Source organism: Carica papaya, chromosome 3, assembly GCF_054855325.1.
Source record: "Carica papaya isolate Zhongbai chromosome 3, ASM5485532v1, whole genome shotgun sequence".
Lineage (NCBI taxonomy): Eukaryota > Viridiplantae > Streptophyta > Magnoliopsida > Brassicales > Caricaceae > Carica > Carica papaya.
In genome coordinates, this window is record NC_142311.1 from 35,008,057 (window position 1) to 35,129,952 (window position 121,896).

General features: G+C 34.5%; 11 protein-coding genes, 2 long non-coding RNA genes, 2 other non-coding genes and 1 pseudogene across 66 annotated transcripts; 8 read left to right on the forward strand and 8 right to left on the reverse strand.

The window, feature by feature from the left end:
* Positions 1-7,276: 7,276 nt before the first annotated feature.
* LOC110806436 (cyclin-dependent kinase C-1) lies at positions 7,277-20,281 on the reverse strand. The gene is made up of 13 exons (XM_088216808.1): positions 20,158-20,281; positions 19,957-20,073; positions 13,515-13,596; positions 13,329-13,419; positions 13,188-13,217; positions 12,947-13,056; positions 12,796-12,868; positions 12,595-12,715; positions 12,406-12,523; positions 9,940-10,079; positions 9,777-9,834; positions 8,404-8,474; positions 7,277-8,167 (listed from the first exon to the last, which is right to left on the reverse strand). Exons 2-13 carry the CDS (start codon positions 20,061-20,063, stop codon positions 7,630-7,632), a joined length of 1,539 nt encoding a protein of 512 aa, XP_088072934.1. The 5' UTR covers positions 20,064-20,073; positions 20,158-20,281; the 3' UTR covers positions 7,277-7,629.
* A 1,867-nt stretch (positions 20,282-22,148) lies between these two features.
* LOC110826242 (TATA box-binding protein associated factor RNA polymerase I subunit C) lies at positions 22,149-32,571 on the reverse strand. 9 transcript variants are annotated; one of them, XM_088216804.1, is made up of 7 exons: positions 29,242-32,570; positions 28,310-28,797; positions 27,174-27,283; positions 27,041-27,085; positions 26,638-26,708; positions 22,923-23,058; positions 22,149-22,436 (listed from the first exon to the last, which is right to left on the reverse strand). In XM_088216804.1, exon 1 carries the CDS (start codon positions 31,940-31,942, stop codon positions 29,243-29,245), a length of 2,700 nt encoding a protein of 899 aa, XP_088072930.1. In that variant the 5' UTR covers positions 31,943-32,570; the 3' UTR covers positions 22,149-22,436; positions 22,923-23,058; positions 26,638-26,708; positions 27,041-27,085; positions 27,174-27,283; positions 28,310-28,797; position 29,242. The 9 variants fall into 9 exon arrangements, with proteins under 9 accessions (XP_088072930.1, XP_088072931.1, XP_088072926.1 ...); XM_088216805.1 differs by having other exon boundaries at positions 26,638-26,827; XM_088216800.1 differs by lacking the exon at positions 27,174-27,283.
* A 657-nt stretch (positions 32,572-33,228) lies between these two features.
* On the reverse strand, positions 33,229-35,890 carry GG1 (Ggamma-subunit 1). The gene is made up of 4 exons (XM_088216816.1): positions 35,495-35,890; positions 34,061-34,113; positions 33,687-33,731; positions 33,229-33,594 (listed from the first exon to the last, which is right to left on the reverse strand). Exons 1-4 carry the CDS (start codon positions 35,615-35,617, stop codon positions 33,510-33,512), a joined length of 306 nt encoding a protein of 101 aa, XP_088072942.1. The 5' UTR covers positions 35,618-35,890; the 3' UTR covers positions 33,229-33,509.
* A 3,775-nt stretch (positions 35,891-39,665) lies between these two features.
* On the forward strand, positions 39,666-48,836 carry LOC110825370 (N-acetylglucosaminylphosphatidylinositol de-N-acetylase family protein). 6 transcript variants are annotated; one of them, XM_088216810.1, is made up of 12 exons: positions 39,666-39,797; positions 42,178-42,286; positions 42,373-42,433; positions 42,872-42,942; positions 45,223-45,287; positions 45,644-45,688; positions 45,772-45,858; positions 46,046-46,113; positions 47,229-47,277; positions 47,705-47,865; positions 48,350-48,457; positions 48,559-48,836. In XM_088216810.1, the coding sequence occupies exons 1-11, from the start codon at positions 39,768-39,770 to the stop codon at positions 48,420-48,422; spliced, it is 819 nt and encodes a 272-aa protein (XP_088072936.1). In that variant the 5' UTR covers positions 39,666-39,767; the 3' UTR covers positions 48,423-48,457; positions 48,559-48,836. The 6 variants fall into 6 exon arrangements, with proteins under 6 accessions (XP_088072936.1, XP_088072937.1, XP_088072940.1 ...); XM_088216811.1 differs by having other exon boundaries at positions 45,232-45,287; XM_088216812.1 differs by having other exon boundaries at positions 39,676-40,396.
* Positions 48,837-52,779: 3,943 nt separating this feature from the next.
* On the reverse strand, positions 52,780-55,477 carry LOC110823234 (ammonium transporter 2 member 4-like). Its single transcript, XM_022053584.2, has 3 exons — positions 54,119-55,477; positions 53,718-54,003; positions 52,780-53,596 (listed from the first exon to the last, which is right to left on the reverse strand). Exons 1-3 carry the CDS (start codon positions 54,707-54,709, stop codon positions 53,043-53,045), a joined length of 1,431 nt encoding a protein of 476 aa, XP_021909276.1. The 5' UTR covers positions 54,710-55,477; the 3' UTR covers positions 52,780-53,042.
* A 2,073-nt stretch (positions 55,478-57,550) lies between these two features.
* Positions 57,551-61,343, forward strand: APG1 (S-adenosyl-L-methionine-dependent methyltransferases superfamily protein). 2 transcript variants are annotated; one of them, XM_088216809.1, is made up of 4 exons: positions 57,551-57,703; positions 57,815-58,507; positions 59,155-59,461; positions 60,900-61,343. In XM_088216809.1, the coding sequence occupies exons 2-4, from the start codon at positions 57,945-57,947 to the stop codon at positions 61,053-61,055; spliced, it is 1,026 nt and encodes a 341-aa protein (XP_088072935.1). In that variant the 5' UTR covers positions 57,551-57,703; positions 57,815-57,944; the 3' UTR covers positions 61,056-61,343. The 2 variants fall into 2 exon arrangements, with proteins under 2 accessions (XP_088072935.1, XP_021909286.2); XM_022053594.2 differs by lacking the exon at positions 57,551-57,703 and having other exon boundaries at positions 57,710-58,507.
* Positions 61,344-62,224: 881 nt separating this feature from the next.
* On the forward strand, positions 62,225-62,534 carry LOC148268605 (signal recognition particle RNA). The gene has a single exon (XR_015818177.1).
* A 148-nt stretch (positions 62,535-62,682) lies between these two features.
* On the reverse strand, positions 62,683-69,899 carry LOC110823215 (Cyclophilin-like peptidyl-prolyl cis-trans isomerase family protein). 3 transcript variants are annotated; one of them, XM_022053564.2, is made up of 14 exons: positions 69,741-69,899; positions 69,115-69,210; positions 68,916-68,970; positions 67,640-67,728; positions 67,148-67,172; positions 66,979-67,017; positions 66,783-66,900; positions 66,514-66,671; positions 66,019-66,376; positions 65,797-65,894; positions 65,469-65,679; positions 64,995-65,339; positions 64,811-64,891; positions 62,683-63,650 (listed from the first exon to the last, which is right to left on the reverse strand). In XM_022053564.2, exons 2-14 carry the CDS (start codon positions 69,190-69,192, stop codon positions 63,305-63,307), a joined length of 2,001 nt encoding a protein of 666 aa, XP_021909256.2. In that variant the 5' UTR covers positions 69,193-69,210; positions 69,741-69,899; the 3' UTR covers positions 62,683-63,304. The 3 variants fall into 3 exon arrangements, with proteins under 3 accessions (XP_021909256.2, XP_021909247.2, XP_021909265.2); XM_022053555.2 differs by having other exon boundaries at positions 65,797-65,933; positions 69,741-69,898; XM_022053573.2 differs by lacking the exons at positions 69,115-69,210; positions 69,741-69,899 and having other exon boundaries at positions 65,797-65,933; positions 66,979-67,048; positions 68,916-68,950.
* An 8,126-nt stretch (positions 69,900-78,025) lies between these two features.
* On the forward strand, positions 78,026-82,012 carry LOC110823252 (uncharacterized). Of its 5 annotated transcripts, none has more exons than XR_015818103.1 (4): positions 78,035-78,142; positions 78,575-80,255; positions 80,569-80,655; positions 80,813-82,012. It is a non-coding gene; the product is annotated as an uncharacterized LOC110823252 (long non-coding RNA). The 5 variants fall into 5 exon arrangements; XR_015818105.1 differs by having other exon boundaries at positions 78,575-80,233; XR_015818106.1 differs by having other exon boundaries at positions 78,575-79,729; positions 80,173-80,655.
* Positions 82,013-82,172: 160 nt separating this feature from the next.
* On the reverse strand, positions 82,173-90,456 carry LOC110823301 (Tetratricopeptide repeat (TPR)-like superfamily protein). 21 transcript variants are annotated; one of them, XR_015818101.1, is made up of 9 exons: positions 88,436-88,576; positions 88,252-88,326; positions 85,404-85,474; positions 84,557-84,802; positions 83,731-84,161; positions 83,468-83,613; positions 82,999-83,292; positions 82,778-82,910; positions 82,173-82,666 (listed from the first exon to the last, which is right to left on the reverse strand). XR_015818101.1 is itself a non-coding variant. In XM_088216821.1 (9 exons), the coding sequence occupies exon 2, from the start codon at positions 88,619-88,621 to the stop codon at positions 85,610-85,612; it is 3,012 nt and encodes a 1,003-aa protein (XP_088072947.1). In that variant the 5' UTR covers positions 88,622-88,636; positions 90,264-90,456; the 3' UTR covers positions 82,173-82,666; positions 82,778-82,910; positions 82,999-83,292; positions 83,468-83,613; positions 83,731-84,161; positions 84,557-84,802; positions 85,404-85,503; positions 85,600-85,609. The 21 variants fall into 21 exon arrangements, 17 of the variants coding, with proteins under 17 accessions (XP_088072947.1, XP_088072955.1, XP_088072946.1 ...); XR_015818100.1 differs by having other exon boundaries at positions 84,557-84,850; XR_015818099.1 differs by having other exon boundaries at positions 85,404-85,491.
* A 799-nt stretch (positions 90,457-91,255) lies between these two features.
* Positions 91,256-95,129, forward strand: LOC148268606 (PHD finger-like domain-containing protein 5A pseudogene; annotated as a pseudogene).
* On the reverse strand, positions 91,275-91,576 carry LOC148268607 (signal recognition particle RNA). The gene has a single exon (XR_015818176.1).
* A 578-nt stretch (positions 95,130-95,707) lies between the features above and the next one.
* LOC110814843 (uncharacterized) lies at positions 95,708-103,862 on the reverse strand. Its single transcript, XR_002539739.2, has 5 exons — positions 103,703-103,862; positions 97,853-100,679; positions 96,859-96,930; positions 96,510-96,613; positions 95,708-96,257 (listed from the first exon to the last, which is right to left on the reverse strand). It is a non-coding gene; the product is annotated as an uncharacterized LOC110814843 (long non-coding RNA).
* Positions 103,863-105,956: 2,094 nt separating this feature from the next.
* LOC110814736 (calmodulin-like) lies at positions 105,957-107,216 on the forward strand. Its single transcript, XM_022042292.2, has 4 exons — positions 105,957-106,263; positions 106,395-106,555; positions 106,708-106,785; positions 106,870-107,216. Exons 1-4 carry the CDS (start codon positions 106,188-106,190, stop codon positions 107,005-107,007), a joined length of 453 nt encoding a protein of 150 aa, XP_021897984.1. The 5' UTR covers positions 105,957-106,187; the 3' UTR covers positions 107,008-107,216.
* Positions 107,217-107,470: 254 nt separating this feature from the next.
* LOC110814777 (uncharacterized) lies at positions 107,471-114,048 on the forward strand. Of its 12 annotated transcripts, none has more exons than XM_088216840.1 (4): positions 107,471-108,227; positions 108,969-110,505; positions 111,929-112,005; positions 113,721-114,048. In XM_088216840.1, the coding sequence occupies exon 1, from the start codon at positions 107,541-107,543 to the stop codon at positions 108,153-108,155; it is 615 nt and encodes a 204-aa protein (XP_088072966.1). In that variant the 5' UTR covers positions 107,471-107,540; the 3' UTR covers positions 108,156-108,227; positions 108,969-110,505; positions 111,929-112,005; positions 113,721-114,048. The 12 variants fall into 12 exon arrangements, with proteins under 12 accessions (XP_088072966.1, XP_088072963.1, XP_088072967.1 ...); XM_088216837.1 differs by having other exon boundaries at positions 113,738-114,048; XM_088216841.1 differs by having other exon boundaries at positions 111,929-111,995.
* A 2,740-nt stretch (positions 114,049-116,788) lies between these two features.
* Positions 116,789-121,072, forward strand: LOC110814735 (ATPase E1-E2 type family protein / haloacid dehalogenase-like hydrolase family protein). Its single transcript, XM_088216836.1, has one exon. It carries the CDS (start codon positions 116,878-116,880, stop codon positions 120,061-120,063), a length of 3,186 nt encoding a protein of 1,061 aa, XP_088072962.1. The 5' UTR covers positions 116,789-116,877; the 3' UTR covers positions 120,064-121,072.
* Positions 121,073-121,896: the final 824 nt, after the last annotated feature.

A 121,896-nucleotide genomic window follows, 5' to 3' on the forward strand; every position in this document is an offset into this window, starting at 1 on the left:
CGTAAAAGTATTATTATTGTACTTTTAATTATTAAAAAAAACACAAAACCGAACCGGGCGGTTCAGAGAAAACCAGACCGGGAGACAGGATGAAGCGGGTGTCACGTGGCAAAGTTATGGTGGTACAGGTGGCGACAGAACAGCTTTCAGTTTTGGGAAGAATCAAAACCGTCCTGTACCGAGTTGATCTGCCACGTCAGCCTCAGACAATTTTGTTGACTTCAACTTCCTTACCTCGCCCTTTGACCAGTGGGTCTATGTTGGATTAAATTAGATTTAAAATTTTGATGATTAAGAAAATATTTAATGGTAATTAAATTCGTAATTAGCTCTAATCTTATGATGTTAACAAAATAAAAATGATAATTAAGATTATAATCCAAGACGCCGTTGACCCATTAAATCAAATAGTCTTGCCGGTTCTTAGGTGCTTTGGTCTTTTCTTAAACATGACAACGAGTTCATGACATACACATAATTCAACTAGTAAAACTATATATATATATATATATATATACACGCACACCTATATGTATACAATAGCAAAAGGTCATATATAAAATCAATTTTCCTATATAAAATAATGTATCATAAGAATGATCTATACATACTACTACAAATAAAAGGCATTACTTACATTTCCTTTTTCATTTCACTATAATTTATAAGTAAAAGATATAAGCATATATTATACGAATTAATTATAAACTATAAATTCAATTAGTAAATAGAATTAACCGAACTTAACTCAGTAATTATTTATATTTTTATTTAAATCATATTTCGTATATATGCGACCAATATCTTAACAAGTGAAGATATAATTTATCTTAAAAGACTCAGAGTATTTATTCAAATTAGTCCATATATTTTTTTTAAAAAATTTTGAGTTAATTTATGTTTCGTAATTAATTTAGAGTGTTGCATGTTAAATTTATTGGCACGTGAAAGTTATTTATTAGTTCGAGTTTTAGTTGAATGTTATATTAAATGTCACGTAATAGTTAGCATAACATTTATTTTAATTTGGACCAGTTACGTAAAGAAAAAAAACAAATATCCCTAATTAGGCCTTCTTATTTTTTCTTCTTCTTCTTCTTCTTCCTCCTCCTCATCCTCATCCTCTTTCCCCATTTCCCTAAGCACATAGCATCTCTTAGTTCACCGTAAAGGAGCAAATCTATGGTGGATGGTATAAAATATGAAAAGAGTCTTTCAATCTATCTGCAACAGTCTTTATTCCTTAAAAAAGAGTTTAGTTATGACTGAATATTTGCCGTAATTTTTTTTTTGAAATTTTCACTGAATGACTCAGTTATTTTATTTCTTGTGAATGTAGACTGATTAACATAAACTTTCCAAATTTTTTATTCGTGATGATTTGCTTGTTTGTATATTATGTTTGTCTACAAATTTTTCTTTCTTCAAGTTATCTGTAATAACATCAAAAAAGTCTTCAACCTGTGTCCTTATTATTATTATTTTTAAATTTCTCAAAAAAATTAACAACGTTAGAGAAAGAATGAAGGGTCTACAACTACAGGGTGAAGATTTGCATGCAGAGGGAAGGATCGAGCCAAATCCATATGATCATGTATTTGGCGGTGATATAGACACTGATCAAGAGTGAGAGGTTGGGCATGGCTTCCTTATGAAAACATCAATTTTGATTTGGGTATAGACGGTATCTCTTTATTCTTTGTGATATTGACCACATTTCTGATCCCTATTTGCATTTCAGTGGGTTGGTCATAAGGACCGACAAGAAGAAGACTTGTTCAATATCGATGGTGCATCCATTTTTTTATGGTGAGTTACCATCTCTCTCTTATTTTTCTTGCATATTATCTTATTCGTATTCTTCTTCAACTCCAACACCCATCAAGTCTTTAGATTCGTCATCGTCATCGTTAACCAGTGCTCAGTTTTGGGGAGAGTGGAGGAGGACGAGGAACAAAAAAAAGGATAAGAAGAAGGCTGCTTAATTAGGAATTTTTTTTTTGTTTTGACCGATTCAGACCAATCTAAATTAAAAAAATATCGCATTAGATATTATATGTCATTTGACATTATATTTAACTAATTACGTGTATCTATAAAAACATTTCGTGTGTCAATATTTAACACATAACAACTTATTTTAATGATATTAACTTTTTAAAAGTACACATAACCTCGAAAATTAAGTTATAGATGATATCATTTTTCTTTTAATGTATTATCTCGAAAAGATAATCGTACCAATTAAAATTAAACGGGATAGATTCTCATATAAATAAGAGAAATATTGTCACTATTATATGTATATGTATATATATATATATCAAATGTTTTGTGCTTCGATTTATGAATCCAAGTAACGGCTAACTTGCTCCAATAAGTAAAAGTTGAACTGAATAGCATCGGAGATATGTTTGCTTAAGGTTTCAGCATACTTAATTAATATAATACAGTACGTAAGTATATGCTCTGTCATGTACTTACATGAATATATATATATATATACACACATATGGGTTAATTATTTTTGTGCATCTTGAAGTTGTAAATGTAAGCATGACAATCGATGAATATATATATATATATACATACATATATTATGTGTGTAAATTTATCTTTTGTATATACATATATATCTGTCTATATACATGTATATATGTATGTATAGATATATGTATGGATTATCTTGTGAATGAAAAAGCATTAAATTATATATATACTGTGTGTGACAAGATAATAGATAAATATAGTAGTGGTATATCGTAAATATAAATATAAATATAAGTACTTGAGGGAAATAAGGAGAAAGATGGGGGGTTATTTTGCAAATATTAAAAAATTTGGAGTAAGTAAGTCAGGCCGCCCATGTGGATTTTTTCTGGGGGGATAAAATTCCCAATCTGCTTTCTGCTTCCTCCATGTGACCCTATTTCTCCCCCCTACGACACTTACATATGCATGTAGTATACCTATATATCCTACACCTATATATCTACATTACATTATATATATATATATATATACATACATATATACATGCATTATTAATTCATATTTCTTCAATATATATATATATATATATTCGTATTGGTTATATAGCATTTGGTTTATCTTATAGGGCTAGCATCCCTTTCATGTGTCATGTCAATCCCATTTTAAAAATCACATATACTTATATATATATATATATATACAGGTCTCATATTAAAAAGCAATATATATATATATATTTAAAAGTATGCATGATTCATCTCTCTCTCTCTCTCTCTCTTCATTTAACCCCACATGCATTTTCAGATCTCCATTCCACCATCTTCTTTTCTTTTACTTTTCACTTATTTTCTTTATTTTTAATTTTAATTTTAAGTGATTTGATCATTCAATCTCATTTTCACTTCAGAGGACTCTTATATATGTATATATATATATATGTGTGTGTGTGTGTGTGTATATATGTAAATCAAATATGGGAGTGTGGAACTCCCACGTTCTCTCACCGACCCTCCTTTTTTCTGCACACATTCTTCTGTGCTCTGCACAGAAAGTGTTTAAATTGAGAGGTTAAACAATTATTAACAGCATTACCTTTTCTTTACTGCTACTGGGCTTATAAATATATATATATATATATAAGTAATTATATATATATATACACATTGTTTTTCTTAATAATTAAGAAAGTGCTCTAAGATTGTGGTTACCAAGAACAATAAAGCTATATAATATATATATATATGTTCAAACTTAATTGTCCATATAGGAATGAACCTGCAGGAACATGTATGTATGTATGTATATATTATAATACAGAAATATAATATATATATATATATGTGCATATGTGTGTGTAAGTCTAAGAAATGAATTGATTGGGCTAAATAGATTTTGGGAATGCTGAATCAATGATGAAGAAATGGGATTCTGATTCCTACATGGGGGTTAGTAGTATGGTATAGTTGGACCACTTTGGAGACTGCACACTACTCTATATCTCATCCACATGGACATCATTTATATATATACATATACATATACATATACATATACATATACATATACATATCTTTGTATAAATTTGTACAAAACAATGGGTGACAGTCAGCTCATTTTTACACTTCAAAATTTTGCCGCTTCTCTTTCAATTCTTCTGTCTACAATTATCAGAAAACTATATTATAATCTGGTTTTTTGTTATATAATATTTGTGGAATATGTATGTATGTATGTATGTATGTATGTATGTATGTATATACATATATATAGGATTTCAAAGTGACATTTTCTTAAAACAGAAGTAGAGCAATTTCCCTCCCAAGTTTTTCTTTTGACCCAGAAAAAAAAATTTGACATTATATGACCTGCCTACTATATACATAATATATATGTATGTATATATATATATGAAAATATCATATACACTATTCGTTGGTAGTTATTTGCATATTCATTAACCATGAATTAACATACTTTTGTTTTGTTTTTGCAAATTCTTCATCAACATTCAAGAAACTCAAATGCTTTGCCCTTTAGAATATACATACTATATATATATATACACACACATGTATACATATATATATATATATATGTAATACTGCGTACTTATCTAATTATAATAATCATATATATTCAAACAAGATGCATGTTAAATTAAAAAAGAATTGTCAGAGAGAAAGAATTAATACCTGCTGTATAACTGGATTAGTCCTAAATAAATACTCAATTACAGCCTCATATCAGTTGGGTTTATAGACCTACATATATATATATATATGTGTGTGTATACATATAGTTGAAGATTATATATATGTGTGTGTACATATATATATATATATAGCTAAAACAAGAGTCAAATGTTCTGATTGTAATTAGAGTAAACATTGGATGAAATTGCACATGACTTGATTGAGTAGATATACAGTGTATCAGCATGTTTTTTTCCTTATCCCCACAAATCAAATCATAATTAAAGAAATAAAAATCAATCACTCAATCACATGATGTAATAAAATTCTTTAACTTGTGAAGTTATCCGGTTCATAAAATTAAGTGACAGCTGGATACTATACATATATATATATACACATACATATACATACACATATACATATATATATGTGTGTGTACAATGCATGTAGCCACCTTTCCTTGTACTTATAATAAGTAGCTACATTGGGATTTTGCCATTCCTAAATCATGAATAGTGCTTTGTGGTGAACTAATTTACCCTTATATAGGTTATATCTATACATGTAAAATCATTTCCTCAACATATATATATATATATATATTATATGGGTGTAAATATGGATTTTTTACGCTTTGGCTTGAAAAGAATCACTACATACATACATATATATATATATATGTGTGTGTGTGTGTGTGTGTATAGATCTAATATACATAAAACTCTTGTGAATGAAAAAAAAAGTTATAGCCATTTAGCTTTATTTTAATTTGTTGCAGATTCCGTAGGTAGCCCGAAATGTGCATGGCGTAGGTGTAGGTGTTATATAATTACTACCATACTTTATCAATAAATTATATATATGTGTATATATATATATATATAGGTGTAGCATGTGCATTGTAATTTGTGACCTATTTCATTCTCTTTAGACACCTAACATAATTTACGGGGCTGATATATATATATATATATATATACATACATACATATATGCTTTTTTCAATATGATATGATATAAAGAGGAGGAAGTGAAAATGTGAAGAAACAAAAGATGTTTTTAAACTCAATTATATAAAATTAAATTTCATCATAAAAATTAATTTAATTAAAAAAAAAGGAAAGAAAGAAAGTTCGAAAATTTGTAAACTATATGTATCTAATTTTATATTATTTATTAATTAATTGTGATTAATTTAATTAAAAAAAATTTAGTAATTATAAATATTCTTTTACTAAAATTATAATGTTTAATTTATTTATAAAATTTAATTTAATCATACAAATATATAATAAACTAAACTTTAGATCTGTTTGATTTAATCAGTGTTATGAACGATAATTATTAGTGTATAATATAATTATAAAATAATAATTTTAATATTTTTAATAAAATTTAAATTCGTAATTATTAAACGAATCGTTTAGAATTTTTTACTATTATACGACTACCGTGTTATAAGTACATTTTTTTTCCTCGAGCTAAAAAAAGTATCGAGCTTTCTCATTGAAGCATGCTCCGTTCACGTGCCTCTCCTTTTGTCTTTCTCAAGCCGTGCCAATTTCATTACACCTTTTTTAACTTTTCAATTTCATTGAACAATGCAAAATACCCACATAATAATAGTATATAACACTCTTAATTAAGTTAATGAAATATAATTAATAACATTAAGAATTGATGTACTTTTGTACATTAATTACTTAATTAGTTTAAGATATCAAAGCAATAATTTTTAATATTTAATTGTTTAGTTTAGTTTAGTTTAGTTTGATTAAGTTTAGTTTATACTTTTTAGGCTTAGGCTCTGATTAATTAGTTAATTGGGTAAACTAATAAATGGGGTTATTGGCTATGGTTTTTTCTTTTTTGTTAATAATGATGGATGTATACATACAAATATATAATATATAATATAATATAATATATATATATATATATATGTGTGGGGTATGATTAATGGAATAAGTGACTTAGAAATGTAGGCACTGCACATTCTGTAGTAGCCAGCCAATTAATTAACCCCAAATTTACTATTTTAGTCCATAGGTTAGATTTCTATTTTAATATATGTATTATATAGTTAAATTAATTTTTATTTTATTAAACTCCATTATAAAATATTTATTTTATTCAATTAATATAAAAATCCAACTTAATTACAGTAAATATATTAATAACTTAAAATTTAAATTATACAGAATTAAATATTATAAAAATTATAAAAATAATGGATGATAATATTGTGTTACTAGTAAAATTTAAATTCATAATATTTAAATAAAATATAATAATTTTAATTAAATAAATATTATTAAAAATTTAATTTGAATTTATTTATTAATACTAAACTTTTTTTTTATGAAACTCAGACAATCAGAAAGAGTTATATTAACAATATATAATAAACTTTCAAAAAGCTCAGAATCAACTTTTAATTTTTTTTCTTCTTGAAATTAAGTCATGTATTTGCAGCATATGAATATTTTCTGAAAGGTAAGAATGGTACAGTAGGGTAATCTATTATAAACGTAGTTAGAAGAGAATGTTCATAGTTTGATATAATAATCCACTAAAAGAATGGTAAATCAATACAACTAGAACTATATATATATATATATAAATTGAAACGACTGTAAAAAATACTTGGGGTCTCATATTGGTTTCCATTTAGTTCTTTGAGAGCTTAGAAGCACTCTTGACGAAAATTTAGGTTAAGTTAAAAACCCTCTAAATGAGAATTTCCTCTCGAACAGAACGCAATTAAGGGAAGTCAGAAGCTACAAAAATCGAGCACTTAAAAAAAAAACTTTACCGGTGCCCCCGAGATTCCTTGGCAGATCTGAGTTTCGACCGACCATCTCAAAAGCTCCAAAGACAGATACCGGGCTAGTGTCTCTCTGTTTAGCTTGACTTCTACTAGGTGAAAATAGATTCAGACTCACTGCTGCCAACCATACTGTTGATTTCGATTGCCACCGGCTGGGTTGGAACCTCTGCTGCCAGCAGATCCTCCATATTGGCCGCTTTGGGAATAGTTCGGAGGGCCAACTCCGTAACCGCTACTGGGTCCTCTAGGACCAGAAGCAGGCATACCACTTCCGGTGTAAGGAGGAGCTCGTCCTTGTGGTGGATATGGTCCGCTGCTGTAACCTCCAACTTGGCCTCCGCGACCCTGGCTGTATCCCGCACTGCTTCCACTTGGAGGGTACCTATTTTGACCTCCGGGTGGACCACGAGGCTTTCCATAATAGTGGTGGTTAGTTCCAGCAGACACTGGAGCTGGTGCATTGTTCATAGGATGGTTTGGCCCTGACCAGTGTTGGGAATGAGATTGCCCGGTATGTTGAATGGGAGGCAGCCGACTATGCTGCTGTGGATGCTGCATCTTCTGTCTCTTTGCTGCTTCTTCGTTTTGTCGCTGTTGCTGCCTCTTTTTCTTCGTCTGGAACTCATGTGACGATTCATATTTGGGCAAGCTGTCAATGCAACCATATGGAGAAAGCAAACATCAGTTAAATTTTGGGATAGGAAAAGATGTATGTAGACATGAATATAAGAAACGAAAACTTGTCCGCCACATAGCATAACATATTTTAGTTTCTCCACTGGATATTGCAAGTTTAGCACCAGCCTTTTTCCTTATCTTGAAGACGAACAATAAACTCAAGACAATGGATCAAGTGTATGATCTAATCAGAGACATGGAAATTACCTCTTGGGATCGCAAGGTAAAGGGTCAGCCCAGAAATATTCAGCATCAAGTGCATCTTTTGCAGATATCCTCTATAGATTTTTTTTTTTTTTAAAAAACACAATTGTTAGTCTCCAATTAAAAAGAATCAGAACCAAGCAAGTTTCAGGTCTAAATCACATTCCTATAGCTTGAGAATGCTCAAATATGCCATCTTATTATCACTATTGACACGTGAAGGCCAGTGAGCACACTGCTCTACTTTCATTGCATTAGTAATAGATTGCAGAAGCCTCATAATTAGTGCATTATCAAAGAAAAACTATAGATGACAGAAAGCCGCTTTATAGCTACTCCTAAAGAATTGACTTCCACTCTCAAGTAGCAACTAATACAAATGACATTACCTAAACTTGTTACTCCAAGGAGACAAACCCCTGATTTTTCAGAAACACTTAAGACACATCATGCTATATTTTTTATACAAATTCCATAAAATATTGGAAATTTAAAAAGTTTGTGTCAGTATTTCACATCCGGCTTGTTCTCCCTTATGTGTTACAGCCCTTTTAGATTTGAATTTTCCTTTTTTTTCTTTTCTGAATTACTCTTTGGTTTTAAGGCAAAAATAATAAGCCCCCTCATATTAGCTTGGGGTTAGTTTTTTGTTTAATTAATTTAGGAGTACTATGCCAAAAAAACATGCCATGTCTACCTAATTTACTATACCTCTCAAAAACTAGCTTATAATTCAACGTAGAAGAGTTAAATAGGCACTATGTAATTGGCTTCCTATTTGACACCTATTGCAAAAAGATCAAACTACTGGAAGTTAACAATTTAAGGAAATAAAAGACTATAAGGAGTTCTTGATACGCCTGTTTTGACTGAAAAAAAACCGCATACATGAGCAAATATATATGGGCTTATGAACCATGAAAACCATAATTGAGGAAGAAAAACTATCACCTCGTGTTTTGGCCAAAATTTCCCTTTTGAATTGTTAAACATTTTTTTCCAACTTTTCAACTTAGGGAGATTGTATTTTCAAATATTTGACCATAACATGAAATTTATAAGCAAAAATTCACCTAATCAAACACATCTAAACTTGTTCCCGGGGGGTTTATAAACAGAGAAAATAATGAACTTTTTGTCCCCATGTTGCTTTCAGTCATTTACCAACTTTCCAACTTAGAAAGATTTTTATCAAACTTACCAACTTATGATAAGCTTACTAAAAAGTAGAAACACAATTAACCAAACACACTGAGCTTGTTTTTTCAGCTCCTAAACTCCATATGTTCATAAGCATTTAAAAAAGAAAAAAGAAAACAGCTCATAAATGTCCACTATGTAAAGGAGTACAGATATTCAAATATTGAAGGTGATACCTGGGATGGATCAAGTGTCAGCATTCTCTCCAATAAATCAAGGGCATGGCGGTCAAAACTACGAGTAAAACCAAAAATATCAAAACTGAATCTGTTGAAACAGGATGGAGAGCCATAGTTTCAAATAATGCCAACTGGGAAAGCTACATCTTTCTTTACTTACTGTCTGAAAACCTCCCTAACACGTCTCTTCATGGGCCTTGATGGCTTGAAGTTAGCATACCAAGGAATCTTAGAAACCCCTGGCCAATTATTTTCATCAGGTGACCCGCAAAGCTCAAATATCTTGTTCAATTGTTCAGGCTACAAGAAGTAAGAGATGTATATTACAATCAATCCCCAAAACAATTGAAAAAAAAGATGTACCATATCGAACTTGATCATTCTGCTTCATGTTCAAAAAATATTAAATGGGACAAAATTTATTGGCTAGCACCATATATTCAAGTTGACAATAGTTTCTGAGATTTCCAATGTTCTTAAGAATTTGCTTCCTACAAATGCTTGTCAAAACTGCCTTTCCCTCAAAAAACTGTATGTTAGTCTGAATCAGTGGTTGTTTATAAAAGTTCAGTATACTTTCTAAACAAAGTCCCATCTTCAGACCAAGTTAGAAATATAAGTAGTATCAAGAAAAATTAAGCTTGAAAGTACTTAATCTAATCCCAATTACACAAGTAGTTAACACGGGTAATTGTGTTGGTATCAAGAATAAAATAAGCATACTTAGTGCAGAAGACTAAATTGTGAGACAAGTAACATTTTCAAAACTTGCGCACTTCAACGCAAGACATGCCCAAAGGAAACACGAAATAGTCAGAACTCATTGTCCTACATGACATTTCTTTTTTCACCTTAAAAATTCTAAATATTGTAATTATTTTTTTTTTTGAAATAAAAAGTACGAAGTATGTATTAACAAGATACCAAAGGGAGTACCACTCATGTACAGCAAATTTATAATCATGTTAGAGTGTCAATGATATTCCCAAAATTCTCATCCCTAACAATGTCATGCACTAACAAAATAAACCAAAAAAAATGAAACCACCTATCTTTTAACTTATTATTTTCTCCCTCTTTATTCTCAAAAACCCTATCATTTTTTTCTTTCTATAGGACCCAAAAAATGGTCAATGAAATCATCTTTACAAACTCTCTTTTTACAAAATCCTTCCCATGCCCGTATCTCCTCTTTTACCGAACCCACCATAGTCCAATTAATTCCCAAAAGACCATAAATCATGCACAATAGCTTATAAGCTGCAGGACACCGTAAAAAATGTGGTTGCAAGATTCCGCGGCATTCATGCATAAGTAATACCTGTTGACTATAGTGTGGTATCTTAACATCAGCTTATCAATTGTCAAGTTACTTTCCGACTAGCCTCCCAAGCGAAAAAGGCGATTCTAGGGGGCACCTTTGATTTCCAGATTTCAAAGGCCAGGAATTCATGTGATTATAAACACATTTTTCCCAAGCCATCCACTGAATGATTCAAGTGAAAGTTATTTTAAGAATACTTTTAGTAAAAGTTAATTTGTAATTAAAAACACGTGCCCAATTGATCCCTAGGTTTCACGATAGTTGCTTTTACTAAAAATCATTTCCAAAGTACTTTTACCTGCTCACACTATAAATACCGTAAATCCTATTGAAAGCCAAAACCTTCCAACAATAATATTTATGGTTATATGTGCATGTCTTTCTACAAATATCTAGCTAAGAAAGAGCCCATGGAAAACAGGTTCCCTTATAGATAGATATGGAAGATGAAGGCACCCTCCAAGATAGCTTTCTTTCCATGGGATAAAAGTAGAAAGTGCTTTTTGACTATTGACAAGTTAAAAAGGAGGGGCAAGACTATGATGAATTGATACTGCTTGTATAAGAAGGCGGAGGAGACATGTGACCACTTACTACTTTGGTGCCTCATTGCGTACAGTTTGTGGTCTATGGCTTATGGTTTGTTCGGTGTTAATTGGATGATGGATGGTACAGTAAAGGATAAACTATGGGCTTGGAAGGGATTAATATAGAAGAAAAAATGTCTGGGGCTTATTCTACCAGCAATATTTTAGTTTTTATGGAAAGAAAGAAATACAAGAGTATTGAAGGGGTAGGTGATGTTATTGACAAAATCCAAGAGAGACGGTTTCAAACCCTTAGTTTTTTGGTTATGGGTCAACTATTGTACTAGATGGAAGATTTAGGAGAAGTAGTTAATATCTTTACTGATTTGTAAATAACTTTGTACATAGGTTTGCACCATCTTGGTGCCTATATTTAATGATACATTTTTACTTTATTATTTAAAAAAAATGTTTATATGCGTGGCTGTTTGTACAAGTAAACCTTAAAGCAAATAATACTACCTATTCTGCTCTGATTGGAAACAAAAAGCCAAGCATCAAGGAATAACTATGATATCCAATTCAAGCATCTAGCGTTTAAATAATTTTGCACCAATTTTTTGCTTGTATAAGGATTTTAGCAAAATATTATGATCATCTCAGTATAAAAATCATGGTCCCAAAAAATGCAAATCATAAAGGACAATTGTATACTAATCTATCATCATCATATAGCTTGTCCACAAAAATAACAAATCTAGGGCATGCCTCTAACCTCGTTTTTGCCAGGCAAGATTGGTTTTCCATTCAAAAGCTCAGCAAAGATACAACCAACAGACCACATATCGACAGCTGGACCATATTTTGTGGCTCCAAGCAGCAACTCTGGGGGCCTGATGAACACATCAGTCTCAACCAGCTAAAATAGGAATTTACAGACTAATAACACATAAATAAGACATACCTATACCACAAAGTAATAACACGGTTTGTAAGATTCCCTGTATGATCATGAGAAAATAACCTTGCAAGCCCAAAATCTGCTAGCTTCAAATTTCCCTCATTATCTATCAGAAGATTAGAACCTGCATGAAAGTGAAAGCGAGGGTTAAGAATAACGAAGTTGAAAATCTCATCTAACTTAAAATCATAATTTGACAATCACCTTTAATGTCTCGGTGAAGTACTTGATGGAGATGACAATAATGGAGCCCAGTTAGCAGCTGCTTCATGTAACACTGTTAAAAAGAATACTGTCAGTATGATGTATTAGATAGTCGAGATAGACTAAAAAAACACCACCAGAAATATGATACCTTGATCTGTGGAACTGTAAATCTCAGTCCAGGACGATCAGAAAGGCCAGTCAAATCATGGTCCATGTACTCAAAGACCATGTATATGCCACCTTTGTACTTATTACCATCTGTAAATCCAGAAATATATACTTAAAATAGGTTAACCTGGACACTTCTAGGATCATATGTAAGGTTATATGAAGCCAAAAAATATACGAAGAATTAATTGAATAAGGTTAAATGCAGTAATTTAGCCCACCTTGCCTCCCTTGATCATCCCTCTCCCGACCTTCAAGGCAGAGAAGAAATTTATCAGGCAAAGAAGCTATCAATCCAATACTATTTGCACACAACATACAGACACAGAGATGACTGAATCATGAACCAGGAAACTGAGTACCTGGAGAAGTCACAATTTCTTTCAGCTTTATAACATTTTCATGATTAAGCTTCTTAAGAATTTTAATCTCTCGGATGGCAGTTATAGGAAACTGCATAAAGAAATTAAAAACATATCAAACATGTGAATTAAAATGTAAGGAATTATATGCCAAATTGAAACGACATAATAAAGAAAAGTACGAACCCCCTCTCTTTCATTGTCCATGCGTATCTTTTTCAGAGCGACAATTTCCCCAGTTTTGATTTCTCTCGCCATGTAAACTTGACTGCAAAACATGTAACCACATAGTAACTATTCAGGCAACAAGCTCATCTCATCTCACAGAAATCTCAAAGAAATCTTGACCACAGTAAAAAGAAAGCAGAACAAACTCACTCAACATAGAAAATCTTCAGACAAAAAAGTAACATTGAAATTTTGACGTCTTTAAATTTTTCTCTCAAAAGCACAGCAATTGTTGTCCATAACTTCAGACAGTCTAGGAAAACCAACTAGCCACTTCAGTCCATCACTAAGCCATGTCTTCTTGGTTATTAATTTATTTCCAGTTTCAATGGCTTTTTTTAGAAGAAAAAACAGGTATGTACATATAGAGATTGCAACTAGGGGGTTGAATGAAGATATAGAGGAAGAATTCACAATGTATGCAAACTTTTTCTTGAGATAAAAATGAAACATCATTACGAGGCGCCAAGTGCATGCAATCCAAGAACCAAATATTTACATAACAAACATCAAACTGCCAATAAGATTCACCAAATCCACATTATGAAGGACGGAAGGCTCTGTCAACAATTTTTTTTCTTGTGAAATAAAAAGTATAACAAGTATTCATTAATTACAAGCACAAAGGGGGTGCAGACTCATATTAAAGATGCTTACACATCAATCATATAATCTACAAGGTAACCTAAACCCTCCATGGAATACAAAGAATTACCCATAGCCAAAAAGCTCAAGGTCTGATACCACCTAGCTTTAAACTTATCAACATCCTCTTCCATCCATTCAAAAAGTGCTTCTATTCCTTTCTTTCCACACCACAAAAAATAGTAAGAGAAATCAATCCTAAATGTTTTTTCTTACCACTAACACCCTTCCAAGTCCATAACTCCTCCCTAATATTATCCGCCATTACCCAACTAATTTCCAACAACCCATACGCCATATATGACCGCAAATCTCTTCTGCCCTCTTACAAAGGTAGCACCCTTTCACTAAAATCTTTTCCCTTTCATCAACGTGTTGATGGTCAAAATCACTTCACGTCCTGCTTCCCAAGTGAAGAAAAGATTCTTGGAGGAGCATTCACTCCCCATATTTCCCGGAAATCGAACCTGTTCTCCCCTGAGTCACTCTTGATCAAATATTTATAAAATGGCCACACCGAAAAGAGTTCCATTTGGATTATGGGTCTAAATCAGTTGGTCATTGCTCACGTTCAACGATACGGAAGACAATGAGCTCAAGAGAGATTCATAATGATTTGTTTCTCAATCGTTAAGATTCCTTAAAACTTCCATGTGCCACTTTCTTCCACCCCCTAATTCTCTAAATGATTCATTAACTGATATATCGTTGTAACTTGCAATTGCAAAGATCTATGAAAATTTCTCTTTAAGCGCTTCCTCCCTGAGCCACAGATCCATTCAAAAACTTGTTTTCTCTACATTGCCAACTTTCCACCTAATAGATTTCTAAAAACTATCCTGTCCAATACATTTTTTTTTCATACCCTTGCGCCATGTGGTCTAGTTACCCATCTAGGATAGAAGCCTTTATCCATTGTACCATACTTTGCCGTGTCAACAAAACATTCAGGAACTGGAACCAATAGTCTCTAATCCTATCGGAAGAAGAGGCAATAGCCCTAAAAAAATAGCCTTGTTTCTTTCTCCCAATATGACCGACAAGATAGACATAAGAATAAGTTTGAGAGGTTCTTTTTCCTCTATTTACTAGCTTTATACCTGACCAAGCAAAAATTTCCTGAAAATCAACCCAGCCGTCATCCAATTCAAGTTCAGAAGGCATAAAGCTGAATTCCACAATCTTCTAGCCTTTGACCATCACAGGAGAAGATGATTAGGGGATTCTTGCTTATTAGAGCACATAGGGAATCCACTGACTAATGTTTTCCTCTCTTCCTCTAGTTGTCAATGGTGAGGATCCTTCGCCAGGCTGCTTTCCAGACCCCCAAAAGAAAGCAATTGAAACCTTTGCTATTCCATGTTTGCTTCTAAGGGAATTTAAATGCAACAACTTCATGTCGGTCCCCACCTAGAATCTCGTTATAGGACCTTGTATGAGCTTGTTAACAGAGAACCCATAAATTTTCAAGATAAGAAAATGCTCAAGAAGCTTTTTCTTTAAATTCTTCTTTGCTTCTCTTCCTTTCTGCAGAAAGGATCTTAGTCTTCCGATAACTAAAAATAACTGCTTCTATAATCATATTAAAAAAAAAGGATCTTAGTTTTCTTTAAGTTTTTATTTTTTGTATTTCAAAAAAAAGAAAAACTGTTTCTATAATCAATGAACTTACTAGCAGTTAGAACATTATTAAAACCTAATAAACTGAAAACTAAACAAGTAAAAGAAAAACAACAAAATATGTAAATCTGTTATAACTGAGTGGTAGCAGTAAGCTGCCCAACAGAACATCAAACAAATATGTGGCAGAATATCAAAACATGATACCTAAATAATACAATTAATATAGCAATGCAGAAGATATGCCATGGAACATAAGTTAATAACTTAGCTTTGTCAGTAGTTCTTCATATAAAATATTATGGAGCATAAGTTGTCATACACTTCATAGAGAACTTATCATCCTTAGCAAGGGGCTAGAAAGGAGAATCATCCAAAGAGGTAACAACCTAACACTTTGAAAGAAGTGCCATCAGCTCCAAAAACTCGGCAAAATTCCAGTAATTGAGATTTCTAGAGAGATTGATGTTCTAGGAAAGATGGTGATGCAGAGTTAACTAAATTTAAATTGCCTAAAAAGATTAAAAATAATAATTCTTTTACATATAAAATTATTATACTATTTAGGAATCTAACGTTATAATTTCGATAATTTTAGGATTGCTATTGAGTTTGTTTGGACTATAATTCTCTTTAGTATTTAGTTTTCTTATTTTTATCAGCAGTAGCATTTTCTAACCCAATTATTATTAATATTTCTTAGCCTAATTCTATTTCAGAACGGATACTTAGAGAACATTATAAAGGTCATTTTAATTTCACTTTTGGAGATGATGTTTAGTTATTCAATACACTATTTTGGGAGTTTCTCAATTTGATGGTTTTGTTATACAATAAAATCTTTACTGTGATATTTAAAACTTGTTTGATGTCTTAAAACCTTAGGTCTGATATCTAGATTTTATCTCAAATACTAGAGTAAGTAATCTTAATATGTCCAACATCAATGATATTAGAGCTAAAAAAACCTTATACTAAACAGCCAAAAACCTTGCATTCAAACAACACCAAACCATCTGGAAAAAAATTTATCGAAAATTGCGAACCCTAATCTAGTCTACCAGATGCCATCCTAGATCATGACCACCAGCAAAAGGTGATCGCCACAGCCACCATCACGGAACTCAGAAAACCCCAACTAGCCAAAACCCAAAGCCCTAACACAAAAGTTCTCCTTTTTTTTTGAAATAAAAGTATAGATATATTAACAAAGCACCAAAGGGGTCATTGATCGAAAGTATTATACTAACACAAAACTTCTCCTTAAAATGCATCATTGATCGAAAAGAGCTTGAAGGTCATTGCATCACCAAGTCGCCAAAGATCACAACAACAAACCTTCCAGCAATCATCAACCTACAACCCCCACCACCGAATGAGTAAACAACTAAAACCCCAATAGTGCCAGGTGACTGAAAGCTGGCGCATGAGATCACGCAAAACCAATGCACAAGTGGGTGTATCAGAATTGTTACTTTTAAAACCAAATTTGACCAAACCAGTTGACCTATTTTCCAAACTGGTTTCCACTATTCAAAACAAGTAGTAAGCATTTTTACATGCTCTTCTTGTTCTTGGTCATGTTCGCCAAATTTGCATTTTATTGTCCTCTAATAGAAAAATTTTAGACATGTGGTATCTTAAGAAAGAGAATAAGCCATCATTCAAAGATGGTCAAATTCATAAGTCTTTCTTAGTTGTAGTTAAGCAAAACTGAGTGGTTAAACTGAAGGAACAATAGAGGCATTCTCCAATTTTTCCAAATCTTAGTTCATTATGGAAGATAAGGTAAGAAAGTTGTTATCATGAGAATTGTTCTAAAAACCTTGTCTTGATCTCTATACTTAAACAGCTCAAGCTTTCAACAAAACCACATTGGCGAACATCATATATACTACGTTTGCTAATATGGATATTAAACCCAACAGAAGTCAGTTTCTATTCTTCATGGTACCTAGAATGATTCAATTTTTTGTGATCCACACATATTTTTCTAGGTTGACCTTGGTTCTGTAATCAACATGTTCAGCATGACGAGATCTTAAGAGCTCAGCAAAACTGCGTGATTCACACATATTTTTCCAGCACTTATTAAGTTTGAAATAAGGATATAGTTCAAAAACACATAACTACGGAAGAAATGGTTAAATATAAATGTTAAAAAGCTATCTTCAAAAAATAAATGTCAACAAGCATATATAGTATCAGCAGCATTTCGAGCAACTTTCCACGCGTGCATCAGCCCTCACCCCTGAGCGTTCTAAATCAGTAACCTCTAAGAATATGTCGTTATTGAAGTTGAGCTACACCAACCACCCAACATCACTACAGTTATGAGTTTGCAAAGGCTCTATGAGAGGAGAGCTGACCAAAGGAAACCAGGAAAGCGGCAACCAGCGAGCATCTAACCTGCCGCAGTCTACCAAGAAATTGAGTAGGGAGGAGATGGAAATAGGAGGAAGAAGGGTTTCTATTTCAACTGTGATAAACCATTTATCCTAGGGGATATGTAGAAAGCTATTTCATTTAGAGTGTGAGAACGATGAGAGAAGAGATGAGAAGGAAGCAACAGACCCTTTGGTGCTTGCAGACAAGCTTCAATTCAAGAAGGGGAGAAATGTTACAATACAGAAAAAGCAGCACGTGGCAACCATGGAAGCAGCAAATGGAAAAAGTTTTAAGTCTATAGTTGGCTAAGAAGTTAGTTTCTTTAGGAAACTAATAAGAGACGGAATTATTTAAAGATTTCTATTAAGTACGAGTTACAGTTATTTAAGGATTTCTATTAAGTATTTAGATTTAAATTTAATTGGAATAAAAATAGGACTATGATTCCTAAAACTATAATTAGATTAAGATTGAGATTTGGAATAAAACTCGGAATATGATTCCTAAAATAGTACTAGGCATCTAATTCAATTAGCTTCCCTAAAAATACATCTATTATCATGAATAAAATCATGAACTATTAACCCAAGTGTTTCTTTCTAAAAGATTGGAAGTTTTCTTCGACGAGTAGGCCGACAAGGCCGAAAAACCATAAAGCAAGCAACTTGTCACAATAGGCTAGCAAGGCCGGAAAACCGAAAAGCAAGCAGCTTACTTGCTTCAGGATTTCACACTAACAGGTTCTGCGACCAGATCCAAAGCCCTGACGTAATGGTAGTAGAATCTTTTTCTAACTCTATAGGTATTGGAGCATGAGCACGGGCTTGTTAAGAAATCTTAATGATTGCGAGGATATAGATATCTAAATCTAATCCAATATTTGTCACTACATGGGACCTTGTCTGCAGTCTTGGAGGAGCCGCTCTGGAAGCTTAATTCGAGAGGGATCCTCTCGAAAAAGTCATATTACTCCTATTTGACAAACAGTGGAAGAACTAACAAATAATTCCTATAGAATCTGATTTGGAAGATCAAAGCACCACCAAGGGTCGTGCTTTCTACTTTGAAAGCACCAAGTGGTTGTATTTTAACTTTAGATAATCTGATTAGAAGTAAACGAGTGACATCCATGAAAGAAAGCTACAAAGGCTGTCAAACATCTCCTCTTATGCGTCTTTTGTCCTGACAGCTTTGGTCCTTGGCTTATAGTCTACTGGGGTGAAGTAGGTTTTCAGTCAGGAAGGCGATATGGCATGGAAAGACATTCCAGGGATAAACATGGGCATCAAGAGACATTAGACGGATAAACGTTATAATAAGCACTCAGTCCTTATTCCCCTTGGCAACTTACGGATCATATAGGGGAGCTTTCATATAGAATTAAACATGGTTTCATACCTTGTTTTCTGTGAAAGTTTGTCACCTTCTTTACACTTGTGAGGGCTTAAACCTGATTGATATTGTCATACTCATAAATAGTTTTATATACAGGTTGCATCCTTTTGATTTTATTTAGTATTTTTCAGATTTTAGATATGATAACCAACCAGGGGAAAAATAAAGCAAATAGCCGCACGTAATTTTATAACCATACAGAGGAAAAAAGGAACAAGTAAGATTTTAAGTTTTCACCGATTACCTATCAAGTCAATCCAACAGGAAGAAGAAAACAAAAATTTTCAGAAACAAATTGAAAGGAGAAATATATGAGTGAAAGGCAAAAAAAGAAAAAAAGAAAAGCACTCACCCGTAAGTTCCTTCTCCAATCTGCTCCAATTTCTCGAAGCAGTCAACACTGCGAGAACCCCATGTCGGCGGCGACTCCTCTATGTTAAGCTGCCCGAGTGCCGCCATCTCTCTCTCTCTGAAAGAGAAGTGGTTATTGTAAGGACGAAGAAGATATTAGGAAACGCAAAGACAACAAAAAGTTGATCGGAAATTGCATGACCTTAGCGCCGCTGCGCGTGAACGAGTTGGCGTCCGGTAGGGTTCTTGTCGGCGACTCGCCGGCAACGCTGCAACTGGTTTTTTTTTTTCCCTGGTTTTAACGAAAAAGATTTTCTCTCTTCTTATATACGAGTTATAATTTGAATATAATAAAATAATATTAATTTAAAATTTTTATTTTAATAATTTTTTTAGCTAATTTATTTTTATTGCATATTTTCAATTAAATAATTATTTTAATTGTTAATTTTCGTAATTAAAATTTTAATTATGTTTAAATTTGTCTAATTTTAATTTGATATTTAGTTAATTAATATAACTGAAATAATTAGTTTTGTGTAGTACTTTAATTAGTCCATTAAAGAATTTTACTTTTATTTATAATAATTAATTAATTAATATAACTGAAATACATTACTTTTAATTTAGTAAATTAATCATTTAGATATAATTCTAATAGAATCTTTATTAAAATACTTTGTAGTATTTTTAATTAAATTTTTTATTTACTTATTATTGTAACTTTTTATTTAATATTTGAATATCTAAAGAGTAAAAAATAAAAAATAGTAAATAATAAATATAATATAACTCTTTATTTTATTTATTTTTTACTTACTATGTACTTAAAATTAATTTCAATTGCCCATTTAAAAAAATTTATCTCAAAAAATAAACATTCGTTTTTAAAATAAATTTCTCAATATTCTATTTTAGAAAAATTAATTTATCAATATTTATTCATGTAACAATATTTATAATCTCCAAATTCGTACGTAAGTATAATATGTATCAATATTTATTCATTTAAGATAATTAATTTATTTAGAACTATACATATTCATATTTTCTTACCATGAAGTATATTTCACGTCTCATGAGAGAAAATACTCTGTCAAATAATTACGGTTATAAATCAAAACTAAAAAGAAATTGACATAAACATTTATAAAAAGAATTTTCAGTATTACAAAGTCAAAATAGATGGTTGTTGAGGAAGCATACCGAAAATTTAACACAACATTGTATGATTTATCAACGTCAGCGGAAACTTAAATGATCAGAAAGTTTAAAATTTTGAGGAATTGATAAATCTGCTGATAGAATATAGTGTTTCTAATTGTAATGATCACGCTGTATGAAAGTGTGAAACAATGACATTTTTTATGTTAAATCATATTATCATTTTTTAATGCAGAAAGAACATGTGACAACACATAATTTTTCTAGCAAAACAAATTTAGAAAACTAAAACTCCGTCTCGCATTGCTTTTTTCGCTTACGAGGCATGCTGAGAGATGATTTTTAACTATTGACAAGCTGAGAATTAGAGGAAGGGTGTTGGTTAATGGTTGTTATTGCTGTCTAAATGTTGAGGAAACATGTAATCACCTTTTTATTATGGTGCCCGATGGCATATAAATTATGGTGCATGATCCATAATCTATTGGGGATTAATTAAGACAGGGTTCGTAGAGGGAGAAATTTGAACTTGCAACGGGTTATATATAAAAAATAAGATTACTAACTTGATTCATTTGATCGTTTTCTGAATCATTTGGAAGGAGAGAAATAGTCGAACTTTTGATAGCATAGAGAGTAATAGCTTTGATATACAAGATAGATGAATTCATTATTTTGGGTCTATTTTATTATACCATAACATTATCAGTGATGTAAATTTTAAAAACGTCATCTAACACGATTGCAAATCCTTTATAAATGAAAATACTCTTGTTAATGTATACTATACTTTTTATTTTAAAAAAATTGCATAAAAAGATAATAAATTTGTATTTATATTTGAATTATGTATATATATATATATATATGTTATCTTCTATTATAAGCTTACCAGTGAAACACATTGATGTAAATTTTATTAAAAATTTAAAAAAATATATATTTTTTAAAATAAAAAAAATGTAAAAAATGATATTCACATTGTACCAAAAGAAATACCATAAAGATTTAAAATATATTCAAATAATATTATAAAAAATTAAAATATTTATTTTTATTGATATTAATTAAATATAAATAACTTATATTCTCCAAGCAGGTCTCTCTCCTTCATTGTTATTGGATTATAACTACATGTCAAATGCAGCAAAACAATGACAGTGGGGGGCTTCATTCTTTAATTTTTCTAAGGAGAGCCTTCTGCTCTTGGACTGCTGGACTGCAGTTCTGGTTCATCTTCATTTCTTGTCTGATACTCCTCTCGAAACCAACTGCTAAATCCACTGCATGTCAGCAGCTAAAGGTATTATTATAACCCTGCAGTGTATTGAAAATTAGTTGTTACATGCAGATTATTTCACTACTAGCATATACTAAAGGTAGAACATGTACATTTTTTTTTTTTTTGAAATAAAACCTATACAAATATATCAAAGACACCAAGGGAAAACCACTCATTCACAATATATTTACGAATATGTTAGTATATATATGGTATTCCCAAAATCTTCTAACTTATAAATGTCATGCTCCAATATCTATGAGCCAAAATAATATAATCATTCATCTCTAATTCTTGATATCTCTCTCTCTATTTCTTCAAAAGCCCTCTTATTTTTCTCTTTTCAAATCACCCAAAAAATAGTTAAAAAAATAATCTTTATAATTTTTTTTTTCTTTTTACATGTCACCTCCCATGCAGAACATGGAAATTGGTTTGGACATAGGTTTCAAGTTTATCTTGGTTATCCTTTGAGATGATATTACTTAAATGAGAATACTCTGTCAGGGAAGAAACTCAACCTCTAGCATTCTCAGGAGCTCTTGGAGCAGTTCTACGTGCTTGCCTGTCCAGCTTTTGCAGTAGAGCTTGGAGAATGAAGTCCAGCAAAATCAAATGAGAGAAGCATAAATGATTATCCGCGTCAAGAAAATGCCTCTGCACCACAGTCCCAATAAATTAAAAGGAATCCTATGAGAAAATGCAATGCTGATGAATGAACAATTTGTAAACTTGATGTCCAAAAAGTAAATCCATTCTAACATATCAGAAATGCATATATTAATAAAAATGCATACGGAAAAGAATACCATGAAAGAATGCTGCTCATTTGCATTTCTAAGTAATAATATCCCAAGTTACTGAAATTTCTGCCATAAGTACTCACGTTGAAATGCAAACAGACTATTTAATTTCAAGCAATAATCCATTTAAACCATCTGCGGCCGAAAACAAACTAAGAACCAAATATGCCTTCAATTTAAGACAAGCTTTCCTACCATTATCATATTCATGAAGCTGCTCAGTTCTTTCATACAACCAACTCCTAGCTATTTACCAGATAATTCATCTTATTCATTCATTCATCGATTAGTTAGTGCTAATTTTTCAAAATAACAATATAATTGAACATTTATATAAGATTTTTCTCTTGGATAAAAAGTTAAGACTGGAATAGATGTTTTTGGTAATAAGCTAGCAATGGTTTATGTTATGAGCCACATGGCTTTTGGAAATGATTGACACAAGGCTGCTAGAGTGAGTTACACATGGCTGCTAGAACAAAATTGTAATTATTTTATTTAATATCTTGTTTTATTTAATGCTATACTAGTTATCGGGATAAGTGTAAAGATAGTTTCTAGGATGGGAGGGTAAGTGCAAAAGTAGTTTCTAGGAAGTGGGTTACTTACTTCCAGCTAAGTTATTATTCTTAGGTGAAGCTATGTTTTTCGATATAAAAACATGATAGTAATCTGAATAAGATATGTGGAAAAATTTGTTATGAAGCTCTTTCCTCTTGGTGCTTTAAACTCAAGGAGATTGTGGAATTCTCTCTTAACAAGCTCATACTATCAGTCTATCCCATAACTAGACCCTAAATAAGGACCATAAAAATTAGTATCAAAGCCAAACGTAATGATGTGGGTGACCTACAATCTCAAAACCAGGAAATGAGAGACCACATGGATTCAACTAACTATCCTCTATTTGGACCCCAAGTAAGAAACATGTTCTAGGTGGTGGCAGTGTGAATCCATATAGATTTAACTGAAAGTGTGCACTTTAGAAAGAGAAGAAGAAGAAGAAGAAGGAGGAGGAGAAGGGAGAGAAGAATAATGGCGAGGAAAATCGAGGGAGCAAAACGAAACACATCTCAGATCCTTTAGCAATGCTATGCGTTTCTATTAGAGAAGGGAAGATTGGCACTGACAAGAGCCTTATGGTTTGCGTCAGATGGTAAATCCCAATTCCTTTACATCCAATAAATATAATCACCCTTCATCTTTTCCTTATGAGAAGCAGTTATCATGGGCTGAAAACAGGAACAAAGAATGAAGAATCAATTGTTTAAAATCAACACTCTTTGCTTCTAATGTTTATGGCAGCCAATTTTTTTAAAACGATGCTACTGGGAGGACGGTTTGCACCTACAATCAGAGGCAGAATATTATTGGGAAAAAAAGGATTTGCTATTGGCATATGCTTACCTCTCTACTGGATTGCATAATTCCTTGCTACCACCTTTTGGCTGTATATCTAGTTTGGGTGCTTGAGGAGAAGCACCTTTTCAAGGGAGGGTGTAATGCTACAGGCTACTGGAATGATTGGCACATTGCTACTACAGTGAGTGAACGTGGTTCCTAGAAAGAATTGGTTTTAGTTCATTTAGTTCTCTAGTTATATTTAATGATATAATTAGTTATTTGGATAAATGTGAATGTACTTGCTAGGATGGGGAAGGATACATGTAAAGGTAGTTTCTAAGACGTGGGGGTAATTACTACTAACTAGGAAAGTTATTAAAAGCTTAGGAAAAAATATATTTTCTTGCATAAAAACAGAATAATAATCTTAATAGGATATGCAGAAAATTTTGTCAAAAAATTTCTTTAATATTTTCAGCTCTAAAAGATCATTAGGATTCTCTCTTTATAAAACTATACTATTAATTTATCCCATAACAAGAGAGGATACAACGCAGATTTCTTTGGGGTGATGAGGAGGGGTCATAGGAAATTTCACTTAGTTAAGTGGGAGGAGGTTAAGAGACCGGTCAATAAAGGTGGTTTGGGGTTGAGATCTATTTCAAAATTAAATTCAGCTCTACAAGGCAAGTGGTTATGGAGATTTGTAAATGAGAAGGGGAAATTATGGAGGAGGGTGATTGGGAGAGAGATGGGGGTAGAAGAGGGAAATATAAACGTCATGATTCTAGTTTGTGGAAGAAAATCAGTACCAAAAGCAAGAATTTTTATGACTGTTTATGCTGGCAGCTAGATAATGGGGCTGCTATTAAATTCTGGAAGGATGAGTGGGCTGGTGACTTCAAATTGAAAGATAAATTCCCGAGGATCTTTGAGATTGCTAGTGAGAGGGATATTCTTGTGGAGAAGATGTTTGAGAAGGGAGAAGGGGGAGGTGGTGGTGTATACAGGTTAGAAGAAATTTAAAGGAGGAGAAAGAGGCTGAATTCTGTAATCTGCTTAGGAGGATTGCTGTTTTAAGGTGGGTAATGAGAAAGACAAAAGAATCTGGAAACCAAACAAGAAAAGAGGCTTTTCGGTGAAGTTCTACTATAACTTTATTGTCAAAAATGGTGAGGACAATGTCCACAGCACCGTTTAAGCAAATTTGGAGGTCAAAAGCACAGCCTCAAATGACTTTTTTCATTTGGGAAGCTGTTAAAGAAAAAATCTTGACCATTGATATGCTAAGAAAAAGAGGTATGATGATAACTAATAGGTGTTACATGTGCAAGGCTGAAGCAGAATCATGCAATCACTTGGTACTTCATTATCCTATAGTCTACAAAATTTGGGAGTGCGTGTATGGGATTATGGGAATGAAGTGGGTCAGGACGGGTAGTGTTAGTAAGAAGTTGTGGGCATGGGCTGGTTGATGTAAAAAGAAAAAATATTTATTCATTATTCCGTTTTCTATTATGTGGGTTGTTTCGAGAGAGAGGAATGCTAGAACTTTTGAGGATATTGAAATTGACATTGTAAATATTAAAAATTGATGGTTTCAAACTTTTGGTTTTATTTTGATTGATCATGACATAGTAGATTGGGAAGATATTGGGGTTATTATAGACTACCTAATCGACTTGTAATTTTGTGTTTTCGGATTATATTCCCTTGATACCTTTATGCATAATAATACTATTTCTCTTTTATTTTAAAAAAAATTAATTTATTCCATAACAAGCTTTTAAGTAGGGATCATACTTTCTATTTGCAAGAAGCAAACAAAAAAACAGATTCAAGAAAAACATTGTGCCACTAGTTTTACCTCTGAAGCTAGAAAAAAAAAAGCAATTCAACCTGTTACGTGTCAAACAGATTGAAGAAAAAACATTGGCTTGTGAGGTCCTTAAGGAACATTTCCAAAAAAGAGTCAATGGCAAAATCTACGGGGAAAGCTGAACAGAATGCTATTGGAACAGATGAGCATTGTTTTTGGAATTTATTGAGAGTGAGATATACATCTCAATCTGAAGAAAATGAATGATACCTTCATTTATAACCTTCTAATTTAGTTTGTTCCACAGCCAAACCAAATTTTAAATGATCGCCATGATAGTTCTGGCAACAAACAGATTAGATCTTGGTAAGCTGAAAATGAGTTCCACCAGCAAATAAGACATCAATCTGAAAAATCTTATCCATATTTCTGATCATTCTTCTACCGCTAACCATACTCCCTACAGAACAATTGCACATCTCAAAATCATCAACATATACAGTTCATTAATCAATTCTACAACTTGATCTGTGGGTCTTCACAAGAGAGTTTGTTTTCAAAGGCAACAGATATCCTGACCAAAGACTACTAACATACAACATGATAATTGTGCGCAACAAAATAATTGAGGTTAATGTCATTCCAGCAGCTTCGAAGTTTGAAATATCTATACCTCAATCAGGAGAGATCACATAGGGCCAATCACAGCTCGAATTCCCTGCAGTAAAATCATATTTGATCAGCAAACAAAGAGAATAAGAAATACAACAAAGCATGGTATAGTTCCATCACAACCATCGACATACACAATAAATTGAACCAACATGTGGTTAAGTAAAAATATTTCCACAGAGAGCAGCTCCAGAATTCTTTCTCCCAAAAATCCAGCATGTGCAGGTTCACACTCATTTCAATCCTGTATATCACAAACTATCATATTATCTAAGTTCTTTAGTAGCCAAATAATATATGGGTTCCTCCAAGTATTATCTAGAAGACATCTCTCTTGAGAAGAAAGGAAAACTAAACAATCTTGGCCCACGAATATTAGGAAGCATGATACAAGCAAATGAGCCATTTTTGTTAGATGTAATGGAGTTTGATTGAAAAGGTAATCTGAAAATAAGGATTTAAAAGCTCATCCAGGGGATAATTGAAAGATTGTGTCTTAAGCATACCTATTTCACTTTCTCTTTTCAGCTTTAAGAAAAAAACAAAACAAAACAAAAACAAAGAACGTTAGTTATAGCTTCACTTGGAAGCACAATAACCACAAAACTTTGATGAATTGTAATGGGTGACGCTAGGGATTTTAGTGAATCATATCACAAAACCTACTACGAAATCTATTTCACATTATGGAGAATTAGGAAGAAAAATTACATTTTAAAAAAAAGTATGTCTGTTTTAACAAGCAAGGAACCTGTTCCCACCCATGTACAAGAAAAGAGTTCACAGATCAGTCAATTTACGATTAGGTCCCCTCTACCCTCCTTAGAAGTAAGAGGATGACCCTTCGAAGAACACATGTTATGCTACAGATACAGACTATTAGCAGTCCATTGTGCTTGATACAATGTTCCGTAGTAATTTTGGGAAAGATCTAGGCAAGAACACAAAATGTATTTCTCATTCTACCTGATCCAACAAAATAAACTGAACTTTTTTTGTCAGTTAAATAAATTAGTAGTAAATTTGATACCAAGAAGAATTAAATACGATCAGATATCTGACCTCCTGAAATTCTTAAAATTGTGTAGTAATTTACATCTCAAACCAATCAGGATGACAACAGGAGTCTGCAACATGGAACAGAAATAGCTGTTCCAGCCACAGTTCATAAAGAGAATACTAGAAGTTCAGAGATAGAAAATAAGTTAAATACCAAATTTCAATATAAGAACAAAAGCATTAGTATAAAAGCATTTGTGGAGTCTCAAACCTGATATAACTGCAACTTTCCCATATGTTGTAGCAGAAATCAGCTCTTATCACAACTTGTACCATGCTTGCCAAGAAAAGGAGACTGGTGCCACTTAGTAGTATAAAAATATTTGTAGAGTCTCAAAACTGATATAACTGCAACTTTCCCATATGTTGTCGCAGAAAATCAGCTCTTACCACAACTTTTACTTCCATGGGCTGCTCCAGTAACAAAGATAAGTTAACAACCTTAGGAAATCAGCCTAGGTACCAAATCCAGGAACAGTTTCCACATGACCCTCAATTAACTCCATCACCTTTTCTGCTATCACAACCACACCTTGAAAAAACTTAAAAATGAAATCTGAACTCCCCTGACTAGTTCACAGTAAAGCCAAAAGTTCAACCCTGGCTAGTTCATATCAGGGACCAACAGAATAAGCAACTGCACTTTCTAGATTCACTCTTAAACTTCAGCTACCATATCTAGCCTTTGCCCCCTCCGCCCTGAAAAAAGGAAGTAACAGGGAAAAAAATCAAGTCAACTATGGTTAAGGACACATGATATCTAAAGGAAGAGGAAAGGTGAATCAAATTTCTTTTTAAAATATATGTGAATGGCTGCTGTGATAGTTTAGATTTTTTAATAAGCCAAATCAATGTTCTCTTTTTTAAGCAGGAAAAACAACTTACTTCGTAAATTGGAAATAATGTTATGCTAAAAGCTACGGTTAAATTAGCTTAATGGGTTAGAGCTTATAATCTAAAGGAAAAAAGCTTAGATGTGAGGAACTTATTTTTGGGGCTAATTTTTTCAGATTATTATACTTATCATTTTAGGTCAAACATACCTCAGAGATGCTATTCCCCATATAACTTAAAAGAACAACAGGAAGAGACTTCAAGAATGGCTAAAATGTTTGAAAAAAAAAATCCAAAAGAATCACATACATTATCCTTGTAATTTGTAACGGCTACAAAATTGCTGGTATGGGCTAAAACGTTCTTGCCATAAGGAGAAATGTTTCTTGAATGTATTATATACTTTCTGTTCCTGTGACTCAAAGTTCATAACTTGTGTATTAAATTTCAATTCTGTGGGGCATAAATCATCAAACTGTTCTAGTCCAATATTTTGCATGATGTCACTAGGAAGAGACTCTTTCTTATGCACTTTAGTAACCAAAGTAGCAAATTTCTTGTCTTCATCAAAATGGTTACCCTGAGAATTAATAACAGTAGAGACCTCACACAAAGCTGGATGATATGAAATGAAAGATTTTGGGTTTTGAGAGTCAATCCACATCTCTTCGCTGTCTGCCGCAAGGGAGACAGTTTGATCATCATGAAGCTCAGAATCATACTCCAGCACAGCCACTTCCCTAGCCACCTGCAAGACTTCATTAAATTGATGGCTAAACTCCAATTCCGCTGAAAAATCATCTTCCTTTTGTGAATGTAGACAACCATTGCGAAATTCGTGAAGTGTAAGCAGAACAGGCAGTGGGAGAACAGGGCCAACAAGTTCATTACTCCGCTGCACTTTATGCGTCCACTTGCTACTACGACATTCAGGCTTCCTCAGGATGAAAGGAGGCAACTGGGGTAGGTCTGGAACAATTGAAAATTCCAAAGAGGTTCTCTTTTTGTCCAACAATACCTCTAGAAATTCGGAGTGGCTGGAAAAGGCAAGAAGTAGAAGTTCTAAGGGAAAGCTCGCCCATGTTTGCCTCAAAGCAATCTCGAATAAGCTTGTTGGCAAGCTGACGTCATTGAAAACAGAAGCAAGAGAAGATCTAAATCTACCAAACCCACAAAGTCTCAGTTTCTCACATAAAATTTTATGGAAGTCTTCATTGAACAATTCATTCTCTTCTCGAACTGGGAAAGACTTCTTTATTCTTGAATCCATGACTTCAGTAAGATCTCTGTTCAAATATGCATGAAGATAATTAAGTCTCAGATACTTGAATCTTTTGGGAAATTTGTATTCCTCATCAACTGCAGAGTATGATAAGCAATCCCGAAAACCCAATGATAAATCTCCATGAGCTATATCTAGTTCTTTTACCAAATTCCAAGAGGCGCAAAAATTCTGAGCCTCAATCTTCCCCGAGGACATTAACCTGATCAGAGTAAAACCACCAAATTCAAATAACTCGGGAAGAAGAACAGAGAGGTCCTTGTTTAAAATCCCAAATCCCAGCACTATCTCTTTTATCTGCTGCCAATTAACCCATTCAGGAAGAGTATCCTCTGAGAAGTCTTCCCTAACTATACAATCTCCACGGCAGCATTCTCTACCGGACAATAACAGATGGTAAGGGAGCCCCCACGCATAAACCAATCCACAATCTTCTGAGGTTTTGGAACTAAAAGACTTCTTGCCAACTGGCAAGGAAGGTCCATAGCAAAAGAGAGTGAAATGAGAATTCCAAAATGATCCCAAAACAATGCAGGAACCTGATTCAGTTGCCCAATCATATGCAGCGACCGTTGAAGGTGACCTGAGTTCAGACAATCTGAACACATCAATATAGCATGGTTTCTCAATTCCATGGGCCCATTGCAATAATGGCATAAATGGTTTTCGAACATCACAAAGAAATAATAGACTGTCTGAAGCCAAAACAAACTGAAAACCGTCATATCCTGCTTTAGAAAATGCAAGGAATCGCTCTTTTCCAACTTGAGCATACATGCTTAAGGTCTCAATCTTTGCTAAACAAGTCGTGTAGCACTCGTCCAACCTCAGATCAACCAAAAAGACAGCATCTGATCTAGCAACTATGAAAATCCTAGGATGCCAACTAAACTCACAGCCCAACCACTTATAATTACCAGAGTCATCCCATGATACCTTCAGCTTATTTCCTTTAAGACGGGTATGAGATTTTTTTCCCAAATCAAACAAAAACAATGCACCACTCTCTAATAAGATCAAACTCTCTTGAGGTAAATGTGGACTCCAACAAGCACCAGCAACAGAGCAACTCTTGAACAATTTACAACCCATATAACCCAAAAGTGGTCTTTCACTAGATTCACTTGATTTAACACTATACCAATGAACAGAATACATAGTCCAAGCCATTACGTAACCAATAGTAATAAAAGAATTACCGAAATAACCTAAGAAATCATCAACCGGGTTCACTAAAATCCTCAATATACGACAATTGAACCTATCCTTAGCCACAAAAACATCACCATTATCAGCAACCTTGACATCCAAACTTAAGTTTTTAACTGAAAGCACTAGAAACCCAATTTGGTCGTGGTTAGAGCCAGTAGAAAAGAACACCAAAGCTGCCTGATTACCTGGCCATGGAAGAAACTGGAGGCGATTGTGGGAGAGGGAGAAAGCAGCATCCCTTGGATACTGGGAGCCAAAAAGAGAGGCAATCAAGGAGGAGGTGGAGAGGGGGACAGGGGAATCGGAAGAAGTAGTGAGGAAGCGAGAGAGAGAAAGTTTAGGTGCAGGAGGGAGGAGGGGAGGAAGGAGAGCTGGAGAGAAAAAGAGAAGTTGGTATTCGGGTTTTGGTTTGAAGAAGAGAGGACCCAAGATGGATCTCGACATTTGGCCGGAAAGGAGAAGTGGCCCATCCTTGCGAACTGGAAACTGAGCTTTCCAGTCGTGCGTTAAATCCATTCACGCCTTTGATATCCAAGAATGAGGCAGAAAAGGGGAATTTGCAAGCGTGCGGTAGAAGATATAGACAAGCACAGTCGCTAACTATAATACAGCGTGAGTTGATTAACAACATTTGCAGAAAGCATACCAAACGCAGCACCACTCCTCATTTAACAGAAAATCACAAATGCAGCTTCACTCCTCCATTAAGCATTTTAGTCTTCCCAAACCTTCAGTAATCAAGAAACGAAACTACTCTCCATCTTGGCCGCGACGATGAGAGCGCCGGTTTCGCGTGATTCAAAAGATAATACAGAGTAGAAATTGCGTGTATACTAGGGGTCTATGGCTGTTGAAAACTGGAAGACGCTGGTGAATCTATGAGGAAGTGAAAGGACTTCGATGAAGGAAGAATAAGATGAAGCTTCCGTTGGGATAGCGCAATCAAGAGAGATAGATTCTTTAGGGTTTGTTTTTTGGGAATAGACGGAGGCGGCTCTGATAGGAAAAGAGAAGAGGAAGCCGTTTCAGTTGCTCTTTCTGGAAGAAGGGTGCAGGATAGATCTTTGATTCTTCGGTGACTGTTCAAGTCCGCCGCAAGCGCGTATTTCAGATTTAGCTAACCATTCTTATCATACTTTATGTTTTTCCAAATATATATACATATATATGTCACAATTTAAACCGATATATTAATAAATTAAATTTTATTTAATTATATTAAATATTATAAATTAATTACATTTAATTTATAATAATATTAATTTATTTTTACGAAAAAAAAATGTGTATATAAATAAAGTTGGTCAAATAATACTATACAATATACATTATTCGTATAATTATATCTTAAATTAGTAGTGATTCATGTCGTGATTTGTACATAAAATTTCAACTAATTTTATAAATTAAAAAAAATCTACAAAGCATTATTGTAAACATTAATATTATGCTTAACAACTATATTACACTTTAAATTCTTATACTCTTTACTTAATAACCATTCTAATACAATATTTGTATAATTATATATCAAATTAATACAGATTCATAGGTCGTGATTGGTACACGAGACACTGGTCTCGCTTATAAATAACATACAAAATCCATTGAACAATGACATATATTTTCGTGAAATCTTTTAAAAAGTTAGTTTCTTTATGAGATGCAAAGAAAAAGTGGAAGTTCATGGGAACAACATTACTTCGGTTCCTCAATTCATATATTAACTCATCCTCGATTCATACGCTAATTGGTGAAATGAGGTAGAAAAATGCGATAAAATTAGCTCAAGAAAAATGAGGTAGAAAACATAAAAACTCAACTCAATATCAGATAAGATTTCCGGTTAACATGCATCAAATCTCTGCAATAGATATATTCGATTTACAGACTTACATACATGAATGCGAGCTGATTGGATATGTAAAAGAATTGAATCATCTAAGGACTCTCGTATTGCACGCAGTGGAAAACATTCGTTAACGAATCTCAGATAACAATCTCGCTGTAAGTCAACATCTTGTGTACAGAAGATTCACAACCCTCTTGCAACAAATTGCAGTAAATGTTAGAACTCGACAAATCAAAGTATTCTGCATCTGCAACCTTTTGACTCCTGGGGCCCTTCAAACCATCGATCCCATGATGTGTTGACTGGTCCGTTTGTTCTGTATATTGAATTAAATCAATTGAATTATAGAGTAAAAGCTGGTGAGGATTGAAGGCTGAGAAAAAGATTGTCAAGTGTTGAAAAAGTTACAGTGGCAGAAGAGGATCAGGCCTTGTTTCAATGTTTTGCAGCAACCTGATGGACATCAACGGAACAAACATCATTCTGTACCGATTTATCACATTTAACCTTAAAATTCTAACTTATCAGTTATGCTGGAAAACTAATGATTAAGTGCCAATTAGGCCATACAGCCAACAGAGGAGTTAAAAAACTGGGAAGGCTCTGTTACATGGCTGCTGAATGAGCAATCCACGTCAAAGAAATTCCAGATTTCGCTTCTCTACCTTTGCTTGTTGGGTGAAAGAAAATTTGAGCTCATTGGCTACTACCTCTTTGTCTTTTATAGAAGCATTTATCATTTTCTAAGCTCTTTTTAAGGAAAATAATTTTTTTGTACTTACTCCTCACACAGGGTCGATACATTATCTGTTTGGTCGATCTCTGCCAACTCCTCCTGTATAAAATGCATAGGAAAAAAGAAGGAGATTTGATGAATCAGAAAAATCAGGCATGTGAGTGTTAAAGAGATTCATTTTTGCAGCAGAATAATGATATTGCAGATAAAACTAAAACTTGTTTATCTAAAATTTTAAACTGCCCCACCTTTGACTGGAAAAGTAGTAAGCTGAATATATATGATGCATTCAAGGGGATGGTGGTGTTGAATTTGTTTCCAGCTCTTACTTCCTATTTGTACATGAGAAAGCCTTGTATGTATGATGCAGGACATGTAAAAAAAAACACCAACTCAATCTGAAACTTGGTACAAGTAGCGCATAACTACAGCTTCTGACACTGATATCCACAGTCCTTACTGTTATTTAGTTTCCTTATATACTTGATCACAGGAAAACACCAAGCGATATTGCAGAATGAGTGCATCAACCTGGCTAGCCACATGCAACATAACTATGCACTACATCTCCATTCACTCGAATGTATGCACTGCTTGAGTATGTAGTATTCCACTATTTTCCATTGTAACCCAACAAAAGACTAAGGTATAAAAATAGAAATACTATAAAAAATTTGAACTCCGTGGCTAAATTGTGATTGTGTTGGGAGCAAAAAAATTCCAGGAAATTTTCTGCAGTCTTGGTGGTTGAATAAATACAAAGAAAATCACCATGTGGTATAACCTCGTTATCCATGAAGAAGCAGTGGATTGCAGAATAAAAGAACTCGAAGAGAAGTTCATATACATTAGCTTAATGGGTTAATGGGACAAAGGACCTTCAACATTGACATTATGCCGTCCAGTCTAGAAATACAGAAGAATCCATAGTATAATTTTTTGCTTTCCAATCTCAGACATTTTCTTTTGTTCTTCATTCTCTTCCAAACAGGAAAAGACGAAAGCAAAATTCTATTACTCCCAAAAGAAAAAGCAAATCAGGCAACATCCAACTTTTCCCATGACTTTGCCACTTCTATCCTCATCCTTTTGAAATCAGAAAGAAGCTTTTGTCCGCATCCTTTCTTCCCCTCCCCAAAACAAGACTTAGATATAAAAAGTTTTCTCAGGGAAAATTGGAAATTAACGAGAACGTCAACTTTTCCTATAAGATCACCTTAACAAAGCAGCACCATCCCCAACGCTATTGTTAGTTAATCAAAGCCTAAACCAAAACAATCGCAAACACTAATTCTCCATAAATTCACTGAAGTTATCTTATCGTTCTACCCCCCTTCGAACAAAATGCAAGATACAGAAAAGAAAAAGATCAGAACAATAGCAATTAGATTCCCAATTTCCGAGATAAATGCAAGTAATAGCTACACATAAAAAAAAAATAATAATAAGAAAAATCTGGAGGGAGGAACTGGAAGCTGACCTCGAGGAACTTGGTTTCCTGCTCAACGCGCTTGAGCTCGGCGAGAATCCGATGCTTGCCTCGCGTATCAGGTCCTGATAAAGAGCCGACCTCCTGCTCAAACGAGCTCGTTTCAGTCTCCATTCGCTGCGAGTCAGTGCGCTACAACTTGCGACAAACCATACCAACCATTCTCCCAAGCATTCTCAATTGGACAAAGTTCTCTCTTTACAGATCTGGTACAGGAAATACCAGAGTGTCCGTAGAAGTTTGAATTTTCCCGTGTCGTGTGTATGGAAATCAGTATGTTACTGTTCCTCCAACACCCAAAATCGAATGACTTTTCCCCATAAATTTTCTTCTTTTCTGTAATAAACAAACATTTCTTTCCTCCTTTCTGGCAAAACAAACAGTCACTACCAATCTGTCTTTAACTTTAATTGATGTCAAATATTACAGTGTCTTTTTTAATATAAAATAAATAAATAAATAAATGCTAATTATGACGTAACTTTATCTGGTTCTATATTATTGGGATAAATAATTAAAAAACAGAATTTATTACAACAGTAATTTTCGGATTTACTATGCATTTGACTCGTTTTTACCTTCAATTTTTTTTTAACCAAAATGGTAATATTCAAACTGTTTTTAACAAGTCAAAGTCAAAGTTTATTTCTCATATACTCAATGCTAAAAGTTATAATATGTAATTTTTAAAAAACAATTTTATTTTTTAATAAAATTTTGCATTTAAGTTTCAAAAGTTAATTTTATTAAACGCCTGACTTTTAATTTTTTTAGATAATAATATTTTTTTTTACAATTATTTTTATTAAATATTAAATAACTTTTAATTAATAATATTTTTAAAATTCATAATTACTCGATTGACTTTGACTTAAAATAATTAATTAAAAGGCACGTTGATTTTTAGATTATTATTATAAAAAAAATAGTGTAGTATCTTTCCCTTTGAATAATATCATATGTTGAAATTCTTAATTTTTTGTAAATTTCTTTTTGTATTTATTACAATTATAGTTATCTGAGAGCCTAATTTTTTAATATTTTTAAAAATTGATCGGTAATAAAAAAATACTTACAATGAGTAACAGTAAAAAAAATAATCGATACATAATAGTGCATTATAATAATTAATAATGTGCGAGTACTATTGAGTGTTATGTGTTATATGTTTATTATGTAATTTAATAATTAATTATTAAATTTTTAGTATTATATTAAATTAGTAAAATATTAATTTTTGAATATAATAAAATATTGATGTACTTTATTTTTTATATTAAACTATAAGATACAATTCTCAAATTAATTGTGGTTACCTTAATTAATAAAGTATTTATTTTAATAAATTTAAAATTGTAACGCCTAATAATTTTAAAATTTTTTATTTTATTATTAATTTTATTTTTATTTATTTTATTTTATTTAGTTTATTTTAATTTAATTTAATAAAAATAAAAATAACAATAATTATAAAATTAGATAAAAATATTATTTGGATTTAATTGAAATTGATTTTGGGAAAAATAGGTGAAAATTTGGATTCTGGAAGTATTTTTGAAAAGAAAATCAGAAACCGGGGTTCAAAACGCAATTTAGAAAAAATTGTGCCCCGTCAGCGCCACGTCAGCAGCCACGTCAGCGGCCCCGTCAGCAGCCCTGGCCAACTAGGACCTGCCGCGTGGCAAGACCACGTCAACCCGGAAACGAGCCACGTGGGCGATCCGCGTGCGCGCGATCGGACGACCTAGATGCGTCCCCGCGAGCACGTACGACCCAGATTAAGCGTGCGCACGGACGGCCCAGATGCAAGCGCACGGACGGCCTAGATGCACACGCACGGACGATCCAGATTCAATTGCGCACGGATGGCCCAGATTTAATCAAAATGGACGGCTGTGATCAAAAGGCAAAAGGGTATAAATAGAACCCCCACACCTGACTACAAAAACCCTAGCCGCCTGCCCTCGCCGGAGAAGACGAACCAGACGCCAGAGGAGCCGGCCGCTGCCACCCGCCGCCGCACCGGGGAATTTTTCGACCGCCGATCGAGGTAAATTTCATACCTCCGGCTCGTTTTTTAATGCTGAGTCTCCTTGTGGCCAAATCGGAGCCAAAATCCCAGCCAAATGGCCAGAAAATACGGCCGAAACCCAGCGGCGTCACCGCGTCCCTCCTCGGTTTTTGCCTCCGATGAGGCCCTTCCCGGCCTCCGTTTGATACAATTTTTATATCACCGTGATCACCATTCTTTTCTCTACAGGTTGATCGGAGTCAAATCACCAAAACACGAACCTCGCCGGAGAGCCGCCGCACTCGAGAGCATTGCCGCCGGTAAACTTCAGTTTTTCGTAATTTTTTGGCTCCCCGAGGGCCCTAGGGTTGTTTTATCACAGGGACCGATGCAAATGTGGCTGAATTCGGCCGAAAACGGCCAACCCGAGGCGAATCGCCGCCGCAAGCGGCGGCACCGTCGCCGGAGCACGGTGGAGCCGCCGTGCCGGAATTGCGATATTGGCCGAAAGGGGCCCTGGGTCTAATTTGGAATTTTTTGGGATACGTGCAGGTACCAATAGGGCATTTCAGTTCCCCAGAAAAAATTCAGGAAAAATTAGGAACAGCCTTTAGGCGCACTGTGGAGCCGTATTCGGACCCCGAAACAAGTAAGGACCCCTCATCATATTTCTTATCACGGTATTAAAATTCAATAAATGATAAAACGGTATTTCATGAATCAATAGATGTGTGAAATTGTTTAAGGTCGCTAATGGAGCCCGAGTCTGGTGTGTTTGTCGGTTAGCTGTTGTTTGGCCTATTTTACAGCTTTAAATGCAGTATGAGGTCTGATGTTTTTATTTCATAGTTTCGTGCGCATGTATCACTGTTTTATTGATTATGGGTTGAATGACTGAGAACCCGATGTTGTATGTTGGCTTGTTTGGCATGAATTACTGGTTGCTTATTTGTGTGTGATTTGATGATGCTGACTGAGGAAAAGGGGAATGAAATGTTATGTAAATTGATAATTGTATAATGTGGTCAGTCTGACTAAATATCATGGGAGATGGTGGACGGACCGGGTCCGTAGGGAATCCTACCGGGATTGTGGTCTCTCATACCGGACGGGGTATGAAAACCTTATGTGTTTTGGCACCCATACCGGACGGGGTATGGGGACGGCCCGTTTCACCCTCATACCGGATGGGGCATTGAGGTTTATAGTTTTGGCGCCCATACCGGACGGGGTATGGGGACGGCCCTGAAATCTGATTACAAGTGTTAAAGGTTCACGGGTAGCGAGACCCCTATAGATCCCCATGGATACTAGTAGGCTGGTAAATAAGGAAAAATGTGTTGTGAAATGATTGAGATACAAAAAGCGTGATAAGTATTATGTTATACAGTTCCTATGATTTCATGATGATAATAATGTTATTGCTTTCGTATATTGTTTTATGAATTTCACCGAGATAAATGGATAGTAAATGATTTTATTATTGATAAAAGAATTTGTTGTAAACTATGCTCAATTGGTCCTTTTGTATTTTCTACCCACCTTTACCTCCGTGACGGTGAAATAGTGTGATGTCTTTACTGGGCTGGTGTAGCTTATTCTTTATTTAATCATTTCAGATCAGGAAGACATTGTTCCCGAGCCCGTTCCGCATGAAGACGGCGAAGGGGATGCCTGAAGACTCCGTAGTCATATTTATAGCTTTTTTATTCGAGTTTCTCTTTTAGTTAGTTTGTTCTTTTATACTTTGAGCACGTTTTTGGTTTTAGTATAAGGGATGTTTAATCAAAATTTTTATTACGCTTCCGTATTTGACCTTTTTAATACACATATTTCATTTTAAATTTCCGGGGCCGTTACAAAAATAACTATTTAGAATAATGCATAATTTAGTTACCTCTATCAGTGTACTAATAAGTCAAGTCGTAAATTTATTAAATTAAATATTATAAGTCAATAATCTCAATCTATAATGTACTTAAAAGTAACAAGTTTTACATAATTAATGAAATTTAAATATTAAATTTTAAATTCCGGTCGATGTTAGTTATATCAATATAAACTCAAACTATATAATATTAAATACACAATTTTTATAAAATTTAATAATAATCATATGTTTATTTATTTATTTTTTATACAACATAACATGTGGAAGATTTATATAGAGTAAGAAAATAAAAACTGATTTTCTTTCTCTCTTCTCTCTCATTTCTGTCGCGTCGGAGAGCAGGAACAACAAATTCTACTGTTATGATTCTGTCATCCCTCCTTGATTGGAAGGTAGGTATTGAAGGAAGAATTACAGTAAGTGAAATAGCTGTATAATTTTCTGTTTTTTGATGAAAATGGCTTTATAATTATTTAAAAAAGTGTTACGTATATTTACATATTGATGAAGCTGGCTGGCTGGCTGGCTAACTCAAACAAGGTCAGAGGAAGAAAGAAGGAGAACGAACGTACGAATTGAAGGAAATAAGAAAATTCCAACATGTTAATGTTTGTGAGAGGAAGGAGAAAAGGGAGGAGGAGATGTTCTGGTTTAGGGAGAAAGAGGAGGTAGAGGGAGTGAGGAGAAAGAGGAGAGAGAAAGAGAGGGAAAAGACGAAGAGAAGAAAAACATAATTAGATTATAAAATAAAATTAGGAGAGAGCAAACGGGGCGGCTTTCTGTGGAGGGAATTATGAGAGAGTGACAAAATTGAGCGGAGAGAGACCTGAAAAAACCCTAGGAGCGAGAGAGAGGGAGAGAAAGATAGCGAGGGGTTGTGGAAAAGCTTTTTCGTTTTAGTTTCTTCGTGTAGACAGAAAAGGAGAAGGCAAATCTGGAGAAAGGAGAAAGGTTATTTTTAAATTCATGTAGATGACATTGTTTTCTCACGGTAACGTCACCATTACCTGATATACTGACTTGGAGTGAATGAATATTATGGTGTATATTCAATGTTTGTGTTTCAAACATCATTGTGATTTTGCGTGTCTGAGATGCCTTGATTCTGCTTGACGAAATGCCAAAAGGAATGCTGCAAATGGTGTCATAATTGTGGGTGACTGGGCTTTTCTTTATTAGGTCTTCCTTCTGTCGTTGATACAGTCATTTCCCCGAACGATCGTGAAGATAGTTGTGCATGCTTATCAAATGTCTGTATGCTTTAGAAGAATCACGTCATGCATGTGGATTTGTGGCTAAAACTGGGTGCTTTTGAAAATATTTGAATCCTGCTTCCATACAGTTTGATCTCTTTGTTACTATCTTTTCTTGGTATTATTAAATGGAGCAGTTGAAGTAGGCTGGTTGATTTGAATGATAGGAAATCGAGATTGTTTTCCTTTACTGTTAGAACGAAAGAACCACTGACATTGTTGTATTAGATTGTTGATCTAATTTTGATTATTAGCTCTTATTCCTGCTGTGAAGAGAAAAAGAAAAGCTAACTCTATGTGACCGGAATGAAATGTGAACACGGGCAGGACAGTGTTGGATTGCTTAACTTTAGCATTAATAAACTCTGGATTTTGAGTTGCAAGTGAATGCTGCTTTGACTTTGTTTTTTTAGGGGCATAATCAATCATGGATCAAATATCTGTATTCTTAGCACGTTCTAATGGATTGTAAAAGCTGGAATTGTTCAAATCTTGCTATGAGTTTTTAGATTGATAATTATCTACATTTTTATAACTGTTCTGTCAGTGACAGATGATGAATGACAACATGTGCTTAGTGGATAGTGATGAAATGGTGATAAATGAGCATGAAAACATAGGAGCCAAATTAATCTTTGAAATTGGAATAAAATATAGTTCCAATATGGTGGTAAAGGTATGCCATGGGCGCGTAAATTCAAACAGAAAAAGGAAGAAAGCTTCCATGAAAAAGATGGCAGAGATATTTTATTTTAGTTTTTTTATGTGCTTATTTCCCAACTCCTGGTATTGTCTGTAAATATAATTTCATTTATTAGTTATCTTTGTTTATCAGTGGATGTAAATTTCACACTTGCCCTATAGTTAGGATAAAATTAAATGCACACTAATTAGGTCATAATTTAATTAGTTTACTCCACGAGGCGGAACAATGTCCCCGCCTTATATAATTTTTGACCCTTCTCTGAATATAGACTATTGCTGAATTTTATTGTCTATCCCACCCTTGAAGTGGAAAAATAGTGACTCCCATAACTAAAAATATTTATAGTGAGGTTGCCACAAATATTAGAAGGAACCCCATCTCATGTACCACAGTTGTAGAACAAGCCACCTTGCATACTTAATGTGAGAATTTGGCCCCAGAATTTAAGTGGTCCAAAGGACCATAGGGACAACTGTGTCGCACTGGTATTTTTTTGAACACAATATTCATTGATTGCACATGTTGCGTTTCTTTTTACTGCTAGACGAGGATATGATCATTCAGATACACTTGGATTCTATCTGTTTGACAAAATGCTGATTAAGATCCCTTTAGTAATGGCTTCAAATGACTAATCAACTATCAAGATGAATAAATGTTCAATGGCATCTGTTATTTTAAACATAATCAGTTGAGTCCTTTGTCGTATTTTTCCTTTTTGGCCAATTTTATCTCATGGATTGGTTCTGATGGGAACAAAAAGCTATCAATATTCTGTAATATTCATTATTTTCTGGTGTATGCTAAATCTAGATGGTGTGGCTCGTGATTGTTCTTTCACTTATTGTCACCTGGGTTGTTTCTTTGTGCAAAATTTTCTGCGGATCATGTTCTCTCTCAAAGGCCACATTTTTGAACAATGGTGGGCAATCTTTTGTGTCATATGTCATTCTTGATTCTTCTTCTTGCTATTGCTCAAGTTTCATACCTCATGTCCCTTGAACTCAGGTGAAACTGTGCAAAAGAAGAATATATTACTTATTGTTGCCCATCCAGATGATGAATCTATGTAAGTTTTAGAAAAATTATATAATTTTTGTAGTTGGAGATATGTTTTTAGAGGATGTTTCTTATCACCATTTTAATTTTAATGTTTTTGTTGGCACTACTGCCAAGTTTTTTTCAGGTTTAAAAGACTAATGTTCTCTTGTGATATTGGTCATTGGCAGTTATCATAATTGTCTTAACTGATTTACATGGTGGATTTTCAACTTTTTAAGTAATTAAATATTTATCCATCACAGAGTTATGATACCATTCATGCAGATGTCCTAATTATTTGATTAACTCGCTCAAATTTGTTGTGAACCAAGTTATGAGTTAGCTTTAACTTGGGGGAAAGACTAGCGTTACACGTGCACCATATGACGTGTTAAATTAAGTCAATTCAAGTAGCTGTTGGATATCATATTCTGTTATATTGAAATCTTTTGCAACACACACGCAGGTTCTTTTCTCCAACTATTAATTATCTAACTTCAAGAGGACATAATCTTCACGTGTTATGCTTGTCCATTGGTAATGTGCTGGCATTATGGCCCTTCTTTCTCTGCTGCAAATTTCTAGCTTTTATATTTTTGATTTTATGCATAAATTTTTGTTTTCAATTAATTTGATCAGTTATCTCTGTAAGCATTAGAGATTGCTAGAGCTTAGGATTGAGTTTATCTTCATTGTCCCCTTATGTAGCCATTGTTTGACATCATGAAAATCTGTCTCTTATCTTAATATGTCTTTAACCACTAATAAGCTAGACTCAGAGAGTTGAAATCACATCGATAGGTGAATGTTGAGTGCTTGTGCAGATAACATTTTTTTTGTGTCTAAGTTGATTAGATGCTAATAGAATAAGCTAATCTTTACACTTTTTATTTTTTTTAAAAAAGAATAAGCTAATCTTAAGTGGTTAAAAAGTATTTTATACTTCTTATTTCTGATGGTAATAGTATCTAATATCTTTGGAAAAAATGGAGCAGTAGTGATACCAGTTTAGGCCTTTGGGATCACAAATTAGTTGGTCTTGAAATTGCATTATGCTTTTAAATGAAAAAAATATAGTATTAAAGGCATTAAGAGGGTGCAACTTGCATACAAAATCTTTGCAAGGCTATCAACATGTCAATTGAATTCCCTGAATCCCCATTAGAGTAAAGGAGGATGACCCTTGATAAAAACATTCAGGGTCTAAAATGAAGTATCGTTGACTTTATCAAAAGAAAATTCTGTTCTTTTTTTTTTAAACATAAAAGTATAATTTATTTAGAAGCACTAAGGAAATGCAAACTTGTATAAAAAAGTATTCACAATTCTAGCAAGATGTCAATTACATCCCCCAAATTTTTGCACGAGTACAAAGGATGGGTCCTTAACAAAAAACTCAAGTGTTAGAATTAAAATCCTTAAAAATATGAAATTACATTCTGTACCTTAAAAGTCTTTCTGTTCCTCTCTTTCCATATAATCCAAAAGGTAGCCAAAGGGATAAGTTTTAGTCTCTTGTTCCTCTCTTTCCATATAGTCCAAAAGGTAACCAAAGGGATAAGTTTTAATCTCTTGTCACCTTGGATGCCTCTCCAGGGCATCTTTCCTCTCTTACTGAGCCTGCCACCATCCTACTCACACCTAAGAAACCGTAGTAAACCAACCACCACCATCCTTGCCATATTTAGTAAACAATACTCTTCTCTAAAGACTACCCTCCCCTCTTATAAACCTCCATAACCACTTCTCTTGAAACACGCTATTGAAACCCACCAATGCTTTCAAGCCCAAGCCTCCACACTGTAATCGTTATTTGACCTTGTCCCAAGCCACAAGGTGCAAAGTTTCTTCTCCATTCTGAATCACTCTACAAGAATCTTCATTGGCTTCTTTCCAGTCTCCTAGCCAACTGGAATTGATAGTTGCCACAGGCATAAAAGATATAGGGATGCTGCTCAACCGAGATTCAAAAAGGTTGATCACTGGCCCCCAAGTCAAAGCCTCCTTGAACTTATCCCCTAATGAAATATCCAAATATTTTATAGGTAGTCTCACTTCTTTGCGCTCCAGAATGTAAGCCAACCTTCCATCTTCTTCATTAAGCTGAATTTACACAAGATCTGATTTTGTCAAACTAATCTTGAGCCTCAAGACTGCTTCCGAACAAATTAACACACACCTGATGTCGAGAAGCGCCCTGTCATCCGGTTCAATAGGTAGTCTCACTTCTCTGCACAACCAGTCATTGATCAGTTATCTCCCAGAAGCTATATGTCACAGACCAAAGCTGGGAATCAAAGGGGCACTATCAAAGAAGATGGCTTCTTATTTCTGTATCATTTTTACACAAATAACACCTGTTTACCAAGACTATTCCTCTTTTTGATAGATTATCCAAAATTAAGATACAACCTCTTGTCACCTCCTATTTCTTTCTGTTTCTCTATAAGTACATTGAATCTTTTCTTTCTAAATCCTTTTGTTATTGAATATTATGTTGGAAACGAAAAACTCCTAACAACAAAGGGACTTCAACACTTGCATAAAATTAATTTTCAGTTGGTAGAGTTAATAAGCAATGAGATGTGTGCATCCTATCGTAAATCACACCGCAGATGTAACCTTTTCCTTCTTCTCTTTTTCCCTAGCAGTTCCAGTACTCCAAACTCTAGTATATTCTGTTCCTAGTAGAAAATCCCTTACTTCAGTGTTTCACGTAATTGTTGAAAAATGTTCATTTATTTGAAGGAAGAAAAATGATGAAGAGCAGATAAGATGGGTAATACTTTCTGTTTCTTTTGGATATTCCTCATTTAGGTAATGCAGATGGTAAGGGAAATGTCAGAAAGGATGAATTCTATCAGGCCTGTGCGGTGCTTAAGGTGATTTGTAACGATAAAATATCTGCATAGTGGAAATACAGCAACTAGAAAGCTGCAGCTGTTTTATATGCATGTTAACCTTGTACCTTATGCTATACCTATCACTTATAGTTTGCCAATAAGTCAAAAGGGAAAAGTCAAACAAGGAAAGGACTTAATTTTTATTGAAACAGTATCATTTCTAGTGATTGGTGTTGTTCAATGTACTTAAAGATTTAGTGGTCTAAGCCTTGATAACATTGTCAAAAGGTTTAGTGTTCTAAGCCCTGATAAAGTTCAAACTATCAATTGGAAAATACTTTGATCTGTGCACTGGCCTGCCTGCAATTTTATATGATGTAAATTTGTAAATGCAGGTTCCACTCCAACAAGTAAAGATTCTTGACCATCCGGATTTGCAGGTTTTTCTCAAGAATTTTCCTGGAAAACTTATATATTTTAGTGGTCATATGTTCCAGGTAACTTAAGTTATTGTCATTATTAGGATGGTTTTGGTCAGCTCTGGAGCCATAATTTGTTGGCAAAGGTCATTGAAGGCGAAGTTACTAAACATGGCATTGGCATAGACTTGGTATGACCTTTGTTTCTATATCAGTTAAGTTGACTGTGTATGATTAATATCTCCTTTTAAGATTTCTGGCTTTGTGTGTGTCTGTTGGGGAATTCCCACTGGGAAGCATCTGCTTGAGGACTTTAGGTTGTTCTTAGTTATGCATAAGTTATATGTCTATCTTTTTTCACTGCTTATTACTTTTCAGATCATTACCTTTGATAACTATGGTGTGTCTGGTCACTGCAATCACCGTGATGTGCATTATGGCGTAAAGTAAGTTAAATTATCACTTAAGGTTGAGCTTGGTTTGAATTTAAATTTCATGGAACAGGAAGACTAATATTAAAATAGACAAAAATTTAAATGAAAATAAAATTCTAATTCTAAATCAATTCTAGGTCCAATTCAAGTTAGTTGTTTCTATAATTGATTCATTGACATGTGGAAATACAAATCTATTATTATGAAATTGGTAATGGCACAAATAAAGTATTACTAACTTTGACATATCAAATATCTAGTAATTGAATGGGTTAGAATAAACTTGAGCCAAAAACAACGTTAACTTAACATTTTTATTCACTTAGGATACCTCTTAATTATGTTCTTTATGCATGTGCACTATGTGGGGATAAAATGGTGTGTACGTCTATTATTAATTTCTTCCTAATTATCATGACTAGGAATTTTCTCCTGTCAAGTTTGTTTGCATGTTTCTTCCCATTTCAGCATGCAAAAAGCTATTTTACATAAGGTTTCATTTACCATGCATGTGAATCTCACTGGTTTGCTTTGCCAAGGATGTTGAAGTTGAATATTTAGTATTTTGTCATGCTATTTTCTTGATAGAAATTTTTAGTTGAGAAATTGTAATCGATCTATTTTGTGAGCTAGCACCATATGTGGTGTTGTTCTGTCAAATTCATGTTCTACAATTTAAACCTCTTGAATTGTGTAGATCTGTGGAACCCTCGCTTGGCTGTTTTGCTTATGTGCTCTCTCATTGCTCTAATGAATGCCTTAATACTAGTTGGAAGTATCAATATTGAACTGTTATACTAAATGCTAGACTGCTCATCTTGCAGTAAAATGAGCATTATGCAGGGGAAAGAACATTACTTTATTATCTAACTACAAATCTACTATTACTGAAAAAGTATGTGGTAGATTCTGGATTACTTCACAAACTAAAGCAAATTCTGCATCTGTCTTGAAATAATATGGATAGGAAGTTAGGAACCATCATTTTTCTATTATTCTGGTGAAAACCCCTCTTTCTTTTCATTTGTTGTCTTAGCTTGTTCAACACATTAATTTTATGATGTTATGAAACTATGATATGCTTTGAAACCCATTTATTCTCTTCATTATTTGTGCTGTGTAAGCAGGAAGTTTTTGGTCAACAATCCACAAAGAAATATTGAAGGTTGGGAACTTGTATGTTTTTTTCCTTTTGTTTAGATTATTTTCTTTATCTCTGCTTTACTTAAGATGCAAACTAATTAGCATGCACCATTTTTTGTCTTGTTTAACTTGTGTTCAATAGACGCATCCTTGATTAAGAAAGACTTTTCCTAGAAGCATGGAAACTACTTCAATCTTTCTTGTTTTGTTTGGTTGCTGCCTGAAGATTTTCATTCTTATTGAATTTTTTAGTGAACTGATTTTTTGGCAAAAAATTCATGCATTTTTCTTTTTTTAGACATAGAAGAAGGGAAGAATATAAATTTGTTACCTGGTTATTTTTTCCTCAGTATAAAAAAGGGAAAATCCTTAATGAGCTATTTTCTTCAACATGATTCAATATATGCCATTTTTTTTTAATATTTATTCTTCTATTATAAAATTTTTAACTTGGAATCAGGTTAGTACTAACATATTACGCAAGTATAGTGGGCCTGTTGACATTTGGCTATCGAATTTATATGGCATGAATGGCCCTGGTGGAGTAATGCATTGCTTGCTAAATGAGCAGCCCAAGAAGAGCTTCTTTGCCATGGCACAACACTCAAGCCAATGGGTTTGGTATGTCTACTTTTTTTTTTTGAAATAAAAGAGAGAAAATATATTAAAAGAAAGGCACCAAGGGGGTGCCACCTATGTACAAAAAACGGTTTTATATGTCAATGAGCATATCTACAATTGCTCCTATGTCATTAAGAGTGTGTAAGTTATGACCCCAAAAAAATGGAGCAAAAAAAAAGCAGCCATTTATCTTTAATATTTACAAAAGTATCTTCCATATCCTCAAATGCCCTGCTATTTCTTTCTTTCCAAAGAGTCCAGAAGTTTGGTATGTATAAATCCCCATGAAATTCGTATAAGAGGATGTTATTGATGATTAAGATGTGACTCGTTGTACATTCTCCTTTCTGTTTGACTTCCGTTCTTTGTTTTTTTTGAATTTAGAAATTATTTTCTATTTGAAATTTTTTTCTTTATTTGTTATACTGAAGACCAACAAGTTTCTCTTGTCCTTCTTAAAATGATGCCACTGTTACTTCTGCAGGTTTCGGAAGCTTTTTGTTTCCTTTTCCAGTTATACGTACGTGAACACGCTTAGAAAGATCTCTATCTACTAGTCTGTAGAGCTGGTGAACATAATAAAGAAATAATGGTTTGTGGGATCATTTTTGCTTTGCTGCTCTATTGTGAGTTATTGCCTCAATTTTTCGGTATCACTCTTATGTAAACTTGTCATTTTTTATTTTTTGATAGATAAGAGAGAAGAGAGATAGATCAGGTGGCTGGAGATAAGAGACCGGTGAGTGATGATAGGAACTAAGGTTGGGCAGCACCAACGGCACTGTATGTAAACTTGTTTTGTATCTACATCTGCATGTTCTCTCTTCAGTTTCTCTACATGGCTTTTTAGCAATGAAGAGTTGTGGTGCATATAACACTGAATTGTAGATACGATTGAAGTCAAATGATACTTATTGGTGAAAGCATGGATGTTTCTTTCAAAATTTTCAATATTAGAGCAATTTGTTTAATTTGTATGTTTTATTTATTTTTGGGATGTTATAGGTAAACTAGGTATAATATATGCTTTCCTTCTTGGAGTCTAGCTGAAGAGTGTGATTGACTTGTAACTCTCTCAAAGAGCTTGTAAGCTCAATAACTTACAAATTTTGTTCTTTTAATTTATAGCAAGCCAAAAATTGTCAATTGTCTTAGAGATTAGAGGGGAGATTTAGGGCAAAAACCTGAAGTTTTTGAGGGTAGAAAATACGCAATGCTGAGAAGAAAATAATTTAGAGGAAGACGCTTTCTTAAGATGTGAAAATATAATTAATTAGAAGGTCAAAACAGTATTGCCTATGTAAATATTTAGAATCGATAAACAAAAGGTTAATAATGAGGCTGTGTTATGGGCTCATGAGTTTATACTCCATGATAATACAAAAGGTACTAGTTTATGTAGATGATGTAATGTTATAGAAAATGATGAAGAAGAGAAAATGATCCTCAAGCAATGACTAGCCAAGGAATTTGATATTAAAGATTGGGAATATTAGAATACTTTCTCAGGATAGAGGTGGTATACTCTAAATTCAGAATATTCATATCTCAGCAAAAATATATTCTAGATCTCTTGAAGGAAACTGGCAAGTTGGTGTGCAAGTCTGCCAATACACCAATTGATCCCAATCACAAACTGAGACATGCAAAGGAAGATCCCGGGGGTGGAGAAGGAAATGTATCAGAGGCTAGTGAGAATATTATTATACTTGTCACATATAATGTCAGTTCATGCACAAGCTCAGATAAGTGCACTTGCAAACTGTCTATAGGATACTCCAGGAAAGGGCATTATGTTCAAGAGGAACAATTGATTGCTCCTTGAAACATATACAGATGCAGACTATGCATGTTCATTAATCGATAGATGGTCTATATAGATACTGCACTTGTTCTTAGGAGGGTGACTATGCACGCCCGTAGACAAAGGTTGTAGGAGGGTGAGAGATAAGGTTGTTAACCTTGTTCTTCAGACCCCACAACAAATTCTTCCTGCATTAAATCCTAGTGTTCTACACGGGAATCAAGTACCTGCATGGGATTATCCTTTCTGTCCGTCTCACTATTTAGGACATTGAATTTGTTACCTGAAATTGGTGAATGACTAACATTCTTTTGTTGACTCGGATTTTTCCTATTGGACAACTCCTCAATTCACTCCTTACTAGTCTGACCAACAGTAACCTGCATGGAAATTCCTTATTATTAGACATTTTATTTAAAGCATTAACTCTATTACTTAGATTTTCGGTTGATTATTGTCATTTGGTTGACCTTGAATTTGTGGAGCCTTGTTCAGAGTTCTCCAAGATTTGTCAGTCACCAACATTCACTCACCAAAACAAGTCTACTTCCTCATCTTCTCTGCTTGTGGGCAGATGTAGTGTACACATAAAACATCCCTAAGTTCTTGAATAGGTTCAGGAAGCTCCTTGATTACCAATGGACAAGCACATTAACCAACTTTCTTGTACTTGAAACAGGCTCTGGGTAGGTAGACAGGCATGTTAACCCACTTTCCCATACTTGGCACAGATTGTGGGTAGCCCTTCATATTTGACCTTTAAGTATGAGTTCACCCATTCTAATATTCAAACAAAAGGTTTCTATAAATTAATCTCTCAGGAGAAGCGAGCATAATGACCTTGGGTGACATATATTTTTACGTGGTTTATCCAAATGGAATAACCAATGGCTTTTATGATTTCAAGAATCTGATTTTTCCTTATTAGAGCTCTAAGGGCCAAAAAACTGGGTTCTAGCCTAGACCATAATTGAAAGAATTTAGGTGGTTTCTGGCTGAAAATTTGGCTTTCACCTTTGGATAGTAAGGTAAGTGCCAAACATCATCCACGGTCCTCCATAGAGGACTAATTTAATACCATTTGGGGAGAACTTGTAAATTGAGAACCCGCATCTTATGCCAAGAACTTCTTGTTCCATGTCGATCATCTTTTCTCCCGGTACTAGATTCAAGATATCTTACTCCTCCAGTGCATGTTTCCCCGGTTGCTTTCAGCGTCCGCACGAGAGCTCTCACAAACGTTTTACCTTCACTTCAGTTTTTGTGATCATTTTACTTCACTTTTGGTATCTAACATCCTGCTATGGAAATTGCTGCATGTGCGGCTTTTGATGCATATATATTTGATTAATCGCCCTAAAGATAAAATAACCATACGGCGAATGAAGATAATCAACATCAGTTCTGCTGCATCGAATTCCAGTGTACCTTCTATCTTTGCTTCAAATTTTCTAGATTGATATCTTCGAATCCTTCAGTTGTGCGATTTTGAGGTGATTCGGATCCCTCTAATTTTAATATTGATGACCTTCTGCTGTGCTTTTCTTATTTTAGTGATTCGATGTTCCTAAGCTTTGCATCGACAATTGTCTTCGGTTTGTCTCTAAAAACGGTAGAATGTTAACTTAAGATTCATATTAGCACAATCTGTAGAGTCTTGTGTAAATTTAGAAAATACTTAGGGTCTTATAAGTCTGGTGTTATATATAAGAGAAAAAATAAAATACTTTAGGACAGTTAGGGGAATAAATCTTTAATATTTTCAGTTGATTTTTTCCCCTTTGGTATGATGATCAAAAATAATTTTTTTATTATAAAATAAGTAGTTATTAGTAAACAATAAATTAACAAAAAAATCATAATAAAAGAGTTGAAAATAACCAAAATATTAACAAAATTAATTAAAATTATCAAGTACGCGAGCCGGTTTAAGCCCAGCTCAAATGGCTAGTTGGGCCTAGAAGAAGCTTGATCGACAATGAGCCTGTCTATGGCTGGGCTGAGCCAACTTACGCAGTCAAATCGGGCTGCGGTGACATGGCTCACCCATTTTCACATGTGTAAAAGCATTCAACTCCAGCACCCTGTGTGGATCGTGATAAATAATAATTAATTAATGTATGATACTTCGCGGACGCGAGAAATTATATTTGTTTCAATTTACAATCGGATGAGATGATAACAAACGGTATTCGATTAACAAATTTGGATTGAATTTTAAAACTATTAAATCGATGGTATGTGATCAATAGGTAATTTTTTTTTATTATGCTCTCACAAAATATATATACTTCCAGTTACACCCTCAAATAAAACACCATATTTATTTTCTCATTTTTTCAAATTAATTCATAATATATGATTATTTCAAACACATTTTAATTTTTTATTTATTAAAATAATTTTAGATTTAATATAATAATATATAGTATAATTATTTATTTTTAATATATAAATAATTTTATTTTTATTAAAATTAAATTAATACGATAATATAAATAATAATTATTTATTTTATTAAATATAAAAATTTAATTTGATTATGTATAATAATTATTTATTTAAATATAAATTTAATTATATTTTTGTATAATTTATTTTTTTATTACATATTTTTTATATGCTATTTACTATTACGTATAATAGGTAAGAGTATATTAGTAATTTAACTGAAAATACAATTATATCATTCTATCATTCAAATAAATAATTATAATTAACATATATTAATACACAATTTTTTAAATATATAATTTTTAGGTTATTATTATTTTATATTATTGTCATATATTAATTATTTATTATTAAAATTAATCTAAATATGATGTAAAGAACAAATGCCATTATCAAATAAACGACAAGAGTATATGGTTCGGTTCTTATAGATATAAGGATAATGTTATTTTATATTTATTGTTGAGTAAATTATGTTTAATATTATTTTAAATTATATTCTGCTTTAATTAAAGATAATTTTGATTAATACTTTAAATTTTTAATTAAATATTTTATAATATTTTTATAATTAAAAAATTAGTAAGTGGGGTGACTGGAGGGCAAAAAATTTTACTCATGGAGAAGGGAGTAAAGAACTTTTTATCCCCTGTAGGTATAAGATAGGTGCAAGTTTATGTTTTCTCTGGTAAGATGGGTAAGCAAATTTACACTATACTTTGTGCCTGTCTCTAATTTCACTCTTGTTCGTGGTTGAGTATAAAAGCCATGGATGGATCAATCAACCTCAGGAGTCTCTAGATGTAATGAGATTTACAAAGGGACTGATAATCAGATTCATCAAAACCACTGACCCAGTAATAGAAATTGTGATCAGTGTGTATAGATAATGGAGTGTGAGGGTGTGGAGAACCAGATCTCAAGCCATTTCAAGCTCACCCATTTTACTAGGCGGTGCGACAGGGAACTCATCTACGCCGTAAACAGAATTGTGCCTCGACTCGTACTTCTCCCCATCTCCCCACAATGCATATGCTTCTTCTCCGTGAATGGCATCATCCCCAGTTTGCAGTTCATCCTCCGCCAACCTCAGTGGCACTGCAAACCTGATCAACACGCAAATGATGCTGGTCATCACCACATTGACAATCACCACAAAGACAATTCCCAGCATCTGGATCCCCATCTGCTTGAACCCAGCGCCTGGACGCCCGTCTCGCAAGCTGTAGGCCAAGCCAATGTAGTGCTCCCAGTTGTCTACCAAGTAAAAGATCCGGCAGAGCTTGGGCTCTGCAAAGAATCCCACCAGGACACCGCCCAGGGAGCCTGCCACGGCGTGAGTGTGGAACACTGCCATGGTGTCGTCGACTTGTTTAAGCAACTTTATCCTCTTGTGCAGCACCATCATGGTGAACCATGGCATGCTACCTGACATTATCCCCATCAGGATAGCTGCCCATCCTTGAACTACTCCTGTTGATTATGACGAGGATCATCATCATCATCATCATCATAAGCAAAAGTTAAAATCTTTGATTCGTCATATTCGAGATTTATAGTAATTAGAGAAGAAAAGGTGAGGAATGTTATGCACCTGCAGCGGGCGTGATGCAAACTAGGCCAGTAATCATGCCCTGGGTGGCACCGATGACCGAAGGTTTCCCGAAGAAAAGAATGTCAAGGATGAGCCAGGTGAGCAAACTTGTAGCGGTGCAGACGTGGGTGTTGAGAACGGCAAGAGATGCGTCAGTGCTGACAGTGTAAGGATCTCCGCCGTTGAATCCTGTCCATCCCATCCACAGTAAGCCTGCTCCTGCCAACATCAACAAGATGTTGTTTGGTGGAAACCTCTCTCTGTCTTTTGCTATCCTTGGCCCAACCTTTCATTAATCACATCATCTTATAATTAACTCAATCGTTCTTCACGAGTGTTTTCTTAAAAAATAATCTGATTAATAAAACTGCATTTCAAATTTCTGATAATATAAAGTTTACCCAGAAAGCAGCAGTGAAGCCAGCAACACCAGAAGCCAAATGGATGACATAGCCTCCGGAGTAGTCAATGAGACCCATCTCGGACAGCCACCCGTCAGGACACCATATACTATAAGCAACAATGGTGTATGAAAACGTGAGCCAAAGCGGCACAAACAACATCCAAGCTAGAAAATTCATCCTCCCAAGCAATGCTCCGGCTATCAAAATCATCGTGATTGCGGCAAACACGAACTGAAAATAAATCATTGTGGCATTAGGCAAATACCCAAGAAATGCCTGATCCAAAACAAACTTCTCGTCTAAAGACAGGTTTGGCACCCCTAGGAAGTGAATGAACTTGCTCCCAAATGACATGCGGTAACCCCACAACACCCAGCAGATTAGAACTGCCGCAAAAGCATAGAGGGCCATGAACGCCGAGTTCACAGCCCATTTCTTCTTCACTATACTACCGTAAAGGATCACCAGACCTGGCACGCTCTGCAGGCCCACTAGCGTGGCGGCAGTGAGCTGCCAAGCGTTGTCTCCTTTGTTTAACCATGGTGGGCTTGCCTCGTCCGGTAAAAGGTTCTTCGGAAGTGAATCCATGAGTCAGATTCAATTCCTGAGTAGTTTATTAAATTCGATTCGATTTTTCGAACAAAGTAGAATTAAGCTTTGGGAATGCTCCTATAAACCGCTTATATAATGTTTTGTTGTTTGGTTTCGTTCTTGCTTACAGCATGTTTAGGAAATGTCATTGATTGTAACCTCTGTTTAGGAAGTCTGGATGAGAATACACAACTGCCCTTAATAATTACATACTTGGGTTTCGTAGATTTAGCACTGTACTGGGATACAGAAGTAATTAGGAGAACAAGTGCTGAATATATCAAGTTGTCTGGTTGTTTTCTGCGGCGGTTAATACAATGATTATATAGAATGAGCAATGGAATTCCCCGTCCAACTCCATTGTTTTAAAGCTTTAGGAGTGACATTTCCAAGGCCAATTACAGTAACATAAAAGCAAAAAACTAATATTTTGTGGGGAACCCAATTGAAATTCTTTGTAATCTTGTCATGGGTTTGGCTTCTCTAATCTCACAGATTCCTTCTAAAGAAGACTGGAAGCTGGCAATTAAGATTCAAAGTCAACAATCAAGTAGAATAATTTAGTGAACTCATCAACCATGTATCTCTTCCTTGCTAAACAAGTAAGTTCAAAAGGATCCAGTAGTATTACAGTTGGGATCAATACCATTCTGTATTTTGTTTTTACCAACTGTTTTAACTGTATCTAGCTACCATAGTATAATACCTAAGTTACTTTAATTTAGTTTTTGGTTTATACGTTGTAACGGCAAACCGAAGTTTGAATGAATGTTTTAATTTTTATTATTACATTGATTGATACTCAGAATTTCTAATAGTATTTTGTATAAATAGTCCGAATTACTTTTTGAAATTTAACACTTATTACGATGTGATCTTTCGTATCTTATATCACAATTAGATAAGTTATCTTAACACTTAAACAACTAAAATAACAATAAATTATAAAAAAAAATATTCAATAGTAAATTATCAGAGTATTACAAGTGAGCATGATTGATTTTCCTCTCCTGATCTTTACTCACATATCCCGACGTTGCATATTAGAATTCATTAAAACCCGATTTACATCGCATCATTATGCTCGATAAAGGAACGAGCGAAGCTCCAATATAAAACTATTGGAAAGGAAAAATACTTCTTCCCATGCGATAGTCGGGAATTTTTGGCGGTATCAAATTGGAACAACCTGTTCTTCCCGAATACCTTGATTTATAGCCAAAGAATTTTCTACCACGACCATATGATATTCATTCTTACTTGGTGACAAAGCTTTTTTTTTTTTTTTTCGATTTCTCAAAGATTTCATAAAACCCAGATACCATTTTTCCTCTAAAACTATCCCACTGATATCTCTAATGACTTCAATAATAAATAATGTTATGGTAAATGGTTATACAATTTTAAATATAAATATAAAATATTGACATATAACATATTATATTTTATAAAATACACTTTCTTAAATAAACCCTTAAAACATTTATATTTATATATAAATCAATTTTTTTTTTGAAAAAAAAAATTGAAAAGTATAACATAATAACTACAAAATAATGACTTTCCAATGTAAATAATAAAAACCAAATCAATAAATGTCACAAAATTTTTGAATTTGTCTAATACATAATTTTTTTTTTTGGGTTAAAAGTATGTGCAATATTGATCAAATTAATATTAATATTTAAATAAAATAATAATAATAATAATAACAATCCAATACCAATTGAATTGGAAAAAAAAAAAGAGTCATGGATTATATATATATATTCACATTTCCGTATATATTTAAACATATATAATAATTTAAAATTAAAAAAATAATATCTTGATTTATTTTTCTTAAACTATGTCTGGAGTAAATTAAATTTGTATTTATATATTTTTGATAACATTTAATTTGGATAAGCTATGTACACTTTAGTTTATATCATTAATATAATAAATCTCAATGTTCTTTCGTGGGTGCTTATTTTTTTTTATTTTTTTATTTTTACATTTTACTGTTTATTTTTTATTAGGTAAACTACACTAATAAAAACAACACAACTTAATATCTATTAAAAAGTATATTGAGGAAAAAAATTAATTTATGCTCGTAAAAGATACACTTGTCTACATAATTCTCTTAATATTTCATAAAATCATTATTACACGTGGAATTTTTTTTTTCAAATAAATATATTTATGAATACATATAAAAAAAAGATTCATTAGAAAAAACTTGAGCTACTATCAAGACTATTCAAATTCTACTTTGCTTCGTTACGACAAGAGAAATACATGAAATCCGATCTTCTTAACTTTTTTACTTACCTGATATCTTATTTCTTTCATTTTCTTGGTGTAAAATTTGCTTATTTAATCATTTCATAACTACTTTAAATACCATTTTTAAAGTAATCAAGATGTTTTAAAAAAAAAATTTGCATTTTTTTTTAAAAAAAAAATCGAAATGTGAAGAAAAAAAAGAAGTTAATCACAAACATGTTTAAGCTTTGATGTTGTGAAAGAAGGTATTGTCCCTGTAAAAACATACTCTACCTTGTGAGTTTAAATTGATATATAATAATTTGGTTTATCCTAATTTTTATAGATTAAGTTGAGATTAGTTGGTATTTTTGAAAAATCAACAATGATTCAGTGAATACTTGGTATCAACTTACTCTTTACCAATTTTGTGTGTTTAATTAATCAACTAGACTAATGATTTCTTAAGGGAATTATGAATAGATTTGAGTCTTAAACTTTTAATTAGTTGTGGATAGGTTCAAGGAGTTCTAGTTGTGGTAAATCAGACAACTTTCTCAATTCTGTTGAATAAAAAATAAAAATTTAATCTTGAACATCCACAATTTGCTTGCAGAGCTCTCCGGAATCCCAATCACATATAATTCCAGTTTCCTTTGTGATAAAATCAGTGGTTCCTGGTTTGACACGCACACAGAGAATCAGGGCTTCTATCCACTTCCCGCACCAAGAAGATTCAAGGCTAGAGTTTCTCCTCCTTCTCTTCCTCTGGCCTTCTCTTGTCCTGTACTCAATTCTGGTGTATACCTTTACGCTACTAGCTACTCATAATAATCAATCTATTCTGTGCAGGATCTGCTTTCAAATGATCAGATAAGCGACCGCCACCCAGAACTCTTCCTGCTTTAATCAAGCACCAAGTCACTTACCCAAGTGAAATTTACCCTTTCTCCTTTGTGGGTTTTCTTTGTTTGGTCCAATCATGGCGTCTTCGATGCTTTATGGAGCCGAGAATCTAGCAGTCGTCCGAGGCACTACTCCGAAAGGTTTATGCTTTTCGGGGTCAGATTTTCACGGCAAGCGGGTTTCGAACATGGGTCTGGTCTCTAGCACAAGAACCTTGAAGCCAAGAACCATTTCATCCCCAAAATGCAGTTTATCAGCTTCCAGACCAGCTTCACAGCCCAGATTCATACAGCACAAGAAAGAGGCGTTTTGGTTTTACAGATTTTTGTCGATTGTGTATGACCATGTGATAAACCCTGGTCACTGGACTGAGGACATGAGAGATGAGGCGCTGGAGCCTGCTGATTTATATCATCGGGACATGATTGTTGTGGATGTTGGTGGTGGAACTGGGTTCACCACTCTTGGTATAGTGAAGCATGTTGATGCTAAGAATGTTACCATTCTGGACCAGTCTCCACATCAACTAGCAAAGGCTAAGCAGAAGGAGCCATTGAAAGACTGCAAGATAATTGAGGGAGATGCCGAGGATCTTCCTTTTCGTACTGACTACGCTGATAGATATGTATCTGCTGGGAGGTAAACTTCTTTTCTGCTCATGTTTACCATGTCTAAATTCTTTTATGTATTAAATTTTCACTCTTGAAAGTCTTTGATGCATGTGTTGTTTAGGTCATTAGATAACTTTCTCCATTCTTGGGAAAATTAATCCTTAAAATGCACACAATCACAATAAAGTAGAGCACAAATAAGAAAAAACACAAGATTTAACTCGGTTCGACAAGTATACCTATGTTCACGGGGAATGTTGAGAAAAAAATTTTCTACTACGATAATTTGATAGTACCAGTTTCTCCCTCGAATATTCCCACACTTAGTGTTGAGAGTACCTGGGGAATATTCCATGCGGGAAATCCTGGTACTCTCAAATTATCATAGTATAAAAGTTTCGTAGATATATATGTCGAATCACATGTCCTTTCTTATTTGTACTCTACTTTATTATGATTGCATGCATTTTAGGGATTAATTTTCCTAAGAGCCATATTGTAATTTGCTACTATGTACCATTTGAACACATGAGCATATAGGAGGCAATTGCGGTTTGTTGCAGTACATTTTTATATTACCTTGCAAAAATTTTTGCCACAAATTTTTGGGAGGGAAGGAAGGATATAATGCTCTTGAAAGTATCTCTCATGGGGCCTGTGTAACTTTTTTATCAGTATTGAGTATTGGCCAGACCCTCAAAGGGGCATCAAGGAAGCATACAGGGTTTTGAAACTGGGAGGAAAAGCCTGCATCATAGGGCCTGTGTACCCAACATTTTGGCTGTCTCGCTTCTTTGCAGATGTTTGGATGCTCTTCCCAAAGGAAGAAGAGTATATCGAGTGGTTCGAGAAAGCTGGATTTAAGGATATCCAGCTGAAGAGGATTGGCCCAAAGTGGTACCGTGGGGTTCGTCGTCATGGATTGATTATGGGATGTTCTGTTACAGGTGTTAAACCTGCATCCGGAGACTCTCCTTTGCAGGTAATCATATTCGTATTCTTGTATGCATTATTTGGTTTAATATCCATTTTGTTTTTTGGTTCGTTCACCTAGTTGTTGATATTACATAGGATCACCAGTAAGGTCTGTCTTGGATGCTTTGACTGTCTTTCAAGTATTTCTGCGGTTAATGATAGTTTGTTAGCTCACCTCTTTCATGAAATAAGAACATTTAACCTTGGATTCTTCGTTGAACAGATGAACAAAGAGAACATGAAAGGACAAAAAATAGATTTGCTGGTCCATTTTGGTGACTTTTTCTCCCTGAGACCCATTGATTCTTACTACCAACTTCACAAGACGTCTATGAGATTTGATTTGATTCTCTCCTAAGTTGATTTTTGGGCACTCGGGTGTCTGTTTTGGTTATCCTTTAGATAAATGCTTCACTCCAGCCCCTGTTGAATTTAGGATTTCCTGAGTTGAGTCGTAAGCCGGTTGGATTCTTGACAAAGTATATTAACATCAATAAACAATAAATAAAGACTTAAAATGCTGTTTCAGGTCACTTAAAGCAGTTGGGTGCTTATTTAAAAATAAACAATTGTATAAGAAGGTAAGAACGTAAATTAGGGAGAAATAAATAAGCCCTTATAAAAAGCTGTGAATAAGTGTTTATCTTCTTATTACTTGGAAAAATTACTTTTAACCACCTAAGAATCATCCTAAAGTTAGGAATAACGTCATTATCTTTTTGTTACTTAAAAGATTTACTCTTAACCACCAATAAGCATCCTAATTGTTTTGAAACAGTGTTAAAAAAGTAGTTATTAGAATCAAATTTGCTAAAGATGTACCTTCATGAACCGATGCTAAAGTTTCAATCAATTCTTAAAGTCTTCCAAAAGTGGAATAAGTGTTATAAGTGTCTTTGATTGATTCAATATCTCTAAACCTCTAAAAAAGAGTTGAAGATTGGAACAAATATATAAGAAGAATTCGTGGAATTTGTTGAGGATTCTTGATTGGTATTGAGCTAAGCAAATTCCATAATACTCTCTAAATATCTAACTGAAAGGATCTTGGTTCAACTCTCAAGATTTTAGATTTGAATCTTTTGTTTTGTTTGGTTTAAGTATATTTTCTTCATATTTTTGTCTCAGATTTTAATTATTTAATATATAAAATGTAGTTACAATTTACATATTTAATACATAATAGAACCAAACTCTGCTTATGTTTTACGATTCTACAATGGAGTTGTATCTTCACTTGCTGAAGAAGAGCCACAAAAACAACTGATTTAAATTGAAACTGGATTTGATTTACAAAACCTTAATAATTTGCTCATCATGAAACTAGGTATAGTACTAACATGAATGCTAAAGTTTAGAGGAATATGGCGAGAAGCTTTATAATAGTGGAGGCTGATTGGTGTATATCCTTTGTTGAGATTTTTTGTGTGTGTATTCTGATGCAGCTTGGTCCAAAAACAGAGGATGTTAAAAAGCCTGTGAACAAATTTGTGTTTCTTATGCGTTTCCTATTGGGCGGCCTAGCAGCAACCTATTTTGTGCTGGTTCCTATCTACATGTGGATCAAAGATAAAATCGTGCCTAAAGGTCTACCTATCTAAACAGGTTTGGAGACTCGGTGGATTTGTTGCGTTCTTTCTATGCTTTTCTTTGACATTTCCCATCAGTGTTGTGTTCGAAAGGGAAGCGAACCATGTCAAGCATGTAGCACTAAGTCTGGGGAAGGCTTCATATCTTCTTAGATGCAAAAAGGTTAAATTCTTAGGTGCATCATTTAGATTAACTTTGAGATGTATTTTATGATGGGTTTATCACCAATAATGTAATGCTTGCTAAATTTGCTCAGCTGATACTCGTCGTTAACAATGCTAGTTAAAGAGTTTCTTCTATTGATTTATTACATTCAATAATTTTTATTTTTATACAAGTTAAACCTGAACAAGCATATAGCATAAATGAGGTGGAACTTCGTTAGGTACCAAGAACCGAGTTATGTAATCCTCTTGCATTATTGTGTTCGAACTTTCAGTTTCACTCGAACAACTTGTTTTGATTTGTCTAAAGTTTACTTTTATCGAATGACCTGTAGTTGCTGGATTGTAAGAGAAAGTAAAAGTGGGTGGCAGGTTGATAGGGATTTTCGTGATCAAATTTATATACATACAATGAAATTTTTGTTTAATGGAGTAAAAGTTAATATGTATCGGCAAGAGAAGACAAGTAAATAAATTGTAATTTTTATTTAATGACGTAAAAGTTAATATATAATGGCAAGAAGAGAAGGTTAACAATTTGTATTTGAGGGGATAATTTTCTGAGTTACAGAGTATTGGAAGGTAGAGTTAAAAGTTGTTTGTCCCACATTGGCTGGGAATGCTAAACGGGCACTATAAAAAGAGAGGTCGAGAATTGAATAACTCATATCTTTTTTCGGTTAAAATTAAGTGTAATATATGTTCTTATCGATATAATATTTGATACTAAGAGAGAATAGTCACTACAATAATTTGTTATTGGGTTTTTTTAGCGTCATCTATACGATGAAAACCTAACGGATCCCACCAAATTTTAGTATTAATAATATTCTTTCTTCTTAGATGTAAGGGTGCTTTTCTCCTCTAATAAGCGTGTACAATGTGAGTTCTGAAGCTGGGACGAACACATAACATTCTACTTGTTTGTGTATGTGTATTCAGTACGATACAAGTGAACTCGAAAATGACTGTTCTCCGATCTGCTCGCTATAAAATAATCATTCTCATCAACATTTCCCATGCCTGGTAACAATGGGTTGTCACCCATGTGGGGCGGTTGAAGACGGCTGGAAATTCGTTCTGTCCAGTAAGTTAGGCTCTATCGGAGGGTCTAAAATCTGGTCCGTCCGTTCCAAGATGAGAGTTGAGGTTTGAGCCTCGAGCTTAGGCTTTGGGGCTGGCTTCTCTTAGACCGGAGGGGATTGCGTAAGGCTGGAAACGGAGCAACGAAAACCTCCCACTCTCTCCAGCTGAAGGATAACGGGCGGGTGCTCTCCGAGCCCTGTAACACCTGAAACTGGAAGAAGAGAGCCTGCACAAGTTTATAAGCAAAAAAGGCTAAAAAGTTTCGGTACATTTTCATCTAGTTCTAATCGAATTATGAACAAATAGATATTGTTTTAATCTTATTAATCTTTTAAAAATATTTAGTTTTAGTTTAAGCCTAATAGAATCAGAAAATACCAGTCCGATCTGAACCAAAATGAAAATAATTTAGCTTGCAGTTCAAACATCCTTCTTTAATGTCATATTGATCTGATTCTGGATCAGCCAACACTGTTATTTCAGAAGTATCATGTTGAAGAGAAAACAGTCTAATATAGTAAAGAGAAATGACTAAATACACTAATTTTATCATTACAAAATGTTATTAAATTCCACTAGAATCTTAAAAGGTAATTCGAAGCATCACGAGCAACCACAGATTTTCCCAGTTACGAATAAGAGAATTGTGCATAATTTCCGTCAATCAAGGGCTTCGCTAACTGAACATCGTACGCAGATTGATTGAAATTGGATTCGCTGGGATCTCGTTCAGAACTAACATGCTCCGTTCGAGCTAATGACACTTGAAAGAAACAAAATTAAGTTTGCTACATATTCTCAAACAAACAGAACCGTTCAAAATCACCCAGTTTAGCAGCTAGTAACTTATAATAGTCACATCGAGTTCTTGGAATGGATAATGGAAAAGTGATATGCCAACTAGCCCATGCAGTTCAAACCTGGAAAATGCAAATCACAGCCTCACGGATGAGGATAAGCTTTCTCATTAACTCAACGCAGAGAAAACCACTGCCAGAACTTGTCCAGGGTTAATCTCTATAGGATACCAAACCCCTCTGTCCAGATGGCGAGCTTGATGTAGAGCGGCTGGGAGATCTTGAAGGTATTTTGTTACGGCGCTTTAGTGAAGCATCTGAAGATCTTGAGTGAGAGGACCCACGGCTCATGGACCTGGATCTTAATCTTCCTCTGTTAGGTGATGACTGCTCACTGATCCGGGGACCAAGGCGAGATTTTAAGTCCTCACTCAAAGGAGGTCTCTTATCTGTTGGACTAGTGCTCCGCATTGGACTACGGCTCCGACTTCGATCCCTGTAACGGCCACGGTATCCACCTGGACTGCGAGATGTGCTCTTACTTCTCCTGCGTTCATATCTGCATTAACAGAAAATTAGAAGTCAGCATAAGTCAAAGTGTCATGATGACTTCAATAAATAAACAAAAGCACTGGTCTTAATTTGAGAAAGCCCTGGGTTCATCAAACATACTCATAATTGCCATTTGGGAATATATAGTTCTATATTCCTATGAAAATCTTTAATAATTCTACTTCTAGTGGTCAATAGCTACACAATGAAATGATGCAATTACTAATCACACTCCAGTATGAAGAAAACAAGCTATGTTTCGAAAAGAAAAATCAAGATGTTAAAAGAAAGGATAAATTAGGTCTAAGTATACAAGGGTCAATTACATCCTTAATAGTTAATTATGATTTATTATCTATTTCCTTTTCCGTTTTAGAAAACCTGTATACATAGAGTTGTAATATTCATTCCCATTGAAGAAAAGGCAGAAAGGGGTTTCAAGGATGTAAGCAAAAAAATGCGACTACAAGACCTCTTTTGATGGTTTTTTCTCCTGTGGTAAAGAAGAATTCTATTGACAAAAACCTGCAATCTCACAGCCAAACAGTTAAAAGAAAAGAATTCTTTCCTTCCCTACCCAAAAAAAAAACACCTTCCCAGGGAAGCCTTTGGGGTAAACAGAGGTTCCATGCCCTTAACTGGAAGACAAACGAAAGGAAGCAGCCAACTGATACAAGCCAATCCTCAAACTAGTTCACTAGGTAAAAAGAAATTATGTGCCAGCCAAATTCACTTATTTTTGCTGGGACCTGCTAGCAAAAGCAGTGTAAAATCATGGGCTCACCACCTATCTATCAAAAGTTCTAATTCTTGGTGCTCTAGAGGTCCTTAAAAACCCAAAGATATGCCATTCTCCTATAGCACTACCAACATGGAAGGTAAGATGCTAAACCCCTTAAATTGGATGGGACACATTCTTATGAATCCAAACCTTAACCAAATCCAATTCAATTCAATCAAAACTCATGCATCCAACAAGAGAGGGATCCGCTCTGAAACCAAGACTTAAAATCACATGCTCACAGAAAACCCAGCTCATCGCATTGGGATGCAAAAAGTATCACGGTTACTCCCCTAGTGTTATGCATGTGAGGGATGAAAGATTACATCCATGGAAGATATGAATAAATGTAGAAATAGTAACATCTTAAGCACAGGAGAGAAAACCTTGGAGGGGTCCGTCGTCTAGGTGGGCTTTTGTAACGTCTATATGGGGAACGCTCTGAATACTTTCTGTAGCTTGAAAACCTTCACGAAAAGTACTAGGATAAATAATGATATACAAGAAAGTAACTTCAAACAACTAGTAGCATTTTTCCTCTTTATTTAATTAAAATGAAAGAAAGAGTACCTATCACGGTTCCTTTCATGATGGTAGTATCTTGGAGGTGATCGCTCTGGAGAAGGTGTTCGATATCTACGTGCAAATGAGTATCGGTCAGTAAAACCACGCCCTTTTCGAATACGTTTTGGAATGCCATTTGGAGATGGGCTCCGTGAAACACCTTGACCACGGTCAGGAGCAGGGGCCTTGCGAACAGGACTATTTGATGGACTTCTAGAAGATTTTCTCTGGTTCTCTCCAGGCTTCAAAGGGAGACTTTCACTTTCATTCTTGAGATTTCTTTTTGGGCTCCTACTTCTGGCTCCCCTACCACTGTTATTCTCTGTTCTTCTGGGGCTTGGTATCATGTCTCTGTAAATAAGCCATGAAAAGAAAAGTATTACAAAAACTATTATTAGAAATCTGTTTGGTGGTCAAACACTGAAAATAACAGGAAATTAATAAATGCAGGAAGAGAAGGAACTAGCCAAGAGCAGAAACCTTGATTTTTTCGAGTCATCTGAATAGGCATTTCGATCAGTTCGAATAATTCCAGTGTCATGTCCATTCTTTACGACCTCATTGTTCTTTGGGGACAGTTCGCCTTCCTCATGTGATGAGTTGCTCTCAGCTGTCTTCGTGTCAAGGTTCCGTTTCTGCTCAACAATAGCTTCTTTCAGAGAGGAAGTAGTTGATGATTTCTTTCCAGCATCTGCAACATTAAACTTACACAAGTGACTAAAGCATGTAAAAAAAAAGGAATCTAAACAAAAAAATACCACAGAAGCAAGTAAGAAGCAGTGGCAGCCAAAACATGGCAGTAACATACCAATATTAGATAATGGTTTTTTCCCAGCATCAGTTGAATTTCTGGTTTTATGAGCAGAAAGGCGGCGACCAACGTTTCCATCATCAGAATCACTGCTACTGCTAGTACTCTCAGTATTAGTTGAACTCTCTGACACTCTAAAATGAAAACGCAATAACAAATCAAGCAAAACTAAGCAGGAAACATGAGAAACACTGAACTTGAATTAAATACTAATCACACCGTTTGGACTTGCGTGTTGATCGTTTGTCATGTCTGCCTCTTTTACTCTCCCTCCGCCCATTTTTCCCTTTCTTTCTATTCCGATATTTCTCCCTTTTCACTGACCTTCTCTTCCTTCGTTTTCCATCACCAGAGGAACTTGAGTCGGATGATGAGGAACCTGAATCTGATTCAGAATCTGAAGCAGAATCAGAATCCGAAGATGAATCAGAATCAGAATCAGAATCGGAATCAGACGAAGAGTATCTCCTTTTTCTTTTCTTCCTTCTATCTTTCAGAGATTTCCGGTGTCTCCCTCTGGCTTCAACATCAGAACTATCCTCAGAAGAATGAACTTTCCTTGACCTTTTACTTTTGTCTGGTAAAACCACAATATGAAGTATCAGAAAAGATGTGTACTCCATCATGTATGTTAAAAAAGAAAGCAATATGCTGCGTACAGAAGCATATCAGATAGGTAATCTGTGCTCACTATCTAATTAATTTTCCATTTACCTTTTTCTTTTCCAGCAGCATCCATTTTGTTTTCCAAATTATCGCCACAGTCAACAATTTTTACAGATCGGGCAGGTTGCCCACCACTTGATCCCACTTGCTCCATTTTCTTCACAACTTCCATTCCCTTCAAGACCTTTCCAAACACAACGTGCTTCCTGCCATATAATAATTAATGAATCAGTAACTGTAGTAACTTATAGAATCACCAAAATCAAACCTCTTTAACTTTTATAAGATGACAATATCAAGAAGCAAAGATCAAATACCCATCAAGATGAGGCTGGCGCTTGAAGGTTAAAAAGAATTGAGACCCATTTGTGTTTGGACCAGAATTTGCCATAGAAAGAAAGCCAGGTCCATCATGTCCCAGTTTAAAATTCTCATCTGCAAAAGAAATTTCAAAGCATGAGCAAGTTAAACAAATTAAGAACACATATCAGTGCTAAGAAACAGAAAACTGACCTGCAAACTTCCCTCCATAAATACTTTCTCCCCCAGTGCCTGCAACCAATGAAAGTCGTTCCTTACATGTCTGGGCATAATATAAAAGTCAAACTGAGATTCCACATCAACTAAAAGAAATAAGTTTGCAGTTTGTTGTGTGTGCATGTGACTGTAGAAAAGAGAATACCATTCCCATTTGAAAAATCGCCACCCTGTAAGAAACAAAGAAGAAATTAAACAGTTTGTGATATCAGATTATACTCTGGATGCTGAAACAAAAGAAAAAGAAACAGAATAGAAAATACTGTCCTTAACTACCTTCGCTAATCTCCTAAATCCCCACTCTTAAACTTTATTTTCTTGGCATTCGTATGATCCTAATGCAGTATATAGAACACGGCAAAACCTTGTATGACTTGTGTTCTTCTTGAAAAAAACTATTTATGTCATATTTAGGAAAAAATTGGAGGATACGCCCAGCGATCACTGATATAAAGAAGACTTCGCAACAATCAACCGGCAGTTACTAAATGCCAAGTTCTAGACAAATCAATTCTGAATAAAAGATTGTCTAGAGCTGTATGAGTTTTGTTGTGAAAAGGATATACTGGTAAAAGGCAAAATAATGCATGCTGCCAACATTAACTGATGATAAAATGGTTAAATAAGGAAAGCATACCTGGGCCATGAATCCTTTAATTATTCGATGGAAAAAGGATCCCTTGTAGTGCAAAGGTTTCCCAGTAGATTTTCCAATGCCCTTCTCACCTAAAATGGACAAAAGCACCATTAAGTTTAATTGATTTACAGGGTAAGCAAACACCAATAGCTTCATGCAAACAAAAAAAAATATTATATCACGGTGTCAATTTGACCATTTATTAACTTACTCCCGTCACTACCGAAAAAAAAAGCAATGCAATAATTTCTAGGTGCTAGATTCACATAAGCAACAAGGTAAAATTGCTTTTCACAAGAAGGCGGAGAATTCTTCACTATAACATCTTGAATTCCTATGGCTCCATAATTAATGGTTTTGCACATTTTTCAATCCATTTTCTTAAATTCCTTCAGCGTCCAAATTAAAGCAAAAAAAAAATCGAATATGTTACAAGGATACAGAAAAGTAGATTTTTCAAAACATGGCACATCAATATAATGTGACAACTTCTACTTTTAACCCAAAAATTGAAGCATCTGAATTTAGAAGTACCTGACTTTCTCAAATCTATCCTTAAAATTGGTCAACACTCAACAAGCAGCAAATAAGTCATTTCATGCAAACCCACATAGTTAAGCTATTTTTTAATGCATAATCAGTTAATATTGGAGTAGCATACATTTGGAGGTTTCCTCTTCTTTTGAGATGCAACCAAATCTCATTTAAGAGTTCTCAACATTAGTTAACAGAAACAACATAAAAATGTTTTAATATATGCTGCAACCCACTAGCTAAGTGCACAAATTAAGAAGAAAGAAGCTGATTTGAAGTCAGCCATATTTTAGATTGTAAAACCAACTACGAACAAAAGAACATAACAAGAAATGCAAACAGTGTGCATTTTTTATTTTCTCTGCACTAAAGTCACAAAAGCAAGGAGAATTTTCAGAAAGCTCCCCGAGAACTCAGATGAAAACAAAACTACATATTTACTATTTGATAAATCAAATAGCAGTAAATGGTAGGTCAAGATCCTAACACCATCCATAATATAAGAACCAATCACAAAATGAAACACATGAAATATGAAAGCACTTTAAATTTTATTTTCATCAATGATTGGGTCGCTTTACTATGATAGATGTTGTCAAGTGCTGAAAATAACAAATGAGAAACGATGGACTCATAGTGCCCCATACAAGACAAAAGCTAGGATTGATCATTACAATTACGTAATGATTAAAAACTGCTGATTTGGACAGCTTTGCAAATTCTATAAGGAACTTAAAAGTACCTGTACAGAGTGCTCGGAAGTTCTCTGCTGTCCTTGGAACAACATTAGCAAAAAGCTGTTCACACGAGAGGAAGATAAGAATTTTCTTAATTAATTATGAGATGCAAACTTTAAGTGCATCTAGTAAAATGGCAAAACTAAAACCTCAAGTCAAAAGCAAAATAAACAAGTAACTCGAGCCTCTAATTTTAGGAATTACCTCAATAACAATTCTTTCCACAGGATCCCCATCGATTGATATATCTAAGAAGACAACGGGGTTCTTATTCTTACTCATCCTCCTCAGTTTCAATTGCTGGTAACACCAGGAAAAAATATCATACAATATATACATAATATCAACTCAATGCAGCAAACGAAAAAAGGCACTAAAATATTTCTCTACGTTGCCCCACAACATACTTTACATATAATGCCAAGAAATACATAATCATCGATTACAAAGCGACAACATTTTATTAACAAATGCCACACAGTAAACGCTTGACAGATGCGCATTTACAACAAAAATCTGTTTAAACTAATTCAATCCGCTTCAACATCATAAACGTAGCTAAAATAACTGAACACTAAATTCTTTACGACCACTCTAAGGATTTAGTAGAGAAACGGCACAAAACCCTTAACCCTAGCTTTCATTTCCATCTGTTATTTGACGAAGGCATCTTCTTCCATACCGAAAAGATCGAATTCAAACAAAATGCAAACCAGAAATCACTTATTATAACACGATAACAGAATAATCGAACAAATCAGATTAAAACCTTCCTTCCAGCATTTTTGAGAAGCAAAAGAGAAAGAAACAAAAACCAGAGCTTCGACTACCTTGAATCACGGGGAACGGTGGTAAGTGAACTCGGCTTAAAACTCAGTTCCAATGGCGGCCGAGATAGTCATCAGTGTCTACTCTGTAAAGCACGAAGGAAAGAACTGCCTGCTCCAATTTTAAAGCTTCGTTATGGGATGGGAGGGTATTTACGTGCCTCCGATTATACTCGCTATTTTTAATTAATTTTTTTTTTTAAAAAAATGATATATTATGTTTGTTTTTTAATTTATATAATAATTTTTATAATTAATATCTTTTATTTTTTTTTTTAATTTGTATAATAATTTTTATTGAAATTTATTATGAGAAATATATTGGGCATGATATATCTAATTATTTAAGAGATTTATTTTTTGTTGTAATTTTTTCGTGCGAAGAAAATTTTAATTTTTATTGATTTTACTTATTTTAAAATTAATAATTTAAATTATTTTTAAATAAATTTACGTTTAAATTTTCATAAAATAATTTACCGTAACGTAAAAGATAAATATAAATCAAATCTTCTAAAAGAATAAATTTTCATTAATTGCATAATTTTAAAAAAATAAACATGTATTAAATTTAATTAAAAATAAAATTTTATTTGAATTTAAACTAATAAATAAAATAAATTATAATTTTTATGTTAATTTTCAAAGAATTTTCAATATCATTTGACGACGGGAGACACAGAAAATTTTTTATTCTTTTTTTTTTTTTTCTCTGAATGTCTTTCCTGGAGCAACTAGTACAAGATATTTCAATTTTGAAGTCGTAATATTATTCTTTTTTCAGGATTGCTTTGACACTGATTTGATATGAGAATGCAGCTTCTATGGTGAATCCAATATCATGTGGTAGCAATCTAAGCAGCTTATTGATGCAACAATTAACTTCATATGTGGTCATTGAGGTCGTCTTTTTTAATATTCTCTTATATTTGAAAACTAGTTCGTGGATGTTGAGATTCTTTTTGCATTTAAAGTACTTCCCACGACAGTGTCTGTTTAAATTACTTCTTTTTTTGTTTAACTCACTTGTTTTTTCTTTGCAAGTTTTGAGAATATCCCTCTTCATAGATATGAGATCCCCCCGGTTTATGAATTGAAAAGTCTGAACAATTAACTTTGTAACGGCCCCGGAAAATATTAAAAAAGAAATGAGTATTTAAATATATCGAATGCGGAAGCGAGATCAAAATTTCAGTTAACATCCCTTACACGAAAAAACCAAAAAAAAAAAAAAACGTACTTAAAATATAAAAGGTTAAACTAACTAAGAAAGAAAACTCGAAAATAAACTATGCGTATGACTACAGAGTCTCTAGGCATCCCCTTCGTCGTCGTCCTGCGGAACGGGCTCGGGAACCATGTCTTCCTGATCTGAAATGGTTAATTAAGGAGTGAGCTACACTAGCCCAGTAAGAACATCACGATATCTCACCGTCACGGAGATAAAGGTGGGTAGAAAACCACAAAAAGACCAATGGAGCATAATTTACAATAAACTCGTTTATTAACATGAAAACCTTTACCATCCACTTACCTCGGTGGAATTTATAAAAACAATATAAGAAAAATAATAACATTATCACAATCATGGAATAATATAAGTTGTAAAACATAGCACTTATCACGCCTTTTGTAATTCAATCATTATACAACATATCCTTTTCTCATTTACCAGCCTACTAGTATCCGTGGGGGTCCATAGGGGTTCCGCTACCCGTTAATCTTTTAACATTCATAATCAGTTTCCAGGGCCGTCCCCATACCCCGTCCGGTATGGGCGCCAAAACCATGAACCTCAATACCCCGTCCGGTATGAGGGTGAAACGGGCCGTCCCCATACCCCGTCCGGTATGGGCGCCAAAACCATAAGATCTCCATACCCCGTCCGGCATGTGAGACCACAATCCCGGTAGGGTTCCCTACGGACCCGGTCCGTCCACCATCTCCCAGGATATCTAGTCAGGCTAACCCCATCATACAATTATCAGTCTACACAATCTTTCATTTTCCTTTTCCTCAATAAGCATCATCAATTCACATACAAACAAGCAAACAGTAGTTCATGCCAAACAGACAACATACAGTATCGGTTTTTCAGTCATTCAACCCATGATTAATAAAAACGTAGTAAATGCACACAAATCTGTAAAATAAACACATCAAACCTCATTTTGCATTTAAAGCTGTAAACAGGCCAAATAACAGTAAACCACCAATCACACTAGACTCGGGCTCCATTAGCTACCTTAAGCAATTTCACACATGCATTAATTCAAGAAATACTGTTTTATCATTTTGAACTTTAATACCGTGATAGGAAATAAGGTGAGGGGTCCTTACTTGTTTTCGGGATCCGAATACGATTCACAGTGCGCCTGCAGGCTGTCCCTAATTTTCCCTGAATTTTTCCCGGGGAACTGAAACACGCTAACAGTACCTGCACGTGTTCCAAAAAAAATCCAAATTAGGCCCAGGGCCTCTTTCGGCCCAAATCGCAACTCCGGCACGGCGGCTCCGCCGTGCTCCGGCGACGGCGCCGCCGCTGGCGGCGGCGAGTCGCCTCGGGTTGACTGTTTTCGGCCGTTTTTGGCCGAATTCGGCCACACTCGCATTGGTCCTTGTCAGAAAACAACCCTAGGGCCCTCGGGGGGCCAAAAAAATCACGGAAAAGCGGAGCTTACCGGCGGCGGCGCTCTCGGGTACGGCGACTCTCCGGCGAGGTTCGTGTTTTGGTGATTTGGCTTCGGTCAACCTGTAGAGAAAAGAATGGTGATCACGGTGATATAAAAATTGCATCGAACGGAGGCCGGGAAGGGCCTCGTCGGAGGCAAAAACCGAGAGGGGGCGCGGCGGCGCCGCTGGGCTTCGGCCGCGTATTCCGGCCGTTTGGCCGGGATTTCGGCTTCGATTTGGCCATAGGAGGAATCAGTGGGGAAAAACGAGTCGGGGGTATGAAATTTACCTCGATCGGCGGTCGGAAATTTCCCCGGTGCGGCGGCGAGTGGCGGCGGGTGGCGGCGGTCGGCCTCTGGTTCGTCTTCTCCGGCGAGCGGCTGGCGGCTAGGGTTTGTGGTCTGGTGTGGGGGTTCTATTTATAACCCCTTGCCTTTTGATCACAGCCGTTCATTTCATTTTAATCTGGGCCGTTCGTTTTTGATTGAATCTGGGCCATCCGTGCGTTTGAATCTGGGCCGTCCGATCGCGCGATTGATCTGGGCCGTCGGATCGCACCCACGCGGATCGCCAACGTGGCTCCTTTTGGAGTGACGCGATCTTGCCACGTGGCAGGCCCCGGTTGGCCGGGACTGCTGACCGGGCCTGCTGACGTGGCTGCTGACGTGGCCCCCCCCTCTTTTTTTTTTTTTTTTTTTTTTTTTTTCCTCCTCCTTTCCGGGTGCTACAAACTTTATATCACTTATTAGAATCAATAAGTTTTTAAATTGTTCATTTAAAAAATTGAAACCTTTAAAAGTAACTGGGAGACAAGTCCTTGAACAAATACTTGGAACTCATGCTACCTCGCTTTATTCCAGAGGTCTAGAAATCATTTATCGAAATTTTTTTAAGCTGTATTTAGTCATTTATTTATGTCCTTAATAGGTTGTTTGTTTCTGTTCAGTTTGTGAGAAACTAATGATTCATAGGGTTGCCGTGAACTTAAGTCATTTACATGTTGCTTTTTTTTTATAGACATTTACATTGCTATGGATTCTTGACTTGGTAAAAACAATGAAACTAGAATAAATAAAGAACCAATTTTTATTTAGAACATGGTTTCCCAAAACTTTTAATGTGTGTTGAGAATCTGGATTCTGTACCATGGGGGGCCGAGACACTCCTTAATGCTATGAAGTGTGATCACTGTCGTGGTTTCTAGGTGGCTAGTGCAGAATTAGATGAACATCTTACATGTTACTGTGTGTATAATAGTATGTTGTATATATTCTCTATTTACATATTCTATCTGAAGAAATAAGTTGTTGAAAATGTTCTATTTGTATAAAAACAATTTGGGTAATGTCCTTCGAGTTATAAGATCATGTTTTAGAACTTGACTTGAAATTGAAAAACATTCTAGGATACTAGAGGGTGGTCAGACAGTGCTTAACACTTAGATGCATAGTGTTGTAACTCCTTGTCAAATTGATGAACATTCTTAGCTCTGCTGATTTTTCTAATTGCTTATCCCTATTAACTAGACAACATACCCAAATGTGTTTGGTTCAAAGTTTATAGTTGAATATCACATCGGATTTGGATAAAGATTTTCGTCTTATTATTTTGCTCCAGTCCAAGCACAAAACTGCAGACCCAATAGGAATTCTTTTATTAGGAATCCCTGGTAAGCTTAGTGGTATTCACTCGTCCATCAAAAACATTATTTTGAGCCCTGAACTCTGGACAATGAAAAGATTATTAGATATTTTTGTTTGGGCTGGCTCTGAATTTATTGATAACACACCATTAACTCATTACCAAAGGTATTGGTAGCGGAATACTCACACTTGAATGCTTTTCTGAATTGTATACATGTTCCTGATATGACTTGTGAAATAATCAAGTAGTGACATTATTCCAAAATTTTTGAACTGAAGAAAATGACTTAATATGTTATTTATACTCCAAGATACCCTCTCATGCTACGTCTTATATCCGAAAAACGTGGCTAAGCACAGACGCACTATACCTTGCGTTAAAATTTAGTTTAGTGGACGTAATTAATTGATGTCCATGTGAAAGTAATTATGTTGGTAGAAAATAGATTATCTATACTAGACATGGCAAATTCGTATTGATAATTCAGATAACTAGCATCGGATTAAAATGCAGTATCCATTTAAAAGAAGAATAGGTAAATATCCTAGGACGATTTTCACTAGTACTTGAAGGGAGTTCGGGTAATGAACTATTCACAACTCTCTCATTGATCGAGATCTGAATCCTGATCCTCTTGATTTAAAATAGTTAATGAAATAGTAAGCTACACAAATCCAATAAGAATATCACACTAATAACAAATACGGTAAACTGAATATTGGTAAAAATAGAAAAATAACTAAGATTGGTAAAAAAAACTAATAATAACTAATGGAATCCTTAATTTAATGTAAATTTATTTAATATAAAAAAAGTTATTTATTATGTATTCATGTAACGAGTTTTTTCAAAAATAATATATGAAAACCCATATTCATACACTTTTTATTTTCACATATAAAATAACAAGAGATGATCACTTTCTATTTTTACCTGCTTATCGGTACCTCTATCGGTCTATAAGGATGTCCCTTTTCTTGTGAACATAATATCCAATTAAGCAATTAACTGGCCTTTCCACATCTCATTCGATAATGGACGCTAAATATTCCACCACCTCGATACCCCATCCAGTATGAGGGTGAACCATATATCCCAAACTTTATTGGTAAAAAACTTCCTAGTCCTGTTCGACTGAGGTAACGTTCACGGTAAGGTTCCCTATGCACCAGGCTCGTCCACCTTTTCACGGGTATCCAATAAGTCTTTCACATACAGTTTTTTATCAATATAACAATCAACCACACAATACTAATATCTCATTTTAATTTCAAATATCAATAAAACGACATTTAAGTAAGCGATTAAACTTATCACAACTAATAACTGAGTAATCAAAGAACCGGATAAATCACGCAGGAATGAACCAATTAATCTAGATAATCGAGAAGACTATAAAAACTGTCAATGTAAGCATGCACAATATAATGGTAAGTAATTTAGGCAGCACATAAAAATAAACTAGAAATCAGGACAAATGTGCACTAATCGGTTCCGGTTCCACTAGTAACATATAATTATTTTTAAAGGTTTTTAATTTTTCATGAAAATATGAGATTATGTAACGTTAAGCCTTAATTTACCATAACGGAAAATAGGGTGAAGGATCCTTATCTGGATTGGTATTTTGAGACATCGTGTTGTCTACTACGCCTCCTAACGAGTATTGATTTTCTTGAATTTTTTCTGTAAAATCTAAAACACTCGTTACATACTTAAAAATATCCCAAAAATTCAAAATCATCATCCAAAACTCATTTCGACTAATTTTGGGGTTTCGACACGGCAGTGCCGCCTTGCTGCGGTGCTGGCTCCATTGCCCGTGAGCGGCGGTTCATCTCAGCCTGGCCGGTTTTGGCCATATCCCTGCAGAAAAATAGTTAAGGACCTCGGTTAGCTAGAAAATCACAAAAGGGGAGACCTCCAGGTCCAGCAGCTCCGCCTGTCCTCCTTCCTGGCTGAGGTTCTTTCTTCGGTTAAGCTACACAGAAAATGACGGTGAACACAATGATTAAAAAATCACGTGAAACAAGAATCGAAAAGGGGTTAATCAGAGGGGTTTTGACCGCGATGGCTCTGTCAGATTTTGCCCATGATTTTTTGCTCACTCGTAATCCCTTTTACTCCGATTTGGCCACATGGATGCTCGAAATTGAATTTTGAGTGGGTAGGAAGAATTTTTACCTTTTTGGCGGTCGGTGGTGGCTCTAGTACGGTGGCAGTCGGCAGTTGGCCGCCTTCTCCGGCGAGGGCTGATAGTTAGGGTTTGGATTCCTGTGTTATGCGATGTATTTATATCTATCCCACGTTGATTTAAACTATCTATCACAATCGATCTCGTCCGTCCAATCGTGCATAGATAAGAAATGAATTTGAACCATATATCGCGATTTAATTTCGTTCGTCCGATCGCGCTTAAGGGAGGAACAAATTTAGACTTCCACGCGCGCGGAATCGATATTGGGTTGTCCAATCACAGGACACACGGATCACCCGCGTGGCATCCTGCATGGCACTGACGTTAGCGTGCCTTGCTACGCGTCGTTCTCCGGTTCGTCGGGGCTGCTAACTGGGCAGTCCTACGTAACACAAATTTTTTTATTTGCACTTTGACTCCCTATTTCTAATTTTTCTTTTAAAAATATCATACGAACCCAAATTTTCACTCATTTTTCTCAAAATTATTTTCAATTACATTCTTAACCTATTTTTTTCAATAAATTTAACAAAAATTAAATTAAATTAATTTATAAATAATTTTTTATTTATTTTCAAAGGCTAAAATTAATTTCGGATTAAATTTCGGGTTTGGGTATTACAATACACATAATTTTCTTTTAAAAAAAAAACAATTGTACAACGTACTTACATTCATGTTCTAAAATATATAATATACAAAGATTATGAGTGAATAAGTAGTTGTTGTAAAGTTGAATTTAACACAGCTAAACAGCCAAACTTTATTGATAATCTGATGTCATAATAAATAAACAAACAAAAATGTTTGACGCTAAACCACAAGAAACTAATAGAGAAGTGAAATTTCGCTACAAAGATTATAAATAAACTACTAGTGAATAAGCATTTGTTCACAAACTGAATCTAACACAGCCAAACAACGATTCTCATTTCAGCATAAATTAGTTGATAATCCCTGACGCTGTAATAAATAAATAAACATTTCAGACGCTAAACCACAAGATAGAGAAGTAAAACTAGCTACAATCGGAAATGAATCATGGAAATAAAATCAAGAAGTAAGAAAGAAGAAGAAAGAGTTCGAAAAAAATACCTAGAGAAGACTCGGAAATAGAAAAAAAATGACTCGAAGCGTACAAGACAAGATTCAATCAAAATCTGTGAAAAGATGCCAAGAAAATGGTTGTTTAGCTCCACATTCTAGAAATTTATTCTAGAAAGATAGAACGGAATGTAAACCCTAGACATAAGATAAGAGAGCGATTGAAGAAGAAGAGAGAGTTAACTTTTCTTTTACAGATGGTAAGGAAGAAAACAACCGATGGCTTTTATAGTGGGCGTAGTGTAGTGCAGTGTAATCATCAGACACAAATAGATTACGAATGAGAAATGGAGGGAAATATCGTATATAAATAACAATTCTTTTTAGTATTTATTTTTTATGAAATTTGAATTCAAAAAAAAAATATATATATATATATGTGTAATTGATTTTTTTAATACCTTATAGTATTATACATTTTACTTAAACAAGATAATATGATTATTTTAATATTAATCTTTATTTATTATAATTTTCAGACTCTATTAAAAAATGAAATACAAATAACACAAAAGTAATTTTTATTTTTTTCAAAAATGTTCTGATTGTATAAAAATATTATGTATTAAAAAAATTATATAAATAACTAAATTAATTTACAATTTGTAAATAATAAAATAATATAAATTAATTTATCTTCTGTAATATTAGTGTTTAATTTATATTTAATTGGATTATAAGGTTATATTTTTAGTGAAAAATCAATGTGTTTTTCTGTGTATTGTCAGAACTTCCTTGTGGATGTTCAAACGAGCTTTTCTCAACCTAATCGGAGCCGATTCTGCTTGTAAGTGCTCCCAAATTCTTTGATATTCGTGTTTCATCATTTTGTTTCTGAATTCTGGTGGTCCTTTGCTGATCGGTGCTTCGAAGCTTTTGCTTGTTCACTCTCGAATTCGTTAGATTAGAAAAGTGGAATCCTTGTTTAGTCTTGATTGTTGATTTTCTCGAGAAAATTAGAATTTTCAGGAGAAAGAACAGAGAGTTCGGTGATTATGATTGTATGTCAGTTTGTGTGTGTATCATTGATGAGAGAAATAATAAAAGGAGAAAAGTTTTCTTCGAGTTAATCCTATACGTTTCCTTGTGGATGAACATATAATACTATATCATATATGTTATTTGCAAATACGTTTCATTTTTCTTCGTTATATTCTCATATTTGGGTTAGGAAATTTGACGCTGAGATGCTAAATGTTTAAGCTGCCGATTTTCTTAGCCTCTATAGCTCTGAAAGAAGAAAGGAGGAGTGATTCTGAACCGCAAAGCTATATGGCTGCTGCTGGGGCAACCTACTTGCCTGAAGAAATTACCATTCGCATCCTTGTAAGATTACCTGTGACAACACTGATGACATGCAAGTCTGTCTGCAGATTATGTTATAATCTCATAAATCAACCTGCTTTGGTGGACATGCACCTGCATCAGTCCACAGAAACAAGGAACACGAGTCTTTCCTTGAAATTAACACCGATATGACGACAAGAAAGCATGTTGTGAACTTGCTTACTCAAGAAACATACAGGGAATTCATATATCTGAACATACCATATGAAAGATATGTCTTGTATCACATGAGTGGATCTTGTAATGGATTGTTATGCGTGTGTGCTCGAAAAAGTTCAGATCCTGCTGCAGATTTTTATTCCATCAGTCATGCAATAAGAGACTCAAAGGCAATATGTAGCACCATGAAAGCTGCCGACTCAAAGGACTGTTTGGTTGGGTATGATCCAACTAATAAGGATTATAAATTAGCATGAGTTACTGGATTCCTAAACAATGCAGGGAAAGATTGCTCCAAGGCTGAGGTCTAGACACTGTATGGTAATTCTTGGAGGTGCACTGACATCAGTGTGGAAGGAGAAGTACGGTAGGTTTCAAGTAAAGCATTGCTGAACATTGCACTTCATTGGACAGCAGTTAGAGTGAATAGGGCATAGAATTTCAAAAGTTTTTTAATTCTTTCCCTCGATATAAGTAATGAAGTGTTTGGGGAAATGATGGCCCGAGATTTCGATTATGGTCCAAGTACAAGAAATCTATCTGTATGCAAGGGTTCTCTTGCAATGTTTGTTTCATATATGGATGGAAACTCATATTCATGCTATGACATCTGGTTGATGAAGGAATACGGTGTTGCAGAGTCATAGACTAATCAGTTTACTATTAAACCTTCCACTATAATGAAGCCATTAGGATTTGGCAATAGTGAAGAGCTGTTTGTGGCACTAAAAGGAGTCATCGGCTTGTATGACCCATGTATTGGGAAGACCAAGCTTTTCCCTATTCAAGCACAACCTGTAGCTCCTTATATGCTTAATTACGTGGAGAGCCTGGTTACAGTTATGAGACAGAATGGATTCAGGGGGAGGTTTGAACTTGGTGCTGCTTAAAATTTTTAGCCTCATTGTTTTACATAGATGGTTATACAAAATAACTGAGAAACACAGTTTACGTTTATACTTTTGTTTTAATTTTGACTCAATCTATTGCATTTACATTTAACCTCTTATCTGCCAGTCTATTTCCCAACTTTAAATCTCAATATTACAGAATGAATTATCATTGTCTGCAAACTCGTTTCGTGTCACTTTTGCCTACTATGCTACATTGCCATATACGATTCACATTGATTTTTTTCAGTCCCCTGCTTTGGGCAATTGAGCCTGGAAAGAAGTACTTGAAAATTAAGACTTAAGTGCTTTTGAAGTAATCTGTGCACAAATACATACATCAGTTTTTCCAAGGTACTACTGATGTCAGGGTTCCAATTCTAATCCTCATTTTCGCATTGCTTGATTATCTGTCTTGCAGCTTCTAAAAGATTACCAAGGATGGGCTTCTCGCAATACTTCAAGGCAGCCTCTGGGGACTGGTGAGATTTAGTACTCAAGCAGGTAGCACCAGACGAACTAAAAAATCTCCTAAGCTAAAAAAAGCAATTAATTTATTAACTGTAAGCATTGACAAATCTTATTCTGTTTAACTGATAGAGAAGAAAACAGTTAACTTATTTAGTAAATCATATATGTCTTATTTCCTTTTATACACAATCAACTAACTATTCTCTCATCAGTTGGTGAGTCTTTCTTTCATTTTTTTCGGCTAATGTGCTCTTTAGTAAGTCATAGGTCAGACTGAAGGAGAGAATCATTTTTTTTTTTGTCATTTCTAAATTTTGATTTAAAATGCTTGTATGTATTGGTCAAGGACATCTTTCTTGTTCGTGTGAGCATTTGGAAGACATAGTATGTGTTGCAGCTCTTACACAGGCATATCTCCAGAGAATTCAAATAGGTAAAATACCAATTCAGCAATTGAAAAACAAAGAAAACAAACTGATTTCAAATTCTGAGCCAACATGTGTTTGTCTAAGTCCCTCAAAAGATCTATAATGACATGCATGCAACAAATAACATTTCTATCTGTTACCTACTAACTTTTTAAAGTACAGGATCATCAACCACGAGCCAAGTTACCACGCTCGCGGAGCAGTCTCCCTAGTTTCCATTATGAGAGAAACTCCGGTCTTTAAGGTCAGCATAAAAGAACAACTTTTTAATACTAAAAAACAATGAAGTAGATAGAAAACAGTGGCCTAATTTCACATGTAAACCTAGATTCAGAAAGGCGGTATCACACCCATGTTATGTATGTGTTTGTGTCTTTGAAAAATAGTTTTCTATTTTTGTTTTGGCAATGGAGGTCTGATACTCTAAATTCACATTCATAAGCGTATGAGAGTTCTCCTCTGCAAGCTAACTTCCTTTTTTCGTGGCTCAACAACATGGATTGTTAAGGTCATCTTCTCCGATTATAAATCTGAATTAACCAGGCCTCCGAAATTTAATCATCGTTTTACATTTCAAACGCCGAAAACCGAGTAAGAGGCAAAGAGTAAACAGAGAAAAAGAACATAAATAACTCAAGTAAATTTCTACTACTGACCGCAAGAATGTCATCTATAATCATGAGAAGCGAAGCCAAGTTCCCTCTGCTTACTGAACGTTTCCACCAGAACCCTCTCTGTTGATTCATAAGGAAATTTTCCCCTTTGAAGCATCGTATCAAATGCTATATGAGCTTCATGTAACTTATTGTCTCCACATAAAATGCAAAGCAACCAGTTGTGGATACACGGACGAGGGAACAAATCACGAGCAAGCTTTTCTTCAAATACTTTGAATGCAAGGATGCTCAAACCACTGGCACAAAGACACTGGAGTAAATTTTCATAAGACGCCTTACTATGGTAGAAACCCCTTTTTGGCATTGTATGCACAAGCGACAGTGCATCAAGTGACCTACCAGCCTCGCAAGAAGATGATGGTGATGATGATGATGAGATTGGGAGGAGCTGATTCAAGAACTGACTGAGAATGATGAAGAAGGTGGGGAAAAGGAGGAGGGGGGGGGCTGGAAAGATTCAAGCGACTGTGATGTATCTCTGCATGCATGGCGTCCTTGTCTGTTAAATTAATTTTACTGGTTTATACATATATGTGTGTGTATATACATATACACACACACGTATCATATATTAAGTCCTCGAGTCGATCTAGTATTTGTAACTCATTATTATCAATGTAGGGTTTGGAGTTGTAAGTGGTTCTTGTTGGCAAGTAAATTTAATTTAAGGCTCTGCTTTATTTCTGCTATTTGTGTATATAATATATAATAATATATCAAAAGTATTATTTAGTATTAATTTACATATAACATTGTTATATAATTTGTATATAACAATTCTTTTTTCATCTTTTTTCAAATTGATACACTTCACTTTTCCCAGAAAATATTCAGAAAAATCCAAAAAATGTAAACCCACGATATTTATTATCAAATTTCCATGTATATTTCCAATTCTTACAATTAGATATTAAAAAAGAATCTGTTGAGGATTATGTACCAGAGAATCGGACTAATGGGATCGTAAATTTTGTTTCGTCATGTATGTAGCAGTTATCTCAGCAGTCGATTTCAACCGCCATTCTCGTATATCCTCTCAAGCTTGCAGATAGCTGATTCTGTACACGGAGTGGATTACCAGGAAACTCATTTCTTCTGGAATGTGATCATACCAACATATGCTATAGCACGACCAACTATACCGACTAGGAGGATGAATATACAAAGACCCCAATTTTTAAGACAAGCCATTTTGCATAAGTGATCTGCAACGTGTAATCAACCATACTCCGGAGTACCCGAAGTGAAACGAAGATCAGTAACCTGGTATCGTAGAATCTGAAGGACTGATCTCGTTATCGTGACCAACTCTCCCAAAAGCATAAGTTGATAGAGTATTCTAAAAATTTAAACTGATAAGAAATCATTCAATCTATAAGTTGTGCTCTGGTATATTTCAACCCGAAATCTATAGATACAGCTTCATGAAATCAGAACCAGTGAAACTTACCTTTCAGCATTTGCAACCACGAATGCTTCCAACGCCCACTTAGGATAACTGAAATTATTTATAACCTTCAGCTCCATTGCCTTTTTGTCGTGTTGCAATGAGAGTTAAAAACGACTGGGAGAAGAACTGACCACTGCTGAACAGACAGCTTGTCAAAATAAACAAAAATAAAAGATTTTTTTGGATTAGTATCATAACCGAGCACTATACAAATTACTCACCAGCTGGGCTGCACCAGGTTGGAAGAAAATAGCACGTACATATGCTATGCCCGTCACACAATAGACAATGCAAAGCAAGACAATGTAATTGTCCGTGAAGGAAGATAGCGGGTTTGTTTGTGAAGAAATAAAACATCAAGAGATATACCACGGGCTTGATAGCCGTATTGAAATGGTCAATAGCATCCTTGGCAAGGAAACAAGCCAAACTGCTCATGCCAGACGCGCTCTCCCTCCAATAACGTAACTTGTCCAGAGAAAATGTTCTCAAGGCCGATATTTTGCACAGAAGAGCTGGAAAAAAACAAAGCAATCGTAGAGGGAAGTATGAGGTTTTCCTCGGGATGCAAAAGAAAATTAAACTTCTTTTATCGTTGAGAAGTTTCTTATACGATATATACTGCTAAAAGAAACGAAATTTAACAACATTCTTTTATCATGGGCGATTTAGTGTTTCGAACTTACATACCGCAATAATGGTGTAAGTATAACCGCGCACCCCAAAGTTTTCATCACTCACTTTAGCCAGAGATCCTAAGCAGGCACCAGCAAGAAAATAGGATCAGATAATCTACTGCTTGTATCTTAGATTCTCTAAGACGCTGTTTCCTGACCCTGAAACAGTTAAGGAGACAGAGAAGATCAAGATCTAGTACTAATAATAAAAGATTTCGATGTAATCTGAAAATACCATTTTGACAGGTAAATTTTTTCAGTTGCATTACATTATACCTTCATAGGAAATATCTGTATTGCCCGAATACTCCAGGTGTTCTTCGGTTTGATAAGTCCTTGGACTTCAAAAAATTGAGATGTACTTTGTCCCGATGAAACTCCACATTATTCTTGACCTCTTCCCATAATTCTCCTGCAAAAGACTGCTCTCCAGTTTCATCTCTATTTCGATTGACGCCTGCTACAGGCACAGCAAGTCAGAGCAGCATCCTGCAGCATGTCTGGTCATATTGGGTATCCATTATGAAGCATCCATCTGGCAGGGCGCTCTTTGTAACTTACACCTGATTTGGCATAAGGAATCACAATGCCTTCCAAAACATCAATGTAGTGATCCGGAAGAATAACACTTTCTGGGACATTAATCCCGAGGCCCGAAATGTATTCTTCAACTTTCTTTGCTGAACCATGGTAGAGAACAAAGCCACCTTTTGCCAGAAGTATTAAATCATCAAACATTTTAAACAGGGTATAGCTGAAAAATAAAGGCATTGACCCGTATGACCTCAGAAAATTTAATAATATGCAACTATAACCAAATTGCAACCTACACTTCAAATTAGCTCAAAAAGTTACTTTTTTACAGCTTTCTGCAGTTGTATAGGATCTATTCACCCTTCCAATCACCTACATGTTGATTTATTTAGTCAAGCTATACTAAATAGGTAATCTTACGTTGGATCTGGCTAAACACTAACATTCCCGAGATTATAGCACAAACTAATATCAGAAGCAAAGGAAAGAATCAAATGTTTTCCAATAAATTTTTCTTAAGAAAAGAACAGATTTTCCAATGATGAAGACTTGTTACTTAGAAAGGTACCTTGGTTGGTGAACCACCGTGCACATGTTTACCCCTTCAAGAGCTTCATGTCGAAGTGCTCTAAGAAGCAGCTGAGACGCATTATCCAAGCCAGATGTGGGTTAATCTAAGATCAAAAGTGAAGGTTCCAAGATCATTTCCAATCCGACATTTACTCTTTTCCTCTGCCCTCCAGAAATTCCTTGCTTTTCTACTGTTCCAGCCAAGGAATCAAGCACGGTTTGAAGCCCCAGGGACTCGATAACTCTGTCAACAACTAAAACCTTATCAGCTTTTGCCAGGCCAGCAGGTAGTCTTTGACATTCAGAAGTTCATATGTGAAGAAGGTAAGAAAATAGCAGTAAGTTAGTCAAAGGAATTGATATCATATAGCCACAGGACTGCACAAAAGAAAATGTAAATCATAATATATAGATTTCAAGTGAAATTTTCTTCAATTTTTGGTTGAAGGACTTGTTTATCATATATTTACAACTTTTATCCATCACTGGAAAAAGATGAAACTAAATAATAGCTTTAGTTCACATGGGTACGGGCACAACGTTACCAAAAATTCATTCCTTAGAATGTTCGGGCAATTCAAGGTAGATTTTAACCATGTAGGAAAGAAAAATGAGAGAAGAAAAATAATAGGAAAAGAAGTTAATATTAAAAAACAATAAAGTAAATAGGAAACACCATTAATTGCAAAGTGGCTAAATTCCACATGTAAACCTAGATTCAGAAATGTAGTATCACACCCATGTTATGTATGTGTTTGCCTCTTTAAAAAAATAATTTTCCATTTTTTTTGGTATTGGAGGCATATACTTTATATTCACATTCATAAGCATCTGAGAGTTCTCACCTGCAAGCTAACTTCCTTCTTTCATGACTCAACAGCATGGATTGTTAAGGCCATCTTCTCCAATTATAAATCTGAATTAACCAGGCCTCTGAAATTTAATCTTTGTTTTACATTTCAAACACTGAAAACTGAGTGAGAGCAAAGAATAAACAAAGAAAAAGAACATAAATAACTTAAGTAAATTTCTACTACTGACCGCAAGAATGTCATCTATAATCATGAGAAGTGAAGCCAAGTTCCCCTTGCTTACTGAATTTTTCCACCAGAAGCTTCTCTGTTGATTCATAAGGAAATTTTCCCCTTTGAAGCATCATATCAAATGCTATATGAGTTTCATGTAACTTATTTTCTCCACATAAAATGCAAAGAAGCCAGTTATGGCTATATGGACGAGGGAACAAATCAAGAGCGAGCATTTCTTCAAATACTTTGAATGCAAGGATGCTCAAATCACTAGCACAAAGACACTGGAGTAAATTTTCATAAGATGCCTTACTAGGGTAGAAACCCCTTTTTTGCATTGTATGCACAAGCGACAGTGCATCAAGTGATCTACCAGCCTTGCAAAAGCCTTTTAGTAACGTCTTGTACGCAACTCTATCTAGAGAACATCCATCAGCATTCATTTTATTGAACAAAGCTATGGCATTATCAATTTCACCAGCTCGTATGTGCCCACTCATGAGAATAGTGAAAGTCACTTCATTGGGACTTAAACCCTCTCTTTCCATCAATTTCAGATGATCGTATGCATCCAGCATCCTACCCGCCCCACAAAAACCAGCAATTATACTATTGTAAAGGTACAAATTTGGCATATAACTGGTTTCTTTAACTTTCTGCACAAGCTTGAGAGCAAAATTTTTCATTCCTTCAGGATCAATGGAAATGTTCAGACTGTTTTCTATTCGTAAAAGAACTTTCTGATGGAGTAACTGAAACAAAAATTCTTGTGCTCTTTTGGACCCTCTGCTGGTAGGCAACATTCGTTTCCTATCCGTGATATTCCTGCACACGCCACTAATCAGCACTATATACATAATAAGATCATGCTCAATCTGGTTCCTTTCCATCAAATCAACTAGTCTAATTGCAAAATTAAACTCCCCCTTCCTTAAGAAGTGACTAATAAGGGAGGTATAGAGCACTACATTTGGAACAAGACCATCTCCCAACATTCTATTCAGGTATGTGCACCCCTTATCAATCATTCCTCTCTTCACTAACCCACTAATAAGTGCAGTATAGGAATAAGAACTTGGTCGAATGGCATCCTCTATCATTTTCTCGAACAATTGGTGGGCCTCAATAGCTTTTCCATTTCGGGAATATGCATTAATCATCGTCGTATAAACAACTTCATCAGGATCAACACCGGATTCAAGCATTCTCTTAAACATGTTTTCCGCTTGAAACATTCTTCCTTCTCTGCTTAGACAACTTATAATGGTGTCATAAATGGCAACAGTGGGTTTCAGTCCCCTCTCAATCATTTGATCCAAAATATCAAAGACAGATGCAACATCCTCTCGTTTACAGTATCCATTTATTAATATCAAGTAAGTTGCTTGGTCTGGAACAACATCTTGATGTTGCATGAGATCAATTAAGGATCTAGCACGCTTGAGAAGCCCCTCCTGGCAAAGACAACTAATCAGGGAGTTGTAAGTAGATAGCAAAGGCATGCATCCTAGACCCACCATTTTATCCATGATATGCAAAGCTTTATCTAATTTTCCTTGGGCACACAAGGCACTAATAAAAATACCAAATGTCACATTAGCTAAATTCAAGTTCCTCCTCACAATTTCATCAAGTAAAACCTCAATCTCTTGCTCCAGATCGGTGGTAGCGTTCGTATGGGTAGATACTAAGGGCCATGATGTATGAAAGCTACAACCGTTCTCAGAAATTGCCTTGAGGATCACGAGAGCCAGCTGAAGTTCGTATCCCCTTGGATACATCTTCATAAGGACAAAGAAAAAAACATGATCAGGAACAACACCCTGATTCAGCATACTTGTGTAAATTTCACCTACTTCCGCTAACCTATTCTCCTTGTAAAGTGCAGCAATCAAAGCTGTATAACAGTGCACACCAGGAGCTAAATTGTTCATAACCATGCTGTTTAGAACCATCAAAGCACAATCTACTTTCCCTTCCTTGCAATAATTATTAATTATAATATTGTGTGTCGCCTCATTGGGCTGCATTCCTTGATTTATCATCTGATTGTACAACAACCAGACTTTATCAAACAAACCAACATTCGCAAACCCGTGAATCAACGTGTTGCAAGTGTAAGCATCCGGCTCACAATCAGTCTTAAGCATTCTCAAGTAAACTCGCATTGCCATTTTCATCTTCTTATTCTTGCAGTATTCATCAATTAAAGATGTGTACATCACCTTATCTACAAAGAAGCCCTGAGACTCCATTTCTCTAAACAAGGTCTCTGCCTCAACAACCCGGCCTCTTTTACAAAGACCATAAAATAAAGATTTATACATATGCAGCGTTGGTGAAGATCCAGTTCTTTCACGCAATATATCAAACAATTGCATTGCTTCATCTAAGTATCCTTTATGACATAAACCATCAAACAACGAATTATAACTCCAAAAACCTAGACTAACACCAGCCTCACTTAGTCTAATGAGAAATTTAAACGCTTCCAAAAATTTTCCCTGTACATAAAACCCTCTGAGAACGTAATTACAAGCAATTTTACTAGGAGTAGAACTCATTATAATAAGTCTATCAAAATGGGCTCTAGCCTCCTCAAACTTTCTTAATTTAGAGAAACAAACAACCATAGAATTCAAAATTGATGGGTCAGGATTGATACCTCTACGAACAATGCCACTATTGTAAACCGATTCGGCCCATTGGGGTTGCCCTGATGCCACAAATTCCTTTATGACTGTGCCATAACAATTCAAATCAAGCCCCACATCACGATGAGTAGCAAGATCAATGGTTGATTTTATATCGGAACTAGAAGAAGAATGTAAAATGATTTGCTGAATTACTTGTCTAACAGTAGATATCTGGCCACGTTGCATGAGCTGGTCTATCAGGGAGATGCAAAGAGATTCATGCTCATTAGTGACATATGATCTAATGACATTTGGTGGTTGGTCAAGTGACAAACTAAAAGAGGTCACTGCTTCTCTGCTCTTCAAGAAGTGGTAACATGAGGGCTTCTTCTTCATCATGGTTTAAATCCCAAACTGCAATAAGAGATGGCAGATTAGTGCTACAGAGTTTAAGACAATATTTTAAAATCTAGAAGACATGAATCCATCGATACAAACATAAATCAATTCGAAAATAAAAATGGACTTATCACAGACCCAAAAAGCTAGAAGATGTGAATCCATGAAATCAGTTACAAAGTGGAACTCAGAGAGAAACCACCACGATGTTCTTTTAGGGAGAAAAAGCATCCACCACTGACCCAAATAAAATATGAGATAAATCACATGAAATTTGAAAAAATTCTGAGTCAAACTACAATATATTGAAAATTTTTCCTACTATGTCAGAGAATGCAGATGAACTCGTATGGAAATAAGTGTTTTAGTTTATCACACAAAAATATGCATACTATTTTCAAGTTTGTATCAATTAAACAAAACAACCACTAAAAATTATATCTCAACAATCAACTCTTAGGATTCTGATCAAAGTCAAAACCCCAATCCCAATGACCCTGAAATTTTTAACCAAAACATCGATGCGTCTCTCTCTCCTCACACTCTCCTCTCTTTCTTTTTCTGTTAATTACATATATATATACATATATATATATACACATATATATGTGTGTATATGTATAATTAAATAAAAATAAATAATTGTTGTTAATTACACATATATATACACATATATGTGTATATACATAATTAAATAAAGAAAACTAATTTCTGTTAAATTACGTATATATATATATACACATACATATACATATATATGCGTGTGTATGTATATAATTAAATAAAGAAAATAAAAGAAAGAAAATCAAGAGTATCAAAACTAGAATATGAAAAACGAAACTAACACCAAAATGTTTCAAAGCAAGAAGAGACACAAACCTCAGGATGATCTGATGCTGCTTTGTAAGAGTTTCGGGTGTTTTTTTAAGAGTTTTTAGTTAACTCTGGGGCTTCAGCACACAAAGAAAATTTTAAAATCTAGAAATCAACACCTAGATCGAACGACCAGAAATCAATCCTAAATCTAACGGTACAAAATCCATCCCACCCAATTATAAATACCTTGCATCTGCTGAATTCAAGGGCGGAGAGAGAGAGAATGGAGCGGCAGAAAGGAGGAGAGGGAGGAAAGTTTTGGAAGCAGTGAGGTTGACCGAAAGGAGAGCGGGCAGACCAATTCGCGAGAAGAATTTGCGTCGGTGTACAGTAAGGAAGGGGAGGGTCCCAAGGAGGAGTGGCTACTGGAAGCAAATCCTCCGCGAGAAAGAGAGAGATTTAATGGACGGTCGGAGGGATAGCAGAGAGGTAAAACTAAAGCAGGAAAAAATTACCGAGAGAAAAAAAAAATGAAAAAGCAAACAGGAGTAAGGTGGTGAGTTTTAATGGAGCTTAAAATATCAGAAGGAGAGACTGAGTCACGTATAAGCCGACTGAGGATAAAGAGAAGTCTCCGTCTGTCTTCTTCGCCGCCATTACACACACACACGCACAGAAGAGATTGACAGAGTATTTTGACATTGGTTGGTGTTACAAAATGAAGTTCTTCCTCCTCTTTGCCCACCACAGAAAATCAATGAATCCCTAGTTCTCTAACAACAATACCTTACTTCTATAAACTACAAAGAAATCAATGCATAAATACCTTTACTCCGTTGCAGAAAAGACTCGTCGATGTGCCTTCATGTGATATCCAAGATAAATATCTGCAAAGCAAATAAAAACGAAATGCAGAAACCCTAGGTTTCTGGTGTCTGCGCGAGAAGAAGAAAGCTGGAGAGCAAGAAAACCCGACTAAGGAAACACCTTTTTTTGCGGAGAAGATTTTTTGTGCGAAGAATAAGAGGTATTTATACCTCTTCTTTTGGTGCAGCAACAGCCAAAACGCACCGTTTAAGGAAACGGTGCGTTTCGGCTTCCTCAAGGACGCGGGCCTATGGAAATCGGGTTTTACCTTAAAATCAAAACAAAAAAATATATTTAAATATTTTTTTTAAAACAAAATCATATGATATAGTCTTAAAATATTTTACCTTAAGATTTTTATTTTTCATATTTACTTTTTACGTTAATGTTAAATATTTTTTTAATAATATTTTAATAAAATTCTAAATAATCAAATTAAACTAATTTATTATATTTTTAAATAAAAAAATATATTTTATAATATATAACTTTTTTTAATAAAAATAGTTACGATACGTTAAAAATTTTACTTAATTTTTTTAATTAAAAAAATTATTAAACATCTAAAAAATACTAATTTTTACAAAAATGCATCAAGTTCTTCTTTTAATATTTCGTTAAATTTTTATAAAATAAAAACTTAATTATTTGAGTAGTTAAACTCATTAAAATTTACGTTTGTGAGATGTCAAAATTGAAGAAAATTAAAATAAATATTATTTTATTTTATTTTTTTGTATAATAATCACTTTATTTGAATTAGATGCGATGAAAATTACATTTTTAGCATATAATTATTTGAGATTTTTCATTGTATTTGATCTTATTCTTATTTAGTTAAAGTTAAAGTAGATATTAAGATGAATAATTTATTGTGTAAGGAATATTATTCCCTTGCCAAGGTTTCATTAGTTAACCATGTCGCAATTTTTCTCGTTATTGTGGATAAAAGAATTTTTCTAAGTCAAAGTTAATTTATGTTACATTAGGGACAGTCTATCAGGCGTTACTCCGCCTAGGAAATACCGGACCGTAATCCTTCCACTGAAGAGAGCGGGAGGTTTTCGTTGCTCTGATCCTAGCCTCATACAGTCTCCTCCACTCTAAAAGTTGAGAGCACTAAGCTTATGCTCAATACTCACAACTCAACTCCCCTCTTGGAATGGGCGAATCAACATTTAATACTCTGAAGGGCAACTTAATAGAGCGAACTAATTTCCAACCACCTAAATGCCCCAACTTTGGTGACAAACCCACGTTACCAGGCTCGACAAGTCAAAGTTAATTTATGAGAATCACATAGTTAGTATAATGAAAAAATTATTCTATATCAATACTCTAGTCTAATGATTAAAATACAATTATTAAATATAAAGGTCATAATTTCTAATTTAATTGAGAATTAAAATTCGTTGCTTTGTGAATATATTATGTAATAATAGTTATCTGCCTATAATATACTTTATTTGTGTTAGATTTTCTATTATATGTGGTCTCTCTCTCTCTTTTTCTATGTCTGTCTATTTTACTCCAATTACATATTTAGATATTAAGTATAATCCACCATAGTTCTTGACTTGGATAGCGTTACCCTCGGAAAACTGCGGAAACCAAATGGAAGAGTGCAAAGCATACCTTTAAGTCATGAAAAAGACTTTTTGGAGTTCACTTTTAAATATCAACAAGTTCTTTCTGAAAGAGATGCAGTTAGACAAGATGTTAGCTTTAATGTGAAAACAACAACTATAGTGTTGCTTGTTGTAATCATACCTGAAAAATTCATTACCAAATATACTTAAATTTCTAATAATTTATGTTTCACTGTGTAAAGTTCTCGTCTAGTGTTCATGAAACAGTTCCAACTTTTCATCAAGCTGTCTATTAATGGAAAAAGTGATTGATTTTCCTTCTAATGCAGATAACTAATGTTGTTAACTTAGTGTCTATCAAAGTTGAGATAGACCATTTTTGCTTTGCTGTTATTGTTTGAATTGTACCCTATGAGGAGAAGATATGAAATAAAAGAAAACTTTGCTCAGAGCTTTAGAGTCTGAATGAAGTCAGAAATTCAAGTACCAAATACTTAGGAGTCTCCTGTTTGTGTGTCATTTGCCAGTTACATGTGATCGGCAGATGTGCTGTCGCTACTGATATTGTCCTCATCCTTCCTATAATTCTTTTTCCCTCTAATGAACTTGTCTTCTCTTACTGAAAATGTATCTATTACTTAACAAGTTATGCTTCTTTTTCAATCCCTTTTTGATACATTCACAGCATGAGTTTTTCGAGTTGATTAACTTATTTCTGTGTTTCGTAGTATTTTTATGTAGTTTTTCTTTTTGAAAAGGGAAAATGCTAGAAACAGGCACCGAGTGGGTGCCAGCTTTTTACATAGTATTTTTCTTTAGATTTGATTTTTTCTGGCTTCTAACAGATATTTACACATGCTATAGTTTCTGTCACAACTTTTATGAGGCTTTCAAAATGTTAACAGTGATAAGATTTTTTGTTTTCATAGAATTATTTGGTGTTTTGAATTTCTAAGGTAATTTTCTTCTGCAGTTATACTACTTGTTCTGGTCATACCTACAAGAATAAAATTTTCTTGTTTGCTCCAAATCTGGTGGTATTACATGTACTCGAACTTCTTACATCATCCCCCTGTCACCTACTTTGATCTAATGTACTATTTATTCTGATAACCAGCAAATGTGCCTCTCAAATGCTAGAGAAATGTTTTCCATTCTCATATCTCTTGGTTGATGATCATCCATGTCGTCACGATCCATCACATCTTGTAACACACATTTATAATGTGATGGATCATGACGACATGGATGATCACGATCCATCGCTTCTTGTAACACATTCAGCTTGGCATCTGTGTAATCTTCTTTTCTAATGGTTTAAGGTTTTACAATGTCTTTTTTTATCAAAAAAAAAAAAAGATTTTACACCCAAAGAAGTTTGTGATGATAGAAGAAAAGTCTCTCAATGTGATTCCAGAGGGGGAAGTTGAAGATACTCTTAGAATCATATAGGATGTAAACTAGAAGAGGTTTCCAATCTATGTTTTCAACTTGGAGATAAGGTGGATATTTAGAGCCTTGATAGCTCATGGATCACATACTACAAGAGTGAAGTTGCTTTCTTTAGTTAGGTTTGACAAGGAATGGCAGGGGATATAATTTTTGCTATTTAAGAAAAAGTTATGGCAGGGGATATTTTTTGAAGTTGGCACTGGTTTTAGAAGGTGTTGGAGCTAATCAATAAGTTAGATTAAAGAAATTTAAGAAACTAAAGAGGGCCAGAGGGATCAGTTCTCTTCAAAGACTAGTGTTTGGATATAAAATATATATTTCGTTGAGAAGAAAAGTACAGTACAATAATTTCTCAATTCACCAAACGCCACAAGTTCTTTTTGTTCTTATTTCATTTTTACTTGGGAGATTGATCTAAGATTATGTTATGGGAAGACACCTCGGTGGGAGATCAACCTAAAAGCCTCTCAATTCTTGACCATTTATCCAGACACAATGTCCCAGTCTCACAATTTATTTCTATCAATGAAGGGATCGTTGCCAGGAACTTCCATTTCACCCATAACCTTTATGTAAAGAGACCTTTTAGTTTCATGTCTAAGGCAGTTACAGCTATAAATTTTCAGGAGCATGTAAGTTATGACCAACAATGAAGAACACAAATAGCTCAAACACAAGTTATATATAGGACATGTGTGAATGTAAAATCATGCTGCTTTAGAATTTTTGTTTCATGTCTAATACTTCTTTAAGTCTTTACAGCTTCTGCATTTGTTTCTGTCAAGTATTTAATTGCTGTCCCCTGATTTAGAATTTTTCATCCATAAGATTTGAAGGCATGTTGAAGAAGTCTGACACTTTTCTTTGCTTGGATGTATATCTGCTTGTCAGACTGTAAACAGAATCTAAGAGCTTGTTGCAGAAAGAATGACCGAACATCATCCTGATTTGGTCATGTGCCGGAAGCAGCCAGGCATGACCATAGGATGACTTTGTGAGAAATATGACAGAAAGTGTGTCATATGTGATTCCTACGTGCGTCCTTGCACACTTGTGCGGGTGTGTGACGAATGCAACTATGGATCATTCCACGGCCAGTGCTTTATCTGTGGAGGAGTGGAAATTTCGGATGCCTATTACTAGAAAGAGTATACGCAGCAAGAGAAAGACAGGGATGGTTGTCCAAAAACTGTTAATCTAGGAAGTGGAAGACTGATCTATTTACAAGTGTAAGAAATATGATTTTAAGAAAAGATGAGGCTGCGTACACTCTTAAATAGAGATCTCCGATTCAAATGCGGGAGATGTCTCTATTCATGGTGATTGTTATGAACTTTGAATAATCAGCGTGCGATAATGACTACTGACAGTCTAGCAGATTTAGTTATACTCGAGTTACCTGTGTAGTTTTCCGAATAAACCCTGTTTGTGCATTGGATGTCAGAATGAAAATCTTTGGTGGTTGGACTTATTGTTTGTATTATTTTGCTTTGCCAGTTGTTTTTGTTTGTTTTCTTTTTTACTAATCATGCTTCTTTGCTCAAGTTTACAGATAGTTTGCTTGTCTTTAGGGTTGAAGTCCAAAAGGTTCGACCAGGTTATAAAGCTCATGGTTAGTGTTTCTTTTTCCTTGTCTTATTTCTTGTTCTTTTTGGCGAACAGGAAGAGATCGCTTCCTGCTACCATTCATTGCCTGCAATCATTATCAGCTTGTGGCCATGAAAAGGTTCCCTACACAAGCTAGCACACCATGGTCTCGACATTGCCAGATAAAGTGCATGTTACAATCCATTACAGAATTTTGTTTTTATCAGCTTACTATCTGTTACATAGAAGCTCGGTGCCCACCAAATTGTAAAGAGTAAAATAGTAGAGAATTTCCATCCTCTATGATACAGAGTAGGAGATATAGCTGAAAGATCATTAGTTTTCCTTGTTTTCGTCCGTAGCTTATAATCTTGCTCTAGTGGCTGCATGACAACCGTACTCACCATTATTGTGCCAAAAGCTATAAATGTTGATTCTTTTGGTGAGAGGAAGCCATAGTTAGATTGATGGATACCCTTGACTTTTGATGCGCAGAGAAGTCCACTTCCATGGAGTATGATGCTAATGTTGCTTGTAATTGTTAAGGAACATTGAAGAGCTACTGCTCATGACTTTCATGGTTTTAGCCATGGAAAACCCTGTCACCAGGATTCTCTTCCCTCTTTTCATATCCATCTCTATATGAATTCAGGCAAAAAAAAAAAAATCTATATTTATAGAGTGTGCTTTTGAAAATTGTTCGATCAACATCCTAAATAGTTCAAATCTTAGGCCAGTATGAATGTAAATAGTTTAAAGCGAACAAAACAGAATATGATAAAATTCATGAATCCATAGTATTACTATTTGAGTTTTATATGTTCGTTTACCAAAATATAAAATACAAATACATCATTGAAGATGAAAACTTTTCATTTGAAGGCAATAAAACCTTATTTCACATTTCTCAGACTGCTTAAATATGGCTCAAACTCAAATGTCAGACTTCTACTCTAATGAAATAAAACACACAACAATAATGTCCAGGACAAAAGGTTGCAATCTCACAAGGGTGAGCTAACTACAAAAATCATTCCCAGTTTGGATTGCATGCTGCAACTTGCTTGCATGAAGCTAAAATCGCTAGTAATTGCTAGTACAAATCTAAATTCCGCAGACAAACAACCATTACGTGATTCACTGTTCCAGAAAGTATAACTATGTCCACCATGATACTAGATCCAGCAAAGCAAAGCAAGTCATATGCGATACGCATTAACATCAGAGAATTGCAGAATCATTATCATACCTGGAATCCAGATAGTTGGGCAGTCACCATGCCTTGGTTGTCAATGCCTTAGGGTCATCTTCATCCAACATGTTCTCTGAAGAGGCCAAAGGCTCACAATAAGTTTGATGTATAAAGATTTTCAAGAAAATGGCCTGTTTAGTAATTGCTAAAAACATCTCCAAACCTACAAATTAATCTTTGGATACCTTTGAGCAACAGTTGTGCCTAAAAAAAAAGTTCACTATTTTTTTCATATCATGAATTTACATGCAAAAGTTTAAAGTTCAACATAAAAATTAAAAATTGAATCAAAAGTAGGTTCATAGGGAAGCAAGAACTGAATTACAAAATTGTGTCAACAATTCTCGTTGTTCTACTCCTTGTCCTTGATGAATTGGTCAAGTTATTTGGAAATTCTTGAGCAAGATTATTAGCTTGGTTGACTATCCCCTGTTTCATGTTCCAACAGTTGAACCTAAGTGCATTAGAAACATCACTACTTAAATACGGGCAATTGTGTTTTCTCAAAAAAGACAATCGTTTCAAATAGCACCAGATTAAATAGGTAAAATACCTGTTCAGCAATTGAAAAAACATAGAAAAGAAGTCGATTTTGAATTTCCAACTAACATGTGTTTGTCTAACTTCTCGAAAGATCTATAATGATATGTATTAAATAATATTTTATATTTTACCTGCAGGTGTTAGATACGAGACCATCAACCATAAGCCAAGCTACCACGCTAGCCGAGCAGTCTCCCTAGTTCCTATTACGGGAGACAAACTTATCCTTAAATTCAGCATCATCAGCACTATAAAAGAACTGCTTTTTAATATTAAAAAAGGATTATTAAAATGATCATATGAATTCATAAAATATGAATATTCAAGAAAAAAATGTGTACGACAGGCAATCTCAGAGCTCCTGTGGTACCCTAAGTTCCTACAATCCACATTCCATAATCTTTGGAGTATAGAAATAAAGAGGGAAGAACAAAGTTGGCACTAAAAATAGTAAAAGAATCTTTGCATATGAGTATTTAAAGACAAAAAATTAATATACTTAAAAGAACATTTAGACAACTGGTATTGGGCCATAAATCTTTATATATCCATCCTTTCCAAACTTCTGTATAGTCTCATATTATGTTTAAACACCAAGTCTAAGGGAAAAACTATGAAATAATAGAAAACACCATTTATTGCAAAGTGGCTAAATTCCATATCTAAAGTCAGAAAGGTAGTATCGCAACCATGTCATGTATGTGTTAACTAATGATGAGAAATCTTAAATAAAGATTTGATTGCATCTCAAAAGAAGAGGAAACCTCCAAATGTATGCTACTCCAGTATAACTGATTATGCATTAAAAAATAGCTTAACTATGTGAGTTTGCCTGAAATGACTTATTTGCTGCTAGTTGGGTGTTGACCAATTTTAAGGATAGATTTGAGAAAGTCAAGCACTTCTAAATTTTACGTAGATGAATTAAAAAAAAATTTGATAAATTTGACGAAATTTTCAAATGAATTCAGGAAAACATAATCTAAAAATCAAACTTAACATTTTCTTTTTCATGTTGCAAAAAAATGTCACCGCCAGAAGCCGCTTCTTGTCACCATCCAGTGGCTGGATGCCTAAAAATTTAACCTTTCAGCATGATAAACGTGTAAGTGTAGATTTTCTTACTGTGCTCCTTGCCTAAAGCCCTGCTCCACCTTAAACCCTAGAAAAGAAGATGCGCACTTTAATAGATTTATAGCCCCGCCATAATTTCAGCACCTAAGTTTAGTTCAGTCTCTCATCTGTTCCCGCTTTTCTTCTTCTTAGCTCTTAGCTACGCCAGAGCGGCAAGTTCCTGAAGTTTAGTTCTTTGATTATTCTTCGAAGCTAAATTCTTGAATCCAATTCTTGAAGAGCAGAGTAGCAGTGACCTCCTGTAGTCTGTTTCTTGATCAACTACCAAATATCATTAGATCATATATCACCAATGACCATGATTCCCATTGCATCTCCCTAATAGACTAACTTATACAACATGACCTAATATCTTTAGCTAAACAAATAATTCAGCAAATCATTTTACGTTCTTATTCCAGTTCCAATGTAATATTAGCTGTTGATCTTGTCACTCATTGTGATGTGGGTCTTAATTTTTAGATTGCTATGACACAGTCATAAAAAAAATTGGTGGAGACATGACAACCCCAATGGATTGAATCATTTTACAGTAGTTACATTGTTAGTAAATGTATCAATCCTAACCCATTAATTTTAAATTCTATGATTATTTGTTTATGTAAATTAGGAAAGTTCGAGGAGACTAGAGCCCATTTTGATAGGCTTGTTATGATGAGTTATCCTCCTAATAAAATTGCTTGTAATTATGTTCTCAGAGAACTTTATGCACAAGAAAAACTTTTAGAGGCGTTTAAGTGTCTTATTAGACTCAGTGAAACTTGTGTTATTCTATGTTTTTGGTGTTATAATTTGTTATTTGATAGTTTATGTCATAAAGGATAATTAGATGAAATAATGCAATTGTTTGATATAATGTGTGAAAGAACTAGATCTTCACCAACACGTCATATGCATAAGTTTTTGTTTTATATTCTTTGTAAAAGAAGGTGGATTGTTGAGGCAGAGACTTTGTTTAGAGAAATGTAGTCACAAGGTTTCTTTGTAGATAAAGTGATGTACACTTCTCTAATTAATGGATACTGCAAGGATAAGAAGATGAAAATGACAATGCAAGTTTACTCGAGTATGCTTAAAACTGGTTGTGAGCTGGATACTTATACTTGCAACACGACGGTTCACGGGTTTACCAATGTTGGTTTATTTGATAAAACTTGTGTGTTGTACAATCAAATGATAGGTCAGGGAATGCAGCCCAATGTAGTGACACATCATATTATGATTAATAATTATTGTAAAGAAAGAAAAGTAGATTGTACTTTAATGCTTCTAAACAACATGGTTATGCACAATTTAACTTCTATTGTACACTGTTATATAGTTTTGATTGTTGCACTTTACAAGGAGAATAGGTTAGTAGAAGTAGGTGAAGTTTACACAAGTATGCTGAATCAAGGGGTTGTTCCTGATCACGTTCTTTTCTTTGTCTTTCTGAAGATGCATCCAAGGGAATGTAAACTTCAGTTGGCTCTCATGATCCTCAAGGCAATTGCTGAGAATTGTCATAACCATTCTCATGATTATGAGAGCCAGCTAAAGTTCACATCCTCTTGGATATATCTTCAGAAGGACAATGAAAACAACATGATCGGGAACAACCCCCAAATTTAACATACTTTTGCAAACTTCACCTACTTCTACTAACTTATTCTCCCTGTAAAGTGCAGCAATCAAAGTTGTTGCACACTAGGAGCTAAATTGTGCATAACCATGTTGTTTAGAAGTATTAAAACATATTCTACTTTTCATTCATCACAAAAATTATTAATCATAATATGGTGTGTCACTACATTAGGTTGCATTTTCTTATCTATCATCTGATTGTACAATACTCAAGTTTTATCAAACAAATCAATCTTGGCAAACCCGTGAATCAACGTGTTGCAAGTATACGTATCCGGCTCACAACTAGTTTTAAGCATTCTCAAGTAAACTCGCATTGTCATTTCTATCTTCTTATTGTTGCAGCATCTATCAATTAAAGAAGTGTACGTCAACTTATCTACAAAGAAACTCTGATACTTCATTTCTCTAAACAAAGTCTCTGCCTCAATAATCCACCCTCTTTTACAAAGAACATAAAACAAAAACGTATACATATGCAGCGTTGGTGAAGTTTGTTCACGTATTATATCAAATAATTACATCGCCTCATATATGTATCATTTATAACATAAACCATCAAACAACGAATAATAACTCCAAACACCTAAACTAACACCAGCCTCACTGAGTCTAATAAAACACTTAAATGCCTCCAAAAACTTTTCCTATGCATAAAGCCCACTGATAACAAAATTACAAGCAATTTTACTAGGAATAGAACTCATCATAACAAGTCTATCAAAATGGGTTCTAACCTCCTCGAACTTTCCTAATTTACATAAACAAATAATCATATAATTCAAAATTGATAGGTCAGGACTAATACCTCCACTACCAATACCACTACTGTAAAGCAATTCAGTTTATTGGGGCTGTCATGTCTCCACCAATTTCTTTACGATTGTGCCATAACAACTCAAAAATCAAACTCTACACCACAATGAGTAGCAAGATCAACAGTTGATATTACATCGGAACTGGAAGAATATAAAATAATTTGCCAAATTACTTGTCTAACAAAAGATATCAAATCATGTTGCATGAACTAGTCTATCAGAAATATGCAAAAAGATTTATGGGCATTGGTAATATATGATCTAATGACATTTGGTAGTTGATCAAGTGACAGATTACAGGATATCATTGTTCATCTGCTCTTCAAAAAGTGGTAACATGAAGTAGGCTTCTTCTTCATCATGGTTTAAATCCCATACTGCAATTAAAGATGGCAAATTAGTGCTACAGAGTTTAAAACAATATTTAAAAAGCTAGAAGACATGAATCCATGAATATAAATGGAAATCAGTTCGAAATAGAAATGAAGAATTATTATAGATCCAAAAAGCTAGAAGATATGAATCCATAAAATTAGTTACATAATGGAATTCAGAGAAACCACCATGATGTTCCTTTAGGGAGAAAAAGCATCCACCACTTACCCAAATAAAATATGAGGTAAATAACACGAAATTTGAAAAAATTCCGACTCATGCCACAATATATTGAAAAAATTCCCTAATATGTTAGAACGCAGATGAAGTCGCATGAAAACAAGTCTTTTAGTTTATCACACAAAAATAGGCATAATATTTTCAAGTTTGTATCAATTAAATAGAACAATATTATAAATTTTATCATCAACAATCACCTCTAAGGATGTTGATCAGATTTAAAACCCCAATAAAATCATTAAAGAAAAAGAAGAAACCAAAATGGCCCTGAAAGTTTTAACCAAAACATCAATACATCTCTTAAGGGCATATATTGGAGTCGAAGGGGCAAGAAGAGAACACACAGAGTAGGGGAGGGAAGATCATTTTAGAGAAGAAAATAAAAATCATTTAATCCTCTATTTTTATTTGGGGTTTTCTTTCTACCTTAAGTCCGATAGAGACTCAGACTCTCACTATAGCTCTCTGTTCACCACCTCCTCTATTTCTCAGCTTTACAGAAATATCCACCACTAGCTTAACTCAAGTTACCTTCCACTTCTATAGCTATTCACCATAGCAAAACCCATGGTTTCTTGTCAATGCCAAGCTCACCAATCACCACAGTTCCCTTTAATGGAAACATAGAACAGTATTCTTCGCACAATTGATAAATCCAGCCAATATTGAATCATAAGCCATGCAAGCAACAAATTTCCAACAAGCATTCTCATGGGCTTTTTATCAAACACCTAAAAATCAAACTTCAATTTTCTCATTCATAAACTTGTCAAAATCACGAAACATAACGAACAAACAATGTCAATTCTTCGTACCAGAGAGAGATTTTAAAAACAAAAGATTATTGTTCTTTATCAAGAAGAACCATCAGCTTATATGGTGCAATGAAGGAACTCCAACCGGCAAGGAAAGCTACAATTGAATTATTCAAAGCTAAGTGATTAGGCTAACTGGCGGCAAGAATTTGGCAAGGAAAGGAAGGGCTTTATGAATTTAGCTTCGAGGAATAATCAAAAAAATGAACTTCAAAAACTTGCTACTCCAGCACAAATGAAGAGATAAAAAGAAGAAGAGCTAGAACAGATGAGAGACTAAACTTAACTTAGATGTTGAAATTATGGCAGGGCTATAAATCCATTGAAGCGGGCGTCTTTTTTAAGGTTTAAGGTGGAGTATGGCTTTAGGCAAGGAGCACAGTTAGAAAATCAACACTTTTGCGCTTATCAAGTTGAAAGGTTAAATTTTTAGGCGTCCAACCACCAGATGGCAACCCAGTGATTAGAATGGCTTGTGGCAGCGACATTTTCTTTGCAATATGAAAAAGAAAATGTTTAATTTTATTTATAGATTATGTTTTCTTGAATTCATTTGAAAATTTAGTCAAATTCATCAATTTTTTTTATTCATCTACTTAAAATAACATCATCTCCTTCGTGTCAACGTCAACGTCAAGCTCAATAGTGACCACAGTTCCCTCTAATGGAAACATAGAACATAGAACAATACACTCTACATGTAACAACCCAAGATTTTAACAACTCTACGAGTTGTATTTACCTCTAAATTTTCATACAATTTTACGGATAACTAGCATTTGTCTTAGCAGTGTTTACTTCTTGCAAGTCATACTTTCTCATGGAAATAACAACTAATAGTGTACAAAGGAAAAAGAATAGCATCCATTTAGTACACCAAGTAACTACATAATGTACGAAATACTAAATCTATAAAAATTGACAACAACGCCTGTCCGTAGCTTTTTTTACACTTAATTATTGTTCCTGTTGGTCTTAGATCAGTCCTTGATCCTTCTGTTCTGAAATTGATATAATGTTATGAGCTATACGATGCTCAGTAAGAAAACTCATGAGTTCCAACATACTGAACTGAATGAAAAATACATATAACTTTCCTTATACTGTATAGGTACTATCGTTATGTCGTAACTACCACATATGTACATAGTTATAGGCATCTAGATGCAGACATATTCCACAAATTTACTCACGCGTTCTAGTTCAACAATTACAGTTCTTACTCACCAATGAATTTTCTAACTGCTAATGATTACACTTTCACTTTTCGAAACTTACAATAGCCACATACAAAATCATCCAACAAGGGATGCCATATATATATCGAAATTCATAAAGATATTCAAAACGAAATGCAACACGAAATACAAAACAAAATACGAAACGAAAGCCAAAACGGAAATCCAGAATGAAATCCATAACGAAACTAAACCCACGAGATAGGGTCCATAGCTATATCAACAGAGTACTCAGTCATCCACATTCATTTTCCACAGTTATGCCTTCATTTCTTTTAGTTATATTATAAATTAACTCTTAATTCTGCACCTCTTATTATCTCTTTTTATTCCCCTTTCTGTCGATTTCTACCAGTTAAGCTCAAAATCCTAATTTACTCCCTATGTATCTGATCACGCTCCCCCAAATTAAACCCATTATCCGAACCCATCCAATTTCCTCCAGAACTTGGCCTACCCAAACGCCAACCAAAACAAAACCGTCTCCAGATCCGGCGTATTACTGCCAGAATTCCTAGATCGGCCTCACGCCCAACTTCTTTCCTATTTAAGTATCGGTTATTTCTATTATTTTTCTCATTTCTTCTTTTCTTCTGCCTTCCCTACACTGATTTACCTACTTATCATTCCACATCTACAACTGATCACACCAATAACAACATACCACTACCAAATCATATTCGAAAGTAACATATCCACAGATCTGAAGGTTAGGTTTCAGAGATTTCTTACCCTTCCCTGGATCGCAGATGAGATAATTGGCTGGTTCTCCTCTTCTTCACCAATACTCCATTTTCGAATCAGGGTTTTCTTTTCTTCTGCCCTCCCCTCCTCCATTTTCGAAACCCGTCCCACGTATCTACGGTGAGACTGTAGCCATGGATTTGAGGAATCAGGCCTTGCCGTCGATCCTCGTTTCTATCTTCCTACACGTCCGATCTGCCACATCATGTCTACGTGGCACAATCTGGTTCGTCCGTCTGACGTCGTTCCAATTGTGTGTCCCTTCCTGATTGGTCCTCCCAGGACACCTCAGCTGCTGAGGTGGTAGGGACTTTTCCCATATAAAATTTTACCCCTTGCCTGCATTCATTTTATTTTTAATTACATATTTATTTCCATATTTATTTTAAGCTTATATTTTATTTTTATTTTTATTTTTATATATTTTTTAATATACATACAATATTTAATGCACTTTTATGACCCTTATATTTTCTGGCTATTACATTTATTAATTACTATAATAAATTTTAGAATTAAGTATTTCTTATTTTATATAATAATAATAATGTGTTATACTACAATTATACTAATTAAATATATTAAATAAGCAATAAACTATATGAATATATTTTTATATATTTTTTAAATAAGTTGATATATAATATATAGTTATTTTTTTATATCACTATTATTATTATTATGTATATATCACACGTTAATTTTATTTTTTAAAATAATATTTTTTATTATAATTTTTATATTTAATAATGTGTTATACTACAATTATATTAATTAAATGTATTAAATAAGCAGTAATATGAATACATTTTTGTATGTTTTTTAAATAAGTTGATATATAATATATGGTTGTTTTTATTATATCACTATTATTATTATTATGCGTATCCCATGCGTTAATTTTATTTTTTAATATAATATATTTTATAAATTTATTTTTTATTTAATTTATTATGATAATAATTCAATGAAAAAATTTTACTATTTTCTATAATTACAAGTAAAATTAACGAGAAATATAAATTATAACTAAAAGTAAAATTATTTAACCACAGGTAATATTTTAATAATATAATATTTTAAATATAAATATAAAATTTCTAATAATATTTAAAAATTTAACAATATAATTTAAATAAAAAATTATTTTATTAGTTAAATAGAATTAACTCTGAGTCAAACTAAAATAAATTTTTTTTAAATTCTTATTTTTTTTTATTTTTTTTTTATAAAAAATCATAAATTCTAATAAGAGTATGTTTTTATTTAAAAATTATTTATATTTTATTATAATTAATATATATGTTTATTAATTAATTAATAAATGTATATATTTACTATTAAAATATCAAACATTTAAATAAGAAAACTAAATTTAAATTAACATATTCCATTTAAATATTTTATCCTTATTTGATTTGACTATTTTCATTTGAAAAATTTTCAGTCAATAAATTGGGTTGTTCTTGCTTCAAATTTGAATGAACTTAAAATAAATTTATAAAGTAAATTATACATTTAAATATACATTATACCAAGATCATGTCAAATCTTTATATATATAAATATATATATATATATATGTTTCTTAAACTAAAAGTAAGAAAAAATAGATAATAACTTCAAAAATTAATTAGAGTAATATTTTTATATAATGACAAAAAATTAATTATAATGTATTAAACTATTACGAAAAATTACGTAATTTAATTAATCGAATAAAATTATAATTTATTTGTTATTATTTTTAACATTTTATTAAAATATATTGATTAATATGTAAATGTTTATTATACTAAGATCATATCATATATATAAAATTATCTATATTTTTTAAATTAAAATTAAGAAAAATATAATATAGTAATATTTTTATATATAATAGCGAAAAAATAAATCATAATATATTAAATTATAACTTATTTTTTATTGTTTAAAAGAATTATTAAAATATAATAATTAATTTAAGTAGATTCCCATGTATTTTAGGTTCTTGAAACTCCAACGTGAAACCCACGAATTTCTTGAGCATTTTACAACCTCTTTGGAAGATCAAATGCATGAGGGGAAAAGTTTCAATGTAGTTGACTCTATAAACCCGGGAGAAATTTTCTATTGAATCTTTTTATTCAATTGTGTCTGGTGATTCAAGATTCAAATATCTAGAAATTGTCTTACTTTGAATGATATATATATATATATATATATACATATATGTGTGTATATATCTATCTTGTTCATAGGGTCTGTTTGACTGTTTCTACATTACTTTCAACAAATTATATTTTCTTTCAGTTACCCACTCCTTGTTTCTCACGTGTTTATGTGGAATATATATGTTAAACACCGACCAAGCCAAGCACAAACTTGAATTCCTTGGTTCCTTTCATTTTAATTTGACAAACTTTTTGTAATATATATATATATATATAGATCAAAAGTACACAATCGAAGCTTGAAGGTTAAAGAATTCATGGCAGATACACTGACGGAAGATCAAGTTGAAGAGTTTCGGGAAGCCTTCTTTTTGATTGACAAGGACTCCGATGGTCTGTCGTTATAATCTGTTTCTTTCTTTCCATCTCTCTCTGTTTTTTTTTTTTAATTCAATGTTTAAGTTTATTAACCGTTGAATATTTAAATTTGACGATTAAGTATTCATGTTCGTGTATTTATAAAGGAATCATTACAATGGAAGAGCTAGCAAGAGTGATCCAATCGTTTGATGGAAATTCTGGAAAAGAAGAAGTTGAAGAGATGAATAGCGAGGTTGTTGATGGTGATGAAAATTGCAGCATAAGTTTTGAAGAGTTCTTGAACATCATGGCGATGAAAAAGAAGGTAATTAACCAGACAATCAATTTTTTTTTTCTTGTTTATTAAACTAAAAATCAGACTGTGCATCTCCATGTGTATATATCAGGTGATTAAAAAATATATATATATATATGTTTCAGTGAAAGAAATTTGAAATTGACTGATTAACTTTGCAGGAAAATGTCGATGAGGAGCTAAAAGAAGCCTTCAAAGTGTTTGACAGAGATCAAGATGGCTTCATATCATCAAATGAGGTGATTATCACTATTATATTTTCTACCAGTTCAAGAAAAAATAATTTAATGTTATTAAGCTCCAATAATATTTCGGTAATGCAGTTGAGACAAGTAATGATGAATATGGGAGAGAGACTAACAACTGCAGAGGCTGAGCAGATGATCAGAGAAGCAGATTTAGATGGTGACGGACTTGTTAGCTATGACGAGTTTGCAAAGATGATGATGATGTCTCTTTGAATTTCCATTCCAGATTTACTCATTCTCCTTCTGCAACTCTGTTGAATAATCTTAATCTTATATACTAACATATACATATGTATGTATATATATACACCTACATGAACTAAAACAACGAACTACTTCGATATTGTATTAGTATTCGTGCAAGGATGTTGATGATGTCTTTCTGAATTTCCATTTCAGATTTCTTCATTCTCCTTCTTCAACTCTGTTGAATAATCTTAATCTTGTATATGAAAAAAAAAATATATATATATATACATATATGCAGACACCTATATGAACTAAAAAAAATTGAACTACTTTGATATTGTCTTTGTATTCGTCCAATTAATTTCTTTTCTGAGTGAATTATAAATTAGCGGAAATTACAAAATAATATAATTTAAATTAAGAATAAATTTATTCTAAAATATTTGAGTTTTCTTCCAAATCTCAACTGTTGTCTTTTATATAAATCGAGTTGAGTTCAGTCCAGTAGTCACTAGTAAGAGAAAAATTACAGAACCGTCTTTTCGGAGGAGCAAAAAATGGAGGCCTCTGCTCCCGAGAATCTCGACGAGTACTCTTCATCTTCCACAACCATCATCTTCGACAACCCGATTCCCCTACTCCGGGGCCCCATACCCGCCGGCAAACCCGATAACCCGGCATTAGGCCCCTACGTCCTAGCCTTTAAGTCTATCGCCGCCTGGTCCGCCGCACGCAAGCGCTGCGAGTCTCGGATCATTGAGCAGTGTGAGAATGGGGCCAGGATCGGGTGCGCCATCAGCGCGTCGAGTAAGTGTAAGCCTCCATGGTGGCGTCTGAATTCTGTTGATTTGAAGGAACGAGAGATTTGCGAGCAGAGAGAGATGGAGGCTTGTTTGGTTGCAGGAAAGGAGAAGTGCGTTGAATTTGCGAAAGAGAAGTGTTTCAGGCCGTTCATGGACGCTAGGGTTGCAGTGAGGAGGATGGGAGCGAGAAGAAAGGAGGTTGAGAGGTTGGTTTGTTTGGCGTCGATGCCGGAGAGTAGTACGTGGAGGGATTTGATTTGTCTGGATCAGTTGAGTTCGCGGTTTCTTGGTGAATTTGAAATTGGAGTGATGAATTTCAGGGCAAGCGAGCTGCTGGGTTCAGATACTAACTATGAATCGGAATTGTGAGCTGAAGAAGAGGTACACAGAGATAGATGAGGAGAACCAATCGGTTTTCAGCTGAAGATGGAAGATGAGGAGGTAAATTTTGGTTAAATTTTACTGATTATTTTTGAAAATTGGAGTAGAAGCTAAGCATGTTAATTAAACTATGAATTTTGTTGTTAGATAGCCATGGTGAAGTGTGTATATATATACTGAATTGGATGAATATAAACTCGCCATTGCTTAGGAATTGGGATCCCCAAGGATCTATTTTCCTTGGAATTTTCTACTCTGCTGATGAACATATGATACCCAACTTAATGGGTGAATTTCAACTTTCTCCACTTAAACATGACATACTCAGTTATCTTCTTTTGTAAGAGTATATGCTAGATAAGTTTTACTTGAAACTTTGCATATATCATCTCTTACATTGTAGTTTTCTGTTCTTTGTTATTTTATTTCTGGGGGGTGGTTCTGAAATTGCTGGTAAAGCTAGGTGTATCTATGACTTCGATGTTGGATGGCAGAAGCTACGTGTAGCGACTTGAGATATGCATGAACTATATACAGTTAGCCAAATGGTTCACTCCTGGGTTCTCATGAGAAGGGTTATGTACACATTCTTGCTTTTGTTCAGAAATTTACTCACACATGTAAAGAACTTGACATATACATGTACAAACCTGTGATAGTTTCAGAAGTTCCTGCATCATGTGCAGAAATTTACTCCTATTAGTTGCCCTTCAAAAATTATGTTGATCTCATGAGATGGTGACTTGATGTAATGATATCAGGCATCATATTTTTATGTCATTAATGTTGTTTTCTTTACAGTTATTACCATACGGTGTCAGGAGCTTGCTGATAATGCACTGCTTGGCTGAGACCACGTGTTTTGCTGGTTTTGCAATTGATGGTTAAATTTTTTTTTGTTTTTTCACCATCACAATTCTCCGTGGCCCTTTCAACTGTCTTTATCAGGAGAGGCCACTTATTTGTTTTCCCTGACAGCCCTAGCTCAGAATTCACTGCAGCCTCTTTACTACTACTCTGTTATTCAATTCACTCTTGCTATTCCCAGCCATCTTCTATTGATTTTTCTTCTTAGGCTGCGGTTTCTCTTGAATTTTTTCAAAATTTCCCTTTCTTCCTTCATTTGAAGCTAATTTTCTTGTGCTTATATTAAATGTGTCATTGCTTCTGAATGGTCCTCAAAAGAATTTTAGGCAGTCAGACCTACGTAGGTATTCTGGGTTTCTAGTGCATGCTAATGAATTCAAACTCAAATGGATTCTCTGGTACAAGGTTGAAAAAGGTGGTTCTTCTGTTAAGTTTTGATTGGCTATGAAAAGTTGATGTGTTCTTGAGCACTTGAGTTCGCTATAAGAATTCAAACCCTGCTGAATTGATGGATATGAATCTGTCACTTTGGAATTGAAGATATGAGTGGAGTTGCTTCATTTTGCGTCAAATATTTAATTATGATTGAATTGTATGATAAATTAGGAATGAAATGAGAATAAAACAGATATAAACTAACACAATATAAGAGTGAAGAGCGCTTTGCTCGCAATTGGTTTGCTGGTCCATTCTCATCCTGGTGATTAGTTTCTTGGTTGGCTAGATGACACAAGTGTGGCATCAAAACCTTGTTGAGTTTTGCAACTTCAAATAAACTAGGAGGCTTTTTCTAAATCTCATTTAATTATCATGATGAAATCCAGCCTATAGAACATGGATGTTAAATAACTCAGTTTAACAGAAGTAGAACCCTCATGCTTTCCTGTTGGCTAGGTGGTTTTTGGGTGTTGGGTCATTTATCAATCAGTGTCTGCTCCTAATTTCATGAATTTTCTTGTTAGCATTGCATATGGACAGGCTTTTTTTGGCCTACTGTCAGCATAACTCTTTCCACATTAATGGGCCTGAGAAAGTGGCCCATTACTAAAAGGCTGGACTGAAACTTACAAGTTAGAACAGGATTGCTGCATACTATTTTCTCAATCCAAATTGACTGGCTCGTGTCTTGATCCAGTTAACCAGTTGGAGAGTCTAGGTGAACATTCTTGGCCAATTCATTTGCTTGCAATCACTAAACCTTTGCCTGGGAGAGGGCGAGGGGAGGGAATATGAGTAACTTGTTCCTTAAAAGGGAACATTGAGTTACGTCTATTTCATGCTTTCTCCCCAACTTAATAATTTATTGTAAGACCAAAATTCTCAATCTCTCTCCTCTTCTCCCCTCACTCTTCAACCGGAATACTGGGGGTTATTACTTAAATTAGGAATTTATTAATATCTCCTAGTATTATTTTTTAAGATTTTGAAACAAATTGCTACCTAATGATGATCGTACCAAATGATTCTTCAGGTAGTTACACCTGCAAATCATTTCTTGAATTTCCTACCTGTATTTACATCATGATAAATTTTGACTTTTAGTCCTTTTTAGGATGGAGAAAGGTCTCTCTAAAGTGAGGGTTTTCATGTGGCCAGCAGTCCTTAACAAGATCAACACTAATGATTTGCCTCAAAGTGTTATCTTGGGATTTTTTTTATGGCCTTTTACTATTGAGAAGATAACGGTTCTTCATTTTGGCATGGCTTAGAAGATCCATACTAGAATATTTTCTCCCTTTTGTGTTTCTTGGGTACTTCGGACTTGAGGGTCTTCGTCTTCATGTCTTTATATGTTTTTAGTTAGAGTAAGGATCAAAAGTTGCAAGAGGAGCTATATTTGCTGGGTTATGGATCCTTTGGTTGGAGAGAACTGTACATAATTTTTAAACAAAGGTCTCAAAGTTTGATTTTGGAAGAGGATGATGTTTCACCTTATCTTTGTGCTAAGGCCCATGGTTTCTTTATTTGGGTTTTTCTTTATCTACTTTAGAAAGGAATTGGGCTGTTGTCATGAATGATTAGTGCACTTACTTATGTATCTAGTGTATGTTTCTTTTTCTTTTGGGGGATTGCTTTTCCTCCCTTAGTTTGTACATTCTTTTCCTTCCTTTAATGATGTTCTTCTAAAAGAAAATCGTTACGTAAAAATGAAACGATTATGTTAATTCATCAAATTCCCAAGTTAGGATTCAATTCAGTGCTTGTTTGGCTTATTTTCTACATTTACTTTTGCTGCAAAGTTAGAAGTCTGACCAACTGCTAAAATACACAATGGTTTCTAAGTAAAGTTAGAATCTGTTTTTGACTTTTGATATATGTGAAATCAAAAGTAGAAACAGATGCTTTCAAGAACTAGCTTGTGCTTTAGAAGTTGAATAATACTTTTAACGAATATATTTATTAACTTTATGTCTCATAATTTGTTAATTTGATATTTTTAAAACAATATGATTTTTTTTTAAAAAAAATAAAGGATAGTATATTCAGAAGCACTGAAGAGGTGCGAACCCATATACCAAAATATTTATAGATCTAACAAGATGTCAACTAAAACCCCCAAATTCTCATTACAATATAACGGATAATCCCTTGACAAAAAACTGAGGGTCTTGAATCAAAAACCCTAAGCATATCAAAACTAAATTCAGTCCCATTAAAAATCCTTCTATTCATCTCTTTCCAAACAGCTTAAAAAGTAGCTAAAAGGATAAGACTTAGTTTGGATACCTTTAACATCCAATCAAAATCACATTCAGTCAATGTTACATTAATGCCAAGTCATGCATGTCTTTGGTTCTCACTTCCATATTATATCATTTTTTATTAGTTTCTGTTCTAGTTTCCAACACATTCAGCATCATTTTCTGATTTTTTATCTTTCATAACGAAAATAGGTTGCTGGTGGACTTTAAGATCAATGGTTGTTTTCAATAGGATAGTCACAACCATCAGACCATTGAGGTATGATCAGGTAGACCTCAATCTCTTTACTGCTTGTATTCAATTACTCTTAAGCAGTGAGATGTGGTTTATAAGAGTTTTGCACTGCAGTATATGCTATGTTCTGAATTTTGAACATTTGTTTTGGTTCCAAGAGTTCGGGGGAGCAGTATTTACAGCCCCGTATAAGTGAAAAATTGTGATAATTTAACTTCACATTAGAAATGTATGTAAATGTTGGCTCTTTATATAATACCTCACGTCATTTTGAGTTTAGTTAGGTTTGCAAGATTTAGTATTCGGATTTGAAGTTGACTGGTGGTGCTTGGCATAAGGTTAGAAGAGCTCTTATTTGGGTTGGTTAGTCGGTCACTTTTTTCAGCCCTCACAGTTTCACAACTTCAAGCATACTGGAAGATCTCAGTTATGTATAGAACAAATTTAGAACTGTTATGGAGTTCACCAGGTGAACTTTGGATCATTCTCAATTAAGGTATGCTCTAAATCTAATGAATGGATCTGTTCTCACACTCCTTGTAAAATTATTGAGCCTAGAAAATTTGGTCATTACTAAGATTTCTAGATGTGAACTGTGAGGTTTTGGATTCAAATTGCATAAATCCAGATGAAGCAAGTAATTCCGGCTTCAAGTGTCAGATATTAAAGTTGTCCTTCCTTACTACTAAACAGAAATCTTCTCCAATGGGGTCGTAATTTTGAGCTACCATCCTGACCCCTGACCCCCCTGACCCCTTGCCTCTCCAATTATTTCACTCGCTCACTTGATCTTGCACTTGATAATTACATATCCAGCAGTTCTAATTACGTTCCTGTCTCTATATTTTGACTATAATCTGCTGATGTCTTGAAAGCGAAATCAGAAATGATTCAGTTTGAAAGTTGTTATCTATGACTGAGCTAACAATATTATAGTATTTCCTATTGTCATCTATGAGCTGACAGTTATATTATATACATAGCATATACTAATCACTATCCTTTGAAAGATACTATAGTGCATATATATTAAAAACCAATTCAGGAAGAACTTGATTACTGCCCCCCTGCAGGGAATTTACCGATTGATACTAGTCTATTCCTGCTGCTGTATTGCTTATTGCTCAAGTTATCTTTATTCTTTATATGCTTTCTTCAAGTTATCCAATTTCGATCTCTGTCTAACAAATGACTTTCTGGGTTTTATAAAGTAAGAGACTATTAGAGATTTCCAAGTCAAGCTGCTGCACATGGGATTAGAAAATCTGGAGCTGTGACATAGTTTCTTAGGCGCAGAAAACCTGAGGGAATCACTGGTTTCCACGTTATTAGAATGTTATTGCGGTTGCAATATGTTTCTTAGTCAAAATACAATTGCATATTCTTCTTTTATTCATTCTTTATTATCATTATTATTTCTTTGAGGAGGCATAGTCTTTCTCTATCTGTTTTCTGTGAAGAAAAATAAAAAAAAAAAAGGCAGGATTAGTAGTCTATAAATTTGGGGAATGGCTGCAAAACTCATATGGGTTCTTACATCTTAGGAGGTATTATGTTTTAATTAACTGGTAATGATTAATACAAGCTGCAGATCAAATTGGTTGATGAGTGACCAACAGGGTTTTGACTGGATATTTGTTTTGTATTTTTTTTTTTTTTATAAGAAATTGTAAATAGAAGTTGTACTGTACGTTTATATAATAATTGTGTATCTACTTATTAATTGATATAATATATGTATATATAAAGGGTTGACTGTGGTGCAGTATAAAGAAGGGAAGATGGAAGTTGCATGGAAGGGCTCCTTTCCACCTACTCAAAGCACGCAACTCAAACATTGGACAATTGAAAAGTGAAGGTACAAGGAAGCTTCCTCTTTCCCTTGTCATAAATTTGTTGTTATCCCCACTCCATTCATGCCATGCCTCCACAAGTCTTGCTTATAATAAAGAATTGGGAAGTGTGTTGATTTATAATTACAAAAATCTCTCTAGGATTTTATTATAATTTAAAATTTTCTGTAATTTTACCCATATATGTACAATAAGACCAGTCCAAACAAGTTATTTCCTTCTTATTTTATTTAGTTTAAGAGCTAAGCTTACAATTTCAAAACCAAAATACTAGATCTATCTATTATTAATATTTAATGAAGTACCCATTTTGAGTTTTCATTACGAACAACTACCCTAAGAAAATTAGGTATCAATTGCATTAATACTTCATGTTCAAGTTAGAAAATGTTCATTTCATTTATTTCTTCTAATTCCGGGTGGACGAGAAATAGTGTTTTGAACCGAAGAAGAAGGCGATAGATTGATGAAAAATTCTACGATAAATGTGAGACAGTTTCATGCTTTGGAAAATAATATAATATAAAAATTAATTGAAAAATCAAAGTACTATGTCCTCTAAGCATGATATGATTAACTGAAAATTTGTTAGACTTAATTTTCTCCAAAGAAAAAATGAAAAATAAAAAATTCAATAGATAAGTATACTTTCAATAGTATGTAAGTATATTTTTTAAAAATAAAAATATGTACAATCGCCTAACTCTTCTATAATTCTAGTATTTAGTATCTAAATGTATCTGGACGTACCAACAATGACCAAATTTAATTGTAAATTTTACATAATATATTATATGTAGTCCTATTATGTCACTCGTTACATGTTATGTTGCTATTCTTTGTCATGACCCATTTGGTTTAAAGTGGGGTTTGATCTACCCACGTTCTCAATGCACAATTTTGGATTCAATATTCAAACCTATATATATATATATGTGTCTGGTAGTGGATTGAAAATTTCAAGTGAAGCTAAAGTTCTAAGGGTAAAACAAATCAATATATATACACACAAACACACACACACATATGAAACACGTCAAAAGATGTACAAAATAAAAGTACAAGTGAAATTTTGATTTATTAGAGTATTAAACTTAAACTTTATTTTAAGCCATTATAAATTTATAATTACTGTTGTGACTAACCCTTTAATGACACTTGTATAGTAAATTACTAAAAAATTAGTAAACGTATACATTCTCTTAAAAAGTAAGCATTGAAATTTCAAAAGATGACAAGAAAAATTCCCACCAAATTTAAATAATAAAGTGGAAAACTCAAAATAAATTTACAACTCTAAGTTCTCTAACTTGTGTTTTAAAGAAGTATCATGGTAATGTTACTATTCCCAATTCGAGAGAGAGAGAGAGAGAAAAGTATTTAAAATCGAGTTCTAATATTTACCGTTTTTTCTCTCCATGCCCGTATATTCTCTTTAGTATATAAAACGAGCTAATGCTCGAACATTCAAGTTATCACTACGATAATACTAAATGCTACGATGGAATATTCTTGTTTCATCTCGAGTCTAATATTTATCACATATTTTACAAATGAGCGGAGGAACTTCTTCAAAGAATCACTTTCAAACTATCACATATTTCAATAATCAAAGTCCTTATTCTTGTTCTTATTATCAAACATATAAGTTTTGATTTATTTCATGAAAAAAAAAAAAAACAATTGTTGAGTGGTTAAAAAGAGTTTTGAGCACGTTACCTGTCGGTGCGAGGATCCGCTGTCACCGTATTTATTTGTTGTGTTATTTTCCAGAGCCCCACGGTGACGGCAAGAATCAGCAAGGGCGGCGCGTCGGTCGTCTGAAACAAAAACAAGTTACGTGTCAAATTAAGCGGCCGCATGCGTGGGACATTTCCGGAACTCGAACTTTCACCTCCATTCACGTCAATATTTCCGCACACTCGTTTGTACTTTTTTTTAAAAAAAAACAAATATTCTTTATAAAATAATTAGTTAATTTATTTTAAAAAATCAATTTATTTATTTATTTATTTATTTATTTAAATTGATTTAAATGGGTCTTGTCAACTTTACTTAATAAAAATAAAGAGCAGAATATGCGAATACAAGTAGAATAAGTAAGAAGGGGAGTAATCTAAATGTATGAACACAATCGATGTGGGATCTTTAACACTTGTTTATTTTCAATGTAATCAGCTAATATGTATTGAAATTATAAAGCAAAAGAGAAATATCAAAACAAAGTCATCATATAAGTTCTGTTTAACAGAATCAATGATTTATTTTATTAATATATTAATAAAACTTTTTATGATCAAACTGAACTAAATTTTAAACTTAATCTAATCAATAAGAAAATATATTTTTTTATGATGATAATATAAATTCGAATTATACAAATAATATTGAGAATAAACCCATTTGAGAAGTGTATTTAATGATTAACTATGAATAAGAGATTCTCCAAAAAAGAAATTATAAAAAAAAAAAAAAGTCAACTTAAACTCCCATCTTGTAGGATAAACAGAATAAAATAAGAGGAATATGGAAATGGGACAATTACAGGGCAAGACTCCTTAGCCAACTTCAAGAACCAAGAACTAATGATGATAAGAATTGACAACCCCAAATCTGATCGTATCATCATGTTTTGCTTCGTTCCGATGGTATCTTGTTGGACATAATTCAAAAGATTTGTGCAGGTTGAATTTAATAATGAAAGCAAAGATGAAGTAATCTGGATTCTTTCGTTAGTTTATGGGGAATCAGTGTGCAAACCGTGTACCGTGAGAGTTTTATGTTTTAACAGTGTCATGATTGATTTTAAAGCCTTGCTTGTTTGAGCTGTGAAAGTTGTAATGGATTAGAATAGTGAAACTTGGTGAGGATGGATTTGACCAAGTGGCAACTAGAGAAGAAAACAATAAAGAAGTTGGGTAGAAAATTCGGTCTGGATTACTATAAATAAACAGAGGTTATGGTTTATGCATAAAGAAAGTTCAAAACCAGCTCCAGGCTTTTCCTGAGTGTATGTGTAGAGAATTCGGCTAATCCATCTTCTTATACCAAACATGTCTGAGATTGAATCTAAACATTATGACTGTGGCACATTGCTACTTGGCCTCACCACCTCGAGCCTCAGCAGGGCACAGAGGCGGTGGCGAATGGCCTATGCAGCAATCTATTCTATCAGGGTAATGATTTCTCTTGGCAAAGAGATTGTGTCCAGAAAAATTACCCAAGATTCCCCCATCTTGTGCGTTAATTCCTATACACTTCTGGATGTTGAACCACCTTCTTCATACCCTGGCGGCAGTAAAGAATCTGCATCGTCTTTCTCATTTGTCACCAGCATTGATAAGATGAAGCTCACAGAGTTGGTCAAAGAGAAAGACTTAGCTTCTTTCCGGCAACTTGGAGGAGTTGAAGGCATAGCCGTGGCTCTTCAGACAAATCCAGACAATGGAATCCGCGGCAATGATAGTGAAATTACCAGGCGGCATGAGCTGTTTGGTTCCAACACCTACCATAAGCCACCTCCAAAAGGCCTGTTGTTCTTTGTATTGGAAGCTTTTAAAGACACCACCATTTTGATCCTACTTGTTTGTGCCGCCCTCTCTCTTGGGTTTGGCATCAAAGAACATGGAGCAAAAGAAGGATGGTATGAAGGTGGGAGTATCTTTGTAGCTGTTTTCCTCGTGGTCGTTGTCTCTGCATTTAGCAACTTCAGGCAGGAGACTCAGTTCGACAAACTGTCAAAGATAAGTAACGACATCAAAGTAGATGTTCTTAGAGACGGACGTCGCCAACAAATCTCCATATTTGATATTGTTGTTGGAGATGTTGTCTTTTTAAAGATTGGTGATCAAATTCCAGCTGATGGACTGTTCTTGGATGGACATTCCCTGCAAGTGGATGAGTCAAGCATGACAGGAGAGAGCGACCATGTAGAAATAAATTCAAAGGACAGCCCGTTCTTGTTTTCTGGGGCAAAGGTGGTAGATGGGTATGCTCGAATGCTAGTTGCATCCGTGGGAATGAATACTGCATGGGGAGAAATGATGAGCTCAATAACTAGTGATTCCAATGAACGGACACCATTACAAGCTCGGCTTGATAAGCTAACATCTTCTATTGGAAAAGTGGGCCTATCAGTTGCTTCCCTTGTTCTTGTTGTCATGTTGGTCCGTTATTTCAGTGGAAATACAACAGATGACAACGGCAATAAGGAGTTCAATGGCAGCAAAACAAGTGTAGATGATGTGTTCAATGCCGTTGTACGCATTGTTGCTGCTGCAGTCACTATTGTGGTGGTAGCAATCCCAGAGGGTCTGCCACTGGCTGTCACTCTCACGCTTGCTTACTCCATGAAGAGAATGATGGCAGATCAGGCAATGGTCAGAAAACTTTCAGCTTGTGAGACAATGGGCTCAGCCACCGTTATCTGTACTGACAAAACAGGAACCTTGACACTAAATCAGATGAAAGTGACCAAATTTTGGCTCGGCCAGGATTCAATAAATGAAGATTCCTACAACATGATTTCCCCAAGTATTCTTGAGCTATTTTACCAAGGTGTTGGTCTAAACACAACCGGTACTGTTTGCAGATCTGCCTCAGGGTCTATACCTGAGTTTTCTGGCAGTCCAACTGAAAAGGCTATTCTTTCTTGGGCTGTTTTGGAGTTGGGTATGGTTATGGAAAAAATGAAGCAAGGCTACACTATTCTCCATGTAGAAACCTTCAACTCAGAGAAGAAACGGAGTGGGGTTTCAATAAAGAGAAAGGGTGATGATACTGTTCATGTACACTGGAAAGGAGCAGCTGAGATGATTCTAGCAATGTGCTCGCAGTATTATGATAGTGATGGGCTCATAAAGTCCATGGAGGAAACTGGAAGGAGAAAATTTGAACAAATAATCCAAGGTATGGCAGCTAGTAGTCTTCGGTGCATTGCCTTTGCCTATAAGCAAATTTCAGATGAACCAGAATGCAGAAACAACGAGACCCAGCCAAGGCTGAGAGAAGAAGGCTTGACTTTGATGGGGATAGTTGGTCTAAAAGATCCATCCCGACCAGGGGCCAGGAAAGCCGTGGAGGCTTGCAAATATGCTGGAGTAAGTGTCAAAATGATAACCGGAGACAATGTTTTCACAGCCAAAGCTATAGCCGCGGAATGTGGAATCCTGGGGCCTGATGGCCAAGAAGAAAAAGGGGAGGTGGTCGAAGGCATCGAATTCAGAAATTACACAGATGAAGAGAGGATGCAGAAAGTTGAAAAGATACGGGTGATGGCAAGGTCCTCTCCATTTGACAAGCTTTTAATGGTACAATGTTTGAAACAGAGAGGTCATGTGGTTGCAGTAACTGGAGATGGCACAAATGATGCTCCTGCATTAAAAGAAGCTGACATAGGACTATCCATGGGCATTCAAGGCACAGAGGTAGCTAAGGAAAGCTCAGACATTGTCATTTTGGATGATAACTTCACTTCAGTTGCTACTATCTTGCGGTGGGGAAGGTGTGTTTATAACAATATACAAAAATTCATTCAATTTCAATTGACTGTGAATGTTGCCGCCCTTGTGATCAATTTCATAGCAGCAGTATCTGCTGGTGAAGTTCCTCTAACCGCAGTTCAATTGTTGTGGGTAAATCTCATAATGGACACACTGGGTGCTCTGGCTCTGGCTACAGATCGACCTACTGATGAACTGATGAAAAAGCCACCTGTAGGTCGGACAGAGCCCCTAATAACAAACATCATGTGGAGGAATCTCCTAGCTCAAGCCCTATATCAGATAATCATCCTCTTGGTCTTGCAGTTTAAGGGTGAGTCTATCTTCAATGTGGGTGAGAAGGTAAATGATACCCTGATTTTCAATACTTTCGTTCTATGTCAAGTTTTCAATGAGTTCAATGCGAGGAAATTGGAGAAGAAAAATGTATTCAGAGATGTTCACAAGAATCGATTATTTCTTGGAATAGTGGGCGTAACAATACTTCTTCAGGTTGTGATGGTAGAGTTCCTGAAAAAATTTGCTGATACAGAGAGGCTAAATGGATGGCAATGGGCAGCTTGTATTGTACTTGCAGCTATATCGTGGCCAATTGGTTGGTTTGTGAAGTTCATACCAGTTCCAGAAAAACCATTCTTCAGTTACCTGAAGAGAATAAGATTCATAACCGTATGGTTCAAGCGGGCCCTGTGCCGCAAACAGCCCTCTTCTTTAGAAAGTGGAATCGGACATCGATGAAGATATGGCTTTAAAATGACAACGGAGTTGTAGTGCAGCCGAGCCATGAACAACCTTGATATGTAACTACGCAAACAAAACCAATTGGCCATCCATGAGAAAGCTTTAATCACAACCATCTCTCAGATACCTCAAGGAGCTAAGATTCTACAACCAGGTTAATCAGCTAAAACTAGACAGAACAGTCTTGTTCCGAGCCTCTCTCAACACTATGCACATAGAGAGTCATATCTTTGTGGAGCTCACGACAAAGAACAACACTCAGTACTAAAAGCAAAGATTGTTGATCACTGAAATCTTTATGGACATGAATCTGGCACAAATGAATATGTGAAATGGGATAAGGCTTTGGTCAGTTGAATCCCAATGCTTTCAGGAAGCCCAGTGCTTTTGGCATTCTAGGACATGTCTTGAGGCTTCCCTAAAACTCTTCAACCTTCCTGTCAAGGAATGACAGTTGCAGCAACAGAGAAAAGAGAGAAATTTCATAATAATTATTTAGATTTGTTTTCATGGCTGGTTACATGTCCTTTGACTTATATCATCTGAATGTATACTAGGATCTTATCCAACAAATTTTCAGAGGATACTTGAAGGGGAAAATGCAACAACCTCAGATGGTGGGTGTCAAGAATAATGCTGTGATCAGCTGTCAAGAAACAACCAAGAGAACACCACATCACATAATCCTGCAGAACAGAACACCAGCAAGCACAAAATCCTCAACCTGCAACGGCAACCTGCATAGGACAAAAATCTGCAACCTGAATAGGACAAGAAACAGCCAAGGGAACAGCACAAAATCCTCAACCTGCACCTGCAACCTGCATAGGACAAAAACCTGCAATCTGCACAGCCTTGTAGCAGATAAAAATTTATTGTAACGAATTTTCTTTTTGTTAACAGCTGTAGTTCCTTTATTGGAACATCTGTAAAAAGTCTTGATTGGTTGCAAATTTTTATAAATTAAAAACTTTTCATCTCAGGAAAGCAAGCTGAGAATTGTCCAGCTATCTCTCCCTTATTTTTTACTTGGTATCAGAGTTAGTCATGTCCAGCAGCAATAGTGTAAGCTCTGCCATTGATGGAGACAAAACCTATGCGGACAATACTACTGGAGGAGTAGCAGCAGTCAAGACCTTAAATATATCAGCAAACCCAACTGGCTCTTATTCCATGGTTAAGTTGAACCATGATAACTTTCTCTTATGGAAGAATATCGTGCTGTCTATGATAAGAGGAAACAAGCTAGAAGGCTACTTCACTGGAGTAAAGATCTGCCCACCAGAATTTAATGAAAAGACAGTACAAGACTCAGAAACCTTGCAAGTAACCTCAAATCCAGAATATGAAGATTGGTATGCTCAAGATCAAATGCTTTTAGGCTGGTTATATAACACCATCGAACCCACTGTAGCCTCTGAGCTAATGGGGTATGACACTTCAAGAAAGCTATGGAATGCAACGAATGAGCTGTTTGGTGTAAAAACAAGATCCAATGCGGTGTTCTACAAACGAGAGTTTGCCAAAATGCAGAAAGGAAATTTGAAAATGGAAGAATATTTGAAAGCTATGAAAGGTCATGCTGATAACTTGGCACTAGCTGGTCATCCTGTCTCTCTTGATGATTTAGTCACTCAAATTCCCGCTGGTTTGGATTCACAAGAGTATAACCCCCTGGTATGCCAGATTACAGAAAAAGATGATATTAGCTGAGTCGAACTACAATCAAAACTTCTGAGTTACGAAAGGAGACTTCAGCAACTGAATGCAGGCATAACTACAATCAATCTTGGCAACCCAGCAGCTCATTATGTGAAGAGTAACAATCCC

Coding starts and splice junctions, on each gene's coding strand:
- LOC110806436 (XM_088216808.1), bottom strand. CDS start 20,063: ATGGCGGCACTCGGGCAGCTTAACATAGAGGAGTCGCCGCCGACATGG. Junction 13,057..13,187: donor GGATGATCAAGGGAGGCAAG/GTGGGCTAAATT, acceptor CTGGATTTACAG/ATGGTAATAAGTACAAAGGT. Junction 12,869..12,946: donor TTACAGTTCCACAGATCAAG/GTATCATATTTC, acceptor TCTTTTTAACAG/TGTTACATGAAGCAGCTGCT.
- LOC110826242 (XM_088216803.1), bottom strand. CDS start 31,942: ATGGATTTAACGCACGACTGGAAAGCTCAGTTTCCAGTTCGCAAGGAT.
- GG1 (XM_088216816.1), bottom strand. CDS start 35,617: ATGGAGACTGAAACGAGCTCGTTTGAGCAGGAGGTCGGCTCTTTATCA. Junction 33,732..34,060: donor GTATCGACCCTGTGTGAGGA/GTAAGTACAAAA, acceptor GATGTCCATCAG/GTTGCTGCAAAACATTGAAA. Junction 33,595..33,686: donor CCTGATCCTCTTCTGCCACT/GTAACTTTTTCA, acceptor TTCAATATACAG/AACAAACGGACCAGTCAACA.
- LOC110825370 (XM_088216810.1), top strand. CDS start 39,768: ATGATTCTGTCATCCCTCCTTGATTGGAAG. Junction 42,943..45,222: donor CGTGTTATGCTTGTCCATTG/GTAATGTGCTGG, acceptor TTCCTCATTTAG/GTAATGCAGATGGTAAGGGA. Junction 46,114..47,228: donor GATGTGCATTATGGCGTAAA/GTAAGTTAAATT, acceptor CTGTGTAAGCAG/GAAGTTTTTGGTCAACAATC.
- LOC110823234 (XM_022053584.2), bottom strand. CDS start 54,709: ATGGATTCACTTCCGAAGAACCTTTTACCGGACGAGGCAAGCCCACCA. Junction 54,004..54,118: donor GCTTCACTGCTGCTTTCTGG/GTAAACTTTATA, acceptor GATTAATGAAAG/GTTGGGCCAAGGATAGCAAA. Junction 53,597..53,717: donor TTGCATCACGCCCGCTGCAG/GTGCATAACATT, acceptor CATAATCAACAG/GAGTAGTTCAAGGATGGGCA.
- APG1 (XM_088216809.1), top strand. CDS start 57,945: ATGGCGTCTTCGATGCTTTATGGAGCCGAGAATCTAGCAGTCGTCCGA. Junction 58,508..59,154: donor AGATATGTATCTGCTGGGAG/GTAAACTTCTTT, acceptor CTTTTTTATCAG/TATTGAGTATTGGCCAGACC. Junction 59,462..60,899: donor CCGGAGACTCTCCTTTGCAG/GTAATCATATTC, acceptor ATTCTGATGCAG/CTTGGTCCAAAAACAGAGGA.
- LOC110823215 (XM_022053555.2), bottom strand. CDS start 69,192: ATGAGTAAGAATAAGAACCCCGTTGTCTTCTTAGATATATCAATCGAT. Junction 67,018..67,147: donor CGATTTTTCAAATGGGAATG/GTATTCTCTTTT, acceptor CATTGGTTGCAG/GCACTGGGGGAGAAAGTATT. Junction 65,680..65,796: donor AAAACCATTATCTAATATTG/GTATGTTACTGC, acceptor TTAATGTTGCAG/ATGCTGGAAAGAAATCATCA.
- LOC110823301 (XM_088216821.1), bottom strand. CDS start 88,621: ATGATGAAGAAGAAGCCCTCATGTTACCACTTCTTGAAGAGCAGAGAA.
- LOC110814736 (XM_022042292.2), top strand. CDS start 106,188: ATGGCAGATACACTGACGGAAGATCAAGTTGAAGAGTTTCGGGAAGCC. Junction 106,264..106,394: donor GATTGACAAGGACTCCGATG/GTCTGTCGTTAT, acceptor GTATTTATAAAG/GAATCATTACAATGGAAGAG. Junction 106,786..106,869: donor GCTTCATATCATCAAATGAG/GTGATTATCACT, acceptor TCGGTAATGCAG/TTGAGACAAGTAATGATGAA.
- LOC110814777 (XM_088216840.1), top strand. CDS start 107,541: ATGGAGGCCTCTGCTCCCGAGAATCTCGACGAGTACTCTTCATCTTCC.
- LOC110814735 (XM_088216836.1), top strand. CDS start 116,878: ATGTCTGAGATTGAATCTAAACATTATGACTGTGGCACATTGCTACTT.